Below are 142,907 nucleotides of genomic sequence, written 5' to 3'. Positions count from 1 at the left end.
ACACCAAGTATCATGAGCCTCATGATAAAATCATGAGAGCTGGCACCACTGTGGATGCAAAGCCCCACTTGTGAGACTCCCAGTGCCAGATCAGGGCCTAAATCCCTGCCTGAATGTTTCATTTGTTCTAATAGAAACCCAAAGGGGGAAGATACATCAATGGCACTTTCTCTTTTACTTAGCAAGAGAACAAACATGTTCTTTGAAGACATTACTCACTTAAAACCAATGCAGAAATGGCACATCTTCAGGGTATTGTTTGAGACCAGGTTTTGTAGAAACGATTTCAATTTTCTAGCAATGTTTTGTTACCCTGCTGTTATTTGTTCCTGTTTGGACCACTCTGTGCAATCCTTAACCAGACACCAACCACTACCTAGATTATTTTTCTTTTTGAAGTGCAGTTCTCCCTTCTCCCTGCAATGATGCCACCCCCGCAGAAGACTTGAGGGGGTTGCACTCTCCCCCAGACACAGATGATTTGCTCCTGAGATTCACCCCACCATTACCAGATTTGTCCCCCTTTGGACTTTCCCTGCAAGCCTGCTCTTGCTATCACCATCTTAGACAGATTCCTTGTTTGAAAGCAGAGGGCAGATCAACAACCAGATAAATTTATGGCTTTATTTTACCAAACTGAGAACAACCCCACAGACTGAGAGTAAATTATACCTGTTGATGTAAAAAAACAAACCTAGAAACTGTGCTCAGCTGGTACTATACACTCAGGCTTACGTAGTTAAAATATTGACAGGCCTCACAGCTGCTCAGCCTTAAGTGTGGAACCCATTTCTTTGATTTGGTTTTTCCTTAATGAGGTATTCTCACACACAACCACATATAAACTAATCACGATACTTCTACAGATTGGGAAGGGAGACATTGTTTTCTATTTAAATAAATGAGTGATGCTCTGATATTATGGTGATAGGGACCATTATCAGTGCCTAGATACATACATTCTCCAATGGTAGGCATTTAATGAATGCAAAGCTCTATTAGAAAGTATTTGTACTCCACAGATTCAAACTTCCAGGGAGACGTTCATCTCAGTGGTTTAGAAATTCTGGGCATCTGGGCATGTTTCTATACCGTTTTCCTTTATAGTAAAGTGCTGTATTTTTCACCAAGGAATCCCTGGAGAAGATGGTGATTCAACACTTTGTATCAAACTGAGCACGTCAATGACATGCTCACTAGGTTCAAGAATAGGGATTTTAAATTCTATTGCAATCCTTTGAAAAAGCAAATTAAAAATACAGTCTTCAGCCAAAATATTTTTCTTGGTCCAGCTTTTAACGTGATACAGATGAGTCTGGCATTTATTCAAAAAATAAATCTACTTCATGCCTCATCAAAAGTCTCTGCAAGCAATCTAGTTTCTTAAGATTAAAGAAAAGGGAGTTTATGGGGACTTTGTCAGGTGTTTACATGTGATCAGCAGAAAAACCTAAGCAGAAACACAGATGAATATAAATATGGTGTTGTATTAGATGATCTAATTATCTCTTAAGGAAAGTGACAGAAAGCTCATCATTTGAACCATTTAGAACTCCAGAAGCAGATATTGAGACATAGTCACAAGATATGATCTAAATACAATCCTAAATTAAAGCATTAAACAATTATTTCCATAAAGATATTTTTAAGTATTTGTGATTAAAAATGTATGATGTGCAATGTTAATAAATGGATCACTACAAAGAATATAATTTAATAATGCTCGCATATAAAAAGCTAACAAATATTTGATAAGCCTATCAGTTAAATCCAAGAGTAGACTTGTATGACTTGCATACAATTAACACTTAGGGCCAAATCCTCCAAAGATACATGAGTAATTTACTCATGAGACGTCAGTGGGACTGCTTCCATATGCATGAAGTTACTTAAGGGTTAATATGCAAACAGGATTTTATGTCTGTACAAAAGCACCAAAGGTTTTATTGTATAAGTTTAATACAAGTTCCACTGAAATATGAATTATCTATGGAGAGAAACATTAGACACAATACAGTTGCCTTATTTGCTACCAAATTCTTGCCTGGACAGCATGCCCTCTGAAATTATTATTGGTAGATAATATGGACAACCCTGTATAATTCTTGGCAATTTTAATCTAATTTAGAAATGCTTTTCTTTCTTAAGTGGGCATCACTGTGTTTAAGTTTTATCAGCAGAAAAGTTACTTTAAGTAGCACATGAGAGGATTTTATTTTTTTCCTGTTCATGGAATCTTAGCTGGAGTAGGTTGCCTGAAAGCATGTATCATCACACAGAGCCAAATCCTGCAACACTTATTCAAGCAGTTCTCCCACCGAAGTCCATGAGAGTTTTGCCTCTAAAGACTGATTTGGTCCTTAGTGCATTGAAATAAGGTAATCAAAGGAGCAATATATAAATGAGCGTGCCCTGGCAACACATCACTTGTTGACAATATAATAGCGGTACAAGGGAAAGCACATGTATTTTAAAAGAAAACCAGCAATTACTCTACTTCTCCTCCTCAACTGAATTTTTAAAATGTCCTCTTGGAAGCATGAAGAATATAGGTGAAACCCTGTCTCTGTTGAAGTCAATAGCACAACTCCCAGTGACTTCAATAGGGTTAGGATTCCACTCTCTCTTCCTTTTTCAATTGTCCTTTTACAGTTGTCACATCCAATTCTCATTAATTCATCTGAATTTAGCTTGTTTGCTTTTATTTCTTTCTTTCTTTATAATCCAATGAGTCAAATATGTGAACACAGGCATTTTACCACCACTGTGATTACTGATGAAATGCCTATGTTTATGTAAACCACACATATGAAATGTTTATCAACATGCGTTTAGGCTGGCTGCATTATTCACGAGTGATAGTGTCACAAATGAGTTTTACAAGTCATTCCAAACAAGTGTCAAACCTTTATACCACACCGTATGACTGGTCATTCTGTATATGGCACATGTTGTACAACTCTTCAGGGTTTGCAGGGAGAGAAAAAAAATGACCTTAAAATCATTTCACTGTACTTTCAGGTCAAATATTTCACGATGAATCACAAACAGGTAGAAGTGATGTTGTGTCCCATTGCAAAGAGTTTGTTACCTCCAGTAGTGTAAAGCTTACTACCTGTGATAGGATCAAAATCCACTATCTCCAAGCTATGACTTTTCTGCTGCTAAGGGACGGGATTCACGTGCTGCAACCCAAACCAGTGTAATTAATTTTGGAGGAAAAAGTTATATCTCCCTGCGTTTGTTTTGTTGATTTTAAAGTGACAGCTCTTTGAAGCTGCTCAACAATTTGGAATGCTAGAAATAGTCCCTGGGGAGACAGATTAGCGGGCAGAATACAGATGAGGGAAGGATGAACTTTGTTACGTGAATATCACTACCATTCTCTCTGGTGTGCATATATGACCGTGGAGCAGTCATGTGACCGTCACATTTTTTTTTTTTTTACACGCTTCGTCAAACAGTGTCAGACCTAAACAACCTAAGAGTGCCCCTTTAAAATATACCATGCAAGTGTTCTAGTCTGAAAGTTATGCTAAAATGAGGCAAGAACTCCTAAAATCAACAAATCTTCCAACTAGAAATCCCAAGGAAGTTAGAAGGATAAACAAGGGAATTGTTGGTTTTCCTGTACATACAATTTATTAAACATTGTGATAGTCAAGGAATGAAATATAAACATCTGAAAAAGTATTTTTTCATATTTAAATATTGTACAGAGTACTACAGCAATAGCCCCAGTTTCCTTCAAAGAACAGCTTTTCACACCTTTCTGAACAGTTGTGTGAATCTGAAGTATTAACTCAACGCTTAAAAGTCAGATTTCTCTTTCAGAGAACTTGCCATTGGCTAAGGATTTCAAAACATCTCTTGGAGGATAGATGGACACTGCCAGGTTGCATAGGTCTATGATGTAGGTTGTTTAAAATGAAATTAAATAATTGGTGAGCAGATTAACAAAAACCTAATGGACCAAATTCATACGTGGTATAACCAGGTACAATTGCATTGACTTCAAGAGAGCTACATCAATTTATAACAGGTATGAATTTGGTGATTGATATATCAATCACAACATTTTCATGAGATTTAAAAAAACATGTTATTGGGGGCTTTTAAACATTTTTCTGCAGTGCTGGGAACCAAAACCCAACAACACTAAATTAATACACAACTAACCAGAAAGTGAAAATGACTACTCCACCTTTAGTTGTCTAAGATGAATGAAATACAAAATATGAGCCAACAGCATAAAAAAAATGGTAAATAAACTAGATTTTTTTAAAACTTTCTCCCTACTAATAAGCTACTAGTAATGGGGTAAGAAAAAAATATATCTGATTTTTATTTTGACAGTGCCCCTCTACAACCACCAGATTTTTCAAGCAATCTAGCATTTAAAGAAGAAATGTAATCATCTGCATGGAATTTAACTTATTGTGACTGTGGCTAAATATTTTATATACAATAACGACAGTTATTTCTTAAAGTAATAATGTGGAAATGCATGACTGGCTTCCTCTATCCAGTTATTCAAGTTTTAGTTTTGATATTTAAAAAAAAAAAACACACAAATATTCAGAGAAGGATTCCTTAATTTGGCATATTTTACAACCAGGCTATTTTCTCTCTTCTTTTGGTATATACACCCTTTACTCATCCAGTTGGTCTTGAAAATATTCATCTAAGGTAGCAGGTTTATCTTCTTCATTTTCCTGCCACAAAATAAACGAAGTAAATATTGGTTCAATTTTTTTCTATGGTTACATCTATTCTATGGCATTTCTATTGCAACAGGAATCACAACATTCCTTAAAACAGGTAACAAGGAATACCAAGAAGCAATCTGGTTTCTGCAGTCCTTTTAGATACTATAGATCCAAGGATTAGAGTGTAACAAATCTGAATCCAGGCATACTGTATATTTTGTTACAGTGTGTATGGTAACACCCATTGTTTCATGTTCACTGTGTATATAAAATCTCCCCACTGTATTTTCCACTGCATGCGTCCGATGAAGTGAGCTGTAGCTCACGAAAGCTTATGCTCAAATAAATTTGTTAGTCTCTAAGGTGCCATAAGTACTCCTTTTCTTTTTGCGGATACAGAGTAACATGGCTGCTACTCTGAAACCTGTATATTTAAAGAGTACTGAACAACTGAATTTCAAAATGGAATAAGAAGGGCAGATATTTATTTCTTCAGGATTCATGAATATCTGAATAGTAATAAAACTAAGTATGGCTTTGATCTGAGTTTAATGCATCTGTCTCATTAGAGTCTATATTTTAGATATTATTCTATAGCTCAAACAAAAGGTATGGGCTTGATGCAGAAATTGTTGGGTGGGATCCTTTGGCCAGTGTCATGCAAGAAGTCAAACTAGAAGATCCCAAGGGTCACTTCCGGCTTTAAAATCTAGGATTCCATTAATTTGAAACCTAGTTTGATGAATAATGCAGCCCACAGAATGCATTTTTCAAACTTGCAGAACTATGCCAAGAGAGCTTTTCCGTACCCATCCATTTTCATTGCAGAGGTTAAATGTCACAGTTAATTCATAAACTAAACTCTGCCCTGCTCAGTGCTGAAAATGCTGGCCAGCTCCTCTTCTGCTGCACAAATCCTTCTCGGCAGTGTTAGTGCCCATGTTTCAAAGTAACACCAACCCTCTTAAACTCAAAGAATTACATTTAATTGGTTGGGTTGAGTTTTTTTTAAACTTTACATTTTAAAAGACAAAAGGGCTTTACCTTTGGTTCTTTAAATTCTAGATCTTCCCCGTACTGAATGGCGAAGTCTATGTGCTGCAGCACAATATTTATGCTTTCCTCATCAGAGTGATCATAAGGTAAAAATCGAACCATGCTGTAGTCATCAATCTGCAGGAAGGTTTTCAAAAGTATGACTCTTAGAGGATGTGTTAAATAAATAATAAAGAACACTCAATACTTCAAACAACAAGCATTAATCCACACGAACTCTAACAAGACAGGTATGCTAACAGATCAGTTGCTTTACCGATGGGGAAAGCAAGATAAAAGGCCACATAGCAAACCAGTGACAGAGTCAAGATTAGAATTCTGGAGCTCCTGGCTGCCTGTCCTCAGTTCAATCCACTACACTGCTTACACATCAGGATCACTTAGATGTTATCTTGACTATATGCTTAACTTATGAGAGAGTCTGAGTTTCAGTCTAGCATCCAGTGATGGTGAGAGACTAGGCTTAAAAAATCCAATTTGTCAGCATTTTCACTCATAAATCTGAGAATTCCCTAGGTCAGTGGTCTCCAATGTGGGGTCCCCGGACCTTTCGGGGTTCACCATGCATTATTCGGGGGTCAGTCCCTGAAGCTAAGGCTGGAATGCACCAAAATAGCATTCTGGCACTCTTGCAGCATGGAGGATGCCATTTTGTTCTCAAAATAGCATCCTCTGCACAGTGTAACCTCCCATGCAGTGTGTGAGAGAGGTCACGCTGGCAGGTGTGTTCCAGGAGCACTGAAAACGGAAGGGGTTGAGGACATTTAGGGTTGGATGCTAAAGAGGTCCTTGATGGAAAAAAGTTTGGGAACCACTGCTCTAGTTCCCAGCAATACTAGTAAATCAGTTGTATCACAACATCATTTTTGAGAAAGATCTAAATATTTTAGAAACTATAAAAAATAAGCGTGTTTAGAAAAATTAACCCTGATACTGTAATGTTTATAAATCATAAAGGATTGAATTTCAAAAAGTATATTGCACCAGTTAGGATAAAACACCAACATATCACTTACCAATCCACATATAGCTTTAGTCAGTTTCTTAAACATTGTGCTTTTTAGTATATTTGCAGAATCTTCGATCACAGAATACATATCGGGATCTAAATACCTGAAAAAAGTATTTGTTAACATTAGAAAAACATCTGTCAAGACTTTGAATAATGCATGGTACCTTCAAATCATTGCCACCATTGCTTGTGGTTTTGTACTTTTAATTAATTAATTTTAGGCGGGAACATATTTGCAGATGCTATTTTAAAAACAGAGTTTTCTTACATGTATAAACATGGCTTACAAGATTATGATTTCTAGTACCAAACTCACTGAAGTTTTCATTTTCTACTTATAGGTTAGATGAATATTTAAGTATTAGGAGGTAGCCGTGTTAGTCTGTATCCATAAAAACAACGAGGAGCCTGGTGGCACCTTAAAAGACTAGCAGATTTATTTGGGCATAAGCTTTTGTGAGTAAAAAACCCACTTCTTCAGATGCAACAGATTTATTTAGGCTAAAGAAGTGGGTTTTTCACCCATAAAAGCTCTATGAATATTTAAAACATTTTTGGAGAGACTATGGGAGAAATGTAGCTCTTGGTATTTGCATATAAAGAAAAGGGACTATATTTTCATTGCTATAAACAGTTACAATATGATGAAGCAGGAGGACCTCTAATTTAGGATTTGAACTACATAGGCAAAATCCTCTGTAAATGAATTCAGAAGGATCTTACATTTCTTCAAGACAATTCTCTATCCATGTGTATACACACATGGATACAGAAGATCATCCAACAAAGTTAGCTGCAAATTATCAGAGGCTACATGGTAAATGTCTCAACAATTTAACTCCTCCATCTGGCTTCCGCTCTCCACAAGCTGTCCCCAGAGATTCCATTTTCACTTTGGGAGGACATAAGATTGAATTTGTCCTGAATCTTGCCTCATGATGTCAAAACACAGAATACATATTTTTCAAAACTTACTTTTCAATTTCCGTTTTAGCTTTCTTGCTCAACAAATCCATTTTGGTCATGATGTTGATCTGTGGAATCTCTAACGATATCATTGCACTGAGGGCTGCCAAGACACCAGAAATAAACTGACAAAATAAGAAAAGTGACTAAATTAAATACAGACACACAAATATACAGCAATAACTTAAGAATTTTTAAAAGGTACCCAGTAAACACTGCAGTAAATATACTGCTACTGCATTGCAACAATGCACTAAACTTCATGATATAAGGAAGCAGGTAGTGATGCTGCCCTCATAGAGCTTTGGTGTCGCAACAAAACCGTAACAACCCCACCTTCCCCAGGTCTAGAATCTTTGAAATAGTTAATAAATGATGAGCACAGGTGTATGCTCTAAATGTTATTTATTTTTAAAAGGGCAAGCTCCTTTGTAAAGCACTTTAATACCTTCTGTCTGAAGTGCAGAATGTAAGTGGTATCCTAAGGACTTGAAAAAAATATAGCAGACACCTTCTAACCAGGATAAAACGACCCTTACTCCTCTAAGCCCCACATATAAAGTGACTATACTATGCTCTCTCCTTTTCCTTCCCTAGGATAGATAATTCTGTGTGTTTCCTCTTTTTCTTCTCTTTTCCTACACCCATTAGCCCTCTTTTCCTGCTTTGTATTCTTAGCCTCCTTCCCTATACTTTGGCTACATCTACACTATAAGCTAGGGATGTGATTCCCTTGCTCACATACACACGCTCACCCTAGTTCTCATCAAGCTAGCATGACTATGAACAGAGGCACAGCTGAACAGTGCCAAGTCTAAACCCACCTAAAATTGGTGAGTATGCACTCGGCATGGCTCAGCCATGTCTCCGCTGCTGCTACCTGTGCTACTGAGTTTACACTGCTATTTATACTGGCGTTAACTTGGGGAGAGCTAGCGCGAGTACGTGTACATGAGCAGGGGAATCACATCCTTAGCTTGTAGCGTAGAGATAGCCAGTGTCTCCACTCCCCAATCTCACTTCCCCCCCATTCTGCACTATACCTTTTTAACTTACCCTGTCAGTCTTTTCCACCCAACCCTATGCATCTCCACACAGCTCACCACTACACCCTCATTTACCGGAACTGGATATTTTTACCAGAGAGGCAAAACTAGCTACAGATACATATGAAACATAGGAGACATTTGTTTGTCCAAGAACATTGCCAGGTCAGAAGCCAACCCACTCCTGGAGGGGCAGGGGTTCGATTCCTATCTCGGTGTGTCCCTGAACCTTACTTCCAGAGCCTCATTTTTCCAAGTGCCAATTTTCCTCATTTTACAGGTTAAGCAAGTGACAGTGTCACACTACAAGCAATATGAGATCCGGGAAAAAAGACCCAGAATGCCTGACTCCCACTTCCCGCCCCACCCCCGAACCATTAGGCCATAAACAATATTCAGGTTTACAGAAATGTAACAATGGAGAGTTCCAGATAGGTGAAAAAAACATTATGATTGCTTTTGAATATAGTTATTCACTTCCCCAGATTAATTGTTCTTCTATAAATTATAAACTTCATTGTTACAATCGATTTAAAACGGATACCTTAAAAGATTCCACCATAAACTGAGAATCAACAAGAAAAACTCCACAGACACGGAATTCCCACTGCTGCAGCTGCTCCACCAGCTGTTTCATCACTGGCAAATGAGTATAGAGTTCAATCTGACCTAGGACACATCCATAATTAGTATGTAGGAATGTAAAGCTAATGCAGAGACAGTGCCAGTATGTTATAATGATATTTGATTATGAACTAACAGATAGACATGGGATATTGCTATTAAAATGAGTGAAATCTAGCACAGAATGTGTGATCTTTCTTTTTAGAGAATTCTACTTGATCTTGGATAGATTTATATCAAAATAATAAGTGACTTTTTGGCACTGAACAACACAACAGTACAAAAAAGACTTTATCTGCAAATTAGCATTACAAGCAAAAATCATCTAAGAGTTACACATCAGATAAGAAAAAATGAGGGCACCAGAGTACAGAATTTTGTTTACCTGGGCAATCAAAGAGTATGTAGTCATCCTCCACATGGCCAAGACAATCCTCAAGCCAGTCAAAGTTATTGGCAAAGTATTCCATGCAAAATACTAAACCACCATTGGGGCCAAACCTTAAGGAGTCATCTTCCATAACATCATCCACTTCAATTAATTCTCGAATGTCTACAATAAAAGATGCATGTTGTGTTTGTTTGTTTTTTCAACACTGGGTACATACGTTCCAGAGGTAAATTCCTACAACAAACGTAATTCTCAAAACAAACATGACCAACTAAATTTGTTTCAGGTGCTATACCAGCTCCCCCATCCCCACAAGCCTTTTCACAATTTTTGTGATTTTACAGTCACAAATTCCTACTTTTTTGTTTAAAAGGGTTTTTCTTTTCCCTTTTGCCATGTGAGAAACCCCTCAAACAAACAAGAGAAACTCACTGAATATACAGGGGAAACAGTAAAGCTGACTATTTCTAAGAAGTTTGTTAAATACTGCTGTAGATTCAGGAAGAGTATTTTTGTAGGTCCTACTAATACAGTCTCCAAATGCCTAAAATATGTATATATTGCTTCTTGACTTAGATTTAAAAAACAAACGAACAAACAGATTTAGATTCTGGAGAACGCTGTCAATAAAACCAGAACAGCTTTGATATCAAGACAGGTTAAAGTTAGACAACTAAATCTGTAAGTATCTTATTAAAAGGTAAGAAAACTCAATCTTCAAGCCTGATTCATCCTGAGTAAGAAGTGTTATATTCTTTACCTGTTTTCGGCAGTTCTGAGAGTATGGGAAATTAAGAAAGTGATCCCAAGCACAACTCACCAGCCATCAGAGGATAATTGAAGAATTCTGCTGCAGGGTCTAGGTTAACAACTTGCACAGAGCGGTTTATGGCTGCACAATGCTGGACCATGGTGGAACAGTAAGTGCTCTGCAATTTAAATAGAAACCTTAGTACACAGCTGAAAGTACCTAAAAGGTGTTGCAATTTTACACCTGAAAGGAGAGGCAACTGTATAGCAGTCAGAGCAAGGGTCTGGGAATCAGAACTCCCAGGTTCCACTCCCAACTCTGCCTGTCTTGCTGTGTATGTTGGAAAGTTACTGCCCCTCTATGCCTCAGTTTTCCTGGCTGTGAAATAGGGATAATACCTCCACTGTATAGCACCTTCCAATCCTCAGAAGGAGCGATGCAAGTGCAATGCAAAGGGTTATTTGTAGGCTACTTCAAAGTATTATTTTATCTGAAGAGCCACCACCGCTTTACATCATTTTAAATTGCAACAATCTCCGACAATGGCACATGGCAACTTCCACTTCAGTTACCCCAAACCCCGTTACACCCATGCCCCCAATTACCCCAACTACCCCTTACCCCCACACTCCCCAGTTACACCCCCAAATACCCCACCGGTACAAGGCAGGGAGGGGCCGGTCTCACCTTCCCACTGCCCGCCGGACCCATGACCAGCTGAGCGAAGCGAGGCATGCCTGCCTGCTCCGTTCCCCGAGCCCAGCGCAACGCAGAGACAGCGACCGAGCGGCAGGAATTGGCTACTCCGCGATCCCGTAGCGTGGCGGACAGACGCTATACACACACGCAGTTCCTAGTGTACGGAGACACGCAGGGCTCAAGCTTCCTGCAGAGTCTGAATCGCGCTGCTCAGCCCAGTTCGCCCCTGCGGAGGAGCCCGAGGCCCGCTGAACTGATACCTTTGCTGGCAGAGAGGGATAGTTTGGTGACGTGCCTGGAAGGTGAAACAGCCAAGGCCTTTATGGCTGTTGGCAGAGCCAGCCTTAGCCTCTGAGCTCCTGGGTCCCCGGCTTGTGCTCAGCCCAGTGAGTCACAGGTTTGTTCAGCAAATGTCAGTGTAAACTGACTGCACAGCACTGTATGCTGGATTTGTGCTGGAAATGGCCCACCTTGATTATCATACACATTGTAAGGAGAGTGATCACTTTAGATAAGCTATTAGCAGCAGGAGAGTAGGGTGGAGGGAGAGAAAACCTTTTGTAGTGATAAACACCCATTTTTTTACGGTTTGTGTGTATAAAAACATCTTCTGTATTTTCCACAGTATGTATCCGATGAAGTGAGCTGTAGCTCACAAAAGCTTATGCTCAAATAAATTGGTAAGTCTCTAAGGTGCCACAAGTCCTCCTTTTCTTTTTGCGAATACAGACTAACACGGCTGTTACTCTGAAACCTATGCGAGACTGTACATCCCCCTAACTGGGAGTCACTGAACATCTACAGCCCAGGGCCACAGGGGATAGAGAGCAGGGGATTTCACCAGGTTCCTCTTATCAATATATCACTAAGTGGTTCCAGTAACTGTGTTATACTGGGGGTATTTGAATGTAGAGAATGGGCCAAATCCCATGGGCTGAGACTCATTGGCTTCAGCAGGACTGCTCACACGAGTTAGGCGAGCCGGATTTGGCTCAGTGTTTTGCCTTCCTTTGATGAATTTCTGATACATCCTTTGGGGAGCTCTCCATACCTGTCTTCTATATACACACTTGGGACCCAATCCCACAAGGTTTTACTCATCTAAGTAGTTTGTACAATGAAGCGAATTGCCTGGGTAAGGAATATTCGTGTGAGTAAAGATTTACAAGATCAGGACCCCTAAAACAGACACCTTGACTAGGAAGATCCTTATAGCCTCCTTTGTTCCCATTGGCAATTCTGCTGGGAGCTGGGTCTGCCATCTACCACCCTCCCTTTTAGCTCACGTGCACACTGCTACCGGAGGGAGCTCACTGAATAATCTAGCACGCCAAGCAAGCTTACCTCTGCCCCTTAACCACGCCCCACCCCGGCACATGCTATACATCTCTCCTATAAAAGAGAGTCAGAGATATACCTTAGTACAGTGGTCTGGTGACGCAGTTGAAGAAAATTGTTGATGTCCACGACCCAACAGAGCTGAGGCTGAGGGGCTTGGGGTGTGGGACGGGCTCTGGGCTGAGGCAGGGGGTTGGGGTGCGGGACAGGGTCAGGGCTCTGGACTGGGGGTACAGGAGGAGACTCCAGGTTTGGGGTAGTCTCAGGACTGGGGTAGGGGATTGGGGTGTGGGGCTGGGGCACAGGCTTACTTGCGGTGGCTCCCAATCAGTGGCACAGCGGGGGTGCTAAGGCAGATTTCTGCTTGTCCTGGCACCATGGACCAGGCTGTGCCCTGGCAGCAGCCAGCAGGTCTGGCTCCTAGGCAGAGGTACGCAAACGGCTCTCCTCTCCGCAGCTCTTGCCTGCAGGCACTGCCCCCCAGCTCCCATTGGCCAGGAACTGGCCATTGGGAGTGCAGAGCTGGTGCTCAGGGCAGGGGCTGTGCGCTGATTCCAGTGGCCCCCCACCTGGGAGCGGGACCTGCTGCTGGCCGCTTCCAGGGTGCTGTGTGGAATCAGAACAGGTATGGACTAGCCTTGCCTTAGCTAGACAGCACTGCCAAGGGGACTTTTAACGGCTTTGGGAAAGTCACTTCACCAGCCCCTGCCTCCTTCTGTAAAATGAGGATGACGATAATTTACCTGCTTCAAAAAAAGTGTATTGAGACCTGTGGACATAACGTGCCAGAGAGAAGTTTTTGTGTATTGTTTACTATGGCAACACTCTGCTTGACTTTTAAAAGTCTGAGTGGGTCAGACTGTAGTTATCCACACTCACAAGGGAACAGGAAGGTGCAGAGATCACAGGTATGCTGATCCTGTAGGGTGCTAGATCCCACTCTTACCCAAGGTGGGGGGCACAGCACACATCCCTTCTCCCGCCTTGCGGTGCCAATAGACCCAGCACTGAAAGAAGCGCCCCCAGCTGACTCTCTCTGGTATCAACAATTGTCTCCCCTCCAGGTGCCGAACCTAGAGAATGCACCTTAGCCTCCTACACCGCCCCCACCCAAGTTCACTCTACGGAGGCCCTAGTAGCTCAGTAACTTCCCATGGCGAGCGTCTCACCCCCACATCGCCCCCTCCAAAACCAGGCTCCTCCCTTCCTTCACGTCACACAGAGCGAGGCTTGGCGGCGCCTCTCCCTCGAGCTCTCGCGATAAAGCGGCGGCGGCGCCCCGGGACGTTCTCGCGGTGCTGGTCGGGAAGCTGCATGTGCTGTTGGGGTCGGAGGCAGCAGCAGGAGGAGGAGCCGCCCCCTCCCCCCAAGACTGCGGCGTGAGGGGCCAACCGGGTAATGAGCCCTGCGAGGCGCGGGGGCTTCCCGCTGGGCCCTTCCCCCGGTCTGCACCGCACTCCTTCCTACCCCGCCCGATATCCGGCGCCCTTCCCCGTCTGACCCCCCTCACCCCGTCAGACACCCCTCACCCCCCCGGCACCCATTACTCCGTCTGACCCCTCTCCGCACCCCTCACCCCGTCAGACACCCCTCACCCCCCCGGCACCCCTTACTCCGTCTGACCCCTCTCCGCACCCCGTCAGACACCCCTCACCCCCCCGGCACCCCTTACTCCGTCTGACCCCTCTCCGCACCCCTCACCCCGTCAGACACCCCTCACCCCCCCGGCACCCCTTACTCCGTCTGACCCCTCTCCGCACCCCGTCAGACACCCCTCACCCCCCCGGCACCCCTTACTCCGTCTGACCCCTCTCCGCACCCCTCACCCCGTCAGACACCCCTCACCCCCCCGGCACCCCTTACTCCGTCTGACCCCTCTCTGCACCCCGTCAGACACCCCTCACCCCCCCGGCACCCCTTACTCCGTCTGACCCCTCTCCGCACCCCTCACCCCGTCAGACACCCCTCACCCCCCCGGCACCCCTTACTCCGTCTGACCCCTCTCCGCACCCCTCACCCCGTCAGACACCCCTCACCCTCCCGGCACCCCTTACTCCGTCTGACCCCTCTCTGCACCCCTCACTCCCTCTGACCCCCCTCCTCCCCGTCAGGCACCCCTCACTCCCTCTGACCCCCCTCCTCCCCGTCAGGCACCCCTCACTCCCTCTGAGGCACCCCTCACTCCCTCTGACACCTCCCCCCACCACCCGGACTCCTCCCCATCAGGCACCGCTCGCTCCCTCTGACCCACCCGGCATCCCTCCTCACCCTGACTTCCTGTGAACCCCCCCCCCCCGCACCCCTCCCCTTCAGACACCCCTCTTACCTCCTCCCGAGACCCCTCCCCTTCAGACACCCCTCTTACCTCCTCCCGAGACCCCTCCCCTTCAGACACCCCTCTTACCTCCTCCCGAGACCCCTCCCCTTCCCCCACCACCTCTCACTCCCTCTGACCCCTCCTCGCACCCCTCCCTTTCAGACACCCATCACTCCCTCTGACCCCTCCTCGCACCCCTCCCTTTCAGACACCCATCACTCCCTCTGACCCCTCCCCTTCAGATACTCCTCACTCCCTTCAGACACCCCCCCGACACCCCTCCCTCTGAGACATCCCTTGCTTCCCTCCCTCTGACCCCCCCGGCACCTCCTCCCCACCCTGACTCTCACCCCTCCAGCATCCCTCTCCACCCTGACTTCCTGTGAGCCCCCAGCACCTTTGCCCCTTCAGATGCTCTTCACCCCCTAGCCCCTTCCCACCCTGGTTCTGTCTAACACTCCCCCTCCCCCTAGCACTCTCCACCACTGCCAGGTCTCCCCTCCCCGACTCCATCTCCACCCCCACCTTCATCTGATCTGATCCTGCTTCTGCCCTGTCAGTACCTGACCCTCGGTACTCTGCATCCTGATCTCTCTGATCCTCCCTCTACTGGCACTCCTCACCCCCCCACATTGGTTTGATCTCCCAAGTATGGCTCATCCTGTTTGCTTAGGGTGACCAGATAGCAAGTGTGAAAAATTGGGACAGGGTAGGGGGTAATAGGTGCCTATATAAGACAAAGCCCCGAATATTGGGACTGCTCCTATAAAATCAGGATATCGGGTCACCCTATGTCTGCTCCACCCTCCCTGGCATGTTCCACATTTCCACCAACGCGCCCAGGCCCCACATTGTTTTTCACTGCCCCTCTGACCCATATGCCTTCAATTCCTTCATGTTTCCTACAAGCACCCCAACATTTGTCCCAATCCCTCTAATGCTGACTATAACCACTCCATCTCTTGATGTACCTATAGTCCCCTCAACGCACCCACTATTATCTCAACTGTCACAGCACAACACCCCACATCTCACTTCACTCCACCCCAATCTGCATGTTTCACTTCCATACCCCTCCTTTATATGCTGTGTATCTATGTCCCTCCTTATATTTCATTCTCTGTGCACCCACAACCTCATGACACTGAGTCCCCATATGTTGTTTCTTGTCCCATTCCACTCTTTCCAATTGCTCCCTCCCCCATCCTTGTAGCTACATGAGCTTTAATCTCTGAGCCTCTGCAGCCCTCTAAAATGGGCACATTAGGGAAGATGACTTACTCTTCATCCTCCTATATTTCAGCAATTTAAAATAAGAATTTGTAGTTTATGTTTTTTCCTCTTGTGGCCTGCAGGTTTGTGAGATGGCAACGGATACAGCTGAGTCCACAGTCCCTGACTACAAAGGAGACCTAAGGAGCAACGCCAGGTCAGATGCAGACTATCCCCTCCGGGTCCTCTACTGTGGAGGCAAGTGCTGAGGAGGCACTTACATATGATGCCTCTGGTGCTGTATAAATGATGATAGCTCAGTGCAGGTGGTGATAGAGAGATCCACTTCCAAGTCATAAGTCTCAGCTTGCAGAACTGGGGGAAGGGTCTGCTTTTTGCACTGTGCAGTCTCCTCTCTGTAATGCTTCATGCTACAGATATGTGTGTTTACTCTTAACCTAGCATTGGTATTCAAAGTATTGTTACCTGGTGTTTACCGAGAGCATTTGTGACAGTACTTTGAATTTGTGGTGGGTTAAACAGGACTTCTCAATTGGTATGGCTTCCTATTCAAGAAGAAGGAGTTGCTCTCTTAAATTAATGGGCATCACTCTTGGATTGTATACGCTTCTGGGCTGAGACCTTTTCTGTACAGAGTAAAGTGCCTATTGCAAAGCAGCTCTGATCCTGACTGGGGCATCTAGGTATTACTGTAATACTAGTAATAAAACTAGAACTAAGGGAAGGAAATTCTCTGTACAGTTGGGTCTGCCTGCTTTATCCACTGTTATATGAGATCAGAGTCAAATATTATGGCCAGATTTAAAAAGGAACTGAATAATTTTGAGTTTGTTTATACATATAATTAGCTCATCTTAATTAGTTAGTCTCTTACTCCACCTTTTCATATTTTCTCTGTGTGTGTGTGTATTTATATATATACACACACACACACAGAAAACATGGAAAGGTGGAGTAAGAGACTAATTAAGATGAGCTATTTTTTATATATAGTGTATGTGTATACTACTTACTATATGTTCCATTCTATGCATCTGATGAAGTGGGCTTTAGCCCACGAAAGCTCATGCTCAAATAAATTTGTTAGTCTCTCAGGTGCCACAAGTACTCCTGTTCTTTTTGCAGGTACAGACTAACACGGCTGCTACTCTGCTATATATATAATATAGATAAATTAAAATTAATTTAAAAAAAATAACCTAGTTGGCTAGGTATATTTTGGGTCTCTACCCTTCTCCTTGGATATTGGCTTCTCTTTGGGGCAGCAAAATTAAATAGATGATCCAGTAATCTCCTGTGGCAAATATCATCTGCCTCAAGGAGAAGTTGTGTCTCCGTATTTGCCTGAAAGATCTGGGCACCCTCTGCTCGCTCTTCTCCCTGGGCATAGAAATTACTCTCATGCTGAGCCTTGATTCTAATGCATAGTGTCTGAACAAATGACTAGTAAGAGAAAACTGAAACTCTGGTTGACCTCAACAAAATAAACATCATTTTTTGCGGCAAGGGCTTGGTGGTTATTTCACTGGCCTTTCATCCTCTGGATCTTGGGTTTAAAAGACGATTTAGTTCTGTAGCACTACAGATGTGTTTGACTTAACAGGAAAAAGCCCTGTTGAGGTGTTTCCATTTCAAGTAAATCTAAATGATGTCTAAATCTGGACTTTAGTCACAAATCAAAATGTGTTGGACTTCTTAGTTTTCACTCCTCTTGGAGTACCTCACAGAATCACTTCCTAGCTTGGCACAGCTCAGGAGGGCCAGAATTGCAATACTAGGTTGCTTCATGCTAGAGTGGCATTCTTATTGCTAAGCAAGTGAGAAGATTCAAAGTTGTGGTCACTCTGTGCACTCTTCAGTTAAGGAAGTTTTTTGTCCTCACGTGCAAACTTCCTGGCTTTTATCTTTTTATGTTACAGCCTCATAATATAGCTATAGGATTTTATATGTAAAGTATCAGATATTAAAGGCTATTAAAAATTGTAGTTGAGACACCAACTGTTCGTCTGCAGTAGCTCCAAGAGATCCAACCTCGCAATTCTTGATTCTGTATTATGCAGACACCGACGTTATTACTTATTAGTATTAAGAGTGCATATGAAGAAAATGCATGGTGTGTATTCTTGAAAGCTGTGTATTATGATGGGCTCAAGGGGCAAACACCCACTGGATCACTTTGTCCATCCCTCTTGCTAGGGCAGGTTTGGTCTCTACAATGCATTGTGGTCTGCCTTTCCTGAAGTTTGAATTTAGGGCATTCAGGCTCAGACAAATGCATTGCCTTAGTGTAAAATAGATGCAGAATTATAGAATATAGATTGTGTATTCACAGTGGCATCTTCATTTTGTTATTTCTGCATGTCCAGTACTAGGACTATAGGTAGGCAGCATGATCCAGTAGTAAAGAAAGGTAACCACTAGAATGTAATGGATAGGGAAAAACAATAGTGAGAATATTTTGGAGAGTTGATAAGACAGAGTATACTTTCTCTTGTTTTTAGGATATGATTTAGCAGAGAGGTACAACATTTTGGTACTTTTTCAGAACTCAGGGCTGGGTGCTGAGTTGCTAACAGAGCAATGTGGTTAATGGATGTCAACTTAATGGCATAAAAAGTCACCCAAAGATTAAAATGACAGATTGTTCTTGATATGAAATATTAATGGGTGAAGAATTTAAATTTCTTAATAATCTCCTTCTTTTCCTTCCCCAGTCTGTTCATTGCCAACAGAGGTGAGTTCATTTCACATTTGGATTTATTCTCCCTCCTCCAACCTGGTCCTCCATGTACCAACTATGGGGATTTTTGCTGCCCTTCTCTGCTTGCTATACTTCAACCTTTAAAGTTCTATGCTGCAGCCACTATCTGGCTGAAGAAGAATGTGCAGAGCTCCCTTGGAACCAGTCAGTGTTGATCTAGGAGACACCATTGAGCTATACAGGACGACTTTCCTCCAGCCTCCTGGGTAGCAAACGACAGTCTTCATAGTTTGTCTTGCCCAGCCCCTGTTGGTCTGAAGAATTGAACATGTCTCCTGTAAGGTGGTGCAGAGCACAGTCACTAATCAATTAGTCTGATCATAGAATATCGGGGTTGGAAGGAACCTCAGGAGGTCATCTAGTCCAACCCTGTACTCAAAGCAGGACCAATCCCCAATTTTTGCCCCAGATCCCTAAATGGCCCCCTCAAGGATTGAGCTTACAACCCTGGGTTTAGCAGGCCAATGCTCAAACCACTGAGCTATCCCTCCCCCCATGATCCTATGTTACTTGCTTCTGCTTTTTTTCCTGCACCCCATCCAAACTACTCCATAAATCCTGCTTATACACCAGCTCCATTTCACTCCATAATCCAGACCTAAAACTTTACTGCCAGTTAACAAATCAACTGAAGTGCATGTCCCCAAGCAAAATGAAGAAACAGCTTGCATTTTATCTTGCTGCTAATTTGCCTGTTAATCAGATTCTCACTGTGTATTAGTGGTATATTTTGTAATTTCTCAGATAATTTATATGTGGCCTTTCCCCACTAGTACTGTGAATACATGCCTGATGTGGCTAAATGCAGACAATGGTTAGAGAAGAATTTTCCAAATGAATTTGCAAAACTTACTGTAGGTAAGAATCTTTCTGTATTTTTCCAGTTAATCAGGGCTTGTGACCTAAAGACAGAGGGTTGCATGTGTAAACAAAACCCTACATCCTGTGAGAATTATATATTATGGTACACTGCTGAAATTGAACATTCTACTTCTGTCCATTCTCTGATCCATGTAATTGTACTGTAATAATCTTTACCACCCTACTATTCATCTCCCTTCTCTGGTCATGTCAAGTCTAAAATTTAGATTAAGCTGCTTAAGGGAGGTGGTATGATGTTTTACAGCTTCTGTGAAGGCCTTGTATACTTTTGGGTGCTGTAAAAGAATAAAAAGCTTGACAACATGTGAGAATACGCTATATTCTGTCAAATAATGTTTAACATGACACATACAGCTTCCTCCCAGGGCTACACGGAAATTTCCTATTGTATCCAGTCATCTGTTCAGTTAAGATTACATCTAGAATTGCTATTAACTTGACTGGTGAGTGAGTTCAATGTTAAACTACCCATAGGTGGAAAAGTAATAAATGCTATCTATTGGGATTCTAAACAAGAAGTATTACTGGTGAAAATAAATGTTTAGAGTGGAACACTAATGACAATGTTGATACTAATCTCTCTCCTAAAAACTATTATATGGAGAGGCTACTTTGGAAAGAATGTAGCCTGAGGCTAAGGTTTCTTAATGTTTGATGTCTTATTTGTGCAAATGTGGTGATATAATGCCATGCACAAAACAAATGTCTGCAGATCGGATACTGCATTGATAGAATACGCGTTAAAGTAACATCTTACTAAGCCTGAGAATCACTTTGCAGATGCAATATGTAAGACATGTGGGAGTCCTACTTATTAAACTTTTATTTTTTTTATGTAATAAGAAAATTCACCAAAACAGGAGACTGGATTTGGAGAAGGTCAAGGAACAGCAGGAGAAGAGGAGGAGAAGAAAAAGCAAAAGAGAGGCAAGGTCTAAATAGCTGATTGTGGTATTAATCTAGCCCATAAACTTAGAACCATGTCTTACATATGCAGTTTGTAGAATCTTTGTCTACTTTGGGACAGTGCACTCTAGCACAACTTCTCAACCTCTTGGATCATTTTATAAAACTAATTTATTAGCTTTTGAGGTAATGGTGCACAGAACAAATCCTGTATGTGAATATTCCTGCAAATTGGTGCAGATATATGGTGCACAGTGCTGAGAATGTCAGGCAGCCTGGCAAGAGTCAAGGTAGTAACAATACCAAATGCATATAAAAGATGCAAATTGTATTTCCTGGTCATTCAGATCATTGCTACGTCATCCAAAGGGCCCAGTCAACACTGGGGCTCCCTTGTGCTGGGTGCTGTACAAAGATGTACATGGCTGACGGTCTCTGGCCCAAATAACTTGGTCTAAAGGCTCCGTGTGTCTGCGTGAGATAAAAGGGCTTCAGTAAAGCTGAAAAACCAGGAAAATTTGTAGTCATGTATTAGACTGCAGGGTTGACTAAATCCACTGTGAGTACTAGGATAGTGAAAATGTTACCTGCTTATAACTATTAAAGGTTTGCTGTAAATGCTGCATTTTAATACAGGAATTAACTCTCTCTGATTGGCTAGGTGTGAGTGTATATAGTACACAAAACTATTTTAACACTGAGTACTGAAGTCCGGTTTCCTGCATCTGTAATGTTTTAATCCTTCTCAGACTTAATGTCCTTTGGTCAATACTGTTATAAGTAGGAATAAGAAATAAAAATTAATGTTTCACCCTTAGCTGACCGTGTATTAATGGTTCTTGTAATATTGTAACTTTATGGCATGATTAAGACAACTGTGAGATATGCTATATTATCAATAATAGCTACAACAACGCTGCAATGTTGTAGCTATATTGATATAACATATTAGGCAACATATGTAATGTTTATTATAATTTAAGTGTTGTATGGGAATGTATAGCTTTACAAATGGAGGTAAGGGTGATAAGCAACTTTTTCAAAATTACTAAGTGAAAATTTTTTGCATATTTCAGGTTGTTTTTCTGACGTGCAAGCGCAGTATATGAAATGATTACTTAGATACTGATTTAATTTTGTCCTATCTCAAAGGTGGAAGGGGTCAGATAAAACAGAAGAAGAAGACTGTACCACAGAAAGTTACAATAGCTAAAATTCCTAGAGCAAAGAAGAAATATGTCACAAGAGTGTGTGGCCTTGCAACTTTTGGTGAGTTTGCCAAATGAACACTTCATTAGTCTAACTGCATTTGCTTTTGACCATTGAGTTATATTAACTCAACATTTTTGTTGGTTCATATTAGCAGGAAAAGTTTCAGCAACAAACTTCTTTTGACAGGTTTCAGAGTGGTAGCCGTGTTAGTCTGTTTCAGCAAAAACAATGAGGAGTCCTTGTGGCACCTTAGAGACTAACACATTTTGTTTGGGCATAAGCTTTTGTGGGCTAGAACCCACTTCATCAGATGCATGGAGTAGAAAATACAGTAGCAGATATATTTATACATAGTACATGAAAAGATGGGAGTTGCCTTACCAGGTGGGGGGTCAGTCTAATGAGACAATTCAATTAACAGTAGAATACCAAGGGAGGAAAAATCACTTTTGTAGTGGTAATGAGGGTGGCCCATTTCAAACAGTTGACAAGAAGGTGTGAGTAACAGTAGGGGGAAATTAGTATGGTAAAATTAGGTTTTGCAATGACTCATCCACTCCCAGTCTTTAGTCAGGCCTAATTTGATGGTGTCCAGTTTGCAAATTAATTCCAGTTCTGTAGTTCATGTAGGTGAACTGAACTTTGACTTTGTCCTCACCCACAACTATTTCAGATTTGGGGACAATTTATACCTTCAAGTCAGTGGGACCGCTATGGTAGCCCACAAAAGCTTATGCCCAAATAAATTTGTTAAACTTCTTTTGAGTCACTTTCTCTTCCTGCTTCTGATTTCACTCTACTGTCCTGCTATTTCTGTGCTCCTGTCTCTGCTTCTCCAGACCCCTCTCTCCTTAAAAATCAAATTTTTTTCATCTCTAACCAGAGTTATTTGAGATGAGTTCTGCACAGTCCCACTTTTGGGATGCCCCAACCATGCAGCATTGCTTCATCCCAAGAGTGGGAACTTGTAGCGACCACTCAGAGAAGAAATATTAGAGAAAATTAAAATGTCCTCTGAAAAGTTATGCCAAATTCAGAGAATAAATGGTCCTGAAATGTTACACACTTACAGATCTGCTTTAACTAGAAACCTTGGCACAACCTTAACTATGATGAAACTAGTTGCTACTGATATCTTCCTAATTAAATCCAGGTTTAAATTTTGTATGTTTAAGCTAGAGAAGACCTTATGATACTGTCTTTAATTCTATAAATTTCTTCTATGTAAACAGAAATTGATCTGAAGGAAGCACAAAGGTTTTTTGCTCAGAAATTCTCTTGCGGTGCCTCAGTAACAGGAGAAGATGAAATCATAATTCAGGGGGACTTTACAGATGACATTATTGATGTAATCCAGGAGAAGTGGCCTGAGGTAAATGTGACTGATTTTTATCACGTCATAGTCATGAAATTACTAGTTAAGTCATAAGGCTGTAGCCCATGCTCTTCTGATATGATTCTGAAAATTGTTTTAGTTTTTCATTTCCATCCTGGACACAAGTAGAAATGTAAGATGCCAAACTAAGAGGGCCAGTGGTCTACCTTGATATGTCCACTCCTAAACAGTACCTAATCCTTCATAAGAACCTGACACCCAAATATCCGTTTATCTTCCAAAAAATTACATAATTATCTGCTGCTAGGTGCTCGGATACTACAGTGATGAAAGACACAAATATCTCAATAGATATAAACATCTCCATGACTTCTTCCACTCTGTTCCTTGTATGTGGAATGTTTCCCCAACAAATCAAGTTCCTTCTCAACCATATGTCTGTTGCTACCTATGAGAAATTAGTTAATGTTTAAGTAGTTGGACTGAGATTCAGATGGTTCAGAAGTGGTTTGAGTTCTATTGATGTAATTATAACCAGACATTTTTATTGGCTTGTATCTGTCTCTCTCCTGCCATTGTATATTGACCATTTGTTGGTGCCCATTATGCAATGGATTCTGTGACTGGCCTTGTTGATTTCAGTGGGGCTCTATGGACCCAGAGATACATTCACATAAAATTCATCACAGGGTGAGAGCCTTAAATGGGAAGCTCGTCAGAGAGTGACTTTCTGTAAAGAACCTAGCACAGCAGGGCATAGTGAGGAATGCACACTTTTTTCTGCCCACTTAAAGTAATATCTGTTTGTTGTAGGTGGATGATGACAGCATTGAAGATCTTGGAGAAGTGAAGAAGTGATTTTGAAAGACTGCCTTTATTTAAATACATGGTTATAATTGACAGAGCCAAAGCCAGGCTTCTAAATGCATTTACTCTGCAGTAAACTGTAGGGTGTCCTTACCCATGGCATTATCACCATTCTATATAGGCTGCTTGGTTTGTTTTTGTTGTGACTTTTTTGCCAAAGTTCAACTGGGGGTTCTATCATGCTCATGCATGAAGGTAGGGATTTAATTAAATAAAGTTGTTCCTCACTTACCGAGGTTATTGTCTCTTTACAGCTGTTTTTATTTTTGTAACAGAATTTAAAGAGTTTTAAGACCTGATTCAGTAAAAATTAGGGCTGTCAAGCGATTAAAAAAATTAATCGCGATTAATTGCACTGCTAAAACAATAATAGAATACCATGTATTTAAATATTTTTGGATGTTCTCTACATTTTCAAATATTGATTTCAATTACAACTCGGAATACAAAGTGTACAGTGCTCACTTTATATTTTTATTACAAATACTTGCACTGTAAAAAACAAAAGAAATAATATTTTTCAGTTCACCTAATACAAGTACTGTCTCTTTATCATGAAAGTTGAACTTACAAATGTAGAATTATGTACAAAAAAAACCTGCATTCAAAAATATTTAAAACTTTAGAGCCTACAAGTCCAATCACTCAGACAGACAAACAAACAAGTTTGTTTACATTTGCAGGAGATAATGCTGCCTGCTTCTTGTTCACAATATCACCTGAAAGTGAGAACAGGTGTTCTCATGGCACTGTAACTGGTGTTGCAAGATATTTACATGCCAGATGTGCTAAAGAGTCATATGTCCCTTCATGCTTCAACCACCATTCTAGAGGACATGCATCCATGCTGATGACTGGTTCTGCTTGATAACAATCCAAAGCAGAACAGACCAACACATGTTCATTTTAATCATCTGAGTCAGATGCCACCAGCAGAAGGTTGATTTTCCTTTTTGGTGGTTTGGGGTCTGTAGTTTCCGCATTGGAGTGTTGCTCTTTTTAGACTTCTGAAAGCATGCTCCACAACTCATCCCTCTCAGATTTGGGAAGGCACTTCAGATTCTTAAACCTTGGGTCAAGAGCTGTAGCTATCTTTGGAAATCTCACATTGGTACCTTCTTTGTGTTTTGTCAAAACTGCAGTGAAAGTGTTCTTAAAATGAACAAGTCCTAAGTCGTCACCTGAGACTACTATAACATGAAATATATGGCAAAATGCAGGTAAAATAGAGCTGTAGACATACAATTCTCCCCCGTGGAGTTCAGTCACAAAATTAACGCGTTATTTTTTTTTTAACAAGTGTCCTCAGCATGAAGCATGTCCTCTGGAATAGTGGTTGAAGCATAAAAGGGTATATGACACTCTCTAGCACATGTGGCATGTAAATACCTTGTGACGCCGGTTACAAAAGTCCCATATGAACGCCTGTTTTCACTTTCTGTAAATTGTAAATAAGTGGGCAGCATTACCTCCTGTAAATATAGACAAACAAGTTTGTCTTCATGATTGGCTGAACAAGAAGTAGGACTGAGTGGATTTGTAGGGTCTAAAGTTTTGCATTGTTTTTGAGTGCAGTTATGTAACCAAAAAAATCTACATTTGTAAATTGTACTTTAATGGTAAAGATTGCACTACAGTACTTGTATGAGGTGAACTGAAAAATACTGTTTTACAGTGCAAATATTTGTAATAACATAAGTAAGCAGAGTACACTCTCTATTCTGTATTGTAATTGAAATCAATATATTTGAAAATGTAGAAAAAAATCCAAAAATATTTAATAAATTTCAATTGGTATTCTATTAAGTGTGATCATGAGTTAACTGCAATTAATTGACAGCCTAGTAAAACTGTATTCTCACTTGACCCTTCCCCCTCCCCCCTTTTTAGATCCAAGTGGAAATCAGTTTGATGCACTTACACTTGTGTAACTCCTCTGACTTTAGTGGAGTTATTTAAATTGGTGTAAATTAAAAGTGAGATCAGAAATGGGCCTCAAGTTCCCAAGATCTGTTAATAGTTTCATATTAAAAGGGTTGATAGAGCAAGGAGCACTGAAAGAATGTAGGACAAGCTTTTTGCAACAAATACTGTAAGATAAGATTTGCATGACTCCTACCAGTCTCATGCTATACTGGCTCATATGGTTAGTTCACTTAATACGTACGAGTCTGGAATAAACAGTATCTGGAAATCTGACTTCTGGTTTGCTGCTAGTATAAAACTGATAGAGTTCAAACCAGGCCTATATGCTTAAAGATAAATGTTTGCTGAATTTAAATACAGTGCTAATTAAGAAACTGAATATTAGGAAAAAGTATTGTGAATAAATGTGTCAACCTGGCTGAACAACACACCCTAGCTCTTTTTTTCAGCTTTATACTATGAAACTGTAACTAGTTATGTCAATCATGTAATAAAGATAATTCATCTTTTAGAAAGACTTCAACTGATTTCTTAGTAGTATTATAATGTAACTGGCTTGAGAGAAATTCAAATTGTGGTTAAACCAAACCACCTCTAGGCCTAGGGCCCAAATTTCTTCAATGTAGGCATTATATTGATGTTGAAAGATATTGTTTCATCTGATTGTAACCACACCTTTGTGACAAATAACTAAGTAACTTCATACCAAAGACTTTTCCTGCTAAATGTTTTAGCAGAGGTAGTCTGTAAATTGATGGGCCAGAACTGATGTTGGTACTTGAGTATTACGAAATTTCTCTTTGCAACTGTTATGTTCAAATTTTTAATAAAGGGTTGCTACTGTGATGACTTGCAATATATATACAGTAGCAGCTAAAGCTTCTCTGATAAAGTGGTTTTAAATACACCTAACTTCAGTCATCACAGCATATAAACTGATTAATTAAAACAATCTTATGCCCTGTATCTGACAAGCAACAACTGCCCTAAGATGTTCAGGATATTAGTCACCTTCATAGAAACACCCCTTCTTGTGGCACCTGCATCTACGTGCCAGGTTTTGTTAGATATGTCTTATGAATTCAGTTTCAAGCATATATGTTTTCTGTAATTTCACCTATTACACTACTGCATGACAGCAGAAAAGCTCAATCGTTCTAAATCCCTAAAGTGTATTAAAGTACAATAATTTTATCATGACAAGTTTCATGTAATCATAAAATTAGATAAAATGAAGTGCCCTTAGACTGCACAGAAGTACTTATAAGTGCACATAAGTAGCCACTTATACAGTACTTCTAAAAACTAAATACACTTCCTCTTCAAGCTGTGCAAAAACCAGATATTTCAACACTCTCTCCCCCTCCGCACTAACGAAGGGCAGAAATGGAGTAACTAACCCACTCCGTTCCCGTTCTCCAGGGCAAAAGAGTCTGCGTGTCCCCGAAAGGGGGAGAGCTGCACCCCCAGTAGCTGCCGAGCCAAGGGGCGGTCGCCGGCCGGGCAATTAACGCCTATTGGGGGGGGGGGGCTGGAAAAGTGGCCGGCAGGGGGCGGCCGTACCCTGGCCCCGCCCCCCTTCAGCGCTCCTTGGAGCCGGAGTTCCGAAACCCTCCCGCCCCGAGCTGGCGCGGAGAAGGTGGCGCTTGCTCGCGACCCAACGGCTTTAACCGCTCGCGCGGCGTTCGAACTGCTCCAGGTAACAGGTCCAGCGCGTGAGCCGAGTGACGCAACCCGATAGGTGGGGCTAATGGAGGCCGGAGGGAGGGGTCTGTGGGCCGGCTGAGGCGGGAGAGCTGCGATGGAGGCATCAGTTAAGCTAAGCGGGATCGCGGGGGATTCAGCCCCTGGATGGGAGACCACACGTCGGTTGAGGTCTGCGGCTTTGTGTGCTTCAGCTGACGATGGAGTGCAGCCAGGAGCTGCAAAACACGGCACGACCCGGCTGTGGAACTAGAGCCGGCGGGGAGCGGGATTAGGGTTTCCGATCGGCTGGGGCGGGGCCCTAAACTGGAGAGCTCAGGACTGGAGCGGCTGCACAGCGCGGACACCGACATGGTATAAAACTCGCCAGGTGCCCCCGATGCTTTCCCAGCAAGGTGGCGACCCTGCCCAGCAGCCTCCGAACGGGGGGCGCCTCTCGGGGAGGGGGCTGAGCTCCCAGCGGTTCCCTCGGATAACGGGCTACAGGCTCTGGACCGACCGCACGGAGCTCGGCGGCGGGCGCGGGTTTCCAAGCCGGGCTCCGGCGCGGCCAGGGGGCGCCCGGGCCTCCCCGCGCCTGAGGAGCAGCCCTGAGGGCGACTTGGGACGGAAGCGCTGCCGCGGGATGGCCAGGCGGCTCCCATCGGCCTGTGGGAGGCGGCAGCGCGAGCTTGGCCTGAGCCCCCGGGGGAGCGTTTCCCCTCAGCCCGCCTGGCACCCCCAGCTCTGGGGCTGAGCCCTTAGTGCCGGGGGAGGGGGGCGGCGAGTAGCCCCTTCAGTCCCGCTGCCCCTGCGGGGAGGCTGGGGTTCTAGACCTTGAAGTGTGATTTAGAGAGGAGAATGGAGGCCTGGCAAACTACCGGCAGGGAAGTGGTGCCAGGGACGGGAAGAGCGTTAAGGGTCCCTGTGCTACAGGACAGAATTTATTGGCAGCCCGTAAACAGAGGTCTCTTACCTAGTGACAGGTTTCAGAGCGGTAGCTGTTAGTCTGTATCAGCAAAAACAAGAGGAGCCTCTTTTATGTTTCCTCTGTTTCACTGGATGACTTCAGAGTATGCTTATACCAGTATTCATTGATGTACTTTTTAAACTCTTTTAGCGACCTCATTGTACAAACATACCTGCCCACCACGACCTACAACGCTTCAAACTGAAACTTAAAATTGTAGAAAATATTTATCCAGACCCATTAGTAAGTGGTGAACACCTGATCGCAGAATACCTATGAATTCATCATTACCTCTCTCAGCTTCACCCCAGGTAAAAAAAACCAAACAAACAACACTTTAAATATGTAGCATATATACAAAAAGAAAAGGAGGACTTGTGGCACCTTAGAGACTAACCAATTTATTTGAGCATGAGCTTTCGTGAGCTACAGCTCACTCCATCGGATGCATAAAGTGGAAAATGAAGTGATCGCTCTCCTTACAATGTGTATGATAATCAAGGTGCTGGAAATGGCGAGTGAGTGTGATCACTTTAGATAAGCTATTACCAGCAGGAGAGTGGGGGGTGGGGGGAGAGAGAACCTTTTGGAGTGATAAGCACCCATTTTTTCATGGTCTGTGTGTATAAAACATCCTCACTGCATTTTCCACTTTATGCATCCGATGGAGTGAGCTGTAGCTCACGAAAGCTTATGCTCAAATAAATTGGTTAGTCTCTAAACTGCCACAAGTACTCCTTTTCTTTTTGCAAATAGAGACTAACACGGGTGCTACTCTGAAACGTAGCATATATAGTTTAACAGGAAAGCATTCATTGAAGTGCAGAGAGCTTCAATCAAAATGCTAGGTATTAGCTTTTCTTCAAGTCGTACGTCAAAGTAAGTTGGAGAATAGAATAAAGCATGCTCTCCTACTTTATACATCTTTGTAAAAAGAAACATTGTAATCTGCTCTAATTTAATGTTAGTAGAATCCTGGAAACCTGTAACGGTACAGCAAGCTGAATATCTCTGGGGATTGTTGTGTAGATTTAGGCCCTGGTCTTACAGACACTTACAATTTTTGTATAATTTCTTCAAGGAGATATCCTTAATTTTACTATCAGGAATAAAATTAAGCGTGTGTGTAAATGTTTGCAGGATTGAGGCCTGAGGTGGTATCAGAGGCTGAACTGTTGTTTTAAGTTACTTTATTCTTCATCAGATAGTTATCAAGAGTTAATAAATGTCAGTGTAACCAAATAAAAGAAATAAGGTTTGAATACTCCCCCCAAAATGCTAAACTATTTGTGTATTTATCAAAGTGTAAACAAGAAATCTCGGATTATCTGATTTCAGATGTGAAAAGATGTTTAATTTTAGATTAAATTTAAAGATGCTAACTAATTAGTGGGTGATTATTGCCACATTATCGATTCTTCTTTTAATGTTGGAATTTGGTTATTAAAAGTAAATTACTATTTAGCTTTAAGAGTAGGCTTTAATTGAGCTATAAAAATGCAATTTCTTTCTGATTTTTATATTGAAATTTAGGAAGACTCTAGTGCTCTCCTTGGGTTTATTTTTGGTGATTTTAAATGGCTTATTGAAATGTTTGTTTTAAAAATACAAGTAGCCACCTCACAGCATTATATAATGACATAACATGTTAATTAGATAGTTTTGTGATTAATTTCTTGTTGCTTGTATATGATGGAGCAGTTTCTTTCTGTAGAATCCTCGCACAGACCTTGAGAGCAGCACCATTCAGAAACAGAGGAAAGAACTCCAGCTGTTAATAGCAGAACTGAAAGATCGTGATAAGGAGCTCAATGACATGGTTGCAGTGCATCAGAGACAGCTACTAGCCTGGGAAGATGATCGACAAAAAATACTGACTCTGGCAGAACGATGCAGCAAGCTAGAAAGTAAGTACTGTACAATGTAAGGCCCTGGTCCTGTCAGCAGATTCTTATGGGTAGATGTTTGTGCCCTTGCAGAGCCCCCTCTGTGTGTAATAATGTTACAGCATGTAAAGGATGTTTTTGATTTTGATTTTTTTTTTCCATCTTTCCAAATGTAGTTGTCAGTATTCTTTCAGAGACAACAACTTCCTCAGTGGTACTAAAATGGTCTGATTATTGATTGGAAGGAGATGGACCTGATAATTTGATGATCTTTTCCTTCTCAAACCACATGCTGATTCCATGAATCCTTACTAATGAAAAGTATCATTTAAAAAAATTGCATCATAAAATATGTAGGAAAAAGCACATAATGTTGTAAATCATATCTTAGGAGTATTGTTTTAATGTAGCAATAAACTATAGCAGAGTGTCCTTAACTTGGCTATTTGGGATTTTTTTTTTTTTCTGAACCTCTCTTGTTTTTTAAACATTCCCTGGATTATTTGGATTTTACCATCTCCCTTTCTGTCCCACAGAAATCTAGCTGCTCTTCCTATGATATCCTTATAATTTAACAGCCACTTTTAACCTGATTATAAAAATTATTTGGTCTATGGAGTATTGTGGAGTTTAATTTTCAAGTCACATCCTGCTACTGAAAGGTCAATCTGGTTGGGGTGCCCCTTAAATTGTGACTGTCACTTTTTGTTGTTCATCCCTTTGCTGTCCCCTTATCCTCAGTGGTGTGTCTTCTTCTGTCAGCCCCACAGGGTACTTATTTTTTACCTCTTTCCTCACTAACTTTTTCCTCTACATTCTCTGAACATTAAGGGTGTAGGGATTTTTGTGTTATTTTAACAATGAGATTTTAGCTCTGTACCATCAGGAATTAGTGCACAGCTGTGACATCATCAGGAAGCCACTGCCAGCCAATCAGAATGAGACTTTGGGTGATCTGTCCCCTCAGCCATGTTTAAATGGTATCTCACAACAGAATGAATATTCCATGTGTCTTAGATTACCATGGAAATACTAGAATGTCATGGAGGGAAGGATCTCTTTAGAGCTTATTGAAAGATGATTTGTTATAGAAACTCTGAAAGCAGCAAGATCCTTTGCACTTCTGAAAGAAACTATTACCTGAAAACAGTTATAATTTTTTGTTTTAAGGACTGTAAATTTACTTCATTATTATAACCTTTTAACCTGTGTAGAATTTATATAAAATACATATTGATAACTCTCTGCAAACTCAAAAATGTACAATTAAGTAGGGAGGAAATATGTCAGGTAAAAATCAATACGTCTACTTCAGGATTATGCCACTGTGCATCCATTTCTAGAAATTAACACAGCATTTTAAAGTACAAAAAACATGTAAAGTACTTCTACTTTTTAAAAGATGGTATGCGAAACATCATTTAAACTATTTGCTCACATTAGATACCTGATCTCTTTCCTCAGATGAACTACACAAAAGAAATGAGATGATAAGAACACTAACACAAAGATTAAAGCTCTTAGAATCTCAGCAGAATGATCGTAGGACAACACTTGAAAATACTCAACAGAAGCTTCAGGAGCTGTCTCAAAAAGCAACAGATACAACTCTTCATTGTCAGGCCCTGGAGGTAGGTATTGGTTGTGTTCATGCAACTCCCACTGAAGTCTGCAGGTATTTTCTGTATATAAGGACTGCAGATTTAGGCTTCTATATTGTTCTTGTCTTTGGGTCAAATAACACTAGGTTAAGGTATTACTCTAACAAGGTTGTGATTGCGGTCTCTATTTGATTGGTTTCTGGGGAGCGCCACTTACCAGTGAGGGGATGCCAAAACTGTAGCCATTAAACTGACCAACTGCAGTACTTGCCATTTTATTATGAACAGTTTTAGAAAGCCATTGCTATAAATTTAACTTGCTATCATGAATTATAAAATCTTGTCATCAGTTTAAAGATATGTAAGTAATTAAAACTGCAGATTTTTTTAAGGTCTTTTTGTTCATTTGGGAATTATAACTTTATCTGTCTAAAACACAATTTAAAAATACTATTACAATATAGTTCAGTAATACTTTGCATTTTCCATGTCCTCTCTTACCTGATGATCTTTTAAACATTAAGTGTCACACAAGCTCTATAAGGCTGGTAGGTGGTAGCATAACCATTTTACAGCTGGATAAGAAGAGGCACGGCTTGGGTAAGAGGCTTGGCTGTGATCATATGAAAGAGCTGGGAATAGTACCCAGGAGTTCTAACTCCTAATGCCCTGTTCTAACCAATAGACTATAATACAGAATGGGATATCCATAAGTTTAGCTCTGATATATACTAGCTGAACAATGCAGAGCTGCCTCTGCTGTCTCTTGTTTTATCCCCTCATTCTCTGTTCCCTTCTTGATCTAGAACTCTTTGGAATAGTGTTTCCCAAACTTGGTGTTTCAATACTTAGGAATTTCTGAACCTTGCTGTTAATTCTTTTTTTTTTTTTTTAAAGGTAAGAACAAAAACAAAGTGAGCTGTTAATGGTATTAAGATTTTTTTTTTAAAGAGTCCTATTTTATCCATCCAAAACTTGTTGCTATTTAAATAGTGATTTATGTCTTCAAAGCCATTTATAAATTCTTTCACCACCCCTCTTCATTTTACAGATGGATAATCTAATGCACAGAGAGGAGATATGACTTGTCAAAAGTAAGAGTGTAAATTGGAGGACAACCAGGATTAGAATTTAGGAACAACTGGCTCCCAAGCCCCAGTTTCTACTCTCTAAACTATGTTGCCTCCCTCTTGACATTTATTTAAAGTTGTGCATATATTTATCAGAAGAAAGAGCCCTTTGATGTTGAATTACTGAAAGTTTATTTAGTAACAGTGTAACTAGTCACTAGTTGATACTTTTTTCCTTCCTATTTATTAGGAGAAAAATCAAAGTCTCAACTGTTCAGTGTTGGAGCTGTCTGCTAAAATAGGCCAGTTACAAGCTAGAGAACAGGAACTCATTACGATGCTAAAGCTAAAGGTAACATCTATCATCTTCTCACTGCATGCCAAAGTATCTGAACAAAACTCCAATGCCATTACCTAATGTGGTGTGATCAGATTGCTGGATGGTTGACTTGACTGAAAGTGGAAAAATCTTCAACAAACCAGAAACCCATGTATTCAGAAAGTATAGTGGACTTCTGTAAACACATTTCTGATTGTCCAGAGTTCAGAGCAAGTCGTCTTCAATTCAGCATGAGACTGTTAGTAGAGTGGGAAGCTTTCACTATTGCCTCAGCATCTACCAGGCAAAATGAGAAGAACTAGAAAAGAAGATAAAAGAAAAAATATTTAAGTATGTTTTATTTTCTTATTTTTGTAGGACAAAGATATACTTGAAGCAACCAATCACATTACTGAATTTACGTCTAAATTTAAAAAGTTGGAAAGTGCATTGCGTGCAGCTAAGATGGGGGAATCCAGTATCAATAAAGAAAAGCAGGATTTCAAACTGAGACTGAAACAACTAACATTTGAAATGAATAAATTAAAAGGTAAGTAATATAACTGACACCTCCTCCACTGTAAATCTGAGTGTATACCTTTCACTCAAGAACACACTTTATTTTAAGATGACCTCAGTGAAAAGACAAAAGAAAATAATGAACAGCGGGAAGAAATCATACGCCTCAAACAAGAAAACAACTACCTGAAGAATGAGCTCGTACTTAATGGTGAGTGAAGGGCTTTAGTGCCCAATTCTTGATGAATCAGAGGTTTTCAGATTGTGGTCTTTGCAACACTTGCTGGTGGTCTAGAGAGAGCTATCTCATTGTATCCTTCCCTTTATTGGCCCCTGTTAAATTATATTAAAAGAAACTAAAAGTATATTCATAGTATTGCTTTTCTACTAAATCAATTTATGTAGTTGCCACAGGGATCTTATGTGAGCATGAATGGGAGGGAAGGTGGTTATTTGGATTGTGAATGGGGGGGATAGGTGGTACAGGGGTCAGTCTCTGTGTTAGTGTTTGAGAACCTCTGATATAATGTATTAGTAACATAGGTAAACATGAGTGACATTTTTCCCCTTCTTTCACCACTGCATAGAAAATGGTGAAACAATTAAAAACAAAAAAATGACTCTTAAACCTAGAGCTAATAAAAAGACAAGAGTCTGCAACATGGCTGAGGCTGAGCTTGTGAGGTGCTGAATACCTTCAGCTTCTACCATTAGCAGTAAACAAATGTTGGAAAGGAGGGAGAGTGTTCATTTGGCTGCTATTCTCCCATAATGAACTCTCTTGGTTTAAAATGCCCTAACATGAAGACCTGAATAGCAAAAAGGAGTGAGTGTATGTCTTGGCATGTGCACTTTGCATTTGTGTGTAGATATTGCTGTTACTGCAGCAAAATAGTACTAAGAGAATGGCAAATTGCTGCTCTTCCATACTTCAAAATGTACAATGGAGGTTGAAAAGACTAAATAAGAGATTCTATCCCCTGTTGCGGGGAGCTTTAAGCCAGTGACCTCCCCCATCTCATCTGCACCAAGCATTGACCCCTCGTGTTTAAAACCATACTTGCAGCTGTTTCCCCCACACAGACACAAAGTTGGAATTTATTTCTGAGTTTGCTTTTTCATAAAGGAATCTTAAAAATATAACAACAAAGATAAGCCAGTGAGTGATGGTAATATGAAATGTATTTTAAAAATATTGCTAAAAGTTGGGTGCATGTTGAGGTGAAAAACCATACCTGAATGTTTTATTTAGTTGGCCCATGAGTTATAGAAAGAGGTGTCTGTCTTGTTCATGAAAAAGCATTGTGTTGATCTTGAGACTTTTTAGGTTAATATTACTTTTTATGACATTCTCTCTTGTGTGTATTTGAGATTTCTCTTGGCTGTATTTCGTTTTGCACTTTGATTTCTATGGGGAAAATAATTGTTTTAAAACAGTTGAGAAAGCAAATAGACAAGATCAGCTTCTTCAATCTGCCAAGTCTAAACAAGTCCGGACCAACACAGAACTGTCCAATTTGCGGCAGGTATGATCCTCATTGCATTTCTTTTCTGTGTTTATGAAGGCAGTTTTCAGTAATAACATTTGTCTATATAGAACTATATACAAATAAATAGAATTAACAGTTCAATTAAGTAATAAATTTTGTTCACTATTGCTAAATCATGGACCCACTGTAGATCTTGAGCTGCTTATGACTAGTAACCTATGGTATAAATCCCTATTTTTTACATACTGATTATAGTAAGTAATGGTTAGAGCACTGATTTATGTCAAAATGTTTGGTGTTGTGACAAATAAGTTCCATACCCACACAGACTTAGGCATGTGCTCAGCTTCACCCAGTGGGAGGAGTCCCACCTTCCCAGTGTAAAGTTAAGCACATGCATGAGTTTTTGCAGAATTGGGGCCTGAGTCTAGGGGGGGAAAATGACCATGAATTAAAATAAACAACTTTACCAAATATGCATTGCTTTGATATTTAATAAGATACATTTTCAGAATAACTTGTCATTATCTGTGGAATTAAATTGTAAAAATTTTGGGCCTTGTTTTCTGAGCACCCACACTTCCTATTAAAGCAAATGGGAGCTGTGAGTGTTCTGCACCTTGGAAAATCAGATCCTTTACGACTGAAGTGAATTCACTTGGTATTAAGGGGCACTGTGCTAGATGTGCTGTCCTTTTTCAGAAGAGAGTTAAAGCCAATGTCCTGATGACTTGGAATCTTTAAATGATCACATGGCACTTTTTGTAAGTGTAGCAGTGTTTAGTCTGTGTGTGTTTTGACCATAATCCAACTCTGGTAACTTTTATTCTGTCTTTACGATTTCCACATAGTATTAATTGAATATAGTGTTCTGTACTTCTTGCCTTACAGTGTTGTGTGGTATTGTCCTATTTTGCTAAGCAGCTACTGTTTTTTTTCAATCAGGGATGGCTGCATTTTTAATAGGGTTTAAAGTAATTCCTAGGTAGAACCAAATCTTACATTCCCATTCCCCCCAAACTTCCATTGGAAATGCAGGATCAGACTTTTTTTTTTCTGTTTGAATATCAGTGTTCGATTGTAAAATGCTCTGGAGATCTTTTGAGATGAAAAGCAGTATATTAAAGTAAGATGGCATAATATTCCTTGTTCTTCAGCGTTTCACTAACTGTTTTATCACTGTCTGGAAGTAGATCTATGTAAAACAGCAGCATGATCTGCAATTTCTTCATTTCAACTTGGAGAGTTCTCAAGAATTGTGGCAGAAACACAAGGGGGAGGCACACGAAACAAAGTAAGCTTGGTGATGTGGCTTTCATAATTGTTTAAGGAGACAATCAATCATGTATGACACATTTAGTATTCTAAAAAAATGTATAATACTTCAACACTTTTATACATTAAAATATGACACCTCTGGCCTGTGAGCCACAAATATGCAATACTGTTCTCATGTAGTTTTCGGTTATGTGGTCAAGAGACATAGTGTATGTTAGTCACAGACTAGAGCATCGGCTGAGTCAGACAACTACTACTACTGTGTAAGAAATAAAATTTTATAAAATCAAATTAGAGTAAACATAACAAATCTAGTCATAAACGTTTCTAGTAAAATAAGCCATAGTAAAAATTACTATTATTCACTATACTATCTCTTTATGCCTGCTTAATCGTTCTACCTTGTAACATTTCTTTAATGAATTTGATCCCTACTAGTGTTTCAGATTAAGTGCCTGTCAGGCTTCTGGGGCTTCCTTGTTTTTTTGTTTTTGTTTTTAATTAGTCAACATTAAGTTACTGTGCCTACAAAAAAGTAGCTGGGAGCACTTTAGATGAGTATTCTTCTAGTGGATGTACCTTACGCTATTCTTAGCCACATACTTTTAGCTGCATGCTTTTCCTCAAAAACGGTGTAGAATTCAAACAACTATTTTTTTTACACCGAATGACTTTTATTCCTAATGCCTGTTGTTTGTACATGTGGTTACATGTACAGTATAAAGCTTATATTTTCTCTCACCTTTAATATTTTTTGTTATTTATATTGAATGTTAGCAGTGGTTCTCAACCTGTGGTCTGCAGACCCCCGGGGGTCTGCAGACTATATCTAAGATTTTTCAAAGGGGTCTGGCACCTCCATTTGAAATTTTTTCAGGTGTCCACGGATGAAAAATTTTTGTTGACCACTGTCCTAGATTAAACTTTCCTTGTTTCCCAGCATGAATTCAATCCTTAGACTGATACGTTGGTGTCCATTTCTCTCTCTTTTGTGAAACTGCTAAAGAGCGGTCTGGAGATATGGAGCATCATGAAACTGGCCTATTAATAGAGTGTCTAATTTTTAAAAATTCAAATGGCTTTTGTTTTCAGTCTGGAAAATCAGAGCACAATTTATAGATTCAAGTAGAATTCCTACAGTATATAATATGGGTAAAATATAAAAAGACTCTCTGTTCCTGATCCTGCAATGTACAATGCATGGATTGATAGCCCCTCCAGTGTGTCAGTGGGGTTCTGTGTGGGCACAGCTCTTTGCCTTTGTATCGCACATCTAGCACAGGATGAAGCCACAATCCTACAAAGTATGGTTTATTACCAAATACAATTCAAATATTAAATGCAGTATTTATAACTAGAGTTCTTTATCATGCCATTGTAGTATCGGTTTGGTATTATCAGACCTTGAAAGTAGCAACGAAAAAGACACAGTTAGCAGTGAAGGCACTCAGAAGATACCTAAGGAATATGGGACTACACAAACTCAGAAATGCAGTCTAAAAAAAATCTGTAATATGTGTGAAGCAAAGAATAGCCAGCTAATTAATGTGTCAGACATGGAGGAAAGTACCTTGGCTCACTTAAATCAGCTTCAGAAAATCTGTAAAGGTTTATCACATGGACAAAAGACTTTGTTTATGGAAGATGAAAAGCAGAATGCTTCAGTAAGCACAGATGAACTAGACAGCAGAACTGTATCTGATAGAAACAGTATGAGGTCTGTGGAAGGCAGGGAAACATCTCAAACTTCACAAGATGTATTTCTAAGCAGAGACCAACAAAACTTCAGAGCATCTTTACCTATACACGAGCATTGGCTCAACTTCAGTCCTCATTTAGATTCATTGAATTGCTGGCATCCTGGGTCAAAGCAGTCTGACAGAACTGATATTGAATGTAATGATCAGACAGAGACAGTGGGAATTTCATGTGACCGAAAAAGCAGAGCGTCTCCTGGTACACTTCCCATAGATGAATCTGGCTTCTGTACTCTTAACTCCATCATAGATAAAGCTGCATGTTATAAGCCACTAACAGATCTGGAATGGATGCAGATTTTCAGACCCATAGAAGGAGATGGAAATGTGTGGTGCAGAGCAATTTGCAACTGTCTCAAGACTGCACATGGAATAAAAAGTACCAGCTTAAAAAGGTTATGTATTGTTACATTTGAAAACCCAAATCTATAGATACAGCTGTAATTATGTAGAGGCAAGTGGGATGGAGAATGAGTTTCTGCATATTAAGAAGTTTTAAAGAAATACTGGTATATTTTGCAGGCTTTGGGAGCCCCCTAAGGAAACATTTATGTACGTAGTGTTATGCTGACAATAGGCAAGGAAATTCAAAGCTCTGACTATTCTGATGGATATACCATGACAGCAGCTGTTCACTGAAGAGCACTTCGCTTCAGTTTCCCTCCTAGATTGCTTAATTTTTTTCAGTTATCAACATTATTATACAAGGACGTAATCCTTTGGATCACTTTACAAAGAATTCATCCCTGTTCCCACTTAGCTCTCCACTAGACACAGAAGAGGCCCATTTCTTCAGCTGGTGCAAATTAGCTAGCACAATTGATTGCAATAGATTTACACTGATTTACACTAGTTGAGGATCTTGCCCAGAGACTATTTTCCAACATCCAATTATATGAACTTTATGTAGGGGCACGTTTAAAGTACTGACTCTTCCTTGTTTGTTTAAAACAATACAACAACAAAAGTTGTATAGGTCCATCTCCGTTCAGGGACAAAAGCTTGATGAATAGGCATCCGTTTGAAATGGAATGCTGTTCCAGAGCATTCCCACATTGCTTAGTTTTTGCACTTGTAAACCAGCTTTTTCATTTGGTTAGAGTTACTTTGTACTGTCCATAAATCATCTCTCTCCCTCTACTCCCCTTTCTTCTACCTCCTCCATCCCACCCACCCCAAAAACCTTGCACCCTTTCCTAGAAACCCTACACTCCCATTCCAGTGAATTCCTGTTTGAGAATTAGTTATAAACTTTGTTAACTTAATCACTTTGCCTCTGCCCCCCAAAAGTCTCACTTGGGAACATTCAACCTTGGTAGTGCAGGGAAGAGTAGATGTCACTTCCTTCTGCCAGTGAAGGCCACTCTACCTTGCATGGGATTTGCTCTGTGAGGTGCTTCTACTGTTGCCTCCTGTGAGGATTTTTCTTCATAGGAGCCCAACTGATGGAAGATGTGCTGTCCTGGCCACATCCATTTCCCAGCCAGTGCTATCCTCTTTTGGAATCTGCACTAAATGCTTATTCGCTCCTTGGATGAGGGGAAGTTGAAGGTACCTTTTGCCACCACAAACCCGCTCAGTGTGAATTTACTGTTGCTTGGGCTCTTTGCTAGGGTTTGCACTCTTATCCAGGGCTTGACTCTTGATTCTGTAGTCTCTTGGTGATAGCTTAATTGGGTATTCAGTCGGCAAAGGAGGGTGCTTCCCTTGTCAGTCCATCTGACATTTTGGCATGAGTCATTGCCGTTTTTGTAATAACTGTCGAGGGATCTTAACTCAGCTGATGAATTGCCATATTTTTATCATGAGAGATTGTGAAATTTTATATTGATGGCATAATCTCTATTTTATATACTACAGTGACTCTTTCTGTTGTACTAACAGTTGCTGCATTTTGTTTAATGGACGTGAATGTGGGTTATATTTTTGAAGTTGGAGCACGAAACTGGCTGATCACTGTAGTGTTGCTGGCCTGCACTCCATTTGGTTTGAACAAGGCCCATTTGTATCTTGAACCAAACCACTCATGCCAAATTCAAGCCTGTTCATTTCCTTTTTCCATTCCGCACTCTGTCGTCTTCAAAGCTGGATCACTGTGTGGCGTGACCTCCTAAACCAAGAGTGGTAGGCCCTCAACTTCTCCTCATTCATATCCCTCCTAAAGGCTCACAAATGTTAGTACATGTCAATCAAATGCACTCTGGACCGTACCATTTTATAAGTGGGTAACTAAAATTAAACAAAACAGTTCTGAGAACCTCTTCCTTTGTGTCTTCCAAAGCATCTTTTTTAGATTGTAAATTCTTTGGGATAGGGACTGTCTGTATTGGCCCTGTAAAGTGTGGTGCTTAATGGTGGTCCTTAATGAATGTCGGGTTGCATGTAAAAATGCATTTGGTATTTGGTAATTCCCTATAGATGCAGAAATGTGTCCAAAAAGGTGCTTTTGCTTATTAGAGAGGGAGGATCATAGGAAAACATGCTGAGAGATGGTCAATTCTTAATTTTTAACTTTTTAAAATAAAAATAACACACAACATTTAAAAAGCTCCATTAAAGTGAAATTGATTCATTTAGCAGCTGGAAATAAACAAGTCGTTGCACAGCTAGAAACTACTAGTAAACCCCTGAACACACATGTAAACAACTGTGAATAAGCTGCAGACTACACTAGGCATTCTGTGTAAGCAGACCACAGGATGCAGGTGATCCTATTTATTGTTTAGAATCATTGCAACTTGCTGGCTTTCTAGCAATTATCCCAGTTCAGTGTCTCTAACATCTATTTAGAGCACTAGTACAGTGCGTTTCCTGTGCTGCCATATGTGAATAGACTGATTTCTGGTTGGCTGAAGTTTTTATTATTTTTTGTAAAACATCTAATTAGTATTAGTAAGTGGCTGGTCAAACTACAGAGCAGTCAGAGAGGTTGGCATAGATTCCATGTGGTGTATTGCGACAAGATGTTTATCTTCTTGAAGTAGTTTTCCCCCTATCCTTGAGCAATATTCTTATCAAGGGTAGAAAGTAAAATTAATTTTTATTAGAGAAAGAAAGAAAATGTGTAACATTCAGTTCCTTGGTGGGCATATTTTGGGAGTTCCTATTGTTGAACTGAAAGTAAAGTGTGCTAGAGAGGGCTTTGTGATGCTATGGTTGAGTATCCTGATAGTAGTGGGTCAGTGTACTTGGACACTGGTATTGTGTTGGGTGTGACTATTACCTTAACTTACAATTCAATTGCTTTTTTAATATGTGGTGGTGTGAAGAAATATACTTGAACAACCTGAACCCTAAATTAATCTTTTTTTTTTTTTTTTTTTTTGTATGCGGAATTATGTATAGGTTGAAGTCCTTTGGCATAAAAAAGCTTTACATACATATTAAAATATTAGCGATATCAACTTTGGAATTTTCTCTCTTCTGAGTATACTACCTGGTCTAAAGTTCAGCAGAGAAAGCTGAAGGTATAAAGAGATAATGCTGTATGTGAAGTCCCAGGCTGAACAGGTCTTGCATGCTGTTGGGTGTGTGTCCAAAGGTCAGGCCTGATCCTACACTGCCTGATGTTTACCTCCTGACATCTGAAACAATACACCTTTAGCTCCACACTCTGAAACCCTATCCAGGCAGTTGAGTTTTAGCTGTAGTTACAATTTTATGAAAAATAGTATTTAAATTCTGTCCCCCCTACCCACTCTCACCAAAAAAATCCAGTGTAGTGAAGGGTGGGAGGAAGCTGACCAGTGATGTCCAAAGTGCGCAAATAACTTTTAAACTCTTAATATTTTTGCTTTAATATTTAAAGCTACATTTTTAGACTTGTTTAAAGGAGGTTTTCAATAAGGGAATAGGTGGAGTCAGAGTATGAAAGCATGGGGTGCTGCCTTCATTTAGATATTTTGAGGAACCTTGATACTTTTTGTGCTGTCCTTTAAGGTAAACATGCTAAGCATATGGTAGTATATCTGCTTCTTCATGAAAGTATTTCAGGATTCCTCTCTTGTATTCAGAAAATAAGGCTGGATCCATCAAAGCACTTAAGCATGTAAATAACTTTAAGAGAGTAATGTCATTAACTTAGTTAGTCATGTGCTTGACTGCTTTGCTAGATCAAGGCCTAAGTGTATTTATATTGTATTATGACTTTTCTTAGTGAATTTACTGGTGATATTGTTTCAGAAAATATCTTAATTATATTGACAGTGAAGAACGTGTGGATCTGAATTCCTTTTACTCGGACTTTCCCTGTTGTTTGACGTCCACACAGAAGAGAGATGGGCCCCAGAAATGTGAGAAATTCTTCGATGCAGACCTCCCTTCAGAGATCAATAACTTATCAGTGATTCAGTCAGCAAATAAGTGCACCAGTCCTACTATCAACTATGTCAGTATCTAGCTTCATAATGTGGTACATTTAGTTTTAGGATGGCTAAAGTTAGAGTGAATTTACTTTCACAAAAGAGTGAGTTTGCGTCTGGTTTTTATTCTGTCTCCCTTCTATATATGAAGTAAATTAGACTTTTTAAAAGGGTTTTAAAGTGTATAGTCAAGTCACAAATCATGTTTAAAAAACCTGATTTATTTTTTTTACACTGAGTTATAGATTATTAAAACTGGAATCACTTTAAAAATCTCACTTGCTTGTCATGTCTTTGCCTTTTAAAAATATTTTAAAATAATAATTAATTTCACTTCCAGTTTCCCACCATGAGTTAGCATGATATTGCAATATTTAGGTCGCAAATGATGCAGGGCAAATGATGCTGGCCTTATTAATGGTGCCAGCATAGGGGGCAAAGCCAGAGGGTCTCCCCTTTGCATCAGGGGACCAGGTAATAGCAAGCATGCTTGCATAGCGCTAGTCACCATTACTCAATCCCAGTAAATCTTGGGATCTGAGATTAACTGGGTGTTACTATTAGAGGTTGATGGGCAGAGGTTGTTCCTTTGTTCTGCTTGCTGACTGGAAACTTCCCTCCTTCCCATCTCTCTATTCGTATTCTTCTTAGTCATTACAATATTGCTGTTGCGTGGTTATAATCTGCTTTTGCACTGTCTTGATTCCACTTGTTGCCAGTCTGTGTTTGCTTTTTGGGTTGTGCAGGTTGGATTTATTTATAGATTGCAGGAAATGTTGAGCAGATTTCTATTTGCACCTTTTGTGGGTTTTGTTCTGTCCACTGATGAGGATTGCAACTCAAGTTTGATCCTAGGAGCAGGAGGTTAGTTCACCATTCCCACATAGGAGACTTCAAATCAGTCATTAAAACTATTGGGGCAGGCATGAATTGTCTCTTGGTCCCTCTCTGATATGGTATATCCCCAAATTCCCATTCTTTACATTATTAGGCATCAACCCACCATTCTGTTTCAGTATCATTTGGGTCTGTGGGAACCCCGTTGTGTGAGGAAAATGAGCAATAACCCAGCACAGCACCTTTTGTGGTGTCATTTAGGCTAACTGAAGACCTAATAGGCCTAGGATTAGGATCTGGGCCTAAGAATTAAGCATGCCTCTCTAAATCTGGAGATATGCTGCTTGTCTATAAGTATAGAAATGGGGGAAGATCACATTTTCAGTTACCACCAGCTGTCTCTCCTTTCAGCAGCTGCCAGGACAAGTTGCTTTATTGAAGCTAGTAAGAAATTTGCTGCCTTTTCATCTATTTGAAACACTAGCTTTTGTTTCGTCACTGGCACCTGTCTTTAACAGTAATGGAGTGTGTATGTGTATATGCATAGCAAGATGCAAGCTGTTACCCTGCACAGACCTTTCAATGGAAACGTTAGCGTTTAAATTTGTAACCATTACAGATTCTGGAATGGCATTGTATGGTACAATGTATTTTCAAAGTTAGGGTTTTTTTTGTTTTTTTTAAATAATGCCCAGTGGTAATTCTTCACATTTGCAATCAGTGAACATGTTTTAAAATGATCATTTAATAACTTTGGTTCAATTTCTGTTTCTTCTAGGACTCCTGTTCACCAACAAGTAAGCTCCAGCGTTTGCTGGCTGAGTCTCGACAGATGGTTGCTGATCTGGAGCTTAGCACGCTGCTCCACATTAACCCTTGTTGCAGTCCCAACAGCAGCAGTGTTAATATGGTATTTATCACTTTCATATGGCTAGATTTAGAATGTTGGGAAGAGTTACTGTGAACATTCTTTTCCTTTTGTTTGGCTTGTAATATGACATAGACAATGCACTCTTAACACTTTACCGATGGGAAAATGATTGGATATTTATGATAGTGTCTGAGCTAAACTTGGCTCAGTCTTGCACCCCTCTGTCTTCATATGATCAGGACAGAATTTGGCTTATGTGTCTAAACACAGAGAAGGAAGTTGTTGTTTTGGAGCAAGTTGTGGCAGGACAGCAGATAATGAACATAATTCTGATCTTAACTCATCCTTTTCTTATGCTTCGTATCGTTTGCCGGGAGGAAGGTGATATCAGAGATTTAATGTGTGGTATATATGATCTGTTCTGGTACAGGCATAAATACTCATTTTTAATAGGTTAATTTCTTTAGTTCTTTCATTACAAGATTAAAGATAATGTATTAAGTCTCAATGGAAGTGCATGAAAATAATCTGTATGCAGTTATCACAAAAGTAGAATTTATCAGTGTGCCCTATTAGGAAGATTCTGTACACAGAATATTGATATATTAAACTTTGAAGTATGAGCTGTCTTCAAATATGAAGATGAAAACTTCGATCTAGTTTCAAAATAGTTTTTAAAAACCATATTTAACAGGGTTTATCTAATCTACACTGGCCAACTAATTTGGTTTGAAACTGAGTTCACTGAGGCTGTTTTTAAATTGGGCTTTATACCATTTAAAGCTTGATTTTAAAGGATCCAACATAAGCCTTTGGCAGGTGTACGTTTGTCCCTGCTGGGTTATGCTCTCTCTTAATTTTAGTTATTTTCTGCTATCAGCTGGGGGGACAGTTATAGATGGATTATAATGATTGAGATTATTTTATTATTCTAGGTGTAAATGAAACTCTTCCCCTACCTCTTTGCCTTATGTACTCATCATCACATTTCAAATCTCATCTGAAAATTTATTTTTCTCCCTAGCCTATACCTATTAATTTCACGCTCCTGCTACAATTTTATTTTTACATCATAACTGTATTTTTTTGCATGAAAGACAATGCTATTTTGTAGAGACTATTAGGTGCTGTCTTAGTGGTAGATTGCTCAGTTAGGGCAGATAAATGCATATGCATATCCCTACTTCTCGGGTGAAAAGAAAAAGGTGGGAAAGAATGAGATGAGTTGGAGAGCACATATTTACTTTTCTCCAGTTTTGAACTCAGCAGCTGCATCAATTTTTATGATCTACTATGACATTCTTAAGTCTGTACTTAATCTTTTTATTTTGTATTATAGACAACAGAACTTACAGAAGCTCTTTGCAAAGCGCAGCTGCCAGCTATGGAAGAAAGTGAGACAAAACTTTCGCTGTTTTCTTTATGATCTTGAGTAAGTCTTCTTTTTTATTTTGTAATGTTTACAAATGCAGCAATAATATGTATTCTTTTACTTAAGATGGGCCTAGTACAAAGCTCTAAGTGCATCTACAATAAAACCCATATACATGAGACATATAGCAGCAAACCGATGTTAGCTAATGCAGCCAGTAACTCCTCAGACATCTCCCTCCAAAAACCCTTGGGCAGTTAAGCCTTGCAACTAAAGCCCTGATCCTGCAATTCAGTCCATGTATGTGATGGTCTGTGCCGCACAGAACCCCACTTAAATTAGTGGATCTCTGGGAGGGCACAGCAATTCTTTCCATGTGCAGCAGATTACAGGATGAAGGCCTGAAGCATTACTGGACCAAAGAAGTGGGGAGTGAATTCTGGAGTCAGGGGTCCTTTACTGAGAATGTTTTGTCCCCAGCTCCGAGAACTGCAAATCTATAGATGGTCATATGGAGCTGACCTCAAGCCTCAAGGAAATAAGGCTGACTCTAAAGTATTATTTGATAGTGTTTTTGTTGTTCCACGCCTCCCCCACCCCGCCAAAAAAAAATTCCCACTGTCCAGCACCACCAATTGGTGTAGACAAGGGACTACTAGTGTAGACAAGGGACTTGCAGCCAGCAATTTAAGCGCCATGTTGTCTAGACCTATTCTGAGCAGGGTGAGATGACATGGTTAAATGCTGCTTGGGTATGAATCAGAGTTAGTAACAAAGGAAAAATGCTGAATTAAAAAAAGCCCACGATAGATGCAGCCAAAGATGTATAGAATCTTTAAGCCATTGTGGGCTTTATATATCAATACCAACAGCCTGACTTGCATCTGGAAACCAGTCAGGCATGGAGTGCTGATGTGATATGCTCAGAGGCAACGCACTGCAAAATGCTGAGCAGCCTGAGCCTGATCCAGCAGAGCACTAAGAGACTGTTTAACTTTAAGCTTGCGAGTGATCTCATTTACTTCAGCCAAGAGAGAACTGAAGAAAGGCACTTGTCCACAATCACTCACTGCAAATCCTTAACAAATACTCCTAGAGACTGTTGCATAGTTCCTATTTAAACTCCCTTAAAAATTGATATAAATGAATCCAAAACAATCATCACAAAGTTTATAGCAGACCAGAAATAACTTTTAATGTATGTTTGTACATTTTTATTTAAAGGCATAATCAATTAATGTTAACTGCTTTGAAATCCTTAGCTGGAAGGTGCTCTGTCTTAATTTCCTATTTAATTGCCAAAGCTCTGGCCATCTTGGGCTTCATCAGTCTGTCATTTTTCCTCTAGAAAAGAGAGAATAATTTGGAGGGAGTCTAAAAGCCCTAAAACAGGTGAAAGCAATGAGAAAAATGATACTCTAAGCTCTTGGTAGCTATGGCATGCACCCCGGTTTGTAAATCCTGACTCTCGGGATTACATAGGGGAAAGAGGAGTAGTCCTTGTGCAATGAGAATTGCAGACCTGTTAAGTGTTTACACAGAAATGAAAAGAATCTATGTAGCGATTAACATCCAGTCATGTCCCTGCGGGAGACTGCTCATATGCACTTCACTCTATAAAATAACCTTTTTTTTTTTTCCCCTTGACATTTCATGTCTTTACTGGTATTTCTATTTCTATTATGCCATGGAAAAAAAAATTTAGAGTCGTAGTTTCAGTTTGTACTATTAGTAGTAGTAGTTGTCACTTTTCAATATGTTTTTAACTGAGTTTTCCCCCCCTCCTTTAACTAGATTCCTTGCATGTTCTCTGGAAGAAACAAAGATGACATCCAGACTATCTGGCAGGAACAAAGACGATGTTGTTGTCCTTATTAATTAAAATACATTTTGAGAACTGAAGATCATTACCACATTTCCGCTACAATGGACAGTTACTAAACATTTTGGCTCTACCTCTCATGAATGTTTAAAAATTTTGCAAGTGCCAAAAAGATGTGACCGTATTCTAGAATGTATTCTATGTTTGTGAATAATAACTTAGAATTATGCTAAGATGAAAAACTGCTTTTTTTTATAGATCAGTACTCAGGTTAAATGCTAGGGTTTTTTTTTTTTTAAGTAATATAAAATGCATAATTCTTTACTCCATGAAGATGAGTATTTTTTAAAATATAGAACTATTATTATTACTACTTCCGTAGTTGTGCATAAATATTTGGTATTTACAGTGTATAACAGCAGAGTGTTCACTCTGTTTTAGTTCCGGACATTTTGCCATGTAAATAGATATGAATAATGTTTATAAGAAGTTGTTAATTAGTGAAGTAACAAGGATATACCTCCTACATTGCTGAAATTTATGAGACCCTTCATCCACAAGATGGGCAAAATAACTCTCCCCAGTCATGGGCTTGATATGGATGTTTTTAGCAGTATATGACATGGATTTAATGTGTAGTCTTTTTAAATATTTTAACTATGCCTTTTGTATCTGTGATCTATTGGAAAAGTGGAAATGATCCATTATTGCATTTGAAAATATTTGTAACAAAAAAAGGCCATACAACCTAATAAATTCCATTTTTTCACTTCTGAATCTCTTCCTTACATCTTAGTTTTATGACATATAACCAGTTATTGACCACGAATGTACTAGGTCTCAAATTTAGCATCACAGCTCCTATCATGTATAAACCCTGGCTTGCTCTGTGGCACTGGTGGGAGGGAGGGATCCCTGCTCTGAGATTTGCATGACAAGAACTAGTATAAAACAAACTTTCAAAGTAATTTTTAAAGCAGCTGAGACTCAAATTCCCTACCTGCTAATGAGCACTGCGGTTAATATTCTCAAGGACTACTATTAAGTGTAGCATTGGAGTGCATACATGGTAAGATCATGATGCTAGCACTAAGGCCTGGTCTATCCTCCGTCTTTACACCAATTTAACTAAATTGGTACATTTAAAAAAGCTATTTTAAATTAAATCAGTGCAATCTCCTACTGTGGATGCATTTATCAGTTTAAAAGTATTCATATCTAACCAACTCAAGCTAAATAATATAAACTCTTTGAAACTTGTACATGTGTTCATACCAGAGGGGTTGTACTGATTTTCTTTTAATTAAATCAATACATAAAACTGAGTTTAGTTAAGGTGCAAAAACTGTGTAGGCAAGTATAAGAGTTAGTATCTTGGTCATATTATGCATGCTTTATTAGTGCTGCTGTATTTGTTTGGATTCATGTCTGGCATACTCACACACACCACTGTGTCTTAATCTTGTTCTGAATATGGTTTTCTTTAGGCATGAGATGATTTGGAAGATTGCAACTCTCAAACTGAAAGAGAGGTGAAATACTTGAGTGAATTTATTCATGAACTAACACACCTGCAAAACAAACAGATCATGCTCTGAGGCTTTCTATGGAGATTCAAACTAAATCAACTACCTAACAATAGGTTTCAGAGTAGCAGCCGTGTTAGTCTGTATTTGCAAAAAGAAAAGGAGTACTTGTGGCACCTTAAAGACTAACCAATTTATGCAACTCTTTGAACCTGCATCCGATGAAGTGAGCTGTAGCTCACGAAAGCTTATGCTCAAATAAATTAGTTAGTCTCTAAGGTGCCACAAGTACTCTTTTTCTTTTTTACCTAACAATAGGGATCTTTGGAAACATATACTATTAAAGGAAATTAGACTTTTATTTAACTGCTTTCAGATAGAGTGTAGGTGTTTCCAGCTACTTGGCCTTTCTAATTAGAGGTCTGAGAAACAGAAGAAGATAGCAATGAGCTTTTTGAACTAATTTATACGTTTTCTGTTAATGTAGTTTTGTATAGAGAAACAAGCTTGATTTTAAAATAAAACAAAAACACGCCTGGATTCAGGAAAAAGCTTCATCAAATAGAAAACCTGGAGAGAGTTAACAATTACACAGTACAGACAGAAAAATTAACATAATTGTCTCAAATATTTTCCTTTTCCCTTAACAGATAAACTGGAACTCTGCTAATTAGGGCAAATCCTGCTAAAGCCCTGAACGTAAAGTATCTCAACTCCTAAAGAAAGCTGGTATTTAGATGTCTATATTCAAATATCTTACAACACATAACTACGCTATTCTTGAACTAATCACAACAGATCATGGTTTCAAATAATTACTTTTTTTTTTTCTGTATGCATTTAGTTTTGGTGACTAATCTTATGAGAAAACGTGTATAGGATCATTCCAATTCAAATACTTTGTTCTATCTATAAATGTTGTAATAGCTTAATATATTATCAGTTAATTTACTCAGCAATTTTTCTATTATAGCTCACTTACAGCGCTTAAATGAACTAGTCTGCTGCAGGAAAAAAATCAATGTCTTAGGTAATGAAGAACTTTTAGTGAAACAAAAGAATAAGAAAAATTCCTCTTTTAACTCACTTCAGCTGAGCTGCCTATGAAACACTGCCAGTTGTTAAGACAAGTAGTAAGTTTGTATTAGTGTACATCTAGTCTATGTGAAAATGTGTTTGTGTTATTGATATCTCATTCTCCCAATCCCCCACTATTACCCTTTTGTTTGCCTCCCATACCTGTTAGATGTTGTGTTTAATCAAACTCTTTAGCAGAGGGACTCTTTTATGACGTGTTTGTACACTGCCTATCACATGGGGCCCTGATCACTGTTTGCATGCTCTATATGCTACAGTAGTATAAATATTTATATAGCTGCATACACAATCAAAGAATCCTAAATGACATCCACATGAATAGTACAGCAGCATTTAAGTTTTTCAAAAAGAATGGAAAAAGTGCAGTTTAAAGAACAAAATCTATTCAGGTGTGCCTGCAAAGGTTTTTTGGTTTTTACCAAAGCACAGGTTCTATGATGCATTACTATGCGCTGTAAAAGTGATTTAGTACCTTTTATATAGAGATGGGGGCAAGCACAAAAGTAGCCAAAGAATTTGATGGGTTTGAAATCAAACAGCAGTGGCTTCTTAAGCTTTTTCAGTGTGGCCCACTTCTTACTAGACAGAGCATCAAGACCATTCCATTGTTTGTCCTTGTCTGCATTTGCAATTAACTGTTCAGCAGTGATTCAGTTACTGTTTGTTGGTAGACAGGCTTCTGTGCACATGTGTCAAAATTGAAATGAACCACCTATACTTTTATTCATTACAACATTTTGTTAAAACCTTCAGACTTAAAATGATCTCTTGGTGTAATCAGTGTGGTAAGCTGTCCATCAGTATGCTCCAAGTAAGAGGATTCTATTGTATTTATAAGATCACTTTAGCTATTTTTGAGTTACACAAATAGAGACAAAATTGGCTTTAGGATAAACAGGGTGTACTATGGACTAGGGGAGGGTTGGAGTACTAATGCTTATCTTCTGTTTTAATAACAATTTGACATAAGTGAAGGTGGAGTGCTAAATGTTTAGAAACCTGCTTCCTGACCCAAAACCTTCTCCTGAAGTCAAGGAGGTTTGTCACTGATTTAAAGTAGATCAGGATTTGGGCCTCATTGCATAATTCACTCTAAGGAAATCAGAACAGTTACTGCAGTCTCCCTATGAACTCTGTATTACCCTAGTGGGGAAGAGGAGTAATTAAATACAAACAATCCTAGTTAGTAAACAGGCACTGATCCCCCTCAGCCTTTCCCCCTTGGTATCATTTCAGGATCTTCCACTACCCTGCCTTGGGCAGAAAGGGATGCTTCATTTCATACCCTGACTGTGATTCCAGAATTCAGACTAAGGCTGGGCCTAGGGGCTGCAGTGGGTGGAGGGAGAGATGGAGACACTACTTTGCAGGGGAGCCGCCGCTGCCTGGGCAAAGCAGGGGAGGATGCTGCCCGAGGAGGGAGGCGCGCAGCAGCTGCTGGTTGTGAGTGGCTGCCTGGGAGTTGAGAAGGGAGGATTCCCTCGCCTCTGAGTGGCTGCTGCTGCCCCAGCAGTGGCCCGGCCCGCCCGCTGGGGGCGCCCTTGCGCTCCCCGGCCGCCGTCTCGCCGGGATGCGAGCAGTTGCGAGGCTGAGTGTCTGGCCGCCGTGGCTGCGGGAGCAGAAGGTTCCGCGCTTCAGCCCTTAGCGGAGCGAGCCGCCGCTTCTCCCTGCCGCCCAGCGGGCTCCCCTGCCCGGCAGCAGCAGCAGCATGAACACCATCAAGAACGTGCCGGCCCGGGTGCTGAGCCGCCGGCCCGGGCACAGCCTGGAGGCGGAGCGGGAGCAGTTTGACAAGACACAGGCGAGGAGGGGACGGCACCGGGGCAGGAGGAGGGTGCTGCATGGCGCGGGGGCAGGGTCCACCCTGCACAGTTGGCGGGGGGGAGCGGGATGGTAGCCGAGCGGGAGGGGGAGCATGCAGCCCGCCTGCTGGGGGGACGCGGGGAGAGGAGCATCTCTAGGGCGGGGGGCGGCGTAAGGTGGAGGCGGGTCTGTGCTGGGGAAGGGGCGAGAGCGGGGTCCCGCCAAAGAACACCCCAGCGAGGGGGTGAGCAGCCGGTGGAGTTTGTTACAGGAAGTAAATCCATAAAGGGCTTGTGGGTTCACTGAGTTGTGCTGGACTCTGACAGAGAAAAGGGGGGTGGGGGGGTGTCAGTGGTTTATGGGATCTCCACTGCTTCTTCCCAGGGCAGGCCTGGGCTCTTTACGGCTCTGGGGACTTGTCGTCCCCTGGCTCAGGCATTTTATCTCTGGCTCTTTGCTCTTTAATTTTCGTGAATAAAATTCATTAAGTTTAAGACCAAGGGGGGGAAAAAAAGCAGACACATCTGGATGTGAAATGCCCCCTGTTGATTGCATCGATGCAATGTACACTTCCTGTAATAAGGAAACTGTGGCCTGTCTAAATCACAGACACCTTCAACCTTCTTCATTGGCTGGGCCAGCTGCCAACTCGGTTCTTTCCTTTTAGGGACTAAGGGGTGTAGTATGTGTTTGGGTGGGTGTCAAGAAGTGGTATTAGGAAAGATCTGATCAGGCTGGTTTGTTTTGTACAGGTAAAAGTGAATCAGTCTTACTACATTTCTCTCATTTCCTCTGCCTATAAGGGTTTTGTTTTGTTTTTTTAAAGAAACGTGTTGCAATGATTGTACTCTTTTTAGTTGTCCTAGTATATCCTGTTTGACACAGTTACAGAAGCCTGATGCAGGAGCAAACCTGTTTTTCTTTTCATTGGCAAAACAGGTCCATTATTATCTAGGAATCTGTGAGGTGAAAAGTTTCACATATAATTGACTCTGATAATGTTATGTGTATATTAAAACATACACCCTCTTGTTTAAATATCTGTGGTGTGGATTATTTTTAACTTTCTTTAGTATACCTGTTTCTCTGAAAATGAACGTGACTGTTTTTCTAGCAAATGGAAAAAATTGGCTTTTCCATGTGTTGTATACCTTTATAATAAATTTTAAAAATCAGGTGTAGAAATGTCTGTGGGTCTTAAGTTTTGGGAGTTAAAATATGGTATCAAGACGCTTTGAAATAACCTAAAATACAGATATTTAAAGAGGAGACCGAGGAATACAGAATTTGTGGGATGGTTGTTCATTTTATTATTATTTTTATTTGGCGTTCAAGCCCTTCCATAATTGAAAGTCTGTGTTACATTTTTTTAGGAGGCATAAGCAATTAACTGTTGTTTTCACATGGAATAGATAACTCAATTGTCAATTGGCATGAAGGTTAAAATAAGAATGTAGTCAAATAGTTTTCCACAATTTAATAACTTTAGGGAGATTTAAATGACTGTAATTTCTAATTCAGGTGTTTGCTAATACAATACTCTAAATAGGCTAATCAAAATTCAGTATCTTGGCTAAATATCAAATACCAAATTATAAGCAAAGATGGAATAGATTCTCCATTAAACTGAAACAGAGACATCTGGAACAGATATTGTACAATAACACATTTTCAAAATATATTTTGACACTATCAATTTTTAGAAAGTTTTGAGGTTTGTATAGAAGTGTTTTACACTAAGATCTTAATTCTGCAAACACTTGCACGTACCCAGAAGAAGTAATTATTCTTTTATGTTCAAATATTTCTATGTAATAATATATTAAAGTAAAATATGTCTGTGCACTTCTAGATAGACTCATGGTGCTGCAAGGAAAAACCTCCTTTTTGTTCATGTTTATAAAGTAGTTTCTAATAAGTAGATCTCACTCTGTATTTTGAAAGGCTGAATAGAGAGGATACTGCCCCTGCTTCTAGCTTTATTTATTAAGTCTGATTTCAGTTCTTTGTAGGACATACTGATGATGAGGCAGCCATATTTCTATGGCTGACTAGATGTATTAGGTCACTTCCTCAAACAGCAAGTGAACTTAAATTCAAGCAATAGTCATGTGAAATAGCAGCATTAATTGAGATCACGTCATTTTTCTACACTACTCAGCTCCCTTGCAGCAAAATTGAATAATCTCTCCTAATTTGGCCCACAAGATTGTGGAGTCTTTTCTACTTAGTCATGCAATTCCTATGCATGTGTATTTGGTTGTTTGGGGGGGGTCTTAGTTTGGGAGGAGGGGCAGTGAATAAGTTACATAGGGTGCCTAAGGCATGATAAAATAAGTCTAAGCCAGTTTATCCAAGAGTTGTATATTGTGAGTTCACTGACATACCAGATACACAATTGCTGAAGTAATTGGTTTTATAGTTTTTCTTTGCTTCTTTCTTACCTGTGTATAAAATATGCACACAGGGTCTGCTTTTTTTCTTTTTCAAAGGTGCTAAGCACCTGCAGATCTCACTGACTTCAAATGGGTGCCCTGCATTCCTGAACATCAAGCCTCTAGCTCTTGAATTGCCTGAGACTGGTGCTGCAGGACTATCCCCTTTTAAATGATTGCACTAAAGAACAGTAATAAACCCTTAAGAAAAGGTTTTTTTCCCCACAGTGTTATCTTCTGTTTGAACACTCCAAATATTGGCAAGTTATTGAATAGAAAGTTTTATAACTCCGGGCTGATGGACATGAGGGTCCTGCAATCCTTTGGAATTCAGTGGTGCTGCTGAAGGTTAAAGGCATAGCAGCAACAAAGAATGCTGAACAAGTACTCTATCAACACAGAGTGCAGGCCAGGTAAACATGCTGCAAGCTGTTCTTTGCTGCCCTTCAAATGACTTTAAGTCTTGCAGTGATAACCTTTTTTAAAATAGAGGTGGTAAAGTCTGTTTGTCCTGGTCCCATATTATCTGCTGTAGATCACAGGCTGTTCTTGTGCATAGACTTAAAAACAAAAACCCAGGTCTGTTTCACTCATGACACTAGTGTAGGATGGACTCTGGGATTGAAAAGTTAAGTACATTAAGTTGACCCATTTGGCTATTGGCAAAGTGTAATAGAAGCAGATTCACGCCAGGTGCCAAAGCAAATGGAGGAGAGAGAAGAGGAAGAATAAAAATAGACATAGTTGACTGTCTTTTAAAAGGACAAAACACTTCTTCACCCAGAAGACAGCTAGAAATAAACACCTGTTTTTCTGATCGCTTACATGCAAGCGACTGCTATAGTTGCCCTAGAGATGTTATGTGCTCTCACATGAAAGGCATAGTGGCCTGCAGCACTGTGAATGGGAGCGCCGGTTGCTCAGGAATATCTTTCTATTTTGATATGGTCACCCTATGGAAAAAAGTGAAATATTTTGAAATGGATAACGCTGAACAAGTTTTTCATCTCTAATTTCTACTGCTATCACATACTGCAAACAGACTCTTATGTCTTGTGGCAATTCTAATGTTTAGTGCATGAAAATTTTCCCTTCCGCTCCCTACTATAAGAATATCTCAAGTGATCATTTGTTTCCCATCTTCTCCTGACAAAAGGGGCAAATAAGTTTCTTCTTGGAATAATACAAAGGGCATCTCCTGTGGCTTACAGTTGAAAGGCTGTGGGGGACCAAGTCTTTAACTCAACCTGCTAATTCAAACACCTGATCGCTTCTCCTGTCACATAGCTGTTGTCCCAGATGTTCTGAGTTCTTCCTCTCTGCAGAGGGACGGAATCTCACTCCATGTTGCCCTGTCCCACTGGCTAACTAATATGCTCACACTACAGTAATGGGAGCCATATATAGGTATCCAGGTTAGCTAGAACAAAGTGAATGAAAACAGGCCGAGTCTCAGTTTCCTTGTAAACACCACCAAACAGTATAAAAAATTGCTGACTTTACTGCTGCTTTATGTTCCTCTTTTTCAGTTTGTCCAGCTGTGCTGGGAAAGGCAGGTAGCTGATTAATGCCTTCCTGAAGTGCATTCTGTAGTATAACTGGCATTTACTGAGGAAACTCAGGCTGTCTTTTTGTTGGGAGAACCAAACTTGCAGTTCAGGTTCCCTTTGGACAAGTCAATATAGAAATTTGACAGGCTCTTACTTTAGAGAGAATTAAGGTGGGTGAGGTACTATATTTTATTGGACCAACTTCTGTTGGTGAGAGAGGCACCCACTTTGTGTCTTTATTATGGGACCAACACGGCTAGAATAGCACTGCAAGCAAAGTTCTTACTTTGTTAGATTTACCTGCTATTGTTACCAGTAACCCCTCTGAACAACTGAAAGGAGACTAGGGAGGAAATATTTCTCTATACTTTTTCAGTTTGCTTTGTGCATTTATCACTTTGGGTGTAATTATTGTCAGTTTTTCCCATAGTCTCTGTGTGGGTCTTTCACGCAGCCACAGAAGGTAGAGAAATTTTTCTAAAATAGGAAAATAGAATTGCAAAAGCATGAATATTGTCAAGAGGTTAGTGTCCAAAACTAGTGTAACTTATTTGTTTTATATTGGGAAGATTTCAGATTGATATCTTTTTAAATTAAGTCTTGATCATGCACCTATTTATCTGCCCAAGACCAAATTTCTTAACATCTGGGCAAGTTAGATTGTTTAATATAAACAAATATCTCTCAAGAGCTTTCACTTTCATGAGCCTCATAGAAGAGTACAGAGTGTCACTTTTAGCGCTGTACACATAACTAGGGTTTGGTGGGGGTGGGGGGTATTCTAAAACAAGGGTTTTTTTTTTAATTTTTCAGCTCAAACTAAAATTATTTTTAAAAAATTGGCAAATTGAAAAGTAAAAAAAAACATTGTTTCAGATAAAACTAAACAGTTTGTTCAATCTGAAACTAAACATTTTGTTTTGTTGAATTTTTTAAAACATGTTTTAAATAAAATGGAAAGCAATTTTGAAATAAGTCATTATGAATCAGAAAAAATGTCTTGATTTTTTTTTTCTGATTTTATTTTAGGACTTTGACTGAAACAATTCAGCGAAATTGACTCGAATTCACAAAATGTTTGTCAACCCAAATCTGCATTTATCATCCGAAGGAAAAAAAAAAATTTTTAGCTGAAAAATTTCATCCAGCTCCCATAATTAGTGCCACAAACAGTCCAAATAGAAGTGAGAGGTTTTATTAAAGTTGTGGGTGCACCTTTAAATGTATTTGTGCTATAAATTACTGTGTGCCTGGGCTAGCTGGGGCAGGTGCCTGAATCAGTTCAATACATTTTAGTGATTTCCTGGCTAATAACAGTATGCCTTGTATGAAACAGACCTCTTTTCTTTTTGTACCATCCAAAGACACCTTTAATGTAAGACGGATTCTAATGACTGAGTTGTTGTACATTTTTGAAACCAACATCACTTTAAAAAACCCTTCAAAGTAGTCGTAAATTATATTGATGGGCATTTTCAATTTAATTAGAGCAGCCCCTTTGGTTGATACAAAGACAATAAGAGTGTATCACATTGAGGTCCAACTGATACCAGTGCAGAATGAGCACTATTCTCTGATGTATCACAGCTTTGTGATGGTGGTATCTTTACTGTGTGGTTGCTTAGGGCAATCTGTTGTACTTCACTGAAGAATATTGTTGTAAGAGTTAGCACTTCAGCCAAGAGACTGAAACTAACTTTACAAGTAGTTTCTATTTCCAAATAAAGCATCCCTCACCTGGAACGGTTCCCCTCCCATAGCCACCTTTATGCATCTAAAAAGACTTCCTCATCCACTCAGCCCAGCTGGGAGCAGATGCCAAGGGGGAGATGACACCATCCCAAAGGAAGTGATGCTTGTTGACATGCAGTCACAAAGAGGCCTGATTGTACATTCCATTCCCAAACAAGAATCGCCATTGAGCAAAGCAGGGCAATGCCTGTCCACATTGCCTCATGACTGCCTCTGAATAAGCCTGACCTCTTCTTGAGTCACTTCCTTTGGAATGGTGTCAGTTTGCCTTGCCATCTGCTCCTGGCTGGGCTGGGTGACTGAGGAAGCCTGCTCAGAAGCAGGAAACCTTCTCTAGAGTATGGCACACCGTACCAGCTGAGGGACACTCAATTAATAGAACAAGTTGTCGGGAGCTATTGGAGAAAGGAGTATGATGGATTCAAGAAACATTTACTGGCCAACACCTTTTCTTGGCAGTAACCCTTGTGGAACTGTCTAGAGCTATTGTTGGAATACGTGATTGGAGAGCTTTAAAATCCTTATTCTGTGTTCACACTTTCATTTGGGTATTACAGCCTGATCCTGAGCTGCTGGGAGCTCTTAATTCCTGTTCTCAAAGTCAGTCGATTTTGACCATCAGCACCTTGCAGGATTGAGACTCCTCCTCCCCTCCCCCACACATGCTTGAGCACTCTTTGGAACTAGGAGCCAAATTGTGGCACAGCATGAAAATTGTTTCAGAATGACTGCAGTCTGGTTTCTGATCACCAGTAGCTTCATGCCCCCTCCAGCTTATCTTTCCCCATGTAGATCGTTTATAGAAATGTGAATAATCCTTTCTTTCATGCTGCTTGTTTTGCTACTTGTGTGTCTGTGTGGGTGCGTATATAAAATGTTCATTTAAATTATTTAAGCATGATTTAATAGGAACACTGGTCTTAAATTCTGTTGTGTCCCCTAACTCTACATTTTGGGGCTGAATTTACCCAGACCGTGTCCCTGTAAGCATACATACTGGAGGTGTTAGTGAATCCATGACAGATACAGGCATAGAACCCAGGAGTTGTAAAGTGTAGCTTGGAATAAAATCCTGCTGGGTTTTGCATTCCTTAGGCATTCAAAGATAAACATCTCCACCAGAAGATTCAAAGATCAAATGAACCAGGCAGATGCCCAGAATACAATGTATATTTCCACTTGGTATCACTTTCATATTGCATTTGGTTTGTTTAGAAGGCGGGGAAATGTTAGGAGGACACTTATCCTTTTAAATAGCCATTGGGAATTAGGCCAATTTGACAAGCCTTGGACCAATTACAGTAAAAGGTTTACAGTGCGCTGTTCTGCTTCCAAAAATAAACCACAAGGGTGGCCTTACAGAGAGCATTATGCGCTGTCATGCAGGAGACTTGGTCCCACCTCTGTGATGGGGAAGATGGTGGCACTTTAGCATCACTGCCTCGTGCAAGACAGTTGGAAGAGCATTGGGTGGAAGTATCTAGCAGTAATTAATGTGGCCTGAAATGAAAGAGTGGGTGAAACACCAGTCTCTATCAGCCAGACTGTGTAATCATCAGGTTTAGTCACTGTATTGGTACGTAAGGGTTTTGAGTAGGAGACTATAGTCTGGCCTAATGGGGAAAAAAAATCTGGCCACTTGTTGTCCCTTCATAACTCATCAAAAGTCCTGATTCTGGAAATAAATATAGGCAGGGTAGGTGGGTCTGGCTCCAATGAACTATGTATTCAGTGAACTGGAGTGCAGGTTACAGCTCAAGAAAGACATTGAAATGGTCTTAGTTATTCTTTCTCCCATAACATCATTTCAACCTACTTTGCCCTGCTAGACCATCTGCCATCCAAGTATCTCTCAAAGTGCTTTATAAAGACTAAAGCATGAAAAATGTCTGACGCAGGTATTTATTCTCCCCATTTCTCAGCTGGAGGAACTGAGGTGATTTCTTGCCCAGATGCACGCAGAAAATCTGTGGTAGAGTTGGGAGTAGAACCCAGGTGTCTTGACTCCTAGTGCTGTTGTAATGCCTACAGACCCTGGTTGGCGACAGGCGGGATTGAACCTGGGACCTCTGGAGCTTAGTGCATGAGCCTCTACGGCATGAGTTAAAAGCCAACTGTCTGTTAGCTAAGGCTGTAGAGCAAACTTCATATATAAAAAATCACACTCTTCCCGCCCCCGCACCCACCAGGACAGAAAACCACACCCAGGAGGTGTGTGGGTTACACTCTGCCTTACCCCAAGCCTTTCCTTCTAATATTACTTGATGTATAGTTGTGTCCAAAGTCACTAGAGCATTCACCCTGCATCTCTATCTTCTTGGAGCACACAGGATACCAAGAGACTGTGAGGACCATTGCTGACTCTGTTGCATCTTGGTTATGCCTGGAACACAAGAGCCAATTTTCCTACATTCTGCACCATAAGTCTAGAGATACTGAAAATGGAGGATGTGGAATTATATGCATGAGGTTCATATATACAAGGTTCAGTGATATGATACAGCCCCCAATACTCTAAATTTTGGTCAAATATTTCCTACTTGGGCTCCAAACAAATCCCACTTTCATCTCTGTACATCTTGTTCTGTCAGACTGAGTGGCTTCCCTTGGGGGCCATTCTACCTAAGCACCATTCACCATCCCAGAGTAGCGGGAGTTTAAATGAGCAGCAGTGAAAGAGTTAATCATATTCATATTTAAATGGTCTCCACCGAGCTATGGAGCTAACATCCCAGTCAGATGAATGGGAGACAGTTCAGAACGTTCAGCGCTATTGCAAGGTTATACTCATAGGCATAAAAAATAAGAGTCTAAATTCAGTCAAAACAAATGGGGTCACTATGTCTGGCATGCCATACGATATTGGCTCAGGCAGAGCCTGACTGGCTCTAGAAATGCTAGAATGGGTACCGTCTGCTCTGTCGTATAGTCACTTCAGCATCTTTTTTTTAATTGCATAAAGGGATCCTTTAAAGAGTTGAGCAATCAGAGTTTGAACACCTATCGACCTCGGGATGTTTTTCCAATGAAGATCAGTCTAGGAATTGCCAGTCCTTACCACAATCCTCAGGAAAAATGAAGGGTGAGCCTTGGACTGGGTGATCATGAGTGTGAATGCGTCAAGGTGGATATTCCAACTGACCTATTTCAAAGACATCCTCCAATCCCTGTGTAGTCTGACTTTCCCAAGGCAGCTCAGTGAGTAATGGCCTCTTGCCATGGAAATTAGACATTGACAAGGGGATTGGCAGTACATCCAGATTTGATGATTTACGTCCAGTGGAGAACTGGGACTGAAGAGTCAGAAGGATGAATCTTGGTTGAACACAAGCGACTAGAACTCTGACCCTGCATTATTAGTAAATAGACAGGCATGTGCAGTTGGAGGGTGAGATCCACAGCTGGGGTAAATCAGACACTGAGATTTAAATTTAATAATGACAATTTAATAATACTAATTCCTAGCTTTTATATTGTGTGCTTCCGCCATAGATCTCAAAGCACTTCACAAAGGAGGTCAGTATCATCCCCATTTTACAAATGGGAAACTGAGGCACGGAGAGGCGACATGTCGTACCCAAGGTCACTAGCAGCCCAATAGCAGAGCTGGGAAGAGAACCCAGGTCTCCTGAGTCCCAGTGCAGTATTCTGTCCACAAAACAACACTGCCTCTTTCTACCAGCCGAGGGTCTGGCCCTCCATTTTTAATGCTTTTGTCTCCAGTCCATTTGAATAATTACAAATATTTCTTCTCTTGCTCTAAAGCATCTTAATTGATTCAGAGCTTTGACCTTTATAACTTGGGTTATAAGCCTGAGTGACTGTAAAATAAATGTAACACATGGATAATAGATCACTATTGACATTATAGTTCTGTACATAGACTTCAGTTTTTGTACCTCTTATGAGTAAGTTTTAAAAAAAAGCCAACAGCACTCCACAGAGTGGAAGGCTCGGGGAATTAGTAATAAAATACACAGCCTCTCCCCTCAGGTCCTTGGTCTGAAGCATCCGATGAAGTGAGCTGTAGCTCACGAAAGCTCATGCTCAAATAAATTGGTTAGTCTCTAAGGTGCCACAAGTCCTCCTTTTCTTTCAGTACAATCTGAAGCTCACTATAGTCTGACACCTTCTTAGTGAGTTGCATCAAGAAGGTTTGCGTGTTTATGTTCCCAAGAGTCAGGTGTCCACATCCCAGTTAGCATCATGGTCTCAGCAGAGAGAGACCAAAGGCAGAGTGGATTTTGGAAGCTGAACTCCGCTTCTCACTGCTGTGGTCTCCCCATAGCCAGGGTGATGCACGTTGAGAGTAGCGTAGTTTGTGTGGCTACTCGCTATGTTCTACCAGTTCTGTGGACAGTAGGTTCCCAAGTTGTCAGTGTGGCCTCATCACAAGCAGTTCAATTATCTTCAACTTTAAATCAAAATCTATATAGTGAGGACTTTGAAGCAGGGAATCGATGGCCTGGGAAATGCGAGGTTCCCTAGTAATGTCATGTCAAAAGGAGAGAGGATTGACACATCAGAACGCCAAATGAAATCCTCTTCCACCCATATCTCTAGACTGAGTAATCTGAGAAGCCAGGATAAACTCCTCAGTTGATTCAGACTAGTGCCCAGCTTGGTAAATATCACCTCCCTTTCCATTACAGTCTTGCTAAGGCAATGCATCTGGAAGAACAAGCGGCTACCGTTGCTACAGCTGCTTCCTGTGTTCTGGCTCAAGGAGGCTTCTCTGGCCAGCTTTCCTTAGAGCTTATCTACAACTGGAAATTACCAAGATAGCTGTTCTGGAATGACTCCATGACCCCGCTTACTCTGGAATAAGAGTGTGCATTCAGGGTCTCCTTTGGAAGACGTTATTCCAGAATAGCTATTTCAGTAAAGTTTCAAGTGTGGAGAGGTCCTTAATGCCCAGGCCCTGAGGTCTCACACTGCCCTTTGGTTTCAGAGTAACAGCCTTGTTAGTCTGTATTCGCAAAAAGAAAAGGAGTACCTGTGGCACCTTAGAGACTAACCAATTTATTTGAGCATGAGCTTTCGTGAGTTACAGCTCACTTCATCAGATGCATCCGATGAAGTGAGCTGTAGCTCACGAAAGCTCATGCTCAAATAAATTGGTTAGTCTCTAAGGTGCCACAAGTACTGCCCTTTGGGGCACTTTTCCCAGCCTGGCTGCAAAGTTGCACTAAATGCCAATCTCTGGTTATCCCTGCTACAGCGTAGAGTGGAAGCAGGAAGCCAGATGACCTGGAATCCTACTCAACTGCCTTTGGGGCTGGAGCCATCTCATGTGTCCCTGTGCCTTAATTAGTGGAGGCAGCATGACTGTTTGTCAATAGTGCTTGAATGAGTCTCTGTCTCATTGCCTTGTGGTCAGAGCCAATACCTCACATGTTCATCAGGGCTGGGCGACTTCCTGGACAGACAGAAGAGTGGTTGCTCAGGTCTTGAATCGAAGCAGAGAACGCAGCTTCCCTGGTTTAAAGCCTATAAATAAAGGAATGAGTTCACTGAACTGTGGAAAAGGGAAGTTCCTCACTGGTCAACATTTGCCAATCTAGCCCTGGGGCTAGCTCCTGCCTCCCTTGGTGTAAATAGAGCAGCCCATGGTCCATTATTAGTCATGGAGTTGCAGGTCCCAGAGGGACATGGTGTCATCAATGACAGCTGCTTGTGGGATGGGAGTCTCATCCTTGCTAGGGAGTAACTAGAAGGGTTCAGTGAGTTCCTTTTTAAAAAATGTATCCACATCCTTGCGAATTGCCCTGGGCGCCATATACTCCCAGGGCCAAAGGTAGCTGTACTGTGAGCAGACAATGGCATAACTTCCTCCCTCCCTCAAATACCTGCTGGTCACCAAAAGAGGTGTCGGCCCTAGCACGTGTACAGGGTGTGTACAATGACCTGCTTGTCTATGCTGGCTAGAGACTGCTGCATTACATCCATCTCAGAGCTCTTCTCTGCTTCATTCCACGTTAGTTGTAAAGCAGCCTTACTATCAACCCCAGGACTGTTCTATTTAGTTTCTTTTTAAAAGAGAATGAATTTAAAACTTGTAAAAAGAAAAGGAGTACTTGTGGCACCTTAGAGACTAACCAATTTATTTGAGCATGAGCTTTCGTGAGCTACAGAAGTGAGCTGTAGCTCACGAAAGCTCATGCTCAAATAAATTGCTTAGCCCCTAAGGTGCCACAAGTACTCCTTTTCTTTTTGTGAATACAGACTAACACAGCTGTTACTCTGAGACCTTTAAAACTTGTGAAATTGATAGCCCTGGTGACCAAAGTTCCCTCTGTCACGCTGTCTGGAGTAGCTCACAACTTTGAGTGCCCACCTCAGGGCAGACACCCCAAACTGGTGTTATGTTCTATAACTGGATTTCACCAAGCCAGTAACTAACTGGATCACTATTCCAGTCTTACCATGGAGTCACAGGCAGTCCTCTTAGACTCTCCAGCCTATCTTGCCACCCACACAATCTGGATTTTGTGATAATGATCACTTAAACCAAAAATCACACCAGATCAGGTTTCTCCCAGTGTTACCCCAGATAAATTGGTATTCCAGAGCTTACACCAAAGACAACATTGCCAGCCAATTCTATAGTTAACTATAGGTTTACCAGCTAAGAAAAGGAAATGAGAGTTATTGAGAGGTTAAAGCAGGTAAAATATATTAACAGGTGAGTCACAGTTTGTAAGTCCAAATGGTGGCAGGGATGTAATAAACTGCCAGTTTCCCAAGAAAAATTTCAAGGTGCCCAGAGGTGTCTCTGGGGATCTCTGCTTTGTATTTGGCCCACTACCCTGTAAGAGTCCAAACAATCTGAGATAAAGGATCTTTGAATCCATATTTATATCTTCTCACAGAAGATAAGCTGACAGTCTCTTTACCCAGTTTTGCCTTTTCTTTGATGATGTGGGGTGAGGAATGCACTTTGAGTCTCTGACCTCAGGTCACCACACACAGTGGCCGTTTGCTTTGAAATTAGCACCTTCTCTGATAAAGTCCTTCATTAGCCTTCCCCAAGTCACCTTTGATGTCTGATGAGTTATTTAGTTACAGGGGTATTTCCAATGGAAATGTTAGCTATTACATTATAATGGCAACAGATACGTGAAAACAACAGAAGTAACATTCCACTAGTTTTCATGAAGCTTAAACACCTGAATACACTCTTACATTTACACTCATTTTGACCTATACTAATACATAAGTGAATTGGCCCGAATACACTCTAGCATGACCAGGTCAGCCAGCATCACACACACTATCCACACAACTGGTATAGGATGGGCAGTACAAGCTTCCTTGAAGTGAGCACCCCCAGAAGTGAGAGTTTAAGTCTCTGTCTCCATGCCTGTTTAATCCTTACCCTCTCATCACACTGCCAGCAAAGATACCAGTTAGTGGTCAGTGAGGCAGTGATTTATGACATGGACACCTGTCCATTGGAAACTGCACTGAGACCCACCAAATTAAAACCACATTAGCACTGAATAGCCATCCATCAGTAGGCATTGTAGATCAGTGCTGGCCTAGGCTTACCTGCAGCACCTGAGCATAATTATTTGGAACTAGACTCCAGCTGTGGAACCACTGTCTTCCTTCATTGGCATGTGGGAGAGACTTAGATTTTAGCAATAGCTAAAGAAGTGATTTTTCTTGAACTCTTGGCTAAAGGGGAAAGCCTTTAGCGTATAGCGAGGGTGATCGATGTGTTTCCATGTCCGGTTTATTTAGTGATGTGAATTCTTACATCTAAATGAAACTCTCATATCAAAAAGTCAGTGAATGGATTCCATCAATCAGTGCAGAAGAAATGGCGTTTCTGGCTAGGACGTTTTTACATCACCTTTCCTCTACTCAAAATTACTAAGATCCAAAAGGATCTAACTTCTATTAAGAATCACTTGTTAAAAGTTGTTGCTTAAAACAGGCTTCTCTAGTTCTTCAGTGCTAATACTTTGAGCCTTACTTACAGAATTAGAAATGAGCTCAGTCTTCTGAGTAATAAAAAAAGAAAAATCATAATCATGCTCTAGTCTTATGAAAGACTGCCTGGGACACAGAGCCAACTCTCAGTGGAAGAGAACTGAAAAGCAAGCTCCCATCCCCCAGAGAAATTAAAACACAACAACTCCGCCCATGGGATCATAAAGGGCTCAAATCCTGCTCTCTTGTTTGTATACATGCATAGGCCCATTGACTTTCTCCTAATGCTTGGCTTCTCAGCAAAGAGGCTACTTATGGGAGTGAGTCACATGATTGTGCAATGAGACACAGAACTGATCTCATCCTCTCTATTCAGTATTGCAGGGTTGTCATAAATATAAAGGGAAGGGTAAACCCCTTTGAAATCCCTCCTGGCCAGGGGAAAGCTCCTCTCACCTGTAAAGGGTTAAGAAGCTAAAGGTAGCCTCGCTGGCACCTGACCAAAATGACCAAAGAGGAGACAAGATACTTTCAAAAGCTGGGAGGAGGGAGAGAAACAAAGGGTCTGTGTCTGTCTGTATGCTGGTTTCTGCCAGGGATAGACCAGGAATGGAGCCTTAGAACTTTTAGTAAGTAATCTAGCTAGGTATGTGTTAGATTATGATTTCTTTAAATGGCTGAGAAAAGAATTGTGCTGAATAGAATAACTATTTCTGTCTGTGTATCTTTTTTGTAACTTAAGGTTTTGCCTAGAGGGGTTCTCTATGTTTTTGAATCTAATTACCCTGCAAGATATCTACCATCCTGATTTTACAGGGGGGATTTCTTTATTTCTATTTACTTCTATTTTTTATTAAAAGTCTTCTTGTAAAACACTGAATGCTTTTTCATTGTTCTCAGATCCAAGGGTTTGGGTCTGTAGTCACCTAGGCAAATTGGTGAGGCTTTTTACCAAACCTTGTCCAGGAAGTGGGGTGCAAGGTTTTGGGAAGTATTTTGGGGGGAAGGACGCGTCCAAACAGCTCTTCCCCAAGGTACAAAATATTACACCCGTTATCCTTGGACTGGCCGCTACCACCACCAAACTAATACTGGTTACTGGGGAAGAGCTGTTTGGACGCGTCCTTCCCCACAGCCTTCCCTACCCAGCCCGCCATATCGTTTTGCAACCCCGATGTGGCCCTCGGGCCAAAAAGTTTGCCCACCCCTGCCTTAGAGACTAACACATTTATTTGGGCGTAAGCTTTCGGGGACTGGCTACAGCAGGCTCTTGCAGAGATGGTTTTATGGAGGTGGAAAAACAGGTAGACATTGAGCCCTTGGGTCTAAAAGACAGGCATGTTCTCATGGGAACACTACAGCACACTGTAATAATAATTAGATCTTTTCAGTGGCTCTTAAAGCACATCACAAAGGTTCTCAGTACCATTATCCCATTTTTACAGATGGGGAGATAAAGGCACAGAGAAGGGAAGCAACTTGCCCAGGGTCACCCAGCTGGCTAGTGGCCAAGCTGGGCATAGACCTTCATTTTCCTGAGTCCCAGTCCCATGCTCTATCCACTAGGCTACACTGTCTCCTTGTATCTGGAAGGGTTCCTAACACACTTCCTCCAGGCACACGGTAAACCACCTGTGTGGATATTATGAGACTTTACTGGCTGAATAAACCTAGGAAGAATGAAAATAAAATCCTTAGTGCCTGTTTGATCAGCACAGAAACATTGCTTCCTGCTGGCATAGGAATTGCTGATTTCTTGCATCAGTCAGTATCCTGCATTGTAAGTCTTGTTTTTATTAATAAACCATCCTTAATCAGATCATGACAGTTGGTGTATCTAAAATTAATTCCCAGTGACATTTGGTCACTTGCAAACCCCCATACTAAGAGCTAGAGTTTAAGGGGGCCCGAGCCTGCAATGTACTGCGAGGTGCTAACACCCTCTGTTCCGATAGGACTGAAATGGGGTTGAGGGTGCTCAGCCCTGTGAAAGATTAGGCCCTGGGTTAGCAGCTCTGTGAGGTACCTGTGAGTGCATTTTGCTATGTGTTTCAGACTGATCAACTTTAGGGGTTAAGAGGATTAGATCAAATTATTGGCTTAGCTACTTTACTACAATTACAGCCCAAATGTCAGTTTAAACCCACAGGACTTCATTAAATACACTGAAAATAAATCCTGCATCTCTTCTCTCCAAGCCCATAACCTGCCCCTACAGTAGATCCTTCCAGCCACGCAGGCTTGAGTGTGTCTGCACTGTACTGCTGAGCCTCAAATAATTAAGATCTTCTGCAAAAGTAAATTCCATGCTGAGCAAATAACCTGACAGACCTTTCTATAACCACACGCACTGGGCCTCAGACACCGCATCTACCTGTGTTTGGGGGAGCGGGGATTAATTCAAGTGGCCTCCAATAATGAGGGTGGCTGCCACCAGTGCTAAAATTTGTGGAAGTCTATTTTCATGCTTCTAGCCTACATTCGAGAGGGACAGTCAGGCTTCCTGACCTATTTTTTGTGTCACAGCCGCAGCATTGCATTGTATGAAGGAACAACTATTTGAGCAGACTGAGTTTAGGGCCTCCCTAAACCTAATATCATTGGGGTTCCCCTGACTCCTGAAGCCAGACCAATCCCAAACATCACACCTCCTCCCCATTTGGATGCACATGCAGACTGATCAGGTATAATCTGTTTAATTCCTACATTCATTCATTGCTACAGTCTGAATTGGGGTCTGGATCTTACTCAGGGGGATGGGCTCTGAGCGAATAGTTCTTCCGTTCTAAATTCTCCAACTGCTTCACTTCGGTAACTTTACACCTCCTCCTAATTTATCAGTGTTCAATAACTGTGCTCTCCTGCTCAGCTGGACGCAGCACCCACTACTTCAGATGTCTACTGGAGCCATTCTCCTCCTCACCAGTTCCTATTGGAAATAGCTGCTGCCCATCTGTTTCTGCCACATGGCCACCGGCAGAACCCCAGAAATGAACAAACATCTAATGTCCAAGCGACTAATTCCTAGAGCCTTTGCTAGCTGGAGGCTCCCGACTAATTCCTAGAGCCTTTGCTACCTGGAGGCTCACGACTGATTCCTAGAGCCTTTGCTAGCTGGAGGCATGAGCCTGACAAGTGCTAAATGAACAGGTGTCCTCGCCACGGGGGCTGACACCGATTGGAGGCTATGCCAGCAGCCGTAGAGGAGGGGCCAATCGTGGAGACTGAATACATGTCAGCGGAGCCCGTATTACTCTGCTCCTGTGCTGCACCTGAGAACGTCCGCTTCCAGGGCTGTTGAAACAGGGGAAAGAAACAATAGACAGTCTCTGCCCCCTGGAGAAGGCCTTGGCCCTGGAATGCTCTACTAAAGAAACCCAAAACTAACAAACAAAGCTGGTAATGGAGTCCTCAGCTTGTCAGACAGTGCGGCGGAGACTCCAAACAATTTACACGACCTTCTAAAATGGGTCAGCCTCAATGGGTTTTTTTTTTTATAGCTGCATTAATAAGACTGGGTAATGCACCACACTGTTTCAGAGGCATTGGTTAGGAAGAGAAGTCATTAGATTGCTTGGTAACGGACACAACACCCCTACCCGGGGTAAGTTATCCCTGAAGCTTGCACACTGTTTGATGCTATGAAAAGCAAAGCAACTGGCAGATGCCAGTACAGTGTCTCTGTGAGACAACTCACTGAAGGGGCCTTAAGGCAAGTAGGAGACCATAAAAAGTCTTGCTCGGAGGGCTGGTATCTTTAGCATCAGAGAAGTCCGCATGTGTGTACACAAATTAAAATTGTAGAAGGAAGGCGCCGGTTGCTACTCCACTGGTTTTCAAAGTGCTGTCAAAGTATTAACCACTTAATACCAGCAGCTGGTTCTTGCACTCAGCTACAGCCTAGCTGAAGGCCTAATCCTGAAGGGTGCTGAGCGCCCTTTACTACCCATTTAAACCAGCACCTCCTGACTGCGCTCAGTTCCATTTTTAAGTGCAAACATGGATGATGAAGTGCAGTTTCTCAAAGCTAATGCTGACAAATCAAAGACAGCAGTGATCTAAGTTAAAATGTGTTGCCATTAGTGCCTACAGATGATGTGATGTTAATTGGCATTGGGCATTTATCTGGGTCTGTATAGATCTCCCCATTTTAGAAGCTGAAACAGAAGCTGCTTATTTACATCAGTTTTTTCTAGATGTGACCGTCCACTGGATTTTTGCTGTGCTCCAAAGGGAGTGGGGGATGGAACTGAAAAGTGTATTACAATCCCCAATGCACGACTCAGAAAGGCCTTTTAATAGCTCTGTAATTAACACCTGCAAAGGAGTCCCATTCTGCAGAAGAAAGATGCCGTTTCCCTGGTCAAGGAAAGCGAACTCACCCTCTCCTCCATCATGGAGGAAATCTTAACTCCAACCTTTGCCCGACAGTGGAGTTTCAGGTGTAGAGTCCAGTAAGCATCAGATCCAAGCGAACAACTAGATGTGTATGAAATGGCTGCATTATGTACGTGCTGATCGATAGGAAGCAAATCTTTTTTTTTTCTTTTAAATGCCAATTGTCTAAGATGTACAGCTGCATGATGGATGGCAGAAGCATGGGAGAAGCAGGGAATGAATTAAAAGGAGGACCACTTGCATGATGGGGTAAAGATGGCATTTCCTAAGCAGCCTCTCTCTCTCTCTCTCTCTCTCTCTCTGCCCAAATGTCTGGGCAGAGAATTATATCCTGGCCTCCAGCTTCAGGAGGAGTTTTGCAGAATGCATGTGAAAGCTTGAGTTGTACATCCCTGCCAGAGAAAGGGTGCTTGAGGAAAGCCACCAAAAAATAAAGTTCTCATTCACATGCTGACATTCCAGCTCTGATCACCAGGTTGACACTTTTCCAGAACTTCCTTGCTGCATACAACAGCCTGGTGCATCCCTAGCCTCTCATATATAGATCCTTCCATTATTCACACCTGTTCCCTTTAAAAACAAGCTCTTGTTAATTTTGCTGGTCACTCGTTGTGTGCATAGAAACTAGGTCACGGGAGAGAGAGTGAGATGAATTTGATACCTTCCCTTGCCCGGTGTGGAGGGAAGTAAGGTAGGTAGCTTGCTTGTGCTCTGTTTAACTCCTGCCATGCCATGCAGCTTTTCTCTGAGCAACAGTCCTGCACGGGGATGGATGGGACGGGTTGGTTTTGTAGAGAAGCAGTTATTCTACTGCAGTAGCACCCAGGGTCTCCAGTGAGGATTGGGGCCCATTTTGCTAGGCACTTTACAAACTGGTCCCTGCCCAAAGGAGCTTCTGACCCAGACCCATGTTAAAATGGTTATCCCACTCTGGACTGGGTCATAGATAACCAATGTGCTACTGAAGAGATTCTCTACTAGTGTTTCTATAAAGTCTCCCTGTTTCAGTACTGAATTCCTGTGCTTGCAATAAAGGCCAGTTCTTTTCCAGGCCTCTCTCTCCGGTGGAGATTCTAGCCCTGTTTGTCACTACAGAAGTGAGACTTGCGAGCTTGACAGAGCAGAATGTAATGAAGCCTCATTGCAGGCCGAAATGCCAATAATTGAATGAATCAAGGCGTTGGTCTCCCCAGGTGTGCCAGACATTTAAGGGCCAATGAGTTTAGAAATGATTATAAATAGCATGTAACCTATTAAATGCTTATCATGAAGTTGTGATTTCCCCCCAGCATCCTATGAAATGTAACAGAGTCTCACTATGCTCAGGACTGAGATGTGTTGTGTAAAGCTTTCGCTCAGGGGCTCTGGGAGTGCCACCTAGGCGTAATGTATGCTGAAGCTGAGCTTTGTTCAGTGCCTACTCTGAGCTTGCCCTGTTAAGTTTCCTTGCTGGCTGGCTCTGTGGTATTTGCACTGGCATCTGCTCATTAAACACACAGCCGTGTGTTTCTGTTCTGGAGATGGGTGACTGCCTAGGCAGGGCATGTCATGCTCCAGTGAACTCTCTTCCTCAGCCTGTCACTTGGACAAAGAGCTGAGTTTAGTAGGTGTAGTAACTTCAACTCCAGAGGGGCCGTGGCTTCTGGAGCTGGGTCTGAGCCAGCCCCATTCCCTCCCCACCTTCACAGCCAGACACCTCCCCTTTTTGGGTGGGTTCCAATACAAATCTGGACCTATCTTTGCAGTTGAGGCCCTCTGTCTGCCTTCCTAAAGCTGAGTAGGAAGATTAGCTATTAAATTAAATATCCTTGGTGGCTTGAACAAGCCAAGTTGAATCCTTAGCTGAAGTGCTTCCTTAGGAGTCCTGGACAGCTGGGTTTTAAGTGCCCCATTGCTAACCTCTCTGTTTCTAAATCAGTTAATGAATGTCTGTGTCCTGGGCGTGCCTGTCTAAGGAGGAGCTGAGCAGCAGCCTTTAATGGTCCTGTTCTGAAGGAGGACATGGGAGAGAAGGGGGGAGTCAGTGGTCAAATGAGCTTGTTTACGCAACACATCTCACCTTTATATCAGTTGTGGGGGCAGGGGGGATGCGGCCTCCTCCTGACATGGAACAATCCTGTGACAATCCGGACACTTCCCTAGTGAGCTACTTAACTTGGAGACGGGCCCTGACCCGAATGCCCCTGGACTCCGGTAAAATTCAGATCTTTGTGGTTGACTCTCATTTCGCTATTGGGCTGAACCAAAACCTCAGATCCAGAAACCCCCGAAAGTTGGGGAAGTTCTGATCTGGATCCAAACACTGTGGCTCATGCCTATCTGCTGAGCTGGCTCATTACTCTGGTCAATGTGGTGGAAGGATTGGGTTATACAATTGATATTTCCTTCCACATCAGACGTCCCAGTATGTCTGCCTGGGGCATTTGACTCATACGTCCATCCTGACTGCATTCTGGGCTCCCTCTGCTGCTCTTTGCTCTCACCTCTGGAGTCCTGCATGGCCCACTCCACTCCTGGGAGTAGCTGGACAACGCTACAGGCTCCACTGTCACCAGGACCCTGAGGAGTACCTGCCTGGTGTCCTCAAGCAGAGTCCAGGCCTTAGGCTGTTCAGCCTCGGCTGGGAGTAGAGAGGGAAAGGCCCTTCCCTGCCTCTTGGTTCTCTAAGGTGGGCAGGCCTTGGAGCCTGGCCTTTCCTGCTGGAATTGAACCCCTTGTCTCCCTGCTCTGGTGTGGAGTATGCACACCCCACTGTGTTCTCCAAGAGAGATGGATGGGAAAACAAGTGGCTGGATGGATGGAGTGTAACCCAGGGCATGCAGAAGGGGTGCTGGGAAGGCATCTGCCGCCTGCTTGTCGAAGTAGTGTCTGCAGCCTTGAGGTGGTGGAGGATTCATCTGTGCCCCTCGATAACCAGAGAGCAATAGCAATGTAGCCCTGTCCTGTAATGACAAATGGCCTCCACCACCTTCAGACGGTCAGAAGATATGGCCACTCCCCTTGCCCTAGTAGCCATTCCTTCCCTGCCTCAGGACACACACACTGTAATTCACTCTGCTTAGGCCTGCCAGTCGACAACTCCATGTTGGGCTGCCACATGCTGCACGTCTCCTGAGCACTCCTGTCACTGTGCCCTCCACTGACTACTACTGTTTGCTGCTGGGCCTAATCCACAGGCCTCAGAGTCACCTCTATGACCCACTAAGACAGCTGTGTTTATTGAGAACGCAGGAAGCAGGATGAAACGTTCACAGACCAGGCGTTCTTGGTGCTGCATCCTACCCTGTGGTTTTGAGGACTTCAATAGCACAGATATAGGTGTGAGGTTTTTTGCAGGAGTGGTGGGTGAAATTCTGTGGCCTGCGTTGTGCAGGAGGTCAGACTAGATGATCATAATGGTCCCTTCTGACCTAAATGTCTATGAATCTATATCCTGACAGGAGACTGGAATGAGCTCTAGTCCATCCGGCTTCTTGCCCTTTTGCAAAAGCTTTCCCCCTCGTGCCCAGATACTGTGGTGATGGGTACAGCACAAGAACTTGAATAGAACAAAACAGCTGGGCAGGAGGCAAACTCAGTTTCACTGGCTGAACTCCAGGATGACGAGCAGAATCCATTCTGATCCCTTTTTGTGCTGTGGTCTGCCCCTAGATACTAAGATAATTGGTGTCTATTAAAAACTTATATGAGAGAGATTTCCTCTTTTCTAGAAAAATAAACAGAGGTCCACCTTTTCTCCTTCAAAAGGATACCTTTTTGGTGTGTGCTCTGTAAGCAGAGAGATTCTCACTGTCTTGTCTTATGGTATGTGTACTCTTAAAGGCACTGGGATGAGAGGGTCATACCTATGTCCATGTCAATTTTCAGTGTAGAGCAGCCCTTCAACTCACTGGTTGCGTTGTATAGTGCGTGTTTGAAAGATCAGAGGCTGGGTTTCTCAGTCATTAGCAAAGAGCATTTTATAATCAAGAAAGAAAAGAAGTACTTGTGGCATCTTAGAGACTACTCTTAGTCCTCCTTTTCTTTTTGCGAATACAGACTAACACGGCTGCTACTCTGAAACCTTTTATAATCCAGGTTTCACAGGCAGGATGGAGTAGTGCATAGTGATACCGGACAAAGCAAAGCACAACTGTTTTCACTAAATGGAATATGTACAAATGAGATGTCTAGGATGACCATAACATCCAGGGATTTTTTTTTAATTGTATATGGAAGTCTTACAGGTTGTTGTACCATTAAACATGAGGAACAATTAACCAGTAGTATATCATTCTGAGTAGCGATGTCTTCATTTATTTATACAGTTCAGCTGCAGCACTGGTTCTTCAAATGTAAATGAATTGATGGCACAATAGACTTCGGTATGAAATGAGGTCAGGCATGTAGAAATTGAATGAGGACTCTGCATGGTGGGAGCTGTGGGACAATAATAACTTCAAACACCATATGTTTCCTGGAGACCCTCAAACGTGCAGATCCAACCGTACGGGGTGCGGAATATAACGTCACAGACTTACAGGTAGAGCCAGCTTTGGAGATGAATTCTGTTCCCCCTGGGAGGAAATTGTGTGCCCTGTGAGGGACATACAAAGATTAGTATTAGCAAGCCTCTAAAAGCATCCGAACAGTCAACTTGAATCTTCTCTTGGGTTCTGCAGCCTTTTGGGGAAGCTGGCCCATATTTGGGGTTTTTAACTAAGCTTTTTTAACCCGCTAGTCAGGGTCTGTGTGTGTACTTCTCCGCCCTCTGTGCCCCCTCCACAGGGGATACAGGTCTGTTATAGCACTTGGCTTGAAGGTCTGTTTTTTACCTCGAGCTGTAGACTCATGCTTTTAGCTCTGGAGTTCCCTGCTTCAGTTCCCAGGGTTGGCCAATATGGCACCCATCACATGACTGAGGTTCTTCTGGGATGTGAACTGTTGTGGGAAAGCATGGGGTGAGTTTCCTCCATCCAGAGGGGGTGTGTGACCCATGTCTGTTACACATCTCCCTCTGTAGAGATGCGAAGGGTCTCATCTCTCTAGCTGAGCAGTAAGGTCACGTGCCACCTCTCAATGTATCACATTTGTCCTGTGGTTTTCTGGTTCTCCTTTCTGCATCATGTAATGGCCACTTTAGAGATCGAGTGTTTCTATGTGTTGTAGCAGGGCTACTCTCCTCTCTCAGTGCATTCTCCCAGCCCCCATTACAAGTAAGAGGCGGTGTGTGTGTTGGGGGCAGGGAGGTAGGGCTGTGTGTGTTGGGGGCAGGGAGGGTGTGTTTGTGTAGGCTTGGAGTGTGGTTTTAGGACTCTTAGAGCAGCCTTTCTCTTACAACACTGATGTGAGAAACTTAAAGGTTGTCTTCACTGCAGAGTTAATTTGGACTTTTCCTTGGTTATTAACCCCTAGCCCCGCTCCTGTTCACACATAATGCTCTCTTACCTGAGTCTGGTGGTCCTTTTGAACCAGACTAGCTCGCCTGCCCTGGATTATAGGCTAACACTCAAATGCTGGTTACACTTGAGCTGGTAATCTGACAGCTCTGTGGTGAGGACACAGGCTAACCCATCTGAGAGCTGATATTCCTCCAGTGCCTTCCCGCAGTTCACCTCCCCACCCCGTGTGCCCATAAAGATAGACACGTTTTCCCACAAGTCGCTGGGAAAGAATCACAGAGCTACCCACCTTACTGCAGTGCTAAGAACCATGAGCTCCGACCCCAGAAATCCTAGGGCCTTGCACAGTGAGCGCAATGCCAGTGTGGACACAGTAATTCGAGTCTGGTTGGCAGCGTGGCCACTCGCACCCAGGCTAGACTTGAGCACAGATCACCTGACTGAACTCTGAGGGAAGACATGGCCTAAGGCTAGAAGCCAGTTAACAAGGACAGATCTTATCAGGTGTCTCTCCATGTCCTAGAAGTCATTGCCCCAGTTCACACAAACAAAAGTTCTTGTTGTCCATTTCAGCAGAGCCTAGAGACACAGAGGCTGCCCCCGTTCGGTCTCTCCAGGGCGGGAGAGAATCCAGTTGGTGGGATATTGCGGCGAAGCCTGTAGAGCTGCTCTTCCCGCACTTATATCTTGTCAGCCCCCAAATCTGCAGCACATTGAAATGTTTAACGTTGGGAGGCTGAGAAATAGGGTTTAGGACCAAACTAAATAGCTCAAGAAATGCTGTTCAGGGGGTGGGGTTGTGAGTGGGGCACTGGACTGAGCCTTGGCTTTGACTAGATTTCTCAAAGCTATGCTGAGTGTTTCAGGCTTTGCAGTGGATGGTGCATCTGATGCTTCTCCTGACAAGTGTTTCACCTCTTCATCTTGTTAGCCAGATTGCCCATTCACATTCCTTCTTCCCCAGACACAAAATAACCTTTTGCCTTTGCAGGGCAAAGGGCTGGAGAATGCAGTGTGTGTTGAGATGCCACTCTCTCATTTTGGGATCCTAGCTCAAGTTGTAGGTGTCTTGACGCTAGATCAATGCACCTCCTTTCCTGAAAATCCATCTGTGGTGCAAAACCACAGCCTAGCATTTACTGTTGTGTTGAAGCTCTGAGGCAACAGGCAGAAACTCCCAGAGTAAACAGGAGGAAACTCTGATAAGAATCAAAGTTACAGGAATGTTTTCAATCTGGCCGTTTGATTGCTGCTCTATTTATGACTAGAAAGCTTGTTCTTTATGTGATCCGCCCCTTAGGATCATAATGCATTTAAACTGCAACTCTCCCCTGACAATGTAAAATTGGCATCTTAATATTCACCAGGCCTACTCCTGGTGAGTCTTCAGTATCCTGTCTGCATACTGTGGATGGTATAACAAGGCTTTACCTCTGTTAGCCCTGCAAAGTTAATGTAGCATTGAGAGAGAGCAGGAGTCTGTTCTGGTATATGCACCATTGGGAAGATTGTTCACCAAGATCTAATTACAGGGTTGGGCGGTTACACCTATACAAATCCACTGAAGACAATGTGGACACAGATATGGTTGAGGCTGGAATTCAGCCTGCTGACCCTTTTATTGGTCATGCAAGAAGGAAGAAAGCCCAGGTTGCATGCTCGGACCCGTGGATGAGTTGCAGGACTAGGAATTAGGGGGGAAAAATCTTTAGTTGTAGACTGAGTATATCTTGATTTGGAGTCACTGAGACCCAGTGCAAATGGATGGCATTGTTTATAGGGTCAGTCTTCAGAGTAGAACTGTGTGATTTAGATTGGGGCATGATGAAAGTGTTTAGACCCTAAAGGTGTAGTTTATCCACCTAATAAAGATTGCAATCAGCATCACTCTCATAGCATTTTGCTGCTACTTTCATCATGTTGCCCTGTACTTTGAGTTCTTTTGAATGGGTGTGACAGAGGCTAATCCCATATTTATTTGTGGCCTCTTTTCTAAATTTTAGGAGTTCAAACTACAAAAGGAGGTCTGACGAGAGATTGATTTAAGGAGACATAAAGGCAAATGCCATCAAAGCTGTGAAAAGAAGAGCTTTGTGTAGCTCGAAAGCTTGTCTCTTTCACCAACAGAAGGTGATCCAATAAAATATCACCTACTGTGTGAAAAGAAATAAACATTTCAAAGGCTTGTTATGGTTAGATAAACAGCTCTGAAATTGGCATTTTGCTGTTATGCGTGTTTGCTCTGTAGACACCTCTCTGAGTTATTGCTGAGAAAATGCAGTCTGTGTATTTACTATGATCATAGCAGCCATGGTTGCTCTCGTCAACTTGACTCCCAAATTCAAAAGCTAGAATCTCTCTGGTCGGTGATGTACAAGGCAAGACTTAAGATGGTTGTCAGATACAAAGACAAGGCTGTATTGCTAGCAGGTACAAAAGAAATCATTTGATAGATGTCCTGAGCAATTCTTGACATCGTCATTGATAAAGGGAACACTGAGAACTTAGTGCTTGGATGTCAAGGCATGAGGCGTCTTGGGCTTCAGGTTTGAGAGACTAGCTTTTCAGACTGTAACCAAGGAACTCATTAAACGTGAGACCATACAGGAGTCTGAGCACTGGGTTGGGAGCCGGGAGCTGCTGAGTTCTAATCCTGGCTCTATCACTTAACATGGCCTGGGCCTTCGGACAAGTCACTTGCCTGCTCTGACCTTCCATCTCTCCATCTGTACAGTGGGGTGAGGATACTCCTTGCCCAGAGATAGTCTAAGGCTGAATAGTTGGAATGCAGGCTGTATAAACTGAGAGCATTATCAAACGCTCCATATGGCCAGGCAGTGCCTACTGAATGACAAGAAGGATCCAGAAACAGACCTGGTGCCTGAGTTTTTTATGGACTAACAATGTTTGGCAGTAAAGGATTGTGCTGATTCTGCCTCTGACATCTCCTCTTTTCTCCCCGCACAGGCTATGAGCATTAGCAAAGCCATCAATACACAAGAAGCGCCTGTGAAAGAGAAACATGTCCGCAGTATCCTTTTCCTTTGCAATGACGGTGACCCCTGCTTCTCAGAGCCCAGTACTGTGGCCAGGTTTCAAAAGGAGCTTTGTAATCTCATGGTCAGATTTCCCTACACATCATCACACAATTCTCAATGAGATCTCATACTTCAGGGTGTCTTTCTTTTAATTGCCCCGGAGATCAGAAAGGAATTTGCCAATAGATAATGGGGTATTTTGGGGAGTGGGGCAGGTGGGGAGGAGATTTGCCTTCCTTTGAGTCATAGGTTGCAGCTGGGGGTAGGACACTGGACTTGACAGACCACTGGTTTGATGTGGGATGGCGTGTTGTATGTTCCAGTGTCTTTGCGGCGATCAGTAAATGTGCAGCACCAGGAGAAACATAACACAAAATAATTTTCAAACACTTGCTGACAAAGAGCAGGAGCTGGGTACAAAGTGGGGTGAGGCAGTTCTGCTCTTTCCGTTGCTTGCAGGGACATGGGGCTGTACTTGGATGTCCCACTGCTGGCAACACAGTCCATTCCCAGGCCATCATTTTGGTGTGCCGTCACACCAGAGTCCAGCTTGAGGCCTTTTGTAAAAAGTAAATGTAACATAAATTGGTGATTAGTCACCCGAACCCTGACTCTTTTGATGAGGCGAGAGTCGTAATGAGAAGCTGATTGCAATAAAGAAAACACAGATAATGAGCGTGTCAGATTGGAATGGCTGCCGTGAGTTTCTAGCTGTTCAATTAGCCTTGACGTCTGGAAAGGAATTATCTTGGGAACTCACCATGAGAAAGGAGCATTTACTTTCTGGTCCTACGCTATTGGCCTCCCCCTGCCCAGCAGCTCCATCCTCAGCTGGAAGTTCTGCCATGTTATGCACAAAGTCCTGAGAGATGGCCATCCCAATGTAAGTAGCTCCTTCCCTTCCGCTTAATAATCGTGTACTGTGCATTCATAGAGTGTGTCTCATCTGTAGCTTTCAAAGCCCGTCATAAAGGAGGCTCCCGCTTCCTGTTCCCCATCTGGCAGAGAGGGAAACTGAGGCACAGAAAGATGAAGTGACTTGCCTGAGGGCACGTGGCAAGTCAGTGGGAGATCCAGTAGTAGAACCCAGGACTCTTGGCTCCCAGTTGGTGGGGCTGTAGGGTAGACTCTGAGCATGTAGGAGAGGGTGACCGCTGCTCTCTGCTGCCTCTTGCTTGCTGATGGGAGGGAAATACTTCCCCAACTTCACCAACCTGGTGGAAAGATCCTGGAGAGGCATTTAAAAAGTCAGAGGGAAGAGAGGTATCGGAATAGGAGAAAGTGTGTCTGGCTGGCCCAGCAACATTTTACGATCTGGGCAGCAGGTGCAAGGTCTTCCGTGCTTAAGGAAGCCTTCGTGGGCTGCAGCATTTACTGGTGTGTTTCTGCTGCTGAACTCCCTTCATTTCCTCTGCTGTGTATTAACACACTCCTTCAGTGAGGATCATTAATGTTCACCTCACATATATTCCAGAGCTCTCCTCCCTCGCTGCTCCATGCGCCGCTTCCTGGAGATCGGCTCCTGGCCCTCCAGCGAATACAAGGCTACAATTCACTGGCGAGGCCTGGCTGCGATCAGCTGTGCCATCTGTGAATGCCGAGGGCCTTGCTGGGGTCTCCTGTTCCAGTACCACCCCTCTGTTTTTAACGTTTAATGCAAGGGGTTTGGGACACAGCAGTGAGCTCGGGGAGGCTTCTTCCTGTCAGCTTGTAGACTAACCACAGAGGCTGATACAGACATTAGTGTTAGGCTGATTGTGTTGAGAGAGAGTCGAGCTTTGGGTTTTAAATACATAGATCACTAGCTCAGCACTTGGATACCAAGGTGAAAGGCACCTAGGAAAAGCCTTAGCTAGATAACAATTCAGTGAAGCTTCCAAAAATGTTAATTTTCACTACATTCAATTTAGTAAATACTGAGTAAAGCAGTCACCCAACTTAATGATTATACATAGGCACTTGCCTAGTGCTTTTAACCTGTAGATTTCAAAGCACTTCTTGAAAGTGGGTGTCATTTTTCTTGCCTCATAGTTGGGAAAACTGAGTCACAGTGAGTTTGTGACTGGCCCAAAGTCACAGAAGCAGAAGGGGGACTAACACCTGGTCTCCTGACTCCTAGTTCCCTACTCTAATTACTTAAGCTTATGCTCAAATAAATTGGTTAGTCTCTAAGGTGCCACAAGTACTCCTTTTCTTTTTGCGAATACAGACTAACATGGCTGTTACTCTGAAACTACTAGATCTGCTTCCCAAAATGCAACATTGTGTTTAAAGTGCTCTGTTCTAACACGTCCTTTAAGAATGTACACATCTCTTCTTGAACAGCCCCATTGTTTTTAGACTGAAACTTCAGCTCAGTCTCCACCTTCTGTGGACAAATGGGATCCATTTCTGGTTTCTGCTAGAGGACCAGGAACCATTAGATCAATCCCTCCATTCAAAAATCTTGTTGCCACTTTGAACCAGTTAAAATTTCCCCTTGGAATTTCCTTGTGTTGCTTCCTTGCAATAGGTCGGTAAAGGGGGAACTGACAAATCCAGATATGTACGGTGCAACAGACGGGGTTGTAGACTGAAGCTTGGGTGGGGCAGTTCAGGTCAGGCTTGTCTTGATCCTCTTTTTTCCCCCGCCCCCATACTCTTAAGCACACAGGTTGCATATCTGATCCCTCTGCCTTTTCCCCCAGGTTCTTCAAGACTGTCAAAGATATCGGAGTAATATCCGAGAGACAGGAGACCTGTGGGTGAGTTTCAGCAATGGACTGTGCTGGCCACTGAAAGCCTTGCATTGAAACGGGGGTAGAGCTGTCAGGCCTTTGGTGAAGTGCAGGGCGGGAGGGTGTTTGTTGGTGAATGCTTTGTTTCTGAGTGGGGTGTTGAAGGTTTCTGTGTTATGATACGAAGGCTTTTGGGTGGTAGTTGGATACTATGGAAATCATTAACCATCACCTTAACGCCCAGCTGTAATCCCTAAGTAGCAAGGATCTGTTGAAGTGTGGCCATCTTGAGTGAATGGAGCGCAGGAGCTTTGTGTTACACAGCAACTCTAGGGGAGTTTAGGACAGGAGGTGGGAGAGACTGTTGCATCTAACTGACACTGCAAAGGGGGGTAGGAGGGGATGGGAGAGGGTAGATAGGCAATTACATTTATAGCCTAAACTGGAATTTGTCCATATTCTTCTCGTGTTTGGATCATGAATAAAAGGAAAGTCTTTTCCACCTTCGTCAGGGGACTGGAAGTGATTTACCCTTTGGAACTGAGCCAGCGATTTCTTCTTCCTGATGGGACTAGCAATGTGGTTCTGTGTTTGTGAATGAGAGCTGTATTTAGAGGCGTGTGAGGTCCCACCCTACTATGCCCACAATTACATTTTTCTTCCTGGTCCTTTGGAGGCCAGATCCTCAGGTGGCAGAAATCAGTGGCACTCCTTTGACTTTAGTGGAGCTGTGCCTACTTATACCAAGGGAAAGTCTGGGCCAGAGTTTGGAGACACTCCTCTCTTTGATGGCTGGGTCCTGTTCAGCTGGGTGGGAAGATGAATGTTTAGTGTCACCCAGAAGTTTTGTAACGTTTCCCTGATATTCCTTGGCAGGGGCACTTGCACGACAGATATGGGCAGCTTGTGAATATTTATACCAAACTTCTACTCACCAAGATATCCTTTCACCTAAAGGTAATTCCATCTTCCCCCCTACCCCCCCTCTGAAATTTTGACAGATTTTTGCTACAAGCTGTTGTTCTTTTTCTCTTATTTGTTGAATTCACACTGTTCTGAGAGCGGGTGTGAATATTAGATTAGGAAGAGCCATGATTCAGCAGGGATCTTAGCCTGAAATGTACCTATGTGTCTGGAGTGGAGGTGTGGGACCTGCCATAAAAAAATGCTACTGAATTCATGAAGACTTTTCTTTTTGAAGCATCGTGACTTTCCCCCAGGCCTAGAAGTGACGGATGAGGTGCTAGAAAAGGCTGCTGGGACAGATGTGAATAACATGTAAGTTTCCTTTTAGGTATTTAAAACCTTCTACAAAGCATGACTCTCTTTGTCCTGAGCACCATTAATGTAAATGGTGCATCCTGCTAATGAAGTACCCCACATTAAAGTTCACGGTGCTCTGTGTGGGAGACAGAGGCCAGCTTATTTTATTAGATTAATATAGCCACAAAATGCATCATAAATCTGAGTGAGGCAAACAGCGTCTTTGCACAGAAGCACCTTTGCGGAGTGTTGCGTGAGCTGTGGGTGAGACTGTTGTTTATCGTTTATAAGTGGCAAGATGGTGCTGAGTGTAAAGGTAAGTGCACGCTGATGATACTCCTCCTGCAGGGAACTTCAGCCTGTAACCACATCAGCTGACCCTTCCAGCCATGGGCCAAAGTGCAAATAAGCAAAGGCCTGATTTTCAGAGGACCCGAGTACCTGCAGCTCTCATTGGAGTCCTGGGTGTTCGACACCTCTGAAAAGCGGGCCCCAAAGTTCTGTCACCTTCGCAGCACATCAGGAAACGGTCAGATCTGTTAGATTCTTTCCAAAGGGAGGTGGTGGAAGCCCCTTTCCTTGGCTCTTAAGACTGGACAGAGCTGTGGAGAAAACCCTGTCAGGAACAAGCTGGGTTGGGAGGGTTTGCCTAGATGGCCCAATAGGGACATTCCATCTATCTACCTCTGACTTCTGTGATCCCGATACCAAAGTCCATCTGTTAAGGAGATGGCAGCCAGGACCCCATGGTAAGAATGCCCAGATAGCTGCTTCCCAGAAGTCCCTAGGGGTCAATGGCTGACTTTCTCTTATTCTGAGTGCACCAGAATGCAACGAAAAATAGCCCAGTGGCTCCACTCCCAACCTCATCCCATTCTGTTTGGGAACCCTCAGAAAGTGACTTGCATACTGTAAGGAGGGAGCTGACCCTGTTGCATAGCAGGGGGTCTGATAGTCCAATCCACAAGCAGGATGGGGTAAGGGGGGAGAATCTGCTTCTCCCTCCGTGGACCTGTTGGCGCTCTGCAGCGTCTTGGGTCCTAATGGCAATGTCTAAAGGTGATAATAGAACAGGACTGTGCACCGATGCTGGGGGAAAGAGATGACAACGTTCTATGGTCCTGGCCCCAAACATGCACCTTCCGCTGCGTTACCACCGTGGTTGATAGCCTTTACTGTAGAGTGCTTTAGTATTTTTTGACGAAAGGGCACCCAGTGCCATAGTAATAACTGCTCCTCCAGGGATGAGGGAGGAAGAAAGTTTTGTGTGTAAGCACTGCAGGAATGCAATGACAAAACTGCAGTACTAAACATAAGACAGCACCCTACAGTCATGGCCCCCACACACAGTGGGAACCCAATGCAAGAATATTGCTTTGCACTGTTACTGCAGTATTACCAAGGGTATATCTAGTACTGTAGTAATCCTCTCACTTGCTGAGTGGCAGTTAGGTTTGTATTTATAGCCTGCTTGCTACCCCTGCCACCGTGTGCCGATGGTAAAACTAAATGACTGGAGCTGTGGTCTGAACAGTGCAGCTGACAGTGTTGTGAAGGTGCCTTACAATACTGTGCTGTACAATACTTCAGCATCTTTTTAAATAAGGGTTTCTATGTTGATCCTGACCTTGCTCTTCGTGTAACATGATGGGGGGGATTTTGTTTTTTCAGCTTTCAGCTCACAGTCGAGATGTTTGATTACATGGACTGTGAACTCAGACTCACAGAGTCAGGTAAGCAATGTGAAGCCGTCCCCTACTGTTTGGGGTATTTTCTCCAGGCCCCAGGCTGATAGATGTTAGGTTCTCATCTCAGTCAGTAATCTAGTTAAAATCTAGTCTTTCCTCATCTAATAATGAGATGCACAGGTTTTTAAAGTAGTCTTTCAGCTTTGTTTGCTTATAACCACAGCTGTCTAAACAGGCTAATTTGGGGAAGATATTTAACAATCTGACTGCTTGTAGCAAACCCATATTGGCTCTGAACGATCACAAACCATGTGCAGTAGTGCTGGGAAAGGATGTATTTTTATTGCTCATTGATACAGAGATGTTAATTACATGCATTACACAAGGCTTTTATTCCCATAAACCGGAGACTGCAGTCAGTAATGTATTCTTTTTAAATATTCATTTCCCTTTCTGAAATGTCCTCTTTGAAAGCTGAAGGACTCGGCCTGTGGAAACAGCAAGGCTGCTTTTAGTTACTTGACTAGTCTCATTCTGAAAGAATTTTTGATGATTTAAAATTTTTGTTTTTTATTTTTTTAACCAGCCAGGAACATGCAGCTGGAGAGGGGGCAGGAAACGTAATATATTCTAATGGTCTTCACTTCCCGAGTGACTAAAACACTTGATTCTCTTACTGTCTCCTCCAAGATGGCTGGGGGGGGATTAAAACTGCCATTTTATAGTCACAAATACTTGAATCTGAACACAGAGGAGGTGGAAGTTGAATATTCTGTAAAAGAAATGAATAATTTTCTGACCATTGATGACATGGAGTTACAAAATCGACAATAATGGCAATCCAGTTTCATGGTCAGGGCGTGAGACAATTCCAGCATGGAGCAGGAGGGAATCTTATACCCCCTTTGTCGTCATCACCCTTCACAATTGCTTACCTGCCCCCTCTTCCTTTTGTAGCATCAAATATTGGCTGCTGCTTGAGGCGAGATATCTGAGCAGGTGGATCAGTGTGTGACAGAACAGGTGTCTTACATTGAGAATAAAAGCTAGGGAAGTTCCGCCCATCTCGGTCTCAGTCTCTTTAACCTCAAGTGCTCGGTGCCAGCCAGCCCCTGGAGAGAACCCAGGTAGTTCATAAGTGACTCTGACTAGCAGGAAGAACTCTGAAAGTTCTGATCACAAGGAGGGCGGCTGCTTTGCCCCACTGGTGTAGTTTAGCTGCACTGGCCTTGCAAGGGAACCAAGAGTTCATTCCACTTGTGGTAGGTAGAGACATGGACTTCGTAGTTAATTATAAAGCTTTGTAATCCCGGTAGCACGCTCCACTCCACCCAATGGAAGTTAAGTAAACAAAGACAGTAGGGCTCCAGCTGCAGGCTCAGTCAGAGTTCCCGTATGCTGCTTCCCCAGAATGACACCAAGTCTGTACCTATCTGATCCAAGATCTCGTTAGCCACCCCAGCTGCACTGAACTGGCTTTTAACTTGTCTCACTGTAACCTGACACTGGGTAAAGACTTCATTTGTGCAGGTCTCGCCCTCTGGTCCCGATTCTGCCCAGTAGCAGTAGATAGACGCAGGCAGGAGTTGTCTGTGATCGGCCCAGTATTAGAAGCCAGATCTCCTGTGTCCCAGGAGGCCGTTCTTCCTCTCTTGGGAGCAGCCTGTCAGTGAGACCCTTCCATCCTACCTGAACATGCCCCCGGGCAGCCTGTATTTAACTGCACCTCTTACCAGATGAAACCCTTGCAGAGTCCTAACCCCGTTTCCTCCTGCAGTTCTCAGACAGCTCAACACCGCCATGGCTGTGTCTCAGATGTCGTCTGTTCAGTGCAGGCTGGCTCCTCTCATCCAGGTGATCCAGGACTGCAGCCACCTCTATCACTACACTGTCCAGTTAATGTTCAAGCTCCACGCATGTGAGTCACCCCCCCGCACGTGATTTCTTGAAGCTCTGCCCCTCTGGCGTCTGAACTCACGGTCGCGTCTGCCACTTGCAGCCACCACTGCACCTGCGGCAGTTCAGCTTCCCTGGGTGCCGGGTTAAAGCCATTAACAGGTGCCAACCTGCAACAACTTCCTGTTTATACCACTGAGCTGGCTTTATCTGCGGCACTGAAATGTCTTCAGTAGCTTGGCACCCTTCACCTCACGACAGTGATAAACACTTTCAGGCCCCTGCTCCCTCCTCCGCCCCAGGCTTTCTGACTGTGCCGGACACTGTGTGGCTTAATATCTAATTCAGTGCACTACCCACGGGACAGGGGAGCCATGCGGCTGTGTAAGCAGGGGACATGGGTAACTGGGTGCAATTCTGTGGAGGTCAGACTAGGTGAGCTAACGGTCCCTTCTGCTCTTGGAATCTATGAATCTGTTCTTTCAATATCCAGTTGTTTCAGGGCCTGTCCATTGTGAGACCAGACCCAGGCTGGCTGACAGCCAAGGTGTTAGCAGGGCTCTCGCATGAATTTTCTGGCTGGTGGGGACAGGCACTTCTAGCAATGGCTGCATTTAAAAATGGTGCTAGGTTGGAGTGGACTCCGGTCCGTGCATGCTGCTGGTTGTCACTGAGTGTTGGTAGGTGATTGCTAATATACAATTCCTTACATGAGCCATTAATCTATCCTTTTATCCCCGTGTCTTGGTGCCAGCTACACTATTAAACCCCAAGTGTTGGCTTAAGATAACTAATGTGAGCCATGTGCATGGTGCCCCATGGTGCAATTTGCAAACGTCTCCCTTCATGATGGTCTCTCACCTGAGGCCATTTGCTTGATTTCAGGGGTCAAGCTTCACTTTCCTCTTGCTGGAAGAGTTAAAGCAGGGATCTGCATGTGACAGTGCTGAGCTGAGCAGTAATTCCTATGCCTGGGTTTCTGATGCCTTTTAAAGGCCCTTCCCCCACTGTAAAGATACACTTTAATCCCAGAGCACCTTCCCCTGCAATCAGCTTTCAGTTTTCATATCCCTGCAGCTCAGTAACACTATCAGGCTTGTCTGTGTGTACGGAAGGTTTATAAAGTATGCGCTCTGATTGTGGACTATAGTCCACTTGTTTCCATTGCTGACTTTTTGACTACTTCCCTTGTTTGCAGTACATGCTTTGTTACTGGTTCTCCAGGGAGCCGCGAGGAAGGGTTTGATTTCACCTGGAGGTTGGGAACCTGACTACTCCACATTCCCAGGAAATGAGAGGGTCAAAGCCCCGTCTCCTTTCAGCATTATGCTTCCCACTTGGATTAAAAGATCAAACCGAGCTTGGCTGAAACACAAATGGCCGTCTCCCACCCTGCATTCCCAATTTCCAGGCCAAGCTTTTATGGACAAACTTAATGAAATGTACATTTCTTGAACACTTTGGACTCTGAGAGTAACTTCCCCCTGAATAGCGCAAAATGATTCACAAGCACTCACTAGCTAAGCCTTCCAGTGCCCCATGAGACGTAAAAGAGATATAGCAGCAGCTGCAGCCACAGCTGGGGTAGAACACAGTAGAATTCCTGTATCACTTTCATCTGACAGGCAATAGGTTGGATTCCCATTGAGGCACCAGTAACTAAACTGCATCTCCAAACGTGAAAACTTCTGGGGACTGGCTTTAGCACCTTGAGCCTACCTGGATTTTTTTTTAAAAGTAGTTTGGGGTCAGATCACATTTTAGTACATTTTCTCCGGAGTGTTCAGAGGTCTCTTTCTCACCCAGTGTTTCATGGGCAGTTTCTTCCAGCTAGCTGGATCAGGTGTATGGAAAGATCCTTTCCCAGCTGAAGCACTGGGTGGTACTGTGCTCTGTGCACCGCCTTAGCACCTGCTGTGTTTATCAGGCTGGGCTGGTAATTCCTCTATCTCCTCGACTGTTCTAGGTCTGCCAGCTGATACACTGCAAGGTCACCGAGACCGGTTCCATGAGCAGTTCCGCAGGTAACGAAGGGCGCGTTAGTGCGGGGTAGTGACTCGCAGCTGTTCCGAATGCTCCATTCACCAAGGCTCCCACTACTCCCATTTTAATGATTTCCGTTTTCTTCTCTCTAGCCTCAAAAACTTCTTTAAAAGGGCTTCAGACATGTTGTACTTCAAGCGGCTCATCCAGATCCCCAGGCTGCCAGAGGTACCATCCACTTTCCTTACTGCGTGCTGATGTCTTTAGCCACAGAACCAGAAACATACACTACACTTTACAGAATACCCTGCCCCAAAGGCCTTGCAGTCTATTAAGTGTGTGCAGTGCATGGAAAGCAGAGTGGTCTCTGAAACAAGAAGGTGTGCTGGCAACCCAAGCCAGGCACTTCAGGGTAGAAAATGGGTAACCCTGTTGATCTCAGTTGCCATGGGGCAACTCATGGCTCTCCAGGTGTCCAAATGCACCTCAGAGTCCAAGAGCAAGGGAATTCAGAGATAGAGGTGCCTCACTTGAGCTTTAATTCTCCCTATAATGACTGCCTATCGCACAGCAATGCAGGGAGTGTGTCCTGCAGTCTCTTTATTTCAATGGTCTGAAGTCTTCAGCTTCAGCAATGAATTTCCTTGATTGTTGCGATGGCCAGCTGGCTCCATGTTCAGAGAGAGGGAATGTTGGCTGATCCGATGGCCGGAACGATGCCAGACATTGAAAGTGAGTCTTGTTCCCATCAACTTTCAAAGGAAGGCAGCAGTGCAACAGGCACCGTGGACAATCAGCCGGGGGGAGGTTGGTTGTCCATGTCAGGGGTTCCCCCCTTTTTTCACTCTGCAGGCCACTCTGTCAGAGAGAGCAAAACGCTCGTTGGATCTGCCCCTGGCTCTCAAAGTGTTCAATTCCAGAGGTCGCCAGGAATGGCTCTGTGGGTGCCAGTGGGCCAGGGGCCATAGTGTGAGAACCACTGGACTATCTTGTTCTCTCCCATACCCTGAGGTGCAGAAGGCCTAACAGAACATTATCATGATGGTACCCAATACCCTTCTGATCTAGCAATGTGCTCACCCCCCCCCGGGGCTGTACTCTGGGTGCTCTGTTCAGTTCATTTAACCACAACCAGGTGAAACATGTCTGGTTTTCTGTTGTCTTGACAGAGCCCCCCTAACTTCTTGCGGGCGTCTGCCCTGGCAGAACATGTGAAACCGGTGGTTGTCATCCCCGAGGAGGCCCCTGAAGACGAAGAACCAGAAAACTTAATTGAGATCAGTACGGCTCCTCCAGGGGACAGTATGGCTCCTCCAGGGGAACAGCAGGTGGGAGCTCAGAGATTCTTCTCAGGGGTGTGTTGGAAAGGCAAGAAAACCAAAGTCTGTCTAGGGCAGGGAAGTTGATGGCAGCATGGGATGCAGACCCAGTGATTTAGGAAGCTCCTTGCCTTCTAATTTGGAAGGACACTGACGTTTAACAATGTTTTCAAGGACCATGGTGGTAGAAAGGGGCTATTTTTTTCACATCATTGTAATCTGAGTGGCTGGCAGGAGGCTGAGAGCCTTGGTTTGTCATGGAGGCTGTTGGGGTGGATGAGCCCCAGTAGGGAGTAAGTGGCATGAATAGTGCTCTCTCCTATAGCCAGGGTATTGAGCTTCTTGCAACTGTTGTCTCTGGCTTTACTGACAGCTTGTGTGCAAAACAGATTAACCTGGCCGCCTTCCCAGACTTTCTGTGATTGGTTTCCAGGCGATCGAGGCCCAATCAGACTTAGGCCAACCCCTGTAAGACACTTTGGAGGGCTGAGCCTAACTCGGGTGCCATTTTTCTTTTGCAGAACATGTCGGATATATTTGAACAGACTTTCGGCCCCCCCAATGGCGTTCGGGATGACAGGTGAGGGGGACCGCGGTCAGCTGACGTTAGGAGGGTGCTGCTGCTTTCTGGGCTAGTAATGAGGCTCATTGTTTATTCCCAGGGATCTCCAAATCGAAAACCTAAAGAAAGAAGTGGACTTGCTTCGAGCTGAGCTAGAGAAAATTAAACTGGAGGTAAAGCCTGGCACTGCGGTGAGCTGGGGTGGAGAAGGAACAGGATGGTGTGGCTTGTATCACATGATAGCTCAGAGCCTGACTTGGCCTAAGTCTCTCAGAGATGGGAACAGAACCCAGTTCCTGTCCTCTGTCACTGCTCTGTGTCCTCTCATGTTAGAACTTTCCGGATTACCACAGCTGGGTGACAGGCCTAAAATTATTCGCTGAATGTGTCACCAGTTGGGCGGCTCAGTGTACTGGGGAGAAGACAATTTTGCAGTTAGAAAAATATATTCCTCTCCAGTTGGATCTAGTGCCATTCCCAGAGATCCCGTGTCATATTGGGTGTGTTAGCATATTCGCTGGGGATTTCACAGGCCAATGTAGACTCTGGGGAATCCAGAGCAGGCCATTGTCAGAGTCTTTGTCGAAGCCACCCCTGGCCCCCAGCCCTGTGCTCACTCCGTGCAGGCTCGCTGAGTCGGGTGGGTAACTGCAGTTGGCTGTGTCTGTAGGCTCAGCGGTACATCACGCAGCTCAAGGCCCAGATCAACAGCCTGGAGGCTGAGCTGGAAGAGCAACGGAAACAAAAGCAGAAAGCTTTGGTGGATAACGAACAACTCCGGGATGAGGTGGAGCGACTGCAGAGGGCACAGCTGGAGAGCAGCCGGACGCAGGGGCTTTACGTTGAAGCTGAAAGTAGGTGACATCTTCAGGGACTTGAGAGAGAGAAGGAAAGCATGAACCGAGGGGCCTAGAACTAAAATAAACCTTTGGTGCCCATGGGTGGCTGAATCCAGGGCTGTCCCTTGTGGAGAGATGTTCCATGCAGCCATTCACTGTTTCGTCAGGAACAGCTCCAAACCTGCAGTATCGCTATTGGGAGCTGCAGTGTGTTTGACTAGATATTTTTAAGGGAAATGCCATTAGCTGCTTATGTCAAAGTGATGGGAACAAACTGGATCAAACTGCTTAAGAGGATGCCCCTGTGTTTAGCAACTAGTCTCTGCTGTTCTTTTCTCCTGTGTTTTCCCTGTGTGTGAGCAGCTGTGGGTTAGAGAAGGCTGGTTAGTACTGAATCGCTGGGGTGGAGTTCTTGGGTGTAACTAACACTGGGAATGTTCTCGCCTCTGCCAGAGAAAGCCAGCGCCACGGAAATGCGCTATGCCAAGCTGAAAGAGAAACACAGCGAGCTCATCAACACGCATGCAGAGCTGCTGCGAAAGGTGAGGGCTGGTTAGTGTGGCTACAGGCTGGCTGGGGCTTTAGCGGAGCCAGAGGGTGTCACAGAAATCAGCTTGTATATTTTTCTCTCCCTGTTCCACTCCCCTGCTGCCACTGCCTTCTAACCCTGGCCTCTTTTCTATCCGTCCCTGCAGTCTCGGCACTGTTAATTCAAGAGTCCCTTCCTGCCATCTGCAGCCTTTCTATGTCTCTCCATGACCCCCTTTATCTTTGCCTAGGCCTGTCAATTTCTTTCTTTCTGTTACCCGCAGTATTTTGGGATATGTACTTTGTATGCAAAGTGCTGTCCAAAATACAGCTCCTGCCAGGGTTCATTGGCCTGACTAAAGAGGCGAAGGATCAAATGAGGAATTTGGAATTTGAATCGACTGGATTGAATGAGCCATGAAACGCTTTCAACCCTAGCAGTGGTGCTTGGATGTTCCACATCCCCACCCCTCACACACACGCCCCCCTGATATACTGAAACAACTCTCCAATCCTCCTCTCTTGTGCTCAGAATGCAGATACTGCTAAGCAACTGACAGTCACCCAGCAGAGCCAGGAAGAAGTGGCTCGTGTCAAAGAGCAGCTGGCGTTTCAGATGGAGCAGGTGAAGCGGGAGTCGGAGATGAAGGTATGTCTGCTGCTGCCCAAAGCTCTGCCTTGCTTTTGACCAAAATAGCCTCGAGGGCTGGCCTTGTTCCTGCAGGAATGCGTGTGCACGTGTCCGTACCTGAAAAAATGGTGCATAGAGCCGTGTTGCTCCTGCACACGCAGGTGTCTTCGCTGGTTTGGCAGCCACAAAATAAGAGGCTGCTTTGAGATCAAGTGATCATCTCTGGCCTGATTTCTCTGAGGTGCTGAGCACCTGCAGCACCAAGGCAGCCTTCCCTGAACATTGAGGTCAGTGGAAGCTGGGAGCGCTCAGCATCTCTGAAAAATCAGCCCTTGGCATTTGTGTTTTCCAGCACAGCTGCCTGAACGAATGGGACTGAAATTCTCCAAGCAGAGAGCAGTCCCCCGACTAGCCCATTGCGTGTGTGATCGAGACACAGTCTAGTACTCTTCCTTGTGTCCAGTACATAGCCTGCCCTCTGCCTTCAAGGGCAATTAGTGATTCAAACCCTTCCTAACGACCAGATTGTCGCTGCCCAGATTCCTCGGCAGTCAGGTGGTTTATAGGCACATTTCACCCACATCTCCTCCAGATTCATTGTCTGTCTGTCCATGAAATCTCCAGGGTGGGTCGACATTTTCAGACGTGACTAAAGATTATGGGAGCCTGGTATTCAGAATGTGCCGAGCACCCGCCTGCTGAAAATTGGGCCCTTTATGGTGTCTCAAATAAAATCCCTAGTCACTTCTGGAAAATGTAAGCTCCTGTTTCTTTAAGCAGTTAGGCTGCCCTGCCCTGCCTTGCCTGTGGCCCCCTGGGTTGCAGAGCTGTAGAAAGCCATTGTGTAAATGGGCATAGAAGTAAAACTGGAGAGCTATCCTGATGCCTTCTCTGATTCCCATCTGTCTGTCTGTCTGCAAATGTAGCTTGAAGACCAGACCTTGCAGATGGAGCAGCTGAAGAGAGAACTGGAAGCCAAGAAAGAAGAGCTGACCCAGATTCAGAGTTCACTCAGCAATTCCAAGCAGGTACATGGCACAGATGGTACGAGCGCACCCACGAAGGGGATTGCTTTTTCGAGGTGCTAAGCAGTGGGCCAGGGCTGCGTAGCAGCTCTGGAAATTGGACTCCAGGCAGAGTCCTGCCTGTAAGAGAGTTCCCGGTGATGCATTTCAACTGTGGGGGACTTTCTGGCATCCCTGTGACTTGCTGGAGAAGGAAATGAAGGATGCCCTGCCCCTGTGTGTTTGTGTAGATGGCCACACAATATGTTGGCAGACTTCCTGCTTTTCTTAGGCAGCATTTCAGACACACAGGGCGCCAGGCAACTGCTCCCACTCAGATCCTAGAGATCTCCTCTCCCACTCCCCACGCTCATTAAAACCAGGTTCTCTGAGTGCGCAATCCACCAGGTGGCAACCTGAATAAACTGCAGAGACTGTGCAGGCTGTAGATGGACCTCAGCTTGGAGAACTGGAGTTATAAGGAACATGGGATAAACCCCGAGAGCGTCACCCTGGTGCCAACCCCTCTATTGCGAATAAAGGGACTGGAATGGCATAAAGGGGCCCTGAAAGATCCCTCTCTCTCCAGGGGCGGGGTTCCACAGCACAGGTCCTGTGTAAGACAGCCGTACAGCTGCCTCGTGAGCCCCCCTTTGCAAGTCTCAGCAGAGAGGGCGTGGTTGGGGTACAGCAAGGAGCACTGCAGAGATTCCGGGCAGAGCTGTGGCTCATGAGGCAGCCCTGGGAGTCTGCTGTAACTTAGACAGACCGCCCGGCACCACCCCAAGCTACCGCGGAGGCCAGTCCAGCCCTGGAGCAGCCCAGGGTTCGGAGGTCACAGAGGCGGCTTAAAGCCACTGTAGGCCCACTCGCCCAGGGCTGGGAGTCCTGTGCTGCGCCTCTGAGATAAGCAGCACAGAATCTCACCCCAGATGCTGCATGGGGATGGGCTGTCTCAGGGGATTCATCATGGGCTGTAAATCTTTCATGTCTAGGGCACTGACTCCAGTGGCTGTGGCTGGCTGACCAACGGCTTGTGTGTAAATGAATTCGGTGGGTCCCAGGCCCGTTCCCACTTGGTGCATGTCCTCTTTGCAGAAGCCACCACTGGACTAGGTGCTAACTAGTTGAGAGGCCAAGGCCATGGTGATCTCATGCCACTCCCTGTGCTGGTCTCTCCAGGAGAACAGTCTGAGGGAAGCTTGCCCTGCTGCTGGATAATGGGAGGGGTCTCTGTGTCTGGGGCTGTCCCTCATCACTTTCTAAGAGCACTGAATTCCTTCCCAGATCTTTAGAAAGCCAAGAATCCCCCATGGCTGGCTGTCATGGGGGTTAGTTGGTACCTGGTGCATAGTGGAGCAGGCAGAGATTTATGCTGAGGGCTTGGATTGTGTGAGAGCAGTTTTGAGACCCTGGATCTTCCTGCTTTGTTTTCAGGCTGGCTCCGAGCTCCACTCCCAAGTGGAAGCCCTGCATGCTGAGAAGGACTCGCTGAGGAAGTCGGTGAGCGAGAAGGAGTGTGAGCTGCTGTCCATAAAGGGCCTGATTCAGGAGAAGGAGCTGCTGTTGAACCAGGAGGCAGAGAGGAGTGCTAAAGAAATCAGGGAGCTGCAGGGGAAACTCATGGAAAAGGTACTGGGGAGAAATGGTTAGGATCTCAGGGCAGAAGCCCCTTTCCCGAGCATCCCTCGGAACCTGCTGAGGCCCCGAGTGATGCGCAGGCAGAGAAAAGAGCCAGGCAGGAGGCTTAGCCAGTGTGGAATGAATTTACCTAACGCCAAAGAAACCACCTTTTTGGCCAGACTGCGAAGGTCACGTGGCTGGCATGGTGAACCCCTTACAACCTGAATGGTCACTCACAGTGACTCAGCTTCTCTCATGGGCAGATCTCCAGGTGATTTGCAGCCAGCAATAAACCAAGCCCCTCCACATCTCTGCCCTTCTGGGAGGGAGTATTGCCCAGTGGTCAGAGCAGTGAGCTGAGAATCTCTTCTTGACTCTGCCATTAATCTGGGCTTTGTATGATCTTGCAGTGAAAGGCCTCCTCAGTATCCCCAAGATTCACTCTGGCCTCGTGCCGGATAACCCCCTGGCTTGCCGAAGCCCGTTTCTCATTCCCTCTCCTGGACTGGAGTGTAGTGTGGCTGCGTGGTGAAGGCTGGCCTTGTGAGTGAGGCACAGGAGTGGGAGAGAAGAGGGGCTCCAGCCTGAGCCGAACGTCTACGCTGCAATTAAACAGCCCTGTAGCCTGAATCCTGTGAGCCCGAGTCAGCTGGCACGGGCCAGCCACGGGTTTTTAATTGCAGTGTAGACATACCCTAGATTCTCTTTTGGCTCTGCTAGAGACTCCCTATGTGGCTTTGGGCAAGTCACTTTACCTCTTCTCAGTTTCCCCATCTGTGAAATGGAGGTTATACTTCCCACCAGCCTCTGGAGCAATGTCTGTAGAGCCCACTGAGACCCTGGGAGGAAGGGCACTGCTGAGGGGAAATGATTATTGCAGAGGTGGAGAAAGCAGTTCCTGCAACTGCAGGCTGGGAGAGACTCTGAGACCCTACAGCATGTGTAATGTCTTTTGTTTACAACCTACAGAAAAACCAGGAGCAGAGCCTCCAGCAGAAGCTTCTGGATGACCAGTTCGGTATGCTCCAGGGGACGGTGAAGGAGGCAGAGAACATCATCCAAGATGCCATTGCCAAGCTAGATGACCCCTTGCACGTCCAATGCACCAGCTCTCCAGGTAGGGAGCTGTTCGGCTGATGGCTGTTGGCAGCCAGGGAAAGCCGAGCTTTGCAGATGAGAGCTGGCTCTGTGCCTTCTCCCTGGCAGTGGGTGACGCTGCCCCATAAGCCTCCCTGACACCGTCTTCTTGGCTAAATATTGAGCCTGAGGGGTTCTGGGCTCCTTGGCTTTCCCTGAGGTGGATTATCTGCAACACAGAATTTTCCTCCTTTCGTGAGTCAGACCCTAATACTGCTTGAACCACCCTTTGGCTTAGTCAACTGGACACCTGATGCTGGAGTGCGAGGAGAGGGAAGATCCCCTCAGGCAGGGATAGGTAATGCTGATCCCACCCTCCGCCCCCATCTGGCCAGCCAAGCCTCGGCAGAATGTTTGTTAGATCCACTTTCCATGCTAATGTCTGTGCCCTTCTGGGTGCCCAGGCTTAGATGCCAGGCTCAGATGCAGGTCTGGAAATGGCTCTTGGTGCCGAATAGCTGCAGGGCCTTCCGAACCAGGGGTCTCAGGTCAGCAGCAGCTCGGTCACGGCTGAAAGAGTGTTGGGCTTCAGTAAAAAGGAGGCATCTCAAAATCACTGTAGCACTCAAAAGGGTTTGTGGCAAAATAAAGGCTCAGCCCCCGATTGGATTGCGACTCCTTGCTCAGTATGCGGAGGTATGATCTTACTAATGCAGTCAGGGTGGGACAGTGTGGCCCGTAAAGCCAGGAACAGGTTAATTCTCCTGATGTGGGGCCTAGCTGCAACATCCAGACCCTCCAAAGCATTGGACTGTTCAGGCAGGTACGTGGCCTAGTTCAGGCCCATGTCCCATGTAACCCCTTCCTCACCTTCACTTGACCCTTGGTGTCTTTGCAGATTACCTCATCAGCCAGGCGCAGGCAGCCCTGGAGTCTGTGAACTCCTTGGTGAATGGGCACGCGCAGTATATGACCAACATGACAGGTAAAGGTGCCTGGGCGCTGTGTGCCCGGATCGAAAGCTGGCACCGAGGCCAGTCCCGCGGGAGGGCGCGTCTGAGATGGGCAGACAAGGAAGTTTGGGCGTGGTCACTGCGATTTGGTCCAGACTTGAACAATTCCGTGTGCTTAATGTGTTTGTGAAATCCGTGCGGTGTAAATAAATCACACGGCAACGGGCCACGTTCAATACCCTACGTTCAATACCCTGTAACTTTGCCCCAGTGCTGAGAGGCTGGGCTCCTGCCGGGAAGCAGCAATAGTCATGCAGGGAGGAGGTGGGGATTTGGGCAGTGAGAGCGCTGGAAACTTTCTGGTTGTGGATGGGTTGGGGAGCATGGGGTGTGCTAGCCCTGGGCTGTCATTTCTATGGAGAGTGCCTGCAAGCCCAGAGCTCTGACGGGCACATTTTAATACATGCACGTGAATTAACTAATGAGGCTCTTCTTGTGTTCAGGGTATTCAAGTCCCAACCTCTCTATCTGGGAGCTAAGGATTATTGTTCCCAGGTGGGGGAACGCTGAGACTTGGAGGGATTAAGGCCAAAATAGTTCAGCCTCCTAAATCCATATTTAGGCTCCCACGGGTGGAATTTCCAAAGGGAGCCAAGTGACTTAAGTGCAGACGTCCCTTTGGCCTCAACATCAGGCTCCTGTTTGTGCAAAGGTTGTCCAGGGTGATTTTACTCAGGGTCGCCCAGTGAGTCAATGTTGGGGCTCGGACTAGGGTACAGGAGTCCCTGGCTCCCTGGCCTGTGCGTGGACAGCTCTGTGCTTGCCAGGCGGTTACCGATTCACCGTGTGTCCCAGCTCTGAGCATTGGTGCTTCAGACACTAGCCTTCGCTCTCTGCTCTGGGGGTCGCTGACAAACGTTTAGTATAGGGGAGGAAAAGAGCGAGCCAATGGCCACCAAGCAGGCAACTTCCCGCCTAGAATGGTCCCCAAAACGTTTCTGTGGTGCAGGGACCTTTGTGTGAGAGCATTGGTGTCCAGTGCTCACCCTGTGGCCTGTCTCTCTTTGTTTCGATAGATGCCACTGGGTTGGTAGCAGCCCTGGCCCAGTTTGCTCACTTGACCGCTGACACCATCGTGAATGGCAGTGCCACGTCCCACATGGCACCCACTGACCATGCTGACAGTGAGTAATTAACCCAAAGCCTGCTTTAGGCGCTTTCAAAAATCCTGGTGCAGTGAGGACTGGCATCAGCCAGGCAGCCCTGCGTCCTGTCCACTCCCAGGGCAGCCATGGTGTAGCCCGGGCCAGTGCAGGATCCCCCACACTACCCTGCTGAGGTGCCTCCAACCTGATGTGAGAGATCGCCCTGGTGGGAGCAGGGGACTTTGGTCTCAATGGTCCAGTCAGGCCTTGGTCTCTCTGCCAGCATGGTGCCCTTTAGAGCCAAAGGTGCTGGTAACCTGTGTGATGCAGACACTGGACTGAGACCCAACCAGCTAATACATCTAATGCCTTGTAGTGACTAGTTCATGGGCTCTCCCCTGCTCTCAAACATGCCCACATTCCAGCTCCATGTAATCAGCAGATGCCAGAGGTTGGTGCAGGTTTGAAAACAACCCGCCCTCCATTTGCCTAGTGCATTGGGCCTCTGGGGGCCTCCCAACCCACATGGAATGTGGGAGGGTGGCAGGACCCACTGTTGCTGTCGGCGCCTGGCTGATGGAAAGAGGACATGCACGTGCAGCCGGTACTTTCTCGTGCCGCTGCAGCCTTAGCCCCGCGAGGGGCGCATCTGATGATGAGCAGGAAGGTTCATGTCTGCTGGAGGGGTTTTGAGTGACTCGCTGCGTGTTGGTTAGGGCTGGGGAGGGCAGATCTGACTCAGGGCCTCTCTCCGGTTACTAAATGTGGTGCAGGCTTCAGCAGATCTTCCTTTCTGTTGTCTGGACATGCACTAATTGAACGTTACGGGCAATCTTCCTTCTTTGCCAGGAATGAATGCAAAGCCGTCCCTGAAGCAGGCTCTCCTTTATTTTTTATGACACTAGCACCTTGCTGTATCAGCTAAGATCAGGGCTGCACTGTGCAAACACGTAGTGAGAGAGTCCCTGCCCCAGAGAGCTTCCATGTGAACTAGAGAAGATGGACAAAGGGTGGGCAGGGACACAGACCCGGAGAGACAATGTGACTTGCCGAAGGGCATGCAATGAGTTAATGCCACAGCCACCCATGTCTCCCAAGCGCCAGTCCAGTGCTCTGGCCACTAGACCACGCTGCCTCCCTATTTCTTGCCTCGTCTTGTTTGTTCACCTGACTCTCTCCTATGGCTGGGGGTCTTTCCTGTTGTTTAATTTCTCTCCTCAACTGTAATACGTGGCACCAAGATCACACTCTTCAAAGCATTTTACAAACATTGCTCAATCCACCCAATGTGTCTGAGGCCGATGCCACAGACAGAGTCTGTGTGTCAATGCCAGGGTTGGAACTCAGGGGCTCCTGGCCCCCAGTCCTGTGCTTGGTCCACTAGACCATACCCCCCTCGCACAAAGGAAACAAACTGCCTGCATTCTTTTTTAATCCGTTGCTGTAACTGAGATTCTTTCTCCTGTCAGAATTAACTGAAACCTGCAGGGACTGTGGGCATCGGAGTCTGGAGTATCTGAACGAGCTGAAGGATAAGCAGTTGCTGAGACAGGCAAACCCGGAGGACGTGAGGAGAACTCTACAGGGCATCCTTCAACTGGGCCAGGTAGGGAGCGATTCTTGGAAGTGGGGCTACTCTCGTGGAGGAGCACTTCATCTTAGACACACATCATTGTCTTGGGACAAATCCACCCTTGGTGTAACTCCATCCTCTCCCGAGAAGCCACACCAGGAATGGATTTAACCCACTGGGGCTGAGACATGCAAGTAAGAGGATGCTCAGATGATTCAGATGCAAACGAAATACAGTGTCTGCAAGTGGCGCCCCCTGGCTTCCTCTGTCATCGGTGACGTGCATGGCGGAGCCTGGTGGTTTCCTGCTTTCTAGTTATAGCGGCAAAGTTAAGCCTTTGCTCTGCAAGGATGTGGCTTCTGCTGGCTAGAGATGAATGCAGATTAGTGCTTAGCAGCAAGGAGCTTAACACCTTTCACTTTTTTCTCTTGCTGGAAAGTCTGTCGGATCCTTCCAGCTTGTTATACCCGAGGCTGGGGACTGGGTTGGGTTTTAGACATGGCATTTTTACCTTCTTCAGAAATGACTATTCCAGGTCCCAGAACATCTCCCTCCTTGAGTCTCGTCCTGATGGGCGTTTGCTCTTGGTACCACCAGCAGGCCCCCAAAGGACCCCACCATTGTGTCTTAGACTGGTAGGCAATGATGCATTCGCTGTGGTGAGTGCTAGCATGAGGGACTTGCTCCGCTTCCATCCATGGCTGCCCCTCCCTCCTCACTGTTCTACACCATAAATCCAGAGCTGTGATGTATTCCAGCCTCCCTTAGTCCGTCACCTCTTTCCTCTGCTCTGTATTTAAACCCCCCTCTAATTTCTTTTTCTTGCAATCACGGGGCAGGAGTTCTGTGTTTGTATTTGGTAACATTTTAAAATCTAAGTGTGTATTGAATTCTCATTCAGCATTCCAAGCCCCCGCTGGAAAAAGGAAACCTTCTTTTGGAATTGGTTTCATGTCTTATTCTTTATGATCTTGTCTAGATATTAATGTGGAGCAAATGCCTATTTTTTCTTTTTAGATTAAAAGAACAAACCCCAAATGAACGTAATATTGGTGAAGGCATCACTGAGAGCCTGGAGCCTTCACACATTAATTCTATTTGTATTTTTGTAGCACCCACCCTCCTTATGTAGGAGCAGGCTCCACTGTGCTGGGGGCTGTACAAGCGCAGATTGGGGGACAATCCTGAATCTCTCTCTCCCGTGCATTTGGGTTCTGCAGGAACCTGATCAAAGTCCAATATCTCAATTTTTGTATTTGGTGTTTTTTTTAACTCCCCGTGTGCTTTGTTTTAATTCTAGGAGCCATTTATAGAGGTTGAAATAACATGATCTTAGGTAGCATTTCAGTGGAAATACCCTTAGACCAGATCAAGTTATTTTAGCCCAGTAAGTGGCTCCCTGAAACTGTGAAAAACTTGCAAAGCCACATACACCCTCCTGCCCCCAAATCCCCACTAGCATTATACATTAATATGCTGCTAACTTATAGAACAATGAGCTGTTCTGCCTTCTGTGTACTCTGGAAAGCTATTGCAGCACTCCTGCTGGCTGAGAATGGCACCATTGTGAAGTGTAGTTCTGTCCCTGTTTTCGGAGTGTTTTCTTTAAATAGAAAACCAAACTTCCTTTATGACCCTTTGAATCTCTGTGAGCTTCCTCTGATATATTTACTGCAAGAATCTAGTTCATCTGGATCATTCCCAGCTCTTCATCTTTGTGGAGAGTTTTGTTCTTGAGGTTTTGCTCTTTCCAGGCCAAAGAGAGATTCTTGCTAGTTGTTTGAAATCTTTAGGAAAGTTTTTATCCTGGCACCTGATTTCACACTGGCTTGTCGCTTTCTTCCCTTTGCCAGGAGTTAAGACCTAAAAGCTTAGACATCAAGCAAGAAGAGCTGGGTGATATGGTTGATAAGGAAATGTCCTTCACCTCAGCAGCGATTGAAGATGCTGTCAGAAGAATAGAGGTGAGATGAAGACCGTGGACTCTGTGTCTAGCAGAGAAAAAATTGCAAATCTGTGTGACAGACTTCTGGCCTGAGTCCCAGTAAAGCTGAGTGTCTGTCAAGGCCCCCAAGGCAGACAGGGATCCAGAATTCTCAGACCTGACCACGTCAGTTCGTTTGGCAGGATCTCATGAAGGGAAACCCTCTTCCTTTATTTTTCCTACCACAGCCAATCAGGTGGCAGTTTTTAACCACCTCTTCCTGTCTTCTCAACAGGAAATGATGAATCAGGCCAGAAATAAAAGCTCTGGTGTTAAACTGGAAGTGAACGAGAGGTGAGTAAAAAGCATCAACTAAGGGAGAGTCAGCACTTGTGGAATCTGGAGCTTCTGTTTTTGAGGGGAAGAGCTATTAATGAGGACATAGCTCCCTTTAAATGAAGCCATCTGTGTAGTGGTGTCTCTATTGACAAGCCTGCCTTTCATGTGCCTAGTAGAATCACCACTTATTGTACAACAGCAATGTTGGATTCTTAGTTCAAGCAAAACGTTACCTCACGCAGAGTATATAAGATGCTGGGCTCAAATGTGTTTTACTGCAAAACTACACGTACTGTACATCGCTGCATCTGTTTTGAAGCTGTTTTCTGGGGTCCCTCAAACCGGGTTCCCCTTGATCCGGTTTCATTTCCATTTTATTTTAATCACCCGGAAGATGTTCCCTGAATCAAACTTGCTAAATATTTTCTCCTTGTTTCCGACAGAATTTTGAACTCCTGCACTGATCTGATGAAGGTCGGTACTTCTGATATTAAACCTATGTTAAAATTCCTGGAAATATGTGGTGTAACTTAAAATGGATGGCTGAGCAATTGCTCTTTATAAAACCCTTGTAAAACAATTGTCTGCTTTGATTTGTTTCAGGCAATTAGGCTTCTCGTAATAACATCTACCAACTTACAGAAGGAGATTGTCGAAAGTGGAAGGGTAAGACTCACTTTGGGACCATACAGAAACTCCTCTTTGTGGGTTGACATGAAATACTGGAGGAATTTTTTTCAAAAATTGCTCGACTTGTGCAAACATTAACCTAACGTCACAGTTTCTAAAGCAGACTGTACACCGTGAAATGTGGGGTGTTTATTGAAAAAGGCATCCATAACTTGTGCTTTTAGGAGATGTTTGCTCTCATCTTAACAAGCCTGGTCAAGGTACAGAGGATGGCAATGACTCAATCCGGTCTATTTTAAACAGAAGTCAAAATTTTCAATCCTGGGGGGGCTAGAATTATAGATTTAGATATTTAAGTGAATGTGACCTGATTTGTCAGAGATGTGGAGCGCCTGTAGCTCCCATTGACTTTGGTCACAGCACTTCTGCAAACTGGGCCACTTCTGGGTAGGTGCCTGGATATGGATTTAGGAGCCTCACAGGGTTGGGAAAATTTCACCTGCATGTTCTATGGTTTTGGTCGCATACGTTTGTTTGACCACGGTGCCCTGGGGCATGCTGTGTATGGTGTATTCAGGGGAGCTGAAACTTTGAAGAACAATTTGAAAATGTGACCTCTATTTTGATATGTTGATCGCTTATTTAGAAACTGGTGCAAAGTGTGTCCTATTAAATGCAACCTAACATTTTTGTGACAACAGGGGGCAGCAACAACACAAGAATTTTATGCCAAGAACTCCCGTTGGACAGAAGGCTTGATCTCTGCTTCCAAAGCTGTGGGATGGGGAGCCACGCAGCTTGTGTAGGTATCTGCAGTGCCTGTCGGTTTTAAATAGTCACCGATTGGAAATGGTTCTCATGCACTGCACAGGAAGTTACTCTCAGTAGGTGCTGCACTGTGGGTGTACAGAACCTCTGTATATGCTGTAACCTGTAATCAGTGTGAGCTCCGGTTTCCTAGCAACTGAATTTAGAGCTGACCAAATCGACTGTATGCCCTAGGAGCCCAGTTCTCTGTACCCAAGCCCCTCAATCAGTTGAACAGCTAGTGTTGTCTCCCTGTCTGCTGCCCCACCTGCCTCTGGTCACTGACCCCTAATAATACAGATGTTTTGTCCCATGGGGAAGGATTTTTGCTTCCTTTTGTTAGCAAATATTGAATACATTTTGGGTGTTACCACAATCAAAACAGTAGTAATAATGTAGGACTCAGTCCTGCCAGGAGCTGACCTCCATTCTGATTGGCGTAAATGGTAGGATTGAATCTGTGGGAGAATATTCCACAGCCTAATACATTTCACAGCAAGGAAGTTTCGTTTTCTGATAGCCTGAATCCAGGACCACTCTAATCATCCCCTTCCTCCTTGGTTTTTACACCCTTCAAGTACTTCTAGACTCTGGGGTTTTAGCATGTTTCCTCTATACATGAGCCCTTTCAAAGAAAAGCTTTGCAAGCAATTATTTAAAGCCACATGCAGAGTTCTAAGGATAAATAGCTTTGCACTTCCCTACTTTAAATTTATGTCAGGCTTCTCTAATCACACTTCACTGTTGGTCTATATTCTAGGGAATCTGCAGACAGAGTGGTCCTGCATATGGGCAAATATGAAGAACTGATTGTCTGCTCCCGTGAGATTGCAGCCAGCACAGCCCAGTTGGTGGCTGCATCCAAGGTAAACTTTTGAACAGAAAGAGGTGTAAAGCTGTGACAAGTGTCTCTCTCCTCTGTTGTTCTGGTGGGGACACCTCTAGGGGTCAGTGTGGTGGGGGGATCTGCCTCCCCTTCAGAATCAGTGCAGGCTAAGCAAAACTCTCTCTTGGAGAGGAATTATTACTTTTCAATTTAACCATGGGTTTTTTTAAGAGAGATGTTGAATCCTTCATCTCCAGAAGCGCTGGCCTCTGAGAAGAGGATACAAAACCTTCTTGCCTCTCCTTGTGAGCTGACTCTGTAGCAAGATTTCTGATACCAACACAAAACCCCAGAATAAATAACTGTAGACATCTGTGTTGGAGATTATATATATTCCATTTTCTGCCACCTTTCCAATATATATGGACAAAAGAGGTTTTTAAAGATTAAAAATGATTGCTAGGTCGATAGATATTGGGTCCTTTCATCTGCCTTGCAACGTTAGTTGATTAAAACTAAAAGTATGTTAAAAGCTTATTTTATTTTTCACCACTGATGCTTTGTTAGTTCACTTATTTTGGTCACATTGGACAATGAAAATAAACTAGTCAGTTTCACGTTTGCTTCTAGTCCATTTAATCTTCAGGTTCTTATGGACTAGCAGCATGCTGCTGCAGTAATGTTTAAATTTAAAAAATTTAAAAAACATTTCTAATAACCTTTTAAAAACAAAACCTAGAGGTTGGGCCTAACCTGCTTGATGCCGTGTCTCTTAAAAATAACCAGATTCTTTCAAATAAAAGCAAATGATATCTTGCCCCATTTCTGGAGTTTAGCTGTGTCTCATTTAGCTCTGAGTAGAATCTAAAGAGTTCAGGTTTCCATTCACACAAACATTTGGAAGTGTATTTACATATATACAAAAGACTGGCCTCTCTTTGCATTTCCTTTGTAGCTAAGTAACTCTGAAAGCACCTGGTTGATCTTTGCAGGTGAAAGCCGATAAGAACAGCAGGAACCTGGTCAAGCTCCAGGAGTGCTCACGCAATGTAAATGAAATGGCTGCCAATGTTGTGGCTTCCACTAAGTCCGGACAAGAGCAGATTGAAGACAAAGGTGAGGTGTAAACAGAGCCTTGTCTATTTCTGCACTGAAACCCCCATGACTCTCACACTGAACTTTAAGCTCTCCAAGTGTCAGTATATGTGCATTTCAAATGAGCAGATAATTTATATGCTTTCTGCTAAGCACACATACAGGGTTTTTGGGAGGAGACTAGAGTCATAGAATCATAGAATATCAAGGTTGGAAGGGACCTCAGGAGGTCATCTAGTCCAACCCCCTGCTCAAAGCAGGACCGATCCCTGACTAAATCATAGACATGGAGTGATAGATCAGTGTTAAGTGCTATGGGATTCCCACATTCTGGGGTTTTGGGCTTTTGGCCTGCAGCGTCCTATGCCTCTCTTTGGGCTCTGGGAAGCACAGTCAGTCATTTTTACCAGGTTTCAGAGTAACAGCCGTGTTAGTCTGTATTCGCAAAAAGAAAAGGAGTACTTGTGGCACCTTAGAGACTAACCAATTTATTAGAGCATAAGCTTTCGTGAGCTACAGCTCACTTCCTCATTTTTACCACACATCTACACCACTGCTCTTATTACAGCCTCCACAGGGCCATCTTAGGGACTTTGTCTAGGCACCAACCGTTCAGGCCTGCCTGAACTACAGACGGTGAATTACAGGACCAAATTGCAATGCAGCCAGGATGAGATGAGTGTCGTTATCCTGCAGTCTCATGCCAACTACCAGCTGCTCTTGTTTCTTAAAACTTTTCAGCGATTGACTGTTAAAAATTACTTTTAATAGTTTAGCATTCATTTAATGTGAAATATTCCATAATGGAGACACAATATAGGAAGGGATTTCTAATAACTTCCACAGGGACTAAGAGAAAATTAGCTGTTACAGGATCAGACTTTTCAGTCTTTTCCCATAAATATTTGGGTCCCTGTTTATAAGGTTTCCAGGGAAGTAGTGTGACAACGGCCATCCTCGCTGACACACCAGGGATTGAGCAAGGGAACTCCAAAGCTAAAAGAGGTTGATCTAGCTAGAGTCATCATGGCTCTGCACCTGGGGTGGAGACATACTTGCATCACCGGTGGATTGGGCACAGAGAGAGGGTCAGTAACACACTCATCAGTGGGTTACACTAGCACTTTCCACACCTATTTGAAGTGAGTGTGTGTGTGAAAGATTGTGTGTGTCCAGCTGGCTCTGTTCTGTATTGTTGTTGGGACATGATCCTTGTAAGCTACAAGATAAATCCCCCTCTCTCTCCCTCTTCCCCCCACAAGATACTATGGACTTCTCTGGCATGTCGCTAATCAAACTGAAGAAGGAAGAAATGGAGACACAGGTATGGCACCCCTTGCTGAGAATAGGCAAACAGGGCTGGGTTCATTTTACCATCTAGCAAACGGAGTGCTCCCAGCCATCCTCTCAGAACTGCTCTCTGAGAATCTCTGGTATGGATTTAAGCAGACACTATTCTGTTTTGTTGCTGAGACTGGATACACAACATAAACGACCTTGTCCGGTTGTTGCCAAAGAGTTCAGCCTCCTAGAATAGGAGTATATGGCAGACTGTATTAGCTAAGATTGAATTTCGATGGGATACTGAAGCTGCCTAAAATTCAGCTTGTGGTTCAACAGCAGAAATGTCTTAGTCACATCCCCTCCTAAAGCTAACCTCATTGTATGGTGATCCTGGTGCAGAATGGCTGCCACGTTCTACCCCAGACATGGCTGCATTTCTGGGGTAGGAGATCCCTATGATACTGTTAAGTACTTTAGGCCCCATTACAGCCCTGGAAAAGAACATAGCCATGATCGAGAGCTTCATAAACCACAATGTGATGGGAGAACAGTCCCCGTCTATGACTAGAGGGATCATAGTGGTGTGCACCCAGCATATTGAGGTTAGAGAGTAAAGGGCTTCTTGTTGTGCAGGTGAAGGTGCTAGAACTAGAGAAGAAGCTGGAGAATGAGCGAATTCGTCTTGGCGAGCTGAGGAAGAAGCATTACGCTTTGGCTGGGGTGTACGAAGACCCAGATGAGGGGGAGGGGAAACCAGCTATGGCTCCAAAACAGAGCATCTTGAAGAAGCCACCACTGGCTCAGAAACCTGCCTACGCCCTAAAACAGGACTGTGAGGTATTCTCTCTGATCCATTCCCCTTCAGCAGTGCTAACTAAACACCCCTGGTGGTTGCTGTGTCTTAATTATCCTTGTTTGATGGGGAAACCGAGGCACAGCGAAGTGAAGCAACAGGCTTGGGACTACACAGCGAGTCAGTGGCAGAACTGGAATTAGAACACGGGAATTGCAGTTCCCAGGGCTGAGCCCAGTCCAACCCCATGTCTGCTACATGCAGTCTGTTTTCAGCATGAATAGTCCCCAATACACTTCAATCAATAAACTGGGGGGATTCATACAAATGAAGGCCAGGGGGTGTCTGGTCACAGTCCTCCCACCCAGCCACGAATTCTTAAGCGGGGCGGGAGGGGGGGAAGAGGAATGGAGGAGCAGTGCACCTGTCCTCTGGGGGCTAGGTAGGTCCCTGCCCCAAACAACCTACAGTCAAGTTCCAGACAAAGGGCAGGGAGTTCCCCTTGTGATGATGGTTACTGTGGTTCAGAGAATGGGGCAGGAGGGCACTTTGACAGCTTTCACCACTGCTTTGTTGAAAGGACCCAGCTGCGGCGGTTGCTGTTCGCGCTGGTGATGATGCTGCCTTTTACCAACGGAACTGATTAATGTTTTTTTTCCACATTGCATTTTTAGCTGGAGCAGCAGCAGGACGGCATTTTTCAGGCCCACCTCGTAAATTTCTAGGGGGCTACGGAAGTTGATTCAGCACAAAAAGGAAGAGGAGGAGTGGGCTGCTGCAGTCGCCTTCCAGCCACAGTACACTTCGTCTCGGTGGAGAGGGCTAGGATTCCTGCCCCTCCTATTCCTGCTGGGCTCAGACTGTGCAGGCGCGTACCATGATGTAGACATTCCAACGCTGTTATATCTGTGTTTAACAGATCCTAACTGGATTAACGCGAGAATTGCCTTCAAGCTGGCACACCTGTGTTGTTCGGCTGGTTCTCCCACCGGCCACGTGTGAACAACAACATGACTTTACGCTTCCTTCCTAGCACCAGACCAGTTGGGTTACTACAGCAACGCTAACGGTGCCATGTGGCACATCGGTTCTACGGAAAGAGATTGGAGCAGCTCATTGATTGACTTTTTATTTATCAGCAATAGGAATCTTACGTAAATGTAGGTGTGTCTCAGTACTGTCGTGCACAAACGTTAAGGAACTGTGAAACATTTTTAAAGTAGGAAGTTGATCTTTTCTTGCAGCCATTTGAGTTAAACAATGGGGCAGGCTGAGAAAGGGTAACTGATGTCTCTCCATGGGTAAGTACTCAAAGGAAGAGGCATAATTTAGTTTTAAACTGTCAATGTTTAGATGTCTTTAAAGGAACAGGGCTCATACATGGGAAAACTAGTTAATATATATGATGGCAATAAGGGTGCAAACTTTTTTCTTATTAATGGATCAACGTCAGGGGAATAGTTTCACTGTGTTAAGATAATTAAACAATCTTGGTGTACAATAACCATGTAATAATTATTGCTAAAAAGTCTACAGCAATAAGAAATTTTGGGGAGATATTAATTAATTTAGAGAGACACTTGATTTAAATACTATAAAATTTCTTCTCCTGAGTCACTAGTAACATTTAAATTTGAGAACACTATTTAAATAATGTCTTTTTTCCCCTTTCTTGCTGTTTTTGGACAATAGTCACTTTCATTGTAGATCTCTTAACTCCAGTCAGTTTCAGGTCCTAGGTCTCCCCTGCTGCACTGGTGGGAATGTTTTAGACCTAACACAGTCTCTCTCTGTCACTAGGAAGTGTAGTATATAGGAATATGTGACTGCTCTTCAGTACAGAATGCTTAGGGAACTGGCTCCAACTCCCCATCCTGTTTATTCTCTACTGCGGGGGGGGCAGGGCATTGGGCACACTGCCACATCAGGCTTTCAAAGGGGAAGTGGGGTTGTCTTCAGACATTGTTTGAGCAGCAGCCTTTTTTCCCCCTACACCAGTGATTTTGTACTTAGCCTCCTCCACTGCTGAGAGCATGGCACAGGCTATATACTGCAGGGGGAGCCAACAGGCAAACCACCAACCAAATCTGAACTGCCAGACACTTTTGAACAGACCTTGAAATCTTATTTCCTTGTTATGGTTATTGCAGTGTGAAAAAATGTCTCTCTGGAGTCTGACTATACTTCAACAAAAAATAATGGACTCCCCCTGCTGTATGTTAGAATGAATTGTCTGACGCTCAGAGCTTAAATTCAGCTGGAGCAGAGCAGCTCCTGTAAATATTTTCAGACCCAGCACCTCCCGCAGGGCTCCAGGCAATACTCTGTGAGAATTTGAGCCCTGTACTCAGCATTTCAAATGTGGATGCACAAGGTTAATTTATGCAGCAATACACCCCAGATTGAAAATGGTGGCTGATGTGTCTTCTGAAACCACATTTTGCTTCCGGGGTAGTGATTTTTGTCACTTCAGGATTTCAAATAAGAAATCTGGTACCTTTATTTTCTGACCGCTCAGAACCAAGATTTCTGTTAACTGAAGTGAATCCAGGTGACAACATAGCCTGTCACTGCACCCCTCCCCAGTTAATTGAAGGTATTTCCATGTAGACAACCACATCACAAATCACTTCTAAAACTAGTACTGACAGGTAGTCTACAGCAGTTGCTTGCAATCAACTTTTCAGTGTGAAGACAAGACTACATGATGGATAACTGAAGACTTGTAACTGTTTTTATACTGAAATCTGTTTGTTATATTTTAGTAGCAGGAAAGCTTGGTTTTGTATTCTTTTGTAAATCTCAAACAAGCAATAAAATGTGTTCATGGGTCTAATAGCTTTATTATAGATTGTAGCCGGTAAGGGGAGACAATTTAACAAACAGGCAGGTTCTGCTAATGAGTCAAATTAATGCAGACAATAGCTAAGGTAAGGTTTTTTATGATTAAGGAAGTGTTCTTGAATGCCAAGTTTTTGTTCACACTTTTCCCCACACTGTTCAATTTTTTTTAGCATTGGAAATGGAAATTGGCCTTTCTTAATAGTTGTATGCAGTGCTGTTGTAGCCATTTTGGTCCCGGGATATCAGAGCTTTGTGTAAGCTCAAAAGCTTCTCTCTCACCTACAGGACTTGGTCTAATAAAAGATTTTACCTCACCCACCTTGTCTCATAGCAGATTAGTAGCAGGGCCAGGATTAGAACTCAGGCCTTCAGTTCCCAACACCATGCTTATTCCCTTCACGCATTCAAATGCGCATGTGTAGCCTGCAACACGGAAGGACCTTAGGAAAAGCAATTAAACATGCTGGAATTCAGATCATATCCACATCTCAAAATCTGTAATGTAAGGGGCCAGCCTTCAGACAGGCTTGTATAAATGACAAGTTACATTTTTACATCAGTGAAGAAAATGATCAAAGTTCAAGCCATTTAAGAAAACCCTTAAATGGAAAGCCTTTTAGCGCTTATGTCAGGGCTGGACTGGGCTGCAGCAGTTTGGTTACACCACCACTTGTAGAGCCAAAAAACAGTCGTAGCTACCATGAGAAATGTTTGGCAAAAAGAGTCTAGTTGAGGTAATGGGACCGACACAGCTATAACAACCCTGCATAGAGTAGACTATAACTATTCCTGTCTGAGGCATTGGTTCCTTTCCTTACCTGTGTCTGCAGGATTCAGCACTGGAAGGCAGGCAGAGAGCTATTGCCCCTGGTTTTATTTATTCAAATCATTCACAGAACCCTTCTGCAGGACTGAGCTGTATCCTGAAGCCACACATCAGGGATGAAAGCGAGTCAAGGAAAGACTGAACACATATTCCGAACAGCTTTTGGTTCCTGCAGAACTATCACAAAATTAGATGGATACAATAGAAGTGAATTTGCTTCACGTGTAAGAGGATATTGCACTCTTTCCTCTAATCATCTAAATTATTAATATTTTCACCGATTAAATTGTAATCCTATTTTTTTTCAGGAAAAAAATAATCACCCAACAAATACTCAAGTCATTAAAGGAGAAATTTGCACAAAGCAGAGCCCACTCTATTCATTTACTGAATGTACTCTTGAAACTGTTAACAATTACAGATTGCCAACTCCAAAGAAAAAGTAAACACCAAAGGAATTTGGTTTATCATTTATTGAAATGTACTAGTGGTCTCTTAACCACTAACAATTCCATTCTTATACAGCACAAATAAAACCGTTATAGTATTATGTTACATTAGAAACAAATACCACTGTAAGCGTAGTGAGAGTTTAGAGACTCTTCTGATTTCCAGCTGCCCCGGTCTGATTTCCCTGTATGAAATGCATACAGATTTTGAAGTAGGGGTTTTGGTGTTAATCTTGTGTGTCATTTGACAAAGCAAGTAACATGTCTAATGCATCAAGCTATACTGAGTACCCTCCACCCCGCCCGGAAGATTTACATCCTTCCTAACCTCTACATTAAAGTGCGCGTGGAGGGGGAGATATTTACATACCAGTTTATTATTTTAATACGCTAAGTAGTGTTGACAGATTAGTCATAATTATAGGGTTCTCAGCACTATGTCAGGTAAGTCCAATACCTCTTAGCTTTCTTCAGTTTCACTCCATCCTGAATTTCATCCTTTAAGGTCTGAGAAATAATACGTAGTGGACTTGTCACACTATGCACAAAAAGGGGAAGGTAGTTCTTCAGTTTCATTGAAGTTTCCAGCATAGCAAACAGTGCTAATGATTTATTCATAGGAAGAGCAAAGCCAATTAACACAGTGAGTTCCATGATGGAAGTTTACCTCCAAGGAATAAACACTTTGGCTAACGCAGAACTATAAACACTCACAACTCATCACCATTTGTCTATCCACAGCTCATTTAGCTGAATGTTTATAGAACGACGATAATGTATACAAATGAGATTTGTAAAGAACCCTATGGATAAACATGGCACGTCCATCTTCAGCGCTGTGGTACTTTTATCTTTTTTTAAAAACCTCAACTACACAGTACAGGTAAAGTGAACAAGGTCACTGTTTACAAAGTTTCATACAAATGTCAGCAGAAGTAAAAACCATCCAAAACGGGCATTTTAAATGCTACCTACATTCTAAAATCAAGTTACACCTCTCAATTTAAGCTCAGTGCCCACTCTATGTTATAAAGACATTTCCTTAACTTAGATTATTTTTAGGAAGTATTTGCCATTTGTAACAAAAAAAAAAAAATCACACCACACTGTATATTAAAGAACATTTTGGCAAGTGAATTGAGCCATCCCTTTATATAGGATCCTACTTGCCAATGGTATTTTAATCTCTCTTTCATTATAAAGAGTACAGATTAGTATAGTTCTAAACAGCCTATGTACAACAAACTACTCATTTTTTAACAAAAATAGTTGGGAGCTGTCACATGGGGATAGGCCTGAAATATCACCTGCATCTCTCATCCCACCTAGACAGATTAATATGGTGTCAACTGGGTTTCTGAAAGCAGGATTCAACCTTCCAAAGCTCTCTTCCTCCTCCCGCCTCAAACATTGCTAACTGTCAAGCATATTAGTAACCACAAACCAGTCTGAACACACACTTTATGAAAGAACATTTTCCATGAACAGCTCGAGTTCAGTTACAAGATTGTTACAACTGACTTAATACAAGATTCCTTGACAGTGTATTTTAAAAAAAAATCAAATCCATCATCTATTGAGGGCAATTAAGCATACAAATAGCAAGATACCACCCTTTAAATCTTCTAGAGTACTAGCTGAAAAATCTTTTATAAAAAAGGATGCCTTTTAGAGCCCTTAATCAAAGGAGTTAAGCAATGGCCACTGATTTGAAAGGTATGTTCATAGTCTTACTGGCCCAATTGCAAATAGTGATTTTTAAGGCACATCAGCCACATACATATGTGATAACGCATTGTTTTCAGACAGCTAATTGCATCAGCTTAATTTGTATTTAATTTCCACAGTACAGGTTTGTTTTTTTACACAAAGTATCCCTGAATGGTCCTGTCATCGTTATACAAATTACTTTAAAAAGAGGAAAATTTAACAAGTAAAAATATTCTGGACTATTCTTAATAGAAATTTTTACTTGTATTTTACTTGGACTATTTCTTACTAGAAATAGTTGGGCAATACCACTCCCCCCATGAAGGTACGTAGATAGTATTCAGTACAAAATTCAGATCAGACCTTCTTATCTATCCCCTCCATCACTGAACCTTTCTTAGCTCAAAATAAATTGGCACTTGCTAAGTGTGCAATCTACCTGGTTGATTTTACTATCCTTTTCAAAATCTGATTAGGGACATATTTACCACACAAACCCCCTAAACTCCCTGTACACAACCTCTTGTGGCCTAGCTCATTTTCACTGCAGCTTTGTGCTTTGCATTCAGATACTACAATTAACATCCAAATGGCATCACCAAAAAAAATTATTTTGAAACATTAGTAGTTCACAATTAACCATGCTTAAAGCGAGCCATAATGGGAACACAATACCAAGAAAAGAGTATGCTATTATATTTTAAATCATTTACCATCAGCAAGAGTACTGAGACACCATACTTGCAAACATGTTCACCACACATTGTTTCATAACTTGCTAAGCTTACCAAGTCCCTTCTCATCACTTTCCAGGCTTTCAGGGAGCTGTTCAGATGCCTTTGATCTTCTAGGAGCAGAGTTAGCCCAACAGCCTTCCTTCCAGACTAGAAGCTATTATACTAATGTTAGCATGTAGCAACTACCAAATTCTAGGGGAGAAATAACTAGATGAGTTATGGTTTGTGTAGAGAAAAAATATTTTATATTGACCTTTAAGAGAAAGAAGTCCCTGGACCATTCTTGATGGAAAATTATTTCAACCACTTCTAAACAGTGGGAGATGGTAGTTTAAAGACCGGTGCCTCTAGATGAGAGATGGAAAAGATTTTGGGCCTTGCATTTTTGTGGGTGTCATTGTTTTAGGCTGCACTGGTGAGAGATCTGGGGTCAAAGGGAGTTTAGAATATGAGCTAGGCTGCCCAGCGGTGGATTAAAAATGTAGGCTTGTGACCTTGGCTCCAGTTTCTTGAATCACCACAATGAAATACAAGCTTCCAAAGTCATGTAAAAATACATCCTAACCCACATACTTAGACAAATTAAGCAAACACACAGTCTGCCCCTGCACAGCAAGTGTGGGAGAAAACCGAGATTGGGGTGGGAGGTGTTTTGAACTTTAAATTGATACTAGCAGTTTTCTTTACATAGGACAAAAGAATTGATCATCTAGTACCAAAAGTGGTGAATTTATAATAATTTCTGGTGAAAAAGGATATGGAGAGCTGAACAGTGCATACACACAAACTTCTCATGACTGAACATTCATGATAGATCACAACTCCTAGCTGGAAACAGAAGTTCTATAATATCCGCAGGGTTGCCAGTAGCCAATGACATGCTGATCTCAGTTTTAATGGTATTACACCTTTGTTTTATATTTAACACAACCCGAGTTAGGCAACCAATTTGTCTCCCCCCCACCTCCAGGAGTTAACATAAGGCATTTTTCACCATACTGAAAGGCTAAAGGTTACCACCATTTGGACAATAATCTACATAAGAAACATTTGCCCATGCAGAATAAATATCACTTTCAGCTTACCAAACATTTGACAACTTCCTGGATGGCCTATTTGGATCTCAGAGTAAATGCTTTTAACAGACTTCTTTAGAAGTTACATATGAACAGTCTTCAAACGCAGCCATTGTCCCAACTTCCTAGAAAACCAATGCTCAGGAACTGCAACTTCTTGATTCTGTCTTCCCCCACAGGCAACATCATTTAAAGGCACAGTAAGAAAGCCTTTTATATTCCCAGCTTTCAACATTGCCAGTTTCCAGCAACACAGGGGGAAGTGTGTTCAAATCCTGTCCCTAATCCTTGCACACCCAAGATGCAGCTAACGGAACAATATTATAGAGGAAAGATTTCTTAACCATAGCGGGTGATCAGTCTACTTATGCTCGAGTTTCTGCTTAATACTGCTTTTAAAGTGGCAGATATTTTTGGGGCGGATCCCCAGGTATCTCTTCTGCCCTTCCTATGGCTCAGGTGCTTAAGTAGACTTGGTAGTCTTATTTCTCCATATATAAATTGTCTTAACTACGTTCAGTGTAAAGTTTTTCTGCATGAAAACAGGAGCAATGTGTAAGTCTTTCTCCACACACTGTCAGCCTTCGAGAGTTTAGTATCTAGGATGTGCAAGCTCTATCTTCCTAGCCAGGTTATGTAGCAGAAAACTGAAACCAAAGGAAACAAACTTAAGAGCTCTTCTGTAAGTTGGCACTTGGTAAGTGTAAAATCTACCTGGTTGCTTTTTCTAAAACTTTAGAAAATCTAATGCAAGAGTTCAGAGTAGCAGCCGTGTTAGTCTGTATTTGCAAAAGAATGCATCCGATGAAGTGAGCTGTAGCTCAAGAAAACTTATGCTCAAATAAATTTGTTAGTCTAAGGTGCCACAAGTCCTCCTTTTCTTAATGCAAGAGTGTGTGTCTAGAGTTTGTGCACCTCTGATTCTAAGAGCAAATTTACTGTACACAACCACCAACACTGTGGCCTAGACTTGGGGTTAGTTTTTCAAGCAATGCACACTTCCATTGCAGATTTATGCTTACCATTCAAATACAGTTACCACACATCAAATACCAGCACAGATGGTAAAGAACATTATTTTGAGACAAGTAGTTTACAATTGACCATGCTTAAATCAGGCTGCAATGGGAACATAATACTAAGACAAACAAATATGCTAGTTTATTAAAATCATGTACCACCACTAGATTACAGAGACACCATACTTATTGTGCAAACAAAAGTACTGCACATTGTTTCACAACCTGCTAGGCTTTTAAAATGACCCCTCTATTCGTGCTTTCAGGGCTTATCTAAGGAACTGTTCAGGTGCCAAGAACTTTGACCAATCTGCTGCCTCTGAACTCCTAGGGGGAGGGCTAGCCAAAAGTCCTATTTTTAGACCAAAGGATTTCCTGATAAGATTTCCTAGTAATTGCTAGCAACTACCAAGTGTTAGGAGGAAAACAGCCTGTTGAAAAATGGTGGTTTGGATAGAGAAAAACATTATTTTATGTTCTATATTCTATTATTCTAAAAAGTTCTATTATCACCTTTAGAGGAAGACAGCTCATGAATCATTCCAGCCAAAGAGAAATTACAGAAGCTTCAGGACACTGGGAGATGAGGGACTGAACACAGAAACCCCCAGACAAGAGAGAGAGAGACAGCGCGAGACAGACACATTTTGGACTCTGCTTCTATATCATTGATCCAGTTTGGAGTGGGCAGGTTCAGAAGGGATTGCGAATATCAGGTTGTGGTGCTTTAATTGGGCACCAAATGATATAGCTACCAAGGACTGGATTAAGACATAGGCTTGGGCTCAGTATCCTGCCTCCTGGAGTCACATGATGTAAGATTACTCTAAACAGTGACTCTATTTGTATCACAGGGACTGCCACGACAACCTTTCTAAACAACTGATTGGTTGGTCCCCTTGGAGATGGCTTTCCAGGGCAGCGAAACTGTTCAACACTAATTACCCACTACAGGTAAAGTGAATAAAGTCATCATTTAAAAGTTGCATACAAAAGGTTAGCAGACGCAAAAACCATTCAAAATGGGCATTTAAAATGCTACCTGCATTCTAAAACCATGTTACACCTCGCCATTTGAACTCCAAGTCCACTTTTATGTTATAAAAATGTTTCCTTAACTCTGATTCTTTTTAGGAAGTATTTGCCATTTGTAGCACACATTTCAAATCAAACCACACTGTATATTAAAGAACATTTTGGCAAGAGAATGGAGCTATCCCCTTATATAAGAGCCAACTTGCCAATAGCATTTTAACAACACTTTCAGTATACACAGTACAGATTTATATGTTTCTAAACATCCTTTCTATAGCACAGTTTACTCTTTACCTCTAACAGGTGTAGTTCGAAACAGTGTCAGCAAGTGGTAGGCATCAAACAGCCCCTGCATCTCTCACCCTACGCAGCCAGATTAGTGTGGTGTAATTTGTGTTTCTGAAAATAAGACTCAAAAAACTTTCCAAAGCTCTCTTCTTCCTCCACCCACCAAACATTGCCATCAAGCAAGCACATAAGTAACTAGAAAACAGTTTGCACATACACCAATACTCATTAATGGCCAAGCATTTTCCATGAACATCTGGAGTTCAGTTTTGAGACTGTTATAACAACTGAAACAGTCAGTCATTGTGACAGTGTCTAAAAACCAAACTAATCATCCACTGAGAGCAATTAAGCATACAAATAGCAGATACTGTCTTAGTCTAAAGTACTAGGTAAAAAAATCTTTCATAAAAGAGTGTCCTTACATCAAAAGGGTTAAGCAATGGCCATTGATTTGAAAGATATGCTAATAATCTAGTAAGAATATTACAATCACAAGTAGTGATCCTAAGGCACATCAGAGACATGCATATGTGATAATGCATTGTTCTCAGATAATTGCATCAAATTAATCTGTATTTAGTTTGCACAATACAGTGGGTTTTTTTTAAACAAAGTATCCCTGAATGATCCTGTTATCACTAAAGGTAGTGAAACCAGACAAATTTAACAAGTAATAAAAAATATTTTGGACTATTTCTCAGTAATACCAATAATGGGCTATACCATTCGAAAAAGAGTTAGGTACATAAAATGCAGTGTAAAGTTCAAAATACCCTTATCTCACCCCACCATAATTTCTGAGGAATTCTTTAACTCAGAAAATAAGTTGGCAATTGATAAGCATAAAATCTACCTGGTTATTTTTACAAAGCTTTAGCAAATCTAATCTGTGAGTGTCTGTTTAGAGTTTTTGTACCCATCTATCAATCTTGTAGCTCTAGAGCTGGCTTTATTATTTCTACAGCAGCTTTATGCTCAGCATTCAGAATGAACGGTTACTATCCAGATCCTAGCACTGGTAGCACAGAACTTATTTTGAAAGACTAACAGTTCACAATTAATCATGCATATACGAAGCCTCAATGGGAACACAATACCAAGAAAAGACACTTTAAAAAATCATGTACCACCACCTGATTACAGAGAGACCATACTTATGCAACCAAATCCACTGCACATTGTTTCACAACTTGCTAGGCTTACAAAATTCCCCCTCTTTCCAGATTTATGTAGGGGGAGCTATTCAGGTACCAATCTGCAGTCTCTGATCTTCAAATGGGAGAGTTAGCCATGTAGTCCTATTTTCAGACCAAAGGGTTTCCTGTTATGAGATTATTTATTATTAGCAACTACCAAACTTCAGGGGGAAATAACTAATTGGGAGTCAGAGGATTTACACAGAAGGGGGGGGGAGGGCATCAAATAATCTGGTTTTGACCTTTATCAGAAAAAAGGCACTGGAGCCTTCCAGGAGTCACACAATGACATTGAAAGCTAAACTTGTGTAGAGATCCCCCTTCTGCCCCCAAATGGCATGGGAATGGGAGGACAAATTAAGCAAGATGCAAACAGCCATCCTAGAGTGTTTTGACTATTGGAGGGAAGGTTAATTGTACATTTCAGATTAAAAAGAATTTCAAACACTGCAGGACAGAAGATGATGATGTCTAGTGGCAAGGAGTGCCTCTAAATAAGAGAGAGAAGAGAGGTTGAGAATATGTGTTTGTCGACTTTGAATGGGCACCAAATGAGATGACTGCCCAGTGCTGGATTAAGACAAAGTTAGGCCTAGCACTCTGGCTCCTAAAATCACAAGACAACGTCAAAAGTTACACTTGTGTAAAAAAAATTGCTTCTCAACCCCATGGCATGGGAAGAACAAATTAAGCAAAAAGTAAGCAGCTACCCTAACAGGCAAGGCAGGAAAGTGGGGAAAACAGAAGGAGGCTGGCGAGACTAGGTTCAAGAGGGTGTGGCCGGTGAAGTTTGTACAAAAATTTGAATTGGCACTACGAATAGTTTTCTTTACATGGCTTCCAGGATCAATCATCTAATAGAAAAAGATATTCGGTTACTTATTTCAAAAGACCAGGACTTTCAGGAAATTAACAATGTACAGAAGTGAAAGGTGTGCATATTTATTGTGAAAAACCCAAAGCAACAATAAATTTAGGAGTTAAAAATATTTTAAGAATTAATGGTTTTCAAAATAAGCTACTGAACATTTTCTGATTACCAGGCTCTGAGAACAAAGTTAGTGAACCCAGCCACCAATGTGGAGCCTTGGGTTTATTTCAAAGAATGCAGGTCATTTCCACTGCAGCTTTATGCTTAGCATTTAGATACAATGGTTACCATCCAAATACCAGAACTGACAGCACAGAAAATTCTTTTGAGATATAAATAGCTCACAATTAACCATGCTTAAAATCCAGTCGCAATGAGAACACAATACCACATCAGACAAGTATGCTATTTTCCTTAAAATCATTTACCATTACTGGAGTATTGAGTCTATACTTAGAACGCAAACAAATCCACTGCGTTGTTTCACAACTTGCCAGAGTTACAAAATTCAGCCCCACCATCTTCCTACAAAAAAATAGTTTACATAGTCACTGATTTTAAGAAACAGACAAGAAAAGGATTACATTTACTGAGTGCAATTTCACAACCCCATGTTGCAGCCCAAACTTTGTGTTCCATTGTGCAAAGCACAGAGGTTTGCCATTGCCTATATTAAGTCTCTGGGAGGGAGAGATAAAGAACAAAAATTTAAGCACCAATACATGAGTTAGGCGTACTGATGTATTCACTGTAGGATAAAGCCAGGATGTGGTGGAAGACGAGGTGGTGGTCTTTGGGGCAGTGCTGGAGGGTACTGTGATACAAACTGAGATGGGTATCCTGGCTGTGGCATTTGACCTGCAGATTGAACTCCCACTCGTGGGGGAAGGGGAGGGTATGGAGCTCCTGGATAAGGAAAAGCTGGTCCTGAATCCATTGCTGCAGTAAATGGAGTGGGGAGGCGTCCTGCTGGGACTGATGGAGGAGGTGGGGGTGGTATTCGCCGGGGCAAAACTGCAGGAGGAGTGTTTGCATCTGAAGAGTAGGAAGTTTGAGGTGCTGGTGTTGTCTCAGGTGCTTTTGGCTGAGGCTGCTGCTGAACCTGTGGAAGTCTCTGTCCCTTCAGCACCATCTCCTGGAGTTTCTCGATTTTTACACGTCGTAAGTGAGCCAGTTTACGTTTGCTCTGGTATTCATCAATGAATGAATCCAGGGATACTTCACCATCAAGAAACTTTTCTGCCATATTCTGTCAAACATTGAATAACCCTGTTAGAAAGTAATATGTTCTGAAGGAACCAGAAATAGCTTATATCCTAACAGCATTGTGTCTCCTTTCCTGTCATTTGTTCCAGCTTGGATATGGAAGACGGTATACTTTACAATTCCAAGCAATGTTTTTCTCAATTATTTCTCAGATGTATTTGAGTTCATCTCTGTTCAGCTATCATTTTGTACACAAGTCATGGTAGCAAGAAACATTTAAACCTAGCTCTTGCTTAGCAGGGCTCTCGTGTTTCCCTGACCTCTGGAAACATGTATGAATCACATTCAACAGTCTTCCAGATGGCTGGCCAAACCTGTCATTTTATGATTTAGCACTGTCAACACTGACCAGAAAACCACGTAGAACCCTGCAAGCAAGAACTGGTTCCAGCATCGGTAGAGAGTCAGAGATCAGTATTAAGCCATGTTTTTAGTCTACTCATTCGCACTGCTTGGACAAAGTGAGGCTTTGGTAAATGCTACTTTAATCAAGACAGGCAACAATACATTTCAATATAACCAATTATCATTTGCCCTGAAAATGACTTTTTGAGATTACAAGTCAGTTTTAAAAGGTTTGGTTATTACCCTTAACAAGCAATGTAGTAAAAACTAGCCAATGTCTCACACGCAATTCACAAATAGAGCCAACCACATCAATGCCTCTAAAAACTTGAGCACAGTGAGGGGTGACCAGAGACTAGACAGACATGGAAGGATCGTAATGGAATATTCCATTGCTGCTGAGGAGGCTTTCCTCCTACCCTAGAACACTGCACACTCTGTATCTTCATTACTGATATTACATTTTCAGTTTGAGCAAGACAGAATGGCTCACCTCTGTTTTTCATCTCGCCCAGACTCCAAGAGCGACTGACATTTTGTGTTAGATTAATACATGCACCTGGCAAACAACATTACACCTGGATGTTTATTTAAAGAGTTCTATATAGATATGCTATTAGGTTGAAAACAACCTGAGGGCACATCTACACTATGGGGACTATAGCAACACAGCTACAGCACCTTACCTATGCCAGCGTAACCCCATAGCACAGACAGCCTATAGTGATGGAAGGGGTTTTCCCATCGCTGTAGGAACACCACCTCCCTGAGTGATGGTAGCTAAGTCAACAGAAGGATTTTTCTGTTCACCTATCTGCATCTACACCAGGGATTAGGTTGACATGGCTACGGAACTCAAGGGTGTGAATTTTTCACACACACCCCCGAGGCCCGTAGCTATGTGCCTATGGCCTGAGCATGCTTTTCACATGCAGCTAGAGAAGAATTATAGTATTTATGTTAAAAATCTTTAAAGTAAGCATGCAATCCTTACTCAGACAAAATAATTCCCAGTGAACTCAACTTGCAAAAGTCTGAAGTGATGGTTTGGGCCCTATTCTTTGAAAATCCCTTAGATCTATGATATCTTTATTTAATAGTATGTTACAACTGTGTCTGTTCGAAGCCTCGTGTAACTGAGATGAGTAGCAGAATCCCTTATTTGCACTACATATGTACTGCCGTTACCTCAGTGTCTTCTTCAATCTTAGCCCCCTCTGTTTGAAGTAGTGCTAATAGTGTCTCCAGGGAAGCATTGCTGGATTGTTTATCTGTAATAATATGAAAAGAATAGTTAATGGAACAGCTGCTACAAGCGATAATTTCGGACTGAAATTATACAGTTCCGGTAAGTATAAGGCTTCTTTTAAAGGCCAAACATACTATTTGATTATTTAGTCTTTGTTCTACTCCAGACAGGAGGATTCTAAGTAGAAAATTTTAATGTGTTTTCTGAGAATTTCATTTAAAAATTACTCACTACAGTAAACTGAAAAAAAATCAAATGAACTTCAGTTGGTAAATGTGTTAAGATAAAATGCTTCATAACGAAGTATGACACAAGAATATATTAAATGCAATATTATATTCAGTCAGTCTGAATTGTCATTGGTTGGACAATCTCAGGGAAAAAAATTGTGGTATTTTTAAACATCAAGTGAAATTTGATCATATTCAGACAAAAGATCAACAGTAGTTAGATATGTATGTTCTTTTAATCATAGAAAGGAATGTGTATTCCAATAATACATGCTCGTCTCTTTAGTTCTTTTTACTAGGTGGCAGAATATGTACTTAATAATTAAGGCTATGTTTTAGTCATGGGTACGTTTAGTAAAAGTCACGGACAGGTCACGAGCTCTGCGCACTGCCTCCACCCAGAGTGCTGGCTTTGCAGCTTCCATTGGCTGGGAACTGTGGCCAATGGGAACTGTGGGGGCGGTATCTGCAGGTGGAGGCCCGTGCCCCAACCCCCTGCCCCCTCCCACACCCAAACTCTGTTGCTGTTGGGGGGAAGGGGGAGCAGGTGGTGGCCCAAGACTGCCCCAGCAGTGGCTGGTACGACTGGCACAGGGGCTGTGTGAGCTGCTGCTGAGCCAGGCACACAGGCCACTGAAGAAGTCATGGAGGGAATCCGTGACTTCTGTGACAAACTCGCAGCCTTATTAATCATCTCTGAGAACAGTGGTATTTGCCAGATCTACTATCGACTGTGAGCTCGTCAGGGGCAAGGATGATTTTTTTTGTTCTGTGCTTGTAGAGTGCCTAACACAATGAAGTCCAGATCTATGACGAGGGCTCCTAAGTGCTATGGTAGTACACCGGACCCTCACTAGAACGTGGGATTTGGGATCCATGTGCAGGACCACGTTAAAATGAAATGCAATTAAAGTAATTAAATTGGGATCTATGGCCGCGACCACATTATATGTGAATTTGCACTATATCAATGCCCGTTCTAGTGAGGGTCCAGTGCACAAATAATAAATAATAATATAGAATGATCTATAATCCAAACATTACTATTTTGACACTTCAGTTCTTTTACACATACAGATACTCTATATGCACACAGCTAAGAATTAGGGACATGCATCAGAAAAGAGTATATCTATCCATATTTTAGAATAATAGAGAAAAGTACAGGAAAATAGGAGACATATAACCACAAGAACATGTTATACCTAGCTTGGTTTTCTTGATCTGATAGGCTTCAAAAAGAACCTGCAGCTCCTGATATTTTTGGGTCAAACTTGCTTTCAGAGTGTCCAATTTTGGTTGGTACAAAAGGTTGCCCTCAGCCAGACTACGGTTGCTGGCAAGAGTCATTTCCTTGCTAAGCTGAACATTTTGGGCCTGCAAAAGAAAGATGTGTAAGGTATAATGGGACAATGATATATTAGATAAATATTGATATATATGCACACAACACAAGACTTCTATAAATTCGACGGAGCAGCAAAATCCAAACTGAGTCATCCTCATCACCACTGAATCAGATCCTAAAACACATGCTGATATTTTTGGACAATGCATAGTAAGCCAAAAAACTAAAGATGGGAAAGACCTATTCGGTCATCTTGTACATCCCTTATTCCAACCATTGTAGATTTGTTTCCTACCATATCTTCTGTGCTCTGTCCAGTCTAGTATGAAAATCCGTTTAAAAAAACTGTGCTTTAGCCTTATGATAAAAAAAGTAACAAAGCAGCTCTAGAAGACACAGGTAAGATGTATATGGCAAGGAGCATATTAGAAATGCCTACAATAGAAAGGACTATTCTGGGAGAGGCACATGAATGCTGGAGACAAACTTAAAAGGAACTGGAGTACTTGTGGCACCTTAGAGACTAACAAATTTATTTGAGCAAAAGCTTCCGTGAGCTACAGCTCACTTCATTGGATGCATTCAGTGGAAAATTCAGTGGGGAGATTTATATACATAGAGAACATGAAATAATGGGTGTTACGATACACACTGTAACCAGAGTGATCACTTAAGGTGAGCTATTGCCAGCAGGACAGCGCGGGTGTGTGTGTGTGTATGTGTGTGTCTTTTTGTAGTGGTAATCAAGGTGGGCCATTTCCAGCAGTTGACAAGAATTTGCAAACTGGATACAATAAACTTAGGCTTGAATAGAGACTGGGAGTGGATGGGTCATTACACAAAGTAAATGTATTTCCCCATGTTTATTCCCCCTCTCCACCCCCCACTGTTCCTCAGCCGTTCTTGTCAACTGCTGGAAATGGCCCACCTTGATTATCACTACAAAAGGTTTTTCCCCTCCCTGCTCTCCTGCTGGTAATAGCTCACCTTAAGTGATCACTCTCATTACAGTGTGTATGGTAACACCCATTGTTTCATGTTCTCTATGTATATAAATCTCCCCACTGTATTTTCCACTGAATGCATCCGATGAAGTGAGCTGTAGCTCACGAAAGCTTATGCTCAGATAAATTTGTTAGTCTCCAAGGTGCCGCAAGTACTCCTTTTCTTTTTGTGAATACAGACTAACACGGCTGCTACTCTGAAACCTGTTAAAAGGAACTGCACCTCAACTATGGAAATCTCTACCACAGGAAATAAGAGTGGAATCAATCACTTTCAGAATGAAATTAAAGACTCATTTCTTTGATGTTGCTTTCATTTCCTTCACACATAAGCAGAAAGCTTATGAAATAGTTGTCTCTGGCACAAAGTGGAAATGATGCAAAAAACATCCCCCCTCTCCTCCCTCCAGTTTAATCCTTCCAGTTGACACATCCTAGTTTGAATGACACTGTTCTCAAAGAATGAATGGCCAGTTCTCAAAAAGCAAGAAACAAAGACCACTGTAGGAGATATTCCAAGTTTGCCCAAAAACAGTAATTTTTCAATAAAGTCTTCATGAGACTTTGGGAAATCAGAGCATTGTGGGAAAGGCTGCCTTGGCAGGATTTCAATTTAGACTTCAAAACAAGATTTAGACATCAAAGGGGAAAAATGTAAGAGATTTTATTTCAGCTGTTCAGTCTGAATCAACACCATGGTACTATTTCCCCATGGCCTGCTAGGGGGACTGATTCTCTGAAGCTTGCCTTTATTATTTAATCCAATGAAAGATCTTTACAACTTTCAGTAGTTTGTGTTCTTTGCCTGCTGGACTAACACAGTGTCTACCCTCCCGCACTATGTAGTCTCACAAGAAATTTTATTTATTTCTTCATCCTCTTGTGTCTTTTCATAGGAAGATTTTGCGTGGTAAATTTGGGAGTACAGTGGTACACCAGTGTCCCTTGTGAAATGATCCCTGGTAACATGCCTCAAGGTGCATCACGCCTCACGCAAACACTGTAGGCAATTCAGGGCTAAGGCTCTATCAGCCTACGTCTGCTCTCCAACAGCTTTCAGCATTATGCTCCTCTTAGGGCCTGCCTCTGTGACCCCTCCTCCAACCACCACAGAACTGTGAGCTAGTCGCTCTACAGCATGAGGAGAAGAGCATTAGCAGATTCACCACACTGCACTTTGTTGACTAATCAATGCTCTAGGTGACTCTCCACACTATCAATGTGCTCCCTGATTAAATTCAAATGAACAATGATTAATTCCTCCCTCAAAAATCTCCAATCAGCTTTATACTAGAGAGAGTTGCACACTTTGTTACTTCTATAGGCTAAGTGTGAGCGCACTGCAAACACCAGGAGCTCCTTGCATCTCTGCATTCTCCCCACCCGACAAGTGACCTGTGTGCCACGCTCCTATCCCTTCTGTTTCAGACCCCCCTGCAGCCTTCACTCCCCCTCCCTCATACCACGGGATCTGTGTGCCCCAGCTGTCCCCTCCCCGTGTCAGGGGCTCTGTCTCCCCTCATTCACTCCACCAGATCATAGGTGCTCTGTCTCTCCCCATTCTCCATTCCCCCACCATGCCAGGAGCCCAATAAAGATAGATTTAATAAGCAAATTACAACTTCCACTTCTGTTACCTAAAAGGTCTAAATATATTAGCCCCCATTAGTGTCTGTGTTCCTAAAATGTTTGGTTAAGTCAAAACTGCCAAAAACTCTCTCTGCATACATGACTTCTGGTTTCCCTTCTCCTTGAATTAAATTCAATTGTAATTCACTGTCCCCAGAGTGACCTTATTACTGAATTATTTTTTTAATTATGCAAGTTTTTCCATTTTGTTTATTGTTCTCTCCCTAACCCTCCCTGTGTTATCAGTTTTACTCCTTAATATTTCCGCCTTGTCCACCCCCATCTGTTTATTTTAGCTGCTGCTTCCTTCCTCTCATCTGCCTTTTATATAGACTCTATGCCAACGTCTGCCCATTTCCTAGTTTAACATTTAATTCTCCAATATGCCAGTGTGCATGCAGATTAAAACTTGGTATTTTTGATTAAATTGGTAGAGGGACTAAATCTTTCAAGACCAACAAATACAATGCCAATGTTTTGTAAGGTGCTTTAGACACACCTACATGTAGTATTTTGTGCAGTCATGTTATACAGAGATAGACAGATACTTTTAACAGTCAGGCCAAAGGACTCCTTCCAGTACAGAATGTCAATGACTACTAAGAACATGTCATGCCCAGCACCAAGACCAAAACCACCTTTTATCATTAAAAAAACAGATTATACCAATATTATTCACGGATAGTAGTACCTTAATTAAGATGAATCCCATTTAATTCAGTAAGGACGCTTGTGGAGTACAATACTACTAAACATTAGAAAGGATGGAAGAATCTGGCCCACAGTACTTCGCATTTATATACCACTTTCTATCTTCAAAGCATTGTCTATATGTTAATGAATCCTCAGAAACATCTCTGAAGTTGGTATGTATGTATGAAATTCCCTATTTCTGAGCCGGGAAAGCTGGGAGTTCAAGTGACCTGTTCCATGCCACAGAGGGAGTGAGGATCAGAAGCCAAGTGTTCCTAGCTTCTAGTCCTGTGCTCAGACTGCATCAAAATAAAAATAATGTTTATTTGCAAAGTACTAAGGGCAGTGTCAACAATATCTTCAGAAGTAATGGTTACCTTTTGAAAGGTTCTGAATCGTGTGTAATGCTTTAATCTGCCAACTTCAAACACGGCCTAATGCTATATTTAAAATGCATATCATCCTTAGTACTTGAGGTAGAGTAAGAGCTTTATTTTGCCTTTGTTTTTTGTACTCCTCTACCTGACCCATCTCATCCACTCAGCACACCAGTAAGTCAACAGTGATATGGATCCAAAACTCAAGTTATTTCTTTCAATTTAGGACAAACTGAATTTGCTATTTTGTTTTACTTTCACAGGATTTTCCCCAGAATAAAGGGCAGCAAGAACCAACCACATATTTTCAACCTCATTCACTCCATTCCCTGAAGGGGAAAAAAAAAAATCACTCCTACCCAAATCCAATGCTATAAAGACTGTCTAATATTTCATGGTTGCTCTCATTTGTTCGTCCTCATCTTGCCATCTAAAGCACTGAAAAAAACTCCTGCAATGGTTTGTCATTCTTAAAAGCTTGAAAATAAGTTCTCTCCCGCAATTTTGCCAGATTCCATTTGCTCAACATCATTCCACCCTCTTTGCCCTTCCCTGGGTTTTGAATAGAACTGAAAAAACCATGCCTGTTCATAGTTAACAACCTAATTTATACATCACCAGCTTCCCATCAACACATCTACCATCAGCACAACTTTTAACAGCTTAGATATCTGCTGAAGAAACAGGAGATGCACATTGTATATACAGGGACCAAAAAAAAAATCTAAAATGCTTCTGTCCCTCACCTCACCAATGGAATATTAGACAAAGGCTTTCCCCATCACACCAATTTACAATCAAATCTAAGGACTATAGATCTGTAAGGGTGGCTATAATTCTCAATTTATGAGTGGACTCTGATCTTCCTCAGGTTGGTCGAGCTGTTAAATACATATAACATAGCTAAGCAACACCTAATGGGATAAAGGAGACAAAAATCTACAAATAGCTGAGAAGTGTAAACACCAGGAGGAAAAGGGATTATTTAATGTAATAAAGGGTGTAAAATTAGGAAAAGGAAAAAACTTAGAAGGGAAGAAAACCTTCTTAGTGAGAGGAGATGTGAAACGGTTTCTCAAGGAGTAGAGGCTCCATCTTTGGCATGTTTAACCCTAGACAAAACTATAGTAAATGTACAAAAGGAAACAAACTGGTTTTGACACGCAGATGACAGATTGGATAACCTAACAGGTCTTTTCTAGCTCTATTCTATGATTTCATTACCTGAGCCTCACAGGCTGCCCTACCACTGTTGTGTAATGAAGGAATATTCCCTATTTCAAAACCTGCCCCATTCCCAACAACTGACACACAAGCCAATTAAAGTAACAGTAGTTTGGCAATTCAGTCAATTGACCAGTCAAATATTCCAACAACAGCACTCTGATGTAGGTGGCGGACTCCATTTCTGATTGCATCATGGTGTCATTGTTTCATCTTTTAGAGCTTCATTTCATTGTGCTTCATATTTTTCTGAGTTAAAATAACACGTTAAGTAACTTGGTTTTTGTGATTAGGCAGAAATATCTGAAGTTAAGCCTACTGGAGAACAAAAGTCTTCCTCGTTTTTGTCACTGTTCTCATAAATTAGTACTTTAAAATATTTGACCAATAATTTTTGGACAGGTCAAGTGCCCAACCCTGCAATAGCCTTTAAGTTACCTTGGAGAACACATTTAAATTATTATTGCTGGGAGGAAGCATGGTCTGAAGGAAGGAGTCAGGTGACAGAGCTGGAGGGCCCCCAGTTCTAATCCTGGCTTTGGCACCGATTCACTTAGAATATGTCTACACAGCCAATGGCAACAAGTTCCCAAGCCCAGGTCGACAGACTCAGACTTCCAGGGCTCACGCTATAGTGCTAAAAATAGCTATGAAAACATTGGGGCTTGGCCTTGAGGTCTGAAGTCCAGGGAGAGGGCTGGCTTCAGAGCCTAAGCTGCAAGTTAAAAGTGCATTTTTAGAGCAATAGCATGAGCCCCAAGAGCTTGAGTCAGTCAACCTGGGCTTGGAGGCTTGATGCTCTGGGCTGCCACTGGCTGTGTAGATGTACCCTGCGTGGCAACCTTAATTTTGTCCACCTCCAAAGAATGTAAAGTAAGTTAAACAATTTTACAATTAAGATTAAAAACATGGTTTTGGTCAAAATATTGCAATTTGTTATTTAAGGTTATTTTATTTAATTCAGAAGAAACAGATTCAAGAACTGCATTGTTCAGCATTATAAAAAATCAGGCCTCCAATATTACAATTAAGCTGTGAATGTTCTAAACTAACAACAGAACACTCTTCTTCTTCCAATTAGTCTTCACAATTAAGCTTTGTCTACACTAGAAAGGGTTTGCCAATATAGCTGTACTAGAAAAGTCTCCTCGATGGAGACAGTTATTGCCGCTACAGCTTATACTAGTTCCTCAAACAAAATAAGCTATACTACGCCCAGACTAGAACTTTTGGGGCATATCTAAGTAGGTCAGCGGTGTGATTTTTCCACACCCATAACGGACATAGGTAAGCCAGCAAAACTCAAGTATAGACCAAGCCTTAGTAAATCTAGATATGAAATCTAAACCAAAAACTGTCTCAAGCAATCTCCATCAGATCCCCTTCCAGCCAGCAGGGAGGAATGCTTTTTTCAGCTACTTGTATGTGAGCCTTCCCTCTGAGACTTGCTCAGAAGAGATCAAATCTGGAAATTAAAACACAAACTACAAGCATTAGTTTTCAAGTACATAATCGAAGTATAGACAAATAGTTAAATTCAAATGAAACAAACCAGCAGCTCATAAAACAATTGCAGAATTGCCCATGGGATTGGTAGAGTACCTTAATGAAAGTTAGATAAAAATTTCAACATGCAATTTGAAACACAGACGCAGAGCACTGGTCAGAATTGGCAACAAGACAGTGCCACCTTAGAGGGGGGATCTAAACTCCTCTAATTTAACTACTTGAGCTTTCACCAAAACCCACTGAATGTTCAATGCAACAATACTGAGCTAATCAGAAGAGGGACCTAATGACAGAGGGATTGCTTAACGCTGAGTGGGTCATTCTGAAACTAAATATATATAATTAAAAAGGCAAAAGACTATGCGGCAAGAAATTGAAACCATGGTCACACATACCTAGGCATATATTTTTTAAGAGAGCAAAACCCTGATTTTGCTGCCTTGCCAAAGAAGCTTGTTCAACACTTAAAAACACTGGTTTACATAAGAGATTCTCCAAGACTCATTTGTGTGGCGCAATGGTGGTCAGTTACTGTGTAGTTTAGTTTTAGAATGTGTGTTCCTAAGGGAACAATTCCAAACCAGATACCTATTGTAATGCAAGGTCTGAATGAGACTAACCCCAACTAGCCACAAAGTCTGGCAAATCCTACCATAATTATAATCTTGCATTGGCAGGCAATGCAGTAAACACTCTGTCAGCATTTCCATTAAAAATCCTTATTTTAAGTGAATTATAAATTCACAAAAAAATGTTCCAAGTTGCATCCCTTAACCTGCTTTAGATTTAACTCTCACACACACTAATTTCAGGCTTCCCTTCCCAACCCCACATACCCTAATACACTCACCTTTTGTCCTCTCTTTTCTTTTGCCACTGTTGTATAAACACAAAAGAAAACAGCCAAAATAAGAAGCTATGTTAAGACAGGGCTAAGTCTTCCTTAAAGCAGGACAGCAAATTTTTAATATTTGATTAGTAACATATTCTTACAGTAATTGTTTAAATGGTCAAGGAATTTTAGTGTCTGGAAATTTGGTTAAAACTTGGTTAAAAGGCAGTGTTTATACATACACAATGGTTCCTTGTGTTTTAAGTATGTTAGAAAACAAGAGATGCTTATCAAATAGGTATGTAGATTAAACTGTGTAAAAGAAAATTGCCCAAATGTGACAATTTCTTATTTGAAAATTATTTTTATTGCAACATACTTAACCTTAGATGCAAGGAGGTTCTGTCTACACTGGAGACATTTAGCAAAGTAACTCCCATTCTGCTACCTCCAGACCTGATATCACTGGTAGGAGATCTGGTGTAGACAAAACTCTAGCTGCTGCTGGCATTTTATTACCAGAGGGAAATTTTTGCAAAAATTCTTTAGTATAAACACAGGGAGTATTTCAGAAAAGCAAGAGCAAAGTGTGTACTTATGAACAAGTTGGTAGTCCACATTTCTAAGATACATGTTGGTACTTTGGCAGGTTTCCTTTATTTTTACAAACTGAAGTCCATTGAACCAGCACCGAATACCAGTTCTGCACCCTCTGTCTTTTCATAATACCAGTGTTTCAGTGCATGAGTACACTTGGGACTTGTGGCATAAAGTGAAACTGGTCAGCTCCCAGACTGCTGCGCTGGGCATCACAAAATGGGGAAGAGATGGCCAGCCCTCTGTGGAGATAGAGGTGGTTAGGGACTATTTAGAAAAGCTGGACGTGCACAAGTCCATGGGGCCGGACGAGTTGCATTCAAGAGTGCTGAAGGAATTGACGGCTGTGATTGCAGAGCCATTGGCCATTATCTTTGAAAACTCGTGGCGAACCGGGGAAGTCCCGGATGACTGGAAAAAGGCTAATGTAGTGCCAATCTTTAAAAAAGGGAAGAAGGAGGATCCTGGGAACTACAGGCCAGTCAGCCTCACTTCAGTCCCTGGAAAAATCATGGAGCAGGTCCTCAAAGAATCAATCCTGAAGCACTTGCATGAGAGGAAAGTGATCAGGAACAGCCAGCATGGATTCACCAAGGGAAGGTCATGCCTGACTAATCTAATCGCCTTTTATGATGAGATTACTGGTTCTGTGGATGAAGGGAAAGCAGTGGATGTATTGTTTCTTGACTTTAGCAAAGCTTTTGACACGGTCTCCCACAGTATTCTTGTCAGCAAGTTAAGGAAGTATGGGCTGGATGAATGCACTACAAGGTGGGTAGAAAGTTGGCTAGATTGTCGGGCTCAACGGGTAGTGATCAATGGCTCCATATCTAGTTGGCAGCCAGTATCAAGTGGAGTACCCCAAGGGTCGGTCCTGGGGCCAGTTTTGTTCAATATCTTCATAAATGATCTGGAGGATGGTGTGGATTGCACTCTCAGCAAATTTGCGGATGATACTAAACTGGGAGGAGTGGTAGATACGCTGGAGGGGAGGGATAGGATACAGAAAGACCTAGACAAATTGGAGGATTGGGCCAAAAGAAATCTGATGAGGTTCAATAAGGATAAGTGCAGGGTCCTGCACTTAGGACGGAAGAACCCAATGCACAGCTACAGACTAGGGACCGAATGGCTAGGCAGCAGTTCTGCAGAAAAGGACCTAGGGGTGACAGTGGACGAGAAGCTGGATATGAGTCAGCAGTGTGCCCTTGTTGCCAAGAAGGCCAATGGCATTTTGGGATGTATAAGTAGGGGCATAGCGAGCAGATCGAGGGACGTGATCGTTCCCCTCTATTCGACATTGGTGAGGCCTCATCTGGAGTACTGTGTCCAGTTTTGGGCCCCACACTTCAAGAAGGATGTGGATAAATTGGAGAGAGTCCAGCGAAGGGCAACAAAAATGATTAGGGGACTGGAACACATGAGTTATGAGGAGAGGCTGAGGGAGCTGGGATTGTTTAGCCTGCAGAAGAGAAGAATGAGGGGGGATTTGATAGCTGCTTTCAACTACCTGAAAGGGGGTTCCAAAGAGGATGGCTCTAGACTGTTCTCAATGGTAGCAGATGACAGAACGAGGAGTAATGGTCTCAAGTTGCAGTGGGGGAGGTTTAGATTGGATATTAGGAAAAACTTTTTCACTAAGAGGGTGGTGAAACACTGGAATGCGTTACCTAGGGAGGTGGTAGAATCTCCTTCCTTAGAGGTTTTTAAGGTCAGGCTTGACAAAGCCCTGGCTGGGATGATTTAACTGGGAACTGGTCCTGCTTTGAGCAGGGGGTTGGACTAGATGACCTTCTGGGGTCCCTTCCAACCCTGATATTCTATGATTCTATGGTATGATCATAGTTTTACTTGCTCTAAAATGCTGCACGTGCAGCATACTGCAAGACTAACCATTATTACTCTCACTTTTCAAATTTGAACCTAAAAGATGAGGACTTTCCTCAATAGTTTTTCCTCCTCATTTTGTATCCCCCACTACTTTCACATCTACTAAGTGGAGTTCCAGAGAGTCTAGCTTTAGATAATCTACTGAAAGCAACAAATTAATATGTTCCTCTGAGTCCATGCTAAACAAAAACCCTTTGTCATGTATTCATTGTCAGGTGGAGGAAAAATGTTAACTTAAATTTACGCACTGAAATACATCACTGAAGTGCTTTTTTATTAAACTTGTTGATTAAGTTAATAGAAGGAGGCACATTTTCCCTTAACATCAGACTCAGATTTTATACTCTGCACATACTGTATTTAAAGCTACAACACCCCCCTCTTTTTATGCACTCAAAACCCTTGTTCCAAAAGATTGAATATATTAGATTTTAGGGTCTTGTGGGACAGACAGACTGAAGCTATCTCCCTCAGCTTCTACACATTACAACATTTATTCACTTTGTTTCAGTGGTAGTGTATGAACTCTATCATGTAGCACAGAATCCAAGTATTCACTCAAATACGTAGGATGGGATGAGATGCATGGATCAAAAACCTATAACAGCAGAGTCTGGCTGATTCAGTCCAAGTTCTTAATATTTAACATTTACACTGCTCCTGCACTGCGGGGCCAACCAGGTCAGGAACATATTGGGCTAGGTGCTGTAGAAATAGATAATAAATGGCAGTACCTGTCCCATAGAACTAAATCATCAGGTTATTGTGGATATTTAGCATAAATTTTCTCTGGGTTGTTTTTGACATCTTATTTAGATTTAGTACTGATTTATTTATAGTATATGGAACTATCCCAAAATATACCAATTTGAGTTTAAACTTTGATACCTCTCTCTCCAAAATTGCAAAGATTAGCTGTTGAAGAAACAGTGAGGCCATCTGATCTCCTGCCTCCTGTCTTTCAGGGTGGTATATTAAGGCCCAAGTTCTGCCGAAAGAGCAGTAACAGCAGCCTGAAGATATGAACCGGAAGGATGGCGTTGTTGGTTAAGGCACTGGACTAGAACTCAAGAGACCCATGCTCAATTCCTGGCTCTGTCACTGACTTCCTGGGTGACCAAGAACAAATTACATAAACCCATCATTCTTTATGCATAGAGTGGGGATAACTACCTCATTGGAGTGTTGCAGGAGTTAAAATATATTTAAGACAATATTATGGCAATGAGCACCGTAAAGCAGACTATAAAGAAGTGCAGAGGCACGCCAGTCTTCCCTCCTGGCTAGTGTTTCGATGATCTCACGACAGTGGTAGAAATATCTGCTGCCAGTCTTCACTAGTGCTTCCACTGGCACAACTGCACTGATGACAGTACAGTGAAGAGCAGTACAAAGTCTTCAGGGCAAGTACACTATCTTATTTGTCTGTGATGCAACCAGCACATTTTGGGGTACACTATAACTGAATGAGAAAATTTATGAACTGCCTGTTAGCAGTTCTATAAACAAAACCCAGAACAAAAGAGAAAACTATTTTACTTAGCAACTGATAAACAGATTAACAGAAGCTGAAACCATTATTGTATTTGTGGACATTTTAATCCACTTTGCTTGAGCTTGTTGGTAGATTAATTTATGAATTTCAGGGGGGAAAAACATTATATAGTTATGAGAATTGGAACAGATTTACACACTATGTATATTTTAAAATTAGGAACAAAATGTACAGCAACAATGCAAGAGGTCAACCATCAGAGTGATGCTCAACAAACGTGGAGGGATGGATCAATCCTGGAACAGTAAAAGAGAGAACTAGAACAGAGGAGGAAAGGGTTCAGCCTTCTTACATAATAGCCTTTATAAGAGAGTCCATCAGTGTTGGTGAGTTATATGTACACTATAAAATTGGATGGTTTATAAAATATGTATTTATAATTAGAGCTGTTGATTAATGCAATTAACTCACGCGATTAACTCAAAAAAATTAATTGCGATTTTAAAAATTAATCTTGCGATGCCAGCTACAACAGTGCCATGAGAATACCTGTTCTCACTTTCAGGTGACGTAAACAAGAAGCGGGCAGCATTATCTCCTGCAAATGTAACCAAACTTGTTTGTTTGAGCGATTGGCTAGACAAGAAGTAGGACTAAGTGGACTTGTAGGCTCTAAAATTTTACATTGTTTTATTTTTGAATGCAGTTTTTTGGTACATAATTCTACATTCGCAAGTTCAACTTTCATGATAAAGAGATTGTACTACAGTACTTGTATTAGGTGAACTGAAAAATACTCTCTCGTTTTTTTACCATTGTGACAAAGTCAGGCTGGACGACTGCAAGAGTGTCTGGGAAGGCAGACATATTAGCCCTATAATGTTAAAGGCCCTCTTCCATATAAACTGAGAAGGGGTTACCTCAGGTCAATTAGGAACACCTGGACCCAGTTAAGGGCTGCCTGAGACCTTTTAAAACCAGGAGGGAGAGAGAGAGACAAGCTGCTACCAGGCTAGTGGCAGCAGGGAAGTAAGCTTCTCCAGGAGAGGAGGCTGTGCTCCTCCCCATAGGGGAAGCAGACAAGCCTGAGTGCCTACTCAGGGAAGGACTGACATCCCGGGACAGGCTACAGGGCGACACCCAGCCCCATTGAGGAGGCAGGGGAAGGTATCACCCTTTGTTTGTATGTGTATGGGACCATTCTGCTTTTTTCTGGTGGAGGATCACCCTGTAGGCCTACCCAGGAAATACAGCCGGGGGGGGGGGGGGGGAGAGACCAACACTGCCCAGAATGGGGTTGGGCTGATTTACCCTAGGCCTGTCATCGCCAGAGGGGGAAGTTCTTCGTCTGGCGAGACGAAGGAGGTGCCTTGCCACACAGTGCAAATATTTATAATAGAAAATAAATATAAAATGAACACTGTACCCTTTGTATTCTGTGTTGTAACTGAAATCAGTATATTTGAAAAAGAAGAAAACATCCAAAAATATTTAAATAAATGGTATTCTATTATTAACAGTGCAATTAATCACACGATTGAGATTAATTTTTAATTGCTTGACAGCCCTCGATAACATGTAATTCACCTTTCAAAATAAGACCTTTAATAAAGTTTAAATTATTTATTTTCTTGTGGTAACTATAATTACATTAAAGATGACAATATACAGGGCAGTAATTATGGTATAAAGAAAACATTTTTACATCAGAAGAAAGCACAAAACAGTAATTTGTGCTTGTTAGATGTAGGCAATTTATTAACTTGACTCTTAAGAAAAAATAATCTGTAGTTGTAGGCATATTTAATTCCTAACATTGTAACTAAGTTTCATGTTGGCCAATCAGTACATAACCACATACACAATGTGGTTTTAAAACAGGATTACAGGTTTCAGAGTAGCAGCCGTGTTAGTCTGTATCCGCAAAAAGAAAAAGAGTGCTTGTGGCACCTTAGAGATTAACAAATTTATTTGAGCATATGCTTTTGTGAGCTACAGCTCACTTCATCGGATGCATGTCATGCAATAAATTTGTTAGTCTCTAAGGTGCCACAAGTAAAACAGGATTAGGGATCTAAGAAATCTGGGCATCTATTTACTTGGTTTAAGCTTGAGTTTTTAATCACCAGTTCTTTTCAAGCAGCTTTTGAGAAAAAGACTACACTTGAAAACTTTCCTGTGCTTACTGCTGTACTTTGAAGTCATGGGGATGATGAGGAAATTACATTTTTGGCTTCTTGATTTTACATATTTAAATGCATAGACAGTGTATGCTTTTGCCAGTTGTATTTTGTAACATTTTAAAGAACTGCAGAGTTCAATATCATGATGGTTCACTGTTACTAATGTATAGTTCCAACACATGTACCAAGGGAAAAATCCACATTCACATGGAACCTGAGAAGGTTTCTGGATCTTCTATTACTCAGATCACACATATACTGACATTAGCTGCTCAACTCAGTTCAGAATCTGTCACACTGAGATTCTCTGATTTATGTAAACACAGTACTATTATTCCATGAAGATTAATATTGTAGATTTCTTATGTACTAAAAGATTAAACCCAAAGGCTTATAAAATTCAGAAGAACTTTAACAGATTAGGAGCCCAGTTAGAAAATTGGCTTCCTTCCTCTTTCTAACAGATAAGATGTTCTCTGTTCAAGTGTTAAAAGCCTACAGGCTTCAAAAACAACCTTACAAAGGATATGTCTACACTGCCCACATTACAGCACGGCCACATTCCCTTTAATATAGAGGCTGGTTAATTTTAGCTTTCAGAAAAAAATCCAAAAGGCTTCCCAAATCTTTCTCCTTGTTGTGAGCAAAATATTGTTCTATGATGAGCTGGGTTCTTCTTACAATAAGGACAACAAAGGATTTGTCAATTGTGGAATAACTAGCTCCAGTCAATTTTGCCAGTGAAAAAACTAAGTGACCTCAAAATTATGTCCCTGGAAGCATGACTTATGAGCATGCTCAATTAAAATTATTCCTTGTAGGGACTTGGGGCTTAACCCAGCACTATGATGTATATGAATGGATCCCACCTGGTCTCCTCATGGGTACAGGGGTCCACTCATGTGCACAACATTGCTGGATCAGGTCTCTGTATTGCAAACGCAATTATACTCAAAAAAGTTTAAGTAAATAACTGGAGGAAGACAAATTTTACCTGAACACTAGAAAACTTTAAACAATATGATAGCTGGCACACAGTTAAATCCAAATTATTAAAATTTGTGATTTCACCATTTTTAGGACTGCACTGAGAACAGAGAAGGGACATCTCACAGCACTCATTAGTAAGAGTTAACCACTCCAGAATTGGGCAAATATGTTTTTAATTGAATGGACTCTGGTAAAGCCTCTATACACACAATTAAAAAAAGGACTATACTATAGCAGACAGTAACATAGTTGTGTTTTGGCCCAACACTGAATACCTTCAAACCTAGCCACACATTCCATACACCACAAAATATTCCCTCAGGCCTGAGGAACTTTACTCTACAATTTAAAACGTTTCTCTTGCCAACTAAAGAGGAAAACCATAGGATCAACTTTAGAATACCATCTAGTTCTACAGACTGAAAAGGGTTTCTACCATTTTTATCTTATGCTAGTCTCCCACAACACACATCCAGTTTTGACTTGTATACACATCCTGAAAAAAATTACACACCCTATGGGCCAGATCCTTAACTGGCACAGATTGTCAGATTCCACTGAAAGGTGCAACACCAATTTATGCCATCTGAGAATCTGGCCCATTATCTCAGACTGAAGAATAACCCTGTTGAATTCACTTCACATTTAGTAACAGGATTTCATTAGACTGTCAATGTTCTCATATGATCTATTACAATCTCTAAGTTCTCTGCACACCCAAGTTATTACAGCAATAAAGCTAATAAATAAATACTGTTTCTTTAACATTAAACTGACTGGCAAACCCACAGGAGAAACGAAATTCACTTATGTCTGGCACTCCCCAAATCACCTACTTATTTCCATATTTCGCATTTTGCAATATGTAATGCAACAGGTAATCACAAAAGGGTGCACTACAGTATTTATTGCAGACTCATCTTTGAACATGTTTCAATTTGTGTTACTTCCTTAACAGAATGATATAACAAGACTCAGTGTCAGCCCCGTATGATTGCATAAGGATAAGTGCATAAGGATATGAGTTCATGCAGATAAACTAAGAAAAACTTTAAGTTGTTTTCTTTAAAGCAGAACTCCCAACTGCCACCAACTTTCCTCCCATGGCTTTACACTGCATTTAAAAAAGCACTATCCTAAATCTAGTGAGGAACACAATGGTCTCTGGTACATCTATGCTTCTTTAATAATTTTATGTACGAAGAGGCTCTCTCTCATAATTGAAACATCTGTGAAATTTTGAGGGAGGACCTGTGATCTTGTAAAACTGAATTAGCCTTATATCAGACTACAGCATACAGTATTCACACAGATATTAACAATTAACAGACACTAATTTTAAGAGTATACCCAGTCCAAATTTACTAAGGATCTAATACACTAACAAAAGAAATATGTAACAAGCAGCATCAAAACTCAACTAATTTTTTCTTCTGCATTCAGCATACACACAGCACCACATGGAATTCTCTTTCCTGTCAGCTTGAAAAAACAGTTGCTCTTAGACTGAGAGCATAAACATGTTTTATTCTAGAGCACAATTTTTTTATGCCCAAGGCACAAAAACCATGGAAACAAGAGGTGTATTAATGGAAAGACTGATACAATCTCAGCTACAGTGGTGTCTCTATAGTTGAGTACAGTGATCTATCTGTTCAGTACTTTCCACATTTCAAACCCATAGCCTAGGCTGGCTTTGCGCTTTATGTACTAGCCAGGAAGAACAGAGCAGAAACGCTCCCTTGTAGACAACCAACAAACAAAAGAGAATATGATAGGGAACAGAAAAGAGTCAACACCCAGAGGTACCTTCTTTGATCTGCTGTTGGGACACAGCAACTCAAATAAAGAGGAAAAAGGTCACCTGCTTTTAAGTGAAAATGGCGGGGGGCGGGGAGCTACACCCAAGACTGGAAGCTGTGACCCCAGGAGCTCATCACATTTACCAAGTTATAATGGAGAGCACCAAATGCAAAGGGGAGGTGGGACCCCGCAATCCCTGGGTCGCGGAGCGGGGCAGTAGGTTTCTTTAACCTGCCCCATCAATCACTCTCCTTGGTGGAGGAGCCTAACCCTTACTCCCCCCCCAATCAACCAGGAGCCAGAGTGAGCGCAGAGAGCTCCGAGCCGGTCCGGGGAGGGGGGGGGTCACTATCTCCCCTCGGCTGCGGGGAGGCCCGGGGCAGGCGCCCCCCAACAGGCGGGATTTCCTGGCGACAGGACGAGAAGTAGCCCGAAAAGGGCCCCCCCCACCCCGCACCAGGCCCGCGCCCCCCACCATCACGTCCCTTCCGCCCGCCCCACCCCCGCAGTGTCAGCCTCCCCCCCCACCCACCCACCCACAAAGCCGGCTCGCGCCCACTGCCCCGGGCCCGTCGCCCCAGCCCCCGCCCCAGCGCCCCGCGCACCTCGTCCATCCCCAGGGCCATGCCCTGCAGCTGCTCCTCGTCCTCCAGCAGCTCGTTGAGCTGACACAGGGTCAGACCCTCCAGGAGCCGCGTGTCCACCGCCATCCCGGCCGCGCCGCTCCGAGCCGCCGCCTGCTCCGCCCGGGCCCTGCTCCTGCAGCCGCCACCAAACCGGAAGTGCCGCTGCGGTTGCTCCCCGTGCGGGTGGGTAGAGGGTGACGCCCCGCGACCCGCAGCGCCCCCTGCAGGAGAGGGACAGTTAGGGCGCGCGCGGGGGTGAGGGAGGGAGACTCTGGGGCTGGGGCTCACTGAGGGGGAGACGCTGGGAGGGGAGCTGGGGGTCAATGAGGGGGAGATATTAGATGGGGAGTTGGGGGGGTCACTGGGAAGGGTCACTGAGGGGAGACACGAGGAGGGGAGCAGGGGTCACTGAGGGGGAGACACTAGCAGGGGAGCTGGGGGGGTCACTGAGCGGGAGATATGAGGAGGGGAGCAGGGGTCACTGAGGAGGAGACACTAGCAGGGGAGCTGGGGGGGGTCACTGAGAGGGAGACAGGAGGAGGGGAGCAGGGGGTCCCTGGGAGGGGAGCAGGGGTCACTGAAGAGAGACACTAGGAGGGGAGCTGGGGTCACTGAGGAGAGACACTAGGAGGGGAGCAGGGGTCACTGAGGGGGAGACACTAGCAGGGGAGCTGGGGGGGTCACTGAGCGGGAGATATGAGGAGGGGAGCAGGGGTCACTGAGGAGGAGACACTAGCAGGGGAGCTGGGGGTGTCACTGAGAGGGAGACAGGAGGAGGGGAGCAGGGGGTCCCTGGGAGAGGAGCTGGGGTCACTGAGGAGAGACACTAGGAGGGGAGCAGGGGTCACTGAGGGGGAGACACTAGGAGGGGAGCTGGGGTCGCTGAGGGGAGACATTAGGAGGCAAGCTGGGTGGGTCACTGGCAATGTTCCCTCTAATTTTTGACAGGCCGTGTGTGCAAAAAATTTCTTCAATGCAAATTTTTGTGCTTCTGTGCAAATTTTTGTGTGTACAGTGTTTTGCCATGTGCGCGGGGTTTAGGATCTGTGTGTGCGCACACACACGCACAGCTTAGAGGGAACAATGGTCACTGGGAGGGGAGACACCGGGAGGGGAGCAGAGGTCAGTGAGTGGAGACACTAGGGGGAAACTGGGAGGGTCACTGGGTGGGCAGCAGGAGTCACTAGGGGAGACACAAGGAGGGGAGCTAGGGGTCACTGAGGGGAGACACTAGGAGAGGAACTGAGGGGAGCAGGGGTCACTGAGAGGGGAGTTGTGAGGACACTGATTGGAACTGGGAGGAGGGTGAAGAGACTACGGGAGAGAGTTGAAGGGGTGGATTCAGGGCAGCGTTGGGGGTTTTTTGGGAGAGTGTGGTTGGGTCTGGAGAAAGAGTCACTGGAGTATTGAGGACACAAGGAAGGTGAGCAGTGGAGTTGGACAAAGTGGATCATGGGGTTTGGGGTACTCTAGGGGAAGGACTAGGCAATGGAGACTGAATTCCCCTCTTCGCCCTACATATGGTTCCTTCAGGTCAGGGTTGAGGTATGCTGACAGGGAGGAAGAAACTTGTATTTCCCCTTCTCAAGCTGTACCTGTTCTGTGGATAACAATCTGGTGCTTTCACCAGCACTAAACTATGCCCCCGCCCCCACCCCTGCACAAATAAAAGGTACTAAGCTTTCATATTTTCAACATTACTAACCATTTAGGTCCATAACCATTCCGTTCTACTCTGCGCTGATTAGGCCTCAACTTGAGTATTGTGTCCAGTTCTGGGTGCCACATTTCAGGAAAGATGTGGACAAATTGGAGAAAGTCCAGAGAAGAGCAACAAAAATGATTAAAGGCCTAGAAAGCATGACCTATGAGGGAAATTGAAAAAAATTGGTTTTGTTTAGTCTGGAGAAAAGAAGACTGAGAGGGGACATGATAATAGTCTTCAAGTACATAAAAGGTTGTTACAAGGAGGAGGGAGAAAAATTGTTCTTCTTAACTTCTTAGGATAGGTCAAGAACCAAGGGGCTTAAATTGCAGCAAGGGCAGTTTAGGTTGGACATTAAGAAAAATGTCAGAGTGGTTAACCACTGGAATAAATTGTCTAGGGAGGTTGTGGAATCTCCATCACTTGGGATTTTTAAGAGCAGGTTGGACAAACACCTGTCAGGGATGGTCTAGATAATATTTAGTCCTGCCTTGAGTGCAGGGGACTGGACTAGATGGCCTCTCGAGGTCCCTTCCAGTTCTATGATTCTATGATATTGTAACACAGATTTT

At 42.9% G+C, this 142,907-nt stretch overlaps 5 protein-coding genes across 10 annotated transcripts; 3 read left to right on the top strand and 2 right to left on the bottom strand.

The window, feature by feature from the left end:
* Window positions 1-1,692: 1,692 nt before the first annotated feature.
* GPN3 (GPN-loop GTPase 3) lies at window positions 1,693-11,397 on the bottom strand. The gene is made up of 8 exons (XM_084649050.1): window positions 11,243-11,397; window positions 10,625-10,733; window positions 9,799-9,966; window positions 9,334-9,458; window positions 7,753-7,868; window positions 6,782-6,878; window positions 5,754-5,882; window positions 1,693-4,715 (listed from the first exon to the last, which is right to left on the bottom strand). The coding sequence occupies exons 1-8, from the start codon at window positions 11,288-11,290 to the stop codon at window positions 4,653-4,655; spliced, it is 855 nt and encodes a 284-aa protein (XP_084505176.1). The 5' UTR covers window positions 11,291-11,397; the 3' UTR covers window positions 1,693-4,652.
* Window positions 11,398-13,829: 2,432 nt separating this feature from the next.
* On the top strand, window positions 13,830-24,342 carry DENR (density regulated re-initiation and release factor). Its single transcript, XM_084649327.1, has 8 exons — window positions 13,830-13,987; window positions 16,265-16,379; window positions 18,857-18,876; window positions 19,677-19,761; window positions 20,629-20,712; window positions 21,844-21,960; window positions 23,136-23,275; window positions 24,053-24,342. Exons 2-8 carry the CDS (start codon window positions 16,274-16,276, stop codon window positions 24,095-24,097), a joined length of 597 nt encoding a protein of 198 aa, XP_084505453.1. The 5' UTR covers window positions 13,830-13,987; window positions 16,265-16,273; the 3' UTR covers window positions 24,098-24,342.
* Window positions 24,343-27,633: 3,291 nt separating this feature from the next.
* CCDC62 (coiled-coil domain containing 62) lies at window positions 27,634-48,645 on the top strand. Of its 6 annotated transcripts, none has more exons than XM_084649112.1 (13): window positions 27,634-27,731; window positions 28,836-28,996; window positions 30,400-30,592; window positions 32,036-32,202; window positions 33,493-33,594; window positions 33,940-34,111; window positions 34,190-34,291; window positions 35,518-35,606; window positions 36,764-36,864; window positions 42,812-42,992; window positions 44,582-44,713; window positions 46,014-46,106; window positions 47,841-48,645. In XM_084649112.1, exons 2-12 carry the CDS (start codon window positions 28,961-28,963, stop codon window positions 46,098-46,100), a joined length of 1,362 nt encoding a protein of 453 aa, XP_084505238.1. In that variant the 5' UTR covers window positions 27,634-27,731; window positions 28,836-28,960; the 3' UTR covers window positions 46,101-46,106; window positions 47,841-48,645. The 6 variants fall into 6 exon arrangements, with proteins under 6 accessions (XP_084505238.1, XP_084505242.1, XP_084505240.1 ...); XM_084649111.1 differs by lacking the exon at window positions 27,634-27,731 and adding an exon at window positions 27,810-28,090; XM_084649115.1 differs by lacking the exon at window positions 27,634-27,731 and adding an exon at window positions 27,810-28,090 and having other exon boundaries at window positions 30,387-30,592.
* A 3,401-nt stretch (window positions 48,646-52,046) lies between these two features.
* Window positions 52,047-110,444, top strand: HIP1R (huntingtin interacting protein 1 related). The gene is made up of 32 exons (XM_084648978.1): window positions 52,047-52,293; window positions 78,717-78,780; window positions 79,528-79,670; window positions 81,475-81,531; window positions 82,381-82,461; window positions 82,706-82,782; window positions 84,439-84,500; window positions 86,233-86,373; window positions 88,318-88,375; window positions 88,487-88,562; window positions 89,504-89,662; window positions 90,175-90,233; window positions 90,316-90,388; window positions 90,886-91,069; window positions 91,508-91,596; window positions 92,115-92,231; window positions 93,140-93,241; window positions 94,655-94,849; window positions 95,810-95,957; window positions 96,816-96,902; window positions 97,947-98,054; window positions 99,485-99,621; window positions 101,442-101,552; window positions 101,808-101,866; window positions 102,295-102,325; window positions 102,455-102,517; window positions 103,183-103,283; window positions 104,049-104,154; window positions 105,107-105,230; window positions 106,472-106,533; window positions 107,127-107,330; window positions 107,961-110,444. The coding sequence occupies exons 1-32, from the start codon at window positions 52,201-52,203 to the stop codon at window positions 108,009-108,011; spliced, it is 3,222 nt and encodes a 1,073-aa protein (XP_084505104.1). The 5' UTR covers window positions 52,047-52,200; the 3' UTR covers window positions 108,012-110,444.
* A 970-nt stretch (window positions 110,445-111,414) lies between these two features.
* On the bottom strand, window positions 111,415-140,771 carry VPS37B (VPS37B subunit of ESCRT-I). The gene is made up of 4 exons (XM_084648706.1): window positions 140,610-140,771; window positions 123,636-123,807; window positions 122,140-122,222; window positions 111,415-120,589 (listed from the first exon to the last, which is right to left on the bottom strand). Exons 1-4 carry the CDS (start codon window positions 140,712-140,714, stop codon window positions 120,086-120,088), a joined length of 864 nt encoding a protein of 287 aa, XP_084504832.1. The 5' UTR covers window positions 140,715-140,771; the 3' UTR covers window positions 111,415-120,085.
* Window positions 140,772-142,907: the final 2,136 nt, after the last annotated feature.

This window comes from Lepidochelys olivacea (assembly GCF_965140295.1).
Source record: "Lepidochelys olivacea isolate rLepOli2 genome assembly, chromosome: 15".
Taxonomy (NCBI): Eukaryota; Metazoa; Chordata; order Testudines; family Cheloniidae; genus Lepidochelys; species Lepidochelys olivacea.
The sequence above is the reverse complement of the archived record's forward strand: the minus strand, read 5'-3'. Positions and strand labels throughout refer to the sequence as shown.

What these genes read in the sequence shown, in the direction of transcription:
- GPN3 (XM_084649050.1), bottom strand. Translation starts at nt 11,290, where the DNA reads ATGCCTCGCTTCGCTCAGCTGGTCATGGGTCCGGCGGGCAGTGGGAAG. An exon ending in CAATTATCCTCTGATGGCTG is followed by an intron (nt 9,967 to 10,624) that starts GTGAGTTGTGCT and finishes CTTTTATTGTAG; the next exon opens with ACATTCGAGAATTAATTGAA. An exon ending in GCTAAAACGGAAATTGAAAA is followed by an intron (nt 6,879 to 7,752) that starts GTAAGTTTTGAA and finishes TACTTTTTTCAG; the next exon opens with GTATTTAGATCCCGATATGT.
- DENR (XM_084649327.1), top strand. Translation starts at nt 16,274, where the DNA reads ATGGCAACGGATACAGCTGAGTCCACAGTCCCTGACTACAAAGGAGAC. An exon ending in ATTTGCAAAACTTACTGTAG is followed by an intron (nt 19,762 to 20,628) that starts GTAAGAATCTTT and finishes TTATGTAATAAG; the next exon opens with AAAATTCACCAAAACAGGAG. An exon ending in GAAGAAAAAGCAAAAGAGAG is followed by an intron (nt 20,713 to 21,843) that starts GCAAGGTCTAAA and finishes CCTATCTCAAAG; the next exon opens with GTGGAAGGGGTCAGATAAAA.
- CCDC62 (XM_084649112.1), top strand. Translation starts at nt 28,961, where the DNA reads ATGAATTCATCATTACCTCTCTCAGCTTCACCCCAG. An exon ending in TTACGATGCTAAAGCTAAAG is followed by an intron (nt 33,595 to 33,939) that starts GTAACATCTATC and finishes TTATTTTTGTAG; the next exon opens with GACAAAGATATACTTGAAGC. An exon ending in AACTGTCCAATTTGCGGCAG is followed by an intron (nt 35,607 to 36,763) that starts GTATGATCCTCA and finishes GTCTGGAAGTAG; the next exon opens with ATCTATGTAAAACAGCAGCA.
- HIP1R (XM_084648978.1), top strand. Translation starts at nt 52,201, where the DNA reads ATGAACACCATCAAGAACGTGCCGGCCCGGGTGCTGAGCCGCCGGCCC. An exon ending in CTCCTCCAGGGGAACAGCAG is followed by an intron (nt 89,663 to 90,174) that starts GTGGGAGCTCAG and finishes TTTCTTTTGCAG; the next exon opens with AACATGTCGGATATATTTGA. An exon ending in AGCGGGAGTCGGAGATGAAG is followed by an intron (nt 92,232 to 93,139) that starts GTATGTCTGCTG and finishes CTGCAAATGTAG; the next exon opens with CTTGAAGACCAGACCTTGCA.
- VPS37B (XM_084648706.1), bottom strand. Translation starts at nt 140,714, where the DNA reads ATGGCGGTGGACACGCGGCTCCTGGAGGGTCTGACCCTGTGTCAGCTC. An exon ending in GATCAAGAAAACCAAGCTAG is followed by an intron (nt 122,223 to 123,635) that starts GTATAACATGTT and finishes ATATTATTACAG; the next exon opens with ATAAACAATCCAGCAATGCT. An exon ending in AGATTGAAGAAGACACTGAG is followed by an intron (nt 120,590 to 122,139) that starts GTAACGGCAGTA and finishes AATGTTTGACAG; the next exon opens with AATATGGCAGAAAAGTTTCT.